This window comes from Balearica regulorum, chromosome 5, assembly GCF_011004875.1.
Source record: "Balearica regulorum gibbericeps isolate bBalReg1 chromosome 5, bBalReg1.pri, whole genome shotgun sequence".
NCBI lineage: Eukaryota > Metazoa > Chordata > Aves > Gruiformes > Gruidae > Balearica > Balearica regulorum.
This window is the reverse complement of record NC_046188.1, coordinates 38,853,276-38,995,889: the sequence shown is the minus strand read 5'-3', so window position 1 is coordinate 38,995,889 and position 142,614 is coordinate 38,853,276. Positions and strand designations below refer to the sequence as shown.

General features: G+C 44.0%; 4 protein-coding genes and 1 long non-coding RNA gene across 6 annotated transcripts in view; 4 read left to right on the top strand and 1 right to left on the bottom strand.

Annotated features, from left to right (window-relative positions):
• Nucleotides 1–13,676, bottom strand: part of LOC142601917 (uncharacterized) — a 16,580-nt gene extending 2,904 nt beyond the window's left edge. Inside the window, exons 1-2 of one of the 2 annotated variants that reach the window (XR_012835491.1) lie at nt 13,599–13,676; nt 1,041–1,275 (exon numbers count right to left, since the gene is read on the bottom strand). This is a non-coding gene — a long non-coding RNA (uncharacterized LOC142601917). Of the gene's footprint in view, nt 1–1,040; nt 1,276–9,106; nt 9,305–13,598 lie in introns of those variants that run through there. The other variant, XR_012835490.1, reaches the window with a different exon arrangement.
• Nucleotides 13,677–13,744: 68 nt separating this feature from the next.
• MED6 (mediator complex subunit 6) lies at nt 13,745–25,046 on the top strand. The gene is made up of 8 exons (XM_075754250.1): nt 13,745–13,881; nt 17,435–17,594; nt 18,622–18,713; nt 21,273–21,355; nt 22,057–22,165; nt 22,632–22,747; nt 23,522–23,549; nt 24,134–25,046. The coding sequence occupies exons 1-8, from the start codon at nt 13,860–13,862 to the stop codon at nt 24,262–24,264; spliced, it is 741 nt and encodes a 246-aa protein (XP_075610365.1). The 5' UTR covers nt 13,745–13,859; the 3' UTR covers nt 24,265–25,046.
• A 6,131-nt stretch (nt 25,047–31,177) lies between these two features.
• LOC104641798 (disintegrin and metalloproteinase domain-containing protein 20-like) lies at nt 31,178–37,383 on the top strand. Its single transcript, XM_010310553.2, has one exon. It carries the CDS (start codon nt 33,132–33,134, stop codon nt 35,295–35,297), a length of 2,166 nt encoding a protein of 721 aa, XP_010308855.2. The 5' UTR covers nt 31,178–33,131; the 3' UTR covers nt 35,298–37,383.
• A 2,437-nt stretch (nt 37,384–39,820) lies between these two features.
• Nucleotides 39,821–47,535, top strand: SYNJ2BP (synaptojanin 2 binding protein). Its single transcript, XM_075754272.1, has 4 exons — nt 39,821–40,135; nt 44,180–44,316; nt 45,827–45,922; nt 46,935–47,535. The coding sequence occupies exons 1-4, from the start codon at nt 40,069–40,071 to the stop codon at nt 47,073–47,075; spliced, it is 441 nt and encodes a 146-aa protein (XP_075610387.1). The 5' UTR covers nt 39,821–40,068; the 3' UTR covers nt 47,076–47,535.
• Nucleotides 47,536–77,878: 30,343 nt separating this feature from the next.
• LOC104634484 (deubiquitinase DESI2) lies at nt 77,879–139,217 on the top strand. The gene is made up of 5 exons (XM_075754271.1): nt 77,879–79,262; nt 115,993–116,065; nt 117,421–117,514; nt 118,567–118,708; nt 135,991–139,217. Exons 1-5 carry the CDS (start codon nt 79,224–79,226, stop codon nt 136,231–136,233), a joined length of 591 nt encoding a protein of 196 aa, XP_075610386.1. The 5' UTR covers nt 77,879–79,223; the 3' UTR covers nt 136,234–139,217.
• The last annotated feature ends 3,397 nt before the right edge of the window (nt 139,218–142,614 follow it).

The following is a 142,614-nucleotide window of genomic DNA, read 5'->3' as shown; positions in this document are numbered from 1 at the left end:
AGCAGACCTGCTAGAGAAGCGGCTGCCTTTTTAATATCTGTCCCAGTGACGTGCAAAGGAGTTAAGATCTCACAACAAGCAGTGATGTCTGGAAAGTTCCAAGTTTGTCTATGTCTTTGAAAACCAGGGCTTACGTGAATTGCCTCACACGTGGCATCCATTTTTATTGTCTTATGTCACGGGGCAATCTTCGCTGAGTTGAAGATTCAATGCCTACCAACTTTGTCGTGCCTGATGGGTAGCAAAACCCTGGCCGCTGGGAAGGCTCTTGCTGGGCTAGATATACCTGACTGAGGGAACGCGTCTACCGTTTTCCTGCCTGGTCTCAAAAGTCCCTGCAGGTTGTAGATGGTGATCAGATGAGTGGCCTCCAAGGAGAAGCAGGCTATTTCAGGAAGTGTGGCTGATGATGCAGTAAATGGTACTCCCCCCTAAGAGAGTACTTAGCCACTCTGTTGGCAGACTGGGAGGCCCTGCAGCTCAGTTAGCTTTGCTGTCTTTGGAAGAGAGGTGAGATGAAGGTGTTTTATGCTCCTGACCTTTAATACACTTGTGCTGTTATTGAGTTTGAAGTGTAAGCTGCAAGGCCTGGGTCAAATTTCAGTGTAAATGCGTTCACACTTGCTTTTCCAGTTGGATATCATTATTCTGCTTGCTTTTCTCTCTATCCTAACATGCTGAGGGTGCTGCAGTGCACAGCTAAGCAGATGGCTCACTTCATCCTGGAGACGGATCCATTTCTGAGCATGGGGGTTCTTGCATCTGAAGAAGTGCTTGAGTGAAACCACTTGAGTGAAAGCTGCAGTGGAAACTGGAGGTCTTTAAGGTCATTTACCACGTGTATGAGGGAGATCTGCTTACAAGGAAGCAGAAAAAGGGAGAAAAGCTCTGCCAGAGGAACGCTTCTTGCTGCATCCCCAACATTCATCACCCTGCAGCATGTGGGGGTTTCCTGAGGACATGCAATCCCAGATATGCTAGAAACAAATTTGTGAAGTCTGGTGAGCGCAAAGCCCCAGACAGCATGGTCACAGGCTTACCATCTGTGCGTGATCCCAGTAGGATCAGGCCTCCAGTTCACATGTGAAGTTCTCAGCTTTCTTCTTTTGTTGCTAAAATGGTTCTGCTCCCCATCCAGGCAGCTTTCCAGGCCAGCCCTCATCTCCCAGGACACTGCAGTGATGGAAGGTGGCCAGTATAGAGTGGTATCAGTATAACTCTCTGTGTACCGGGAGCTTAAGCGAACCTTAAGTGAGGAAACATCATTGCTTCATCCTGCAAAGAGGAGATAAATTCTAATGGACCTTGATCTTTGAAAGCCTTTCAAACTCATTTAGAGGGGCCACGTGATTTTGAGAATGTACGGTCCCAAGTGGACGTGTAGAGAGTACCACTATCATTATTTAATTAAAGCTCACCGAGGGTTTCACTGCAGAAAATTAGTATTTATTTAGTGTTTCCTGCAACACAGCATTGCTGCATTGTTATACTCTTTGAAAAGGTATTTCTCTCACCTTAAGCTGTTGGGCACAGCTTGTATTAGCAGGATCGCCCTGAGGAGAGTCCGAAGAGCAGCCTTTGTGGCCCTACTTGTCTGCACACAGCTGTCACGATAATTTCTTAGCCCTGAGCAGGGGTGTCCTGGCAGCTCAGGAAAGGAAGGCTTCCTGGCATTGAGGAGATTTTGGCTGCTGTCTTGGCATTTGAGTTTTCTGTAGTGTTTTTAGGGTTTTTTTTCCATGTTGCTGCCTGCCTTGGCCCTTTTTCTGTGCCTTTTTTATGATTTCCTAATTCACTTCTGCATTTTGTGTGACAATGAAATGATCCTTGGCCTGTGGCAAGGATCATATTGACGGGAAATAACGTCAAGACTTCTGATGAAACGTCCTTGGTGAATGCAAAAATACAAGTGCTGCATAGGTATATGTGTACTTACACACGCAGGAATTGGAGTCCTTAGCTAAATCAGCAGCAATGGGAATACAATCCAAAGACTTTGGTTCTTAAAATAAACGGTTGCTATTATAAAGTATCATTTTCAGCATTACTCTCATGCAGCTCTATTTGGGCTATTTGTAAATTAGGCCATCTAAAATGTGGGCAAGCTGTAACACGGGTCAGTTTTGCTGCGGAGAAAGCGTCTTGTACAAGTTAAGTGACACAAAGTTTGAAATACTTTGTTTGTGACTGTTAGGGCAATATAAAATACTTTTTATTAGAATACACCAGGTAGTTTCACTGCAGTGATTCCAAATTTCTCAAAAAAAAGAGCCATCGTAAGCTATATTCATGATCCTCTTTCCCTACCCTGCACTTGCATTAGAGGATCGGAATATGAAAATCATTAAAAATATAGCACATGCTGTCAGAGAACTATGGAAAATTGCTGTTTTGAGCATCTAAAGCTGGAAATTCCTTTGTCTTGGACTGCAGCTATGAGCTTCCTGTCTTGATACATCATTAATGTGTTTCCTCTTTCATAATATCTTTTTTAAAAACATTAGTATATACAATATATAGTATTTACTACAAGCAGAGATATTGTCCTAATATATATTGGATGTGGAGGTTGGAAGTAATTTTTTATTCCAATCCAATGTTTCTTTAAAATACTGTGTGGTTTCAAGCAGATAGCAGTTAAATTCTAGCTAGGAAAAGGAGAAAATATATTTCTGGCAGGGATTTGAAAAAAGGAGAATCAGTGGTCTAGAGACCATCGGCTGGACGCTCCAGAGAAGGAGGAGAACAGGAGCTTTGAAATCAGTAGTGAAAATATGAAAGAACAAAGACAGAGCGGAAAGAGGGAAAGAGGAACTAAAAGGATGTTATGGATGAGGAAGAAAAGGGGAAATGCTACAATAAAACCGGTGCCTTTGCACTTCAGTGGGGAAGTAATGGATGTCTGAAGATGGAACTGGTGACTGGAACACCTGTACGGATCAGGATTTCTAGAGCAGGGACAAAGAGAGGCCACAGCAGCACAGGAGTGAGGAAGCAAAGCTAAATGTCAGTGGCAGTGAAAAATCCATTTTGAGGCATAAACAGGAAAAACGAGCAAAACCCTTTTATCTGTTATTACCCTACAGGTAGCATTTGCTATCCAGATGACTGTTCTCTGGAGAAGGCAATTTAATCCTAAGTTAATTAAAAAAATGGCCAGCCTTTTTTTAGTACTCCCTGTGACAGGAATAGTAAGCAGAATTTGTCTGAGCCTCGACTCACCCTGTTTTCTTCAGGCAAATCTGTGAAAATAGACGCATTGATTGTTTTCCAGATTGTACCAGAGGTGGATTTAGTCAAGACTCCAAAGGCGTGGATCTCTACAAATAGAAAAAGTAGGTACTATTCCCAAATGAGTAACCAAACTTACCAAGATGGGCACAGTGGAGAAAAGTGGTGAAGGAGAAAACTCATTTTCTGAACAGGGATGAAAAGTTGTAGGGGCTTGATCTGGTCCAGCTAAAGTCAGTAAGGCACCTCTTCTACAAAAGACGAACTTGCAAAATCCTTGTTGCATAAATTCAGAGGTTTGTGCACATACCAGTGAAGTACGTGGGCATATGGGACAGACTTTCTGAGAGTCGGTCTGCAAACCTGCCGAATCTACGGTAGATAACAGACTTCGCAGCTCTCTAGGATTTTCTCATGCTGAGGGCAGGTGCAGTATATGAGGAACTAATCTGAAACCAGGCTTTTCTTGCCCTTGTTATTCTCATAATTTGTGTCAACCAAATCTACACTGACTGAACAGAAAGAAAATGGAGACTTTTCCTCTAAAATGAAAATATGTGTATTAATATAGATTTGTGAAATTACTCATTGGCCATGCCTCTGTTTCCTTCTCTGACTGCATCTCCTGTCAGCTGCCCACTGACTTCAGTATCCAGATTTCATTTAATTTTTAGTCCATTGGTTTTCAGTTAAGGAGTTTCCTCATGAGGATCAGCCTAGAAAAATCTCTCACTGGGCTGTTGCCTTCCTTTACGGAGTTGCACAATTATTTGTGTGTTCTCATCATGGTGCTAGGCTTAGAAATACCAGTACCAAAAAATGCAGAGCAGTTGGAAGAATAAGCTATGCTTGAGCAAGATCGCTCATTCTGTACTGGGAGGCTTTGGGGATGGTGGGAATTGGGCCAGTCTGCTGGGAGTAATAGGGTATGTCTCAATTGTCCTCTTGTTGACTTGTTAATCCATTTAGTATTTGGTTTAGTTTATTGATTATTCTTTTTTCTTTATGTTTTAGGGTTCTTCCTACAGTAACTCATATATACATATATATATAAAAAAATCTTATGTTACTAAATGGGAAGGGCTCCACGTAAGCTAAACAGTTTACTCAAATTAGTCTTAGGTGTTGCCCTCTGTAGACAGGTACCCATGCGAACAGGAGACCCTGCCACAGACCCATCAGCTGATAACGCAGAAGGGGTGAACACGCTCACGAGCAGCACAGAGCTCTCGAAGCTGCTGATTTCAGCGACTGACCCCTGCGGCGTGGCAGGGCATTAACCTTTGGGAGTGTGATCCGGGACAGGTGACGGGGGCCCGAGGTTAAAGTCCAACCTCTTAGCAACACCTTTGTGTGCCTCAGCCGAATTCCCTTCCCACCTCTCTCCCACTTCTCCCAGTGACCCAGCCCCTCTGACCCGTCCCGCAGCACTACCTGATGGGATGAGGCTTCTCAGCTGCATTTCTTACAGGGGGTTGGGGGTTAGGGCCAATATTAGCGTACATGTGAAGCCACCTTATCAAGGTATGAAGAGTTTTTAGCATTTTACTAGTGAGTGAGGGAATGAAGAGATGACAGGCGTGGACAAAGTATTTAGAAATTTGCTTCTAAATATTTACCATATGCATTAAGAGTGCTTTAAAATTAGGACAGATGCTGAAATGAGATATTTGAGCTGCATTAAGGGTATAGGAGTAGATACAATCACTTAGTCTCATGCTTACATTACAAATCAGATCATCGTATAACACACAGTCTTCTATAGATTGAAAGCAAGTAGGTCACTTTTATATCACAGCAAATATTTTATGAAAAGGTTGATTTGTGTAGACAGACTGGATAAGCAGCAACATCTTTGTAGCTTCACAGATGATTTTTGTCTTCTGTTTGAGAGGTGATATTCTGTCATACCCTTGCACTCATAAATCCAGTGTTTATCTGCTAAACCGACTGAGGTCTCAGGGTTACAGAAATGAGAAACACAGCTCCTAAAAAGAACTAGATTCTGGATGTCATTGAGACAAGCTGTTGCATTGAAAAATGGTATGTGATATGATTCCGTTAGTATCTGGAAAACAAATGCCATATATAGTTGCTTCCACTCCATCAGCAGGGAAAGGTATCAGGCTTCAGAAACAGTTTTCACAAATGGGAAAGTCAATGTCTCCTGACGTGAAGTGCTTGAGATCTTTGGGGTGACAATCAAGAATTTACAACATTTAATATATTCTGTATTTTTCCTGTAGAAAGACTGAGAAAGATTTTAAAATATACTGATAAATCTGATAATTAATGACTATAAAACATAGGTAGACATGCGAATTTCAACAAATGAGACTTAGAGAGAGAAAGAAATGTGTGATGAATATGGCTTTCTGTGTCCACTATTGTAAATGTTCAAAGACAGATCTGCCATAAAACCCACTGTGGATGACAAAGTAGAAAACTCATGAGCAATACAAAAAATTCAGGCTACGGTTTCTGTACCCTTGATGCTCACCTGAGATACAGTTTGAAATGGCCGGTTATTCTGCCCAGAATGGAATAGAAGGTTTCATCTCAAAGGCTAGTAAGTCAGAAGCCATAAAATGTTCCTCTCTGCTCACCTTTCCCTTTCAGGAAGGAACAACTACAGTGAGCTGCATAGGTGGATAATACGGATAGAAAAGATACTGCAGTCAACCTGGAGCTTATGTCTGAAGGATATTGCTTTTGCCACAACTCTGATGATAGTGGATTTACAAAGGCAAGGAAACTCATTTAGCTCAACCTTCCTTAAATCCAAATCTTGTAACTTGGAATAATAAAAAAAAATTAACATGATTGAGAGATTTGGTAAAACAGCAGAGACTAAACAAGGGTTAATCATATATTTTGGGGCTGGCTGAACAAGACCGTATAGCTTGGTAAGGCTCACGACGTCCTTTGTCAGTACGGAGCCCAGGCTGATTATGTAAGGGCATTTTTGCTGGGCAGAAATGCAATTTCTTACAGATGCAATTTTTTACAGATGCAGCGCTCAATATGTGAATGAAACAGTTTTCTGCTGATTTGTCCCACACTGGGGAAACCTGTCCTGGAGAAACAGCCCTATTGATGGAGGGTGTTCATTGCCCTGCCTTATTTTCTGTTCCCTCAGACAACAGTCTACACTTCATGGCACTGAATCAAGCTATGAAGGTCAGTCATGTGGTGTATTACTGATGGTAAATGTTAATTTTTGACAGATTTAGGACATACAGCTTGTCTGTATTCATCTCCTGATGTTCCTGTTATCATTATTTATCACTGGATCATGATAGCTTCTGAGTCCCAGTGGAGCCCCACTGTGCTAAGTACTACAGAAGCACATGCCTGGCTTTGCTGGTTTGGCTTCTCTCCAGTATATTCGTGTATCCCCTGCCTTGCTATCCTGTTTTTCTCCTGTTCAACAAAGGGGCTATTTAAAACACTGGGGAGAGAGGAGTGGGGGGAATGATCTTTTGCTTTTTAATCTCTAAGTGTCCTTGCTCCGCCCTCCATTGCAGAAAAACATGAGTAGTTCTTCGTTGGATGTGCAACTAACCCAGCATATTCTGTTAGCTGCCACATACCTACTGACTTCAGTGAGATCTGCAAAGCAGAGAGGTGCTGTGGCGCTTTTCCATCATACAGGTGAAGCTCTGGTATCAGTGCAGGTTTGTCACTTGTTTGAAGCTCATGCTGAATCTCTGTGATGTGAGCTTAATTAATTTAACCTACTCTTTCCTATCAAAGTCTGATGTAAAATACTCACAGCTGGCCCGTTCTTGGCTGATGTGGTTGAGAGAATATCCCCAGATGGAGGTTTCTCTCATGTGCAAGATGTACTGGAATCTGTCCTCTTGCCAAGCGAGATCGTTTCCAGCTTTGTACATTGTGGGGGCAGGGTCACAAGTACAGCCTCTTTAAGTGTCTGTGAAGTGGCAAAGCAAGACTAATCTCAGTCTCTGATGATGGAAAGTGCAGCACCAGCATGATGGGCTGATATTTTTCTGATACCCAAGAGATCATCCTTGCTTCTTTGGGACCATACTGAAGCCAAAGATGAGATAATCTGTATTTGGGGAGGAAACCCCACAATTTTTTAATGCAGCCTGTGATAGGAATTTTGCTGTTCCTGCAGGAGAACGGATGGATGCTCCTGAGAATGGGATTCCACTGCAAATTGCAGTCCAGAACTGTTTGAGCAGACTCACACACCTGTATTAGTTCCCAGAGCCCATGCTGAGCACTGATTCACTGGGAGTTTCCTACAACGTAAAGGACCTTATAACTTAGAGGCTATAGGGCAACAAGGTGAAGCCTATAGTGATGCTCTCCGCAGCAGCTTCTGAACGGAAAGGAAGAGGAACCCATACCTTTTCAGCCACACTTGCAGTGACTGAGTAAACCTCCTCTCTGAAAACACCTTGTGCAGACTCAGCAGGCAAAAGCCCCGTGTAGCTGTTCAGCTGAAAGGCCCTCATGAATTCATGCCACCTGTACCAAATTGGAAATTTCCTCTGCCCAAAACAGTGTTCGATTACCTCGCAAATAACCTTCGATAATGCAGTATTACCAGGCAGAGAAGGAACACTTTGCTATAGCTCATTTTTCACACACCCAGCAAATGCACCAAGTTCCCCACCTTAGGTTGGCTCAGTCGTTAGCGTTAATTCTCTCTCTCTCTCTGGGCCCGGGGACGAGCAGCCCTGGCTACGTGGAGATAGCTAGCCTGGGGTCAATGCTTTGGTGACTTGTCTGCCCTCACCATTGCGGAGTGTGGAGGCACAGATGAAGAAGGGACATAGCGGTCAGGATGGAAATAATGGGGGTTTTTTTTCTCACTACCTGTTGTGGGGGAACATGTAAAATCCCTGGGAAGGAAGCAGAGGTGATGGGGTTACCAGGCAACCACCAGTAGGAAAAAAATAACGTGAAAGGAGAGCGGGGAAGGAGGGATCCAATCAAGGACCTGACTGGCCAATTACATGCCGGAGACAGTGATGGAGTGAGAACATTAAGATTTCATAGTAGGTGAGGAAATCTGTTTTAGGTAGACAGAAGATGCAGAAAGAAAAAAGGTAAGTGACTAAATGGACAGAGCAGAGATGAAAATTCTTCACTGAAATGAAATATACCCTGTTATTTTAAGCATTATAAGGCCTGGGGTTGTTCATGCAGAGAGATTTGTAGAGGTTTCGTTTATGTTCTGCCACTAATGCTGCTTGTTGGATTTTGCAGCTCTCTCCAATCTTGAAGAAATGAAATTAAGCATTTCTTTTTCATTTCCTGATCTGGTCAGCCTGTCCACATTTTGCATCCTCCCACTGGGTAGCACAGGGCTTGTTGCCAAATTAAAGCCCTGTTTTTTAACAGAAAATACAGTAAACCAAGAAAGCAAATCCTGATTTCATTCATCAGACTAGAGAGATGAATCTTATTTTATTCAAACCTTCTTTGAGATCAGCCAAGTGCCTGACTAAGGGGCACAAAAATCAAGAACCGTGCAATTTGGCCATATCAGGCTTTCTACCGCACAGTCAAATGATGGCATTCAAAGCTTATTGAGAGGTATTCTACAAATGTTACGTCTGTGGTGCAGTCCAGAGAGTGGGATTATTAGATTTTCAGGCATGTGCAATAGACAGAATGCATGGAGAGGCGATTGCTTTGCTTTTCTTCCCTTCCCTCTCCTGGGCAAGCCTTGGTCACTGCCTGTTCGTTGGCAGCGAGCGGAGCCAGGGCTCTGCTCCAGGGCCGTGATCAGCCCTTTGGAAACTGGGTGGAAATAAAACATCACTTGACTCCCAATCTGGCAAGCAAATGCAGATGAGTAGAACCGTGCGGGACAGAGACCGTGCTCCGGGGTTACCTGACAGCTTGATCTGCCTCTTCCTGGACATCGGTCTGCGTCTGACCTGTGCAGCTCTCAGGACATGGAGCAGTTTTTCCCACCAGTCCCCTCTGGGTGATCCAACACTCTCAGATTGGACTCGTTGCATCCTTCTCTGTCGTGAGCTTTTGCGTTGATAATGCCACCAACGCAGCAGCAGAGATGCTAAGATCAGAGATGTCTGCAGAAACACAACAGCCAGCATCAGGAGCTGCAGTCTGGTTTTAGTATGTGATCATGCACGAGATGACAAGAAGCTGGTGCTGCTTTGCTTGGGAGCTCATTTCCCCTCCTGCCTGCAGTTATTAGCGGCCATGTGGCATCCTGACATTTCATCTTTATTAACTTCTTGACAGATACCCTTTCGGGGTTTATTGGGAGATTAATTGTTTTCAGGAAGCTTTCAGACTGTTAGCAAGGTTTTGTCTTTCCCCCCCCCCCCCATCCCTTCAAACAGGTGACTCTAATAAAGCACTATGAGATGTATTAAAATGCTCTGAGGATGCCAGGAGCATCAGTCTTCTCACTGTACCCCAACTTCTCTGCTCTTTGCAGCCCAGAGCTGAGAGCAACGAGGGGGGACCCAGTTTTGAAAAGGGCCCCAGCTGCAGCCATCATTGCAGCCACTTTAGTTAGATCTTCGTGGCATTTTTCCAGCAGAAAAAAAGAGCACACGAGCCTGACTATTTTTTTCTATAGTCAATGCATGTGATTAGTGGTATTTATAAAAACTGTGCAGAAAACAGCATCTCAGGAAAAGGAAAAGTACAGGCAGATGCACTGAACGAAAGGAGAAATTAACAGACTTTGAAGTCAGCAAAAGTGCCTGATTAAGGATTTAAAAACCAGAATTTTGCAATTTGGCTGTGCTATGGGTTTCTAAAGCACAATTCAACGACGGCTTTTGAGGCCTACTGAAAGCTATTCTGTAAATGACTGCATGTGGAGTGCCATCTGAAGATACTGGTAACGTTGTCATTGTTTTCAGGGTGGAAAGAAGGAAACTTCACCAGCAAAAATGTTAAAACAAAATAAGGGGGGGTGAACTCATAGTCTCCCACTCAAACCTTCCCTTTCCCTCCTTTAAAATTTTGTGATTTCAGCATTTTCTTTGCATTGCCCATAATTTTCTGTCACTGGTTTGTTGATTTTTTGATGTCTTTCCCCCAAACCAGAAGATAAGCATTTAAAAGAACATTTTCCCATTCCTATTTACTATAAAACCAGTAGCAAATCACTCATTTCATAAGTAATTAAAGCCCAGCAATTTTGCATTAGCATAGGAATTTAAATCTCCCTTGTGCTTCGCTGCAGAACTAGATTTGCCCAGGACACGGGATGGGACTTGGAGCTTTTTACTATTAATCTGCGAGTTCAAACGCAGGTTGGCAAAATCCAAAGCGCTGTGATGATCTCCTTGTTCAGCAGCCTCTAATATGTTTTGGAAACTGCCCAGAGTATAATGATAAGGATACATAGACAACACTTTTCACCTGATGACGTATAGCTAGTTTATTTGTTCCGTCTCCGTGGACTGCTAGACATGTGCACAGAGACAGTTTGCCCTCCATTTATAGATGTAGTCCTCTCAATTTAACTGTGTTTATCTGAGACTATAAAGGGCGTCCTTGGTAGTGTCCCCACTGTACCTCCCACATGTGATTGGAGGGCTCAGCGCCACCAGTCCTGCATCCACTGGAGATAACGAACAATGTAAATTAGGGGCAGTCTCTTTTGGTATATGTATGTGTAGTGCCTAGCAGAGGGGGGCATAGTAGGATGGGATTCCTCATTAGGTCTGATCAGAGAAGTACATAAAAATAATTTCACTGAGGGAGGGTGATACTAAATGACATCCAAACGCCAGGGCATGAAAAGGTGCCAGTTTTCATCCAAGTATTTTATGCATTTTTAAAACACACAAATGGAATCAATATGTCTAAGTAGTCATTGCTTAAGGTGCCTTTCTTTGACATTAAAAGCAGTGTGCATAAATTCCTCATTTTACCTGATAGCTTTCATTAGCTCTCCAGCTGTAATCCACACCTCCTGCTAACAAGGACAGAACCGCAATACTCATTAGGATTCTCCCTTTAGAGGAAGCCAAGTGAAAAAGCCCTAGACTTTTATGCTGTGGTAGAAGGTGAAAATGTCACCAGATGAACAATTCCTTCCAGTGGTGCTTCAGCTAGTCTCACCATGCAATTGAAGATTTATTGTAAGCCATCAGACCCCATTATTTCCCATCCAGGAGTCTTTGCTTTTCAGCCCCTCACTCATCCAAAGACATACTTGCTGAGGAGAGGTGCAGAGTCAGCAGGGAAGATGGACCACATGAATAATTAAAATGGAGGTTGAGTTCCCATTTGCTACTGAAGAGAAATGGTTTGCACAAAAATAGAATGAGACAGGGCATCAGAGATGCTCCAGAAGGGTGGCTGTTATGTCTGTTGGCATTTCTGCTCTCTGGGAGGATTGTTCATGACAGGGACATTTAAATATTTGGTTTAGAAAGGCAACTTATCGTAATATTATTTGGAAATGCTCTGCTGTGGATAAGGCTAGAGAGATGTGTTTGGCAAAGGTAGAAACTGCTAACAAGTAGCAGTTAGCTAGTGAACGGGGATCCGCAGTGTGCGCACATGTGAATTACCTGGTGGAAAAGTATATTACACAGAATATTATCTCAGTAACAAAGACAAGCACTCAGAAATAAGAAAACTGAAAAATTAAGGTTAGCTTTGATTTTTAATGTAGTTGTGCCATTAAAGACTACCAAGTGCCATGTTTTCATAGCTTCCTTCTGTATTCAGTGGTAAGGATGGACAGTGCTCATCTGTTCAGTATGTTGTTTTCTTCCACTGTTCAATCGCATCATTATATTTTTGCAGACATTATTAAATTTATTTTCATAAACACTCAGAGCTAAGGGACCTGTTATCACACACACACCCCCTTTAGAGATGCAGCCTTGAGGTACAGAGATTACAAAAATCTTATTTTGGGTGCTTGAACTAAGGGAGATTTCAGAGAACTTGACTTCTCAGGGTGCAGAGAATTGTAAAACACACAAAGCGTGACTACTATAACTTTATTTGCAGCGAGGGCTCAGCACATCTGTAAATCGGACCCCTGGTGTTGGTCTCCAATAAATGAGGAACTGAAATTACTGGACAACTGTGAAATGTTAGGTTGACAAAAACCTTTATTAATATAATGTATGACTATATCACTGGGAAGAATAGAGTCCAGTTCTCCAAAGCAGCATTCTTCTGCCTTAACTATTTCGTCTTGTCACTTTCTGTAACCTTCCCTCGGTACCTTGACATCTTGCAATGACTGAAACACATAAAGCAAGTGTTCTGCAGGCAGCTCTCCTTCACAGAAAACAAACCCAGTGTATCTGCAAGGCATACAGTGACTCTAACGTATTGAACAAGACAGGAATCCTGGGGAAAAAAAACCCAGAAGAGTGTGTGGTTATGCAATTAAAGTCCATCTCCTAATGCATCGGTACAAGAGGACTGAATAAAGAGCAAATAAGCAGCATCAGCTTTGGTTTGTCCTTACTTTTTGATTGCTCTTGTACAACAATAATATCCCTTTCCTGTACTTTATACACACTCTACGCATCTCTAACAGAAGGGGAAGAAATTCCATCGCCAGCTACCACCCCGACGTGCCATCGGCGAGGTGATAACCCCCAGGCTGACTTCACGGACCCAGCGAGGGAACGGCTGACCTTGGCAGCCCTCCGCAACGGCTCGGGCAACACGGGCACGCGGAGCCCCGCTAGCGGGACGCGGGGGTACCAGGCACACCGTACCGTAGATTGGTAGATTGTGGTTATCGGTCTAGATAAAAAGCTTCTTAACCTGCAGCATATGTATATTCTTCCACCCACTGAATGTTGTTTTTCACCCTGTAAATGGCTGGTGGTGTCACTTAGGAGTCAAAATGCCAAGGACCACACCGTGCGGCCTTCCCAGACATCCCGCATCACCACACACTCTTCTGGGTTTTTGGTTTTTTCCCCCAGGATTCCTGTCTCGTTCAATACGTTAGAGTCACTGTATGCCTTGCAGACACGCTGGGTTTGTTTCCTGTGAAGGAGAGCTGCCTGCGGAACACTTGCGTCCTGACGCGCGTCAGACATTGCAAGATGTCAAGGTACCGAGGGAAGGTTACAGAAAGTGACAAGACGAAATAGTTAAGGCAGAAGAATGCTGCTTTGGAGAACTGGACTCCATTCTTCCCAGTGATGGATGCGATGCCCACACCTCTCTCACTCTTGCACTTTGCCTGGCATTTACCAGAGGGCCAAGATGAGGTGAAAATGATTGTAAAATGCTTGCATCTCTGGGTTTTTTAAAAACAAACAGCTCAGAATTAGCATTAAAAATGCATTTAGCTTTCCTCACTGATGCTGCTGTCCTGGTTACGCACCACTCACGGGTGAAAAGCAGCTCACCTCGCACTTGCGCTGGGAGGACGGGGCAGCACAACCCTTCCTTTCACACTTGTGTTTCCCCGGGCCGGGACTGCGTGCTGGGAAGGGGGGACCTGCCCCCGCCCCGTCCCGTCCCAGTCCCAGTCCCAGTCCCAGTCCCGTCCCGCCTCCGGGCACGGAGCCGCTCTCGGCGCTCGTCTCTGTTGCCGGCGCCGCTCTACCCCGCTTCCTGTGCTCGCCTCCTCCCCGTCAGGGCGCCGGGCGGAAGTGAGCTGCGCGGCCATGGCGGCTGTGGACATCCGAGGTAGGACCGGGGCTGTGCGGGCACTCGGGGCTCCCCGCTAGCGGGCCCGGGCCGGTGGGGTGCTCTTCCCGCAGCTCCGCGTCGAGCTGTGGGCCTTGTCCGTCGCCCTGGGCTGAGCTCCGCCGGTGGGAGCGTCTGGGCGCCGCGGGGAGCGCGAAGGGGTGAGCTCGGTCCGTGGGGCAGAGCGCGGCGGGCCTGGCTGCCCCGGGGCAGCAGCGGCTGAGGGAGGAGGTTGGTGTAATGCCGCCGTCCTGGAGGTTGCTGTGCTAATAGTACTCGCTCCGAGGAGCGTCCAAGTGACTGGTGTTGCCAAAGGTGCGAGGGTAATCGAGCTGCTTCCCTTTAGTGCTCTGTAGGGGCAGCGGAGCTGCTGAGTTTGTTTGTATGTCTTTAAAACTCCGCGCAAGAGAGATTAGTGGCGTTGCTGATCCATCAATGTCATGAGAAGGAACTGGGAGGAAAAACTGTTCAAAAAGCGATTTTCTTGGACAGAGTGTGTTCAGGGCTGCCTGGGAAAGACAAGCCTCCCATCTGGTACGCTTCTGTCTTTTCAGGGGGAATTAGGGGGTTCTGGGGTGAGATAGTAACATAAGGAAACAGCTAAAAAATAGAGTTTTAGCCCTGAAGTGTGTGGAAGAGTGGGAAACGCTGGCAGGTGTGGGACTCCCACAAGACCAAAGCGGTGAGTTAGGCTGGTAATCTTAACAGCGATTCAGGTGGATGTGATGGGACACGCCAGGTGTTGGAAAAAACAGAGAGAAAGCTGAAGTAACTGAGAATGAGAAAGGTTGGGTTGAGAATTCAAGGGATATGAATAGAAGGAGAGAATGTTTTGAAGAAGGAGGAGTGATATTTGAATGAAGCACTAAAAAAGGTTTACGTTGTAAACAAAATACAGGTTAAATTGCTGTGAAGAGTTTGAACTTTGAGGAGGAAGAGGGGATTGAAAGTACCTGAGAAAGGAAATTGTTTTCCTCCATAAGGGTATCTGAATGGAATCACACTAAAAGCTTGTGTGATGGAGTCTTGGAGAATGATGAAGAGCAGATATTTAGGAAAAGCTTGTGAGGGGTTAATTTTGATAATGCCACAGAAGTTTTCTCCTTTTTTCTTAAAATTCTTACTTAATGATGTCTGCAGTCCTCTTTTCTGACTGCCTTGTTTCAGATTGCAGCAAGGAGCTATGTGGACAATTAATGGAGGAGTGCTGTATTAAGTTATTAGCAAGTGTGAGAACCTGCTGTCTTAATCCAGATCGTTTAAGCTCCCTCAAAGGCTTTTATCTAATATGATTTAATATATTAAGTAGATTATGAGGCATACTTCTACTTTTAAGCTATCACACTATTTTACTGTTCCTCTCAGTTTGTCAAAGCCTAGTGTTGGGCTATCTAGCTGGCAAGGCCAGGTACAGCACATTGTGTGAACTGCTCTCCTCTTATTTTTTGCCATGGTTTGCTGTCTTGTCTCCCAAATTGTCTTGACATTCATGGCAGATTGGCATGACTGTGACAAGCAGTTTATTTTTGCATTTGTGATGCAAATTCCACAAAAAATGCTTTGACCAAGATGTCCTGTTTTTGAAAGGAGCAGGGAAGCAGAACAACCATCCCTTTTTTCCCTCATACCCAAAATAAACAGAAGTACTCCCTTCTTAGTGGGAATAACAGGCATATCAGGTTCATGACTGGTTTTGTTCTTCCTCCCCTTTTTTCCAAGAATAGTTCAAGAGAACAACCTTGCTAGTTATAAAGGCAATTATAAATACTGGCACTAATCAGCTATGGGTAATTGAGCCTTAAAGCATAACTTTATATTTCAGTTTATGATACATTTATCAATTTATATGCAGCTTTATAACTCTATATATAGTTATGAAGCTTGTCTGACATTCCTCTTGAGAAATGTAGTTATTGTTAATCATACAAGCAAGAAAAGTTTATATTTGAAATGTAATATGAGAATTTATTATAGCAAAAATGCAAGCACTTAAGATTTTGGGTTTGTTGGGAAGGAAGGCTTGTTTTTTTGTTTTGAAAGGCATTTAGCATAATCAGCATTACCACAACTTGGGTGCTTAATGATGGATCTTAGTGCTGTATTTCTGAGATTTGCTTTTTTATAGTGAGGCGAGAGAATATTGTATGTGAAATAACATGAATGCCTCGACTTCTCCCCGCTCGCCGTTCTATGAAAGAGTTAGACTGGCAATTCTGAGATTAATGAGGCAAAATGGTTTACACATGACTATTTCTGCTGCATTTTTCCTGGTTTGCTGGGCAGCTAGGGTTACTTTATTAACTGTTCCTCAGAGAAGCTGCTAATAGTATATGAGCTGACATTTTTGGAACTGATCCAGTCATCCTCGAGCATGCAGAGTTGTTGCAGAAGTAAAATATTCACAGTGGCATGATGAGTAGGAGTTCTGGGTATGTATATAATGCGCGAACGTAAGGGAATGGTTCCTGTGAGAAGAGAATTTCAGTTCTTCATTCAGTCTTCAATGACTTCCCATCACTTATGTTTTTGAGTTCTAAACAATGCGTGCCTTTTTTTCCTGCTTTCTTGTGTCTTGGAAATTCCACTTGCTGCTGTGATTTGAAATAGATTAATTTCAGGGTGCTTTTCAAGGTGCCTCATGGATTTGTTGACTGTGGAACCAATTGTTGACACTGGTTTCTTTGGTCTGCTTGAGGAACATCTTTTTGCTGCAGTGTGATAATAAAATCTACAGATTTTAAGTCAAATGTCCCAAAATCTGTAGGACCTTGACTGACATACAGCGATTTGCAGGTTATAGAGTATGTTTCATTTTAAAAGCTTGGTTTTATATATAATTGTAGTTGGATTTCTGTGATATCCACTGAGTTATGGAATAAGTAATTTGCTGCAGGCAGTTTGGCAGATTAATTTTAGAGTCAGGAATAGAATCTCTTGTTCAAGACCACTAGGAAACATCTGCCCAAAGACAGCATTTTTGTAAGAAATAAACTGTTTTAAACATGACCAGGCTCAGATTTAGTGTGGGGTGTATCACCCCCCTGCCCCCCGTAAATGATTCTAACCTAGTTTAGTAAATTCAACTTACCAGAGACCTAGCTTTTGAAAGGAACCATGCTCTGAATTGTCTTTCTACTCAGCTCATGCTGTGGTTCATAAAATAAACTGTATATAACACTACTGAGTAGATGTAGTATGATAATAATAAACAGAATCAGAGCAAATTAACTCCCACTAACACAGTGCACACAGACACTGCTCATGTTCTTGAGACATAAAGGTATACCAGCAGCTAATGGTCAGGGAAAGAAAAGAGCAATAATAAAAACCCCCTATATTTCTGTTGTGTACCTACAACAGAACTGCAGAAGGTTGAAGGGTATCAATTATTATTTGAAGTCTATGAAACACGTTTTTAATTAGAACTGGTTTGTGTGAGGCTGTGTTCTACCTCCTTCTCCTGCTAGAATCATTAACTGGTGGCAATTTACTCTTGGAGGTATTTGTAGTGTTTCTGTCTGCTTTGGTACTCAATGTAGATTTCTCTTCCCAGATAATCTCTTGGGAATTTCCTGGGTTGACAGTTCCTGGATTCCGATATTAAACAATGGGAGTGTGTTGGACTATTTCTCAGAGCGAAGTAACCCATTCTATGACCGAACGTGTAACAATGAAGTTGTCAAAATGCAGCGGATGACCTTGGATCATTTGAAGTAAGTTGTAATTTGGAACTGCTTCCTGTGCAGTGTCCTTTGTCCTTCCATCGAGAGGCTTTGATGGTTGAATGGAAGCATGCTGGAAACCTCCTGTTCTGTAGTTTTTAGTCCCACGACTTGCCAGGGAGCCCAGCTTTTTTTGTATTTGGATGTCTTGTACTTCCTCTTATGCCATTTCAAGGAGGTGTTAAACATGAAGGATTCTCTGTATGTTCTGAGATTCCAGTAAATCACCTTTTAGATATTTCTCTGATTTAGAAAAGCTGCCTTCTCTCATCCTCCCAGCTCAACAGAACCCAACAGTGGTAATGTAGTTAAATGTTTTTCTATGGTGAATAGTGTTTATGTTAGGGGATACTTTTGAGTTCATAAATAGTTTGTGTTTCCATATCCCACTGGCTCTGTGCCATAATTAGTGCATAATTCCTCCAAAGAGATGGCTTTTTAGTATGGATAATAAAAGTAGTGAGTGTTGTAAATAAACTGATCACAGATGGTTGTGTAATGAGATTGCAGCATGCACAAGTTAACTTTCTTTGCAGTTCCCCATCTGCTACACTGAGCACAAGTGAGATGTTTGAGAACTATTTAAAGACTCCACGATATGATTGGGAGTGTGCAAGCTGAGCTAAAAGTTCATTGGTAAAGTCACTTGTGCTCAGATGTGGTTGCAGAGCGGCTTTCACATCAGACACACAGATGGTCACATCATATGCTGATCCTTTGTTTCTGTGTTTAAATGATATCTCTATGATGATAGATTGTTACCTTTTTTGCTATGTGTTTGTTTGCTAATGTGTTCTGCTTAGATATTGTGTCAGGTTGTTGTAACTCCCTTGGTATATGCAACTAGGTTTTGATAGCTAGCTCGGGAAATCCTATGCCCACCTTTACTGCACAATACATCTAAGAGCTTCCAAAGCATCAGAACTTCATCCCTTTGCTGCCAGACCCTTTGGTAGCTCTTCACATCCTACAGATTTTACTTTGAGGAAGATACTTACTCTGGTTGCTTGTTTTTCAGCCAGATGGTTGGAGTGGAGTACATACTTCTTCATGCTCAAGAGCCCATTCTCTTCATTATCCGAAAGCAGCAAAGGCAATCTCCAACACAAGGTAAGGTCACTCAGTTCTTGTCACTGTTGAGAAGGTCGATAAGTTAGTCGCTTTTATCTGTTCCTAATTTGTGTTTAAGCACTTCTGGTTTCTTTTCGTGTCTTTATCTTAAATCTAAATAAAAGGGTGTAAGGCTTTGTGGTGGGGTCTAGCAGAGTGACCTCTAGTGTGCTAATAGCAGGGATTGCCATCTTGTGGTGGAATGTGAAGAGTGCAATGAGAAAGTGCTGCCCTGTGGTATATTTTGCCATGGGGAATTGATAATAGCATTCATGCCATGTCATATTTATCTGTTAGGCTATGCAAGAGTTTTCATATTAATTATTTGAATATAAGGCTAATGGTATCCTTGCTTGGGGCTGATGAGCTTAGTTTAATTTGAGCTAATAATCTGAAGTGGCTAGTATATGATTCATGTATTTTTGGAGAACTGTGATTTCCATTAGTTAGGGAAAGGGATCATTCATGCTTCTGTTTGTGTCATGTCACTCTTATTCTGCACTATTTTCACCTTCAACTGTGGATTGGTTATACTGCTGAGTAGGATCTTGTCAGTAGAAGACAACGACCCATGTGAAAAATGACCGTGAGATACCGCAAATGCTTGTTTTGGTTATTCCTCTGAGAACTGAGTATTCTGGAATTGTGAGGGGAATCTTGTGACAACAGCATCGCTCCTTCTTACAGTGTCACTGATGACCTTTCCAAGTTTTAAATGAAATACCTTAGCTTTTTTTTTTTCATTTGCATGTCGCTGGCATTCAGATTTGTTTGTGTGTGATTAATTAAAAGCCACATTTCAGTAGTTATTGAACTGCTTTCTGTGTTTACTGCATGTATATGTAAAATAATCTAGGTTATTTAAGAGTCAGCTTTATAGAAAAGAAAGGCAGGGTTAATGCTAGTTACTTAACTTTTTTTTTTTAGTGACTTAGGCTCTGCATGTGCATTTTGGTCTTGTACAGGACTTTGCCTTGTCTAGCAATGCTTCTTATTTGCTTATATCAGGTGATGGCCTCTTTACATTGCAGTTCCATACTGAAAAAAACCATACATGATTCCTTCTTTAATAGATTTTTTTAATTGTTTCTTTATTAAAGGTTTTGAATCTAGCTTTCAAAAGGTGTGTATGGAAATATGCAGCCCTTAATTTCCTGTTTTGACACTTTTTAGATAAGAGGAGTGTTGGGGTTTCCATATGTGTGTTCAGACTTTTATTGTAATGCAAATGTATGTTTGGTGGAACTTAACTGGGACTTGTTTGGTAACATTTTTCCCCAATGTGACTGTACGGTTTATGCTAGGTACCTTGATTGAATCGCATAGTTCCCTAGCTAAAGTGTTACCCATGTGTTTCATTTTATCATGGTACAAATATTAGTCTATTTGAGACGCAAGAATGGGGGTGGAAAACGAAGATTTTATGAGTTCACAGCTAGTGTTGAGTGCTGAGAACTGGTGCAGGGCTGTCTTAGGACTTCTGCGTGGTTTTCAAAAAAAGTATATTTATATTTTAAATTCTTTAAGCCAAATTTTTGCCTGTTTGAAGTGATCTTGGAAAAATCTTTAGATCCAATGATTAGGGAGAGTTACGTGTCTCGGAAAGTAGGCTGCTCTGGTAGAGAGCTGTGAGATAGTAAAGCTGCTGTTCTGTGTCTTGCTCTGCTTCTAAGGAAATGCTGAGAACCCTCTTTATTTTTTTCTTTTTTTGAGAAGTGAGTACTGTGCACCCAGCGGTCTTGGTCTGTTAATTTAGGCAGGTGTCCAAGCTTCATAAAATGCAAGTACTGGATGAATTGGGTCTTGTCAGTAAAAAGGTTGAGGCAGAATGTGTTAATACAGATGGAGGAACAGGAACAAATGTGTGTGCAGGTAAGATCCTTAGGAATGTGAAGCTGATGGTATTGCTACAGTTTCTCAATTGAAGAATGCTTGGCAGGGTATTATGGAGGCAATTGTGATGTTCCTTTGCACTGCAGCTCTAATGAACAAGAATTTTTGATTGGTCAGTTAGAGGTTTCAGATCTGATTTAGCAAATGTTTTTGGAAAGTAGTCTTTTTTTTTTTGTCAGAATGTTATTAATTTAGAAAGGCATGCTCTGTGTGTGCTTAGCTGCCATTGGGTCTAGGAAATCTAGCTAAGAGGACTGTACAAGTTGGAGAAAGCTGATGCTGGAAGAATGAGATCTTATGTGGTTGTGGGTTTCTACCGGTAGCAAAGGCAAGTGGAACTACTTCCCGTGCAATTCATTTGACTCCTCTTGTAGCTCTGAAAACCCCAACTCTTGCAAGGTCAGTTATTTGTTTGCAGTAGGACAGGACTTAAAGCTGATGCTTTTCTATCTGTAAAAGAGACCTTGAGTTTCCCCCCCGCCCCCCATCAGTCTGTGGCTAAGGTGCAAATAAAGCACTATGAAGGAAAAGGTTAAAAAGAGAAAATTTGGTGATAAGATTAATATTGCAATTCCTGCTGTTACTACTGAAATTCAGCAACAAATATGCAGTCTTCAGCCCAAGCTTTAAATTGATCCTGCCTTTTTTATTTTTTTTTCCCCACAGCTATTCCATTGGCCGACTACTATATTATTGCTGGAGTGATTTATCAGGCACCTGACTTAGGGTCTGTCATTAACTCCAGAGTTGTAAGTGTTCTGTGTGTTTCATGTATACCAGTTTGTATCTGCTTTTACTTCTGGTTGTTCCCCAGATTGTTTAAATCCCTTTCCTTTTGAGGAAAGATCTTGTGTATTATACAGTAACTTAAACTAAACCCCACTGGTTAATATGGTGTGCATCCCACATGGAAATGAAAGATCCTGGGAGAATGCAGTATGGTTCAAAAAGTAGGACACATTGTTTAAGGATGAAAGATCAAAAAAACTGAAGCTACACAATTGGCAGAACAGCATGAGGTTTGAACAATCAAAAGAAAAAAATTGCATGACGAATACATAGGAAATACTAATTAAATACATATCCAGTGAAACTTGCTTTGGAATGTTAATCTTAAGGTAAGGTAATATTTCTCTTTAAATGAGGCTTATGTTTTTAAGTTAATGTGGTATTTATTTTTAAATTGGATATTCGGGTTTGTTTTGATTTCTTCTGTTCTAGTAAACTACTACTTTTGCAAGTTTTTCTCTGTCAGTTTAGAAAAGCACTTCAGAAAAGGTCTTGTAAGAACCTGTTGAAGAGATTACATTCTTGATCCAAAACTAGATGTCCCAAGTTCCCTTCCCAGAACAAGAATTATAGAATACTAATTCTAAAATCCCTGCTTTCAAGAAATTATTGTATTTTGTCCTTAAATTCTGAACACTGCCTTATGTTCTTGTTCTGAAAGCTCACTGCAGTGCATGGAATTCAGTCTGCTTTTGAAGAAGCTATGTCCTACTGTCGCTATCACCCGTCCAAGGGCTACTGGTGGCATTTCAAAGACCAAGAAGAACGAGGTATGATTCCTAGTTGCTCCTGTGTACTTTTGGAGAGGGGAAGGTAATGTAGGGAAAAGCTTGAGGCAATGCACAGTGATGGTCTAGAGATCAGGTTAAGTGTCTGTCTGAAGGGTAAGTTAGTGTTCCCTGTCAGGTGGAAGGAATCTTGTTCTTCTGTGCTGGTGGGGATGAACATTGAGGCATAGGTGGGAGATGAAAATGGTGAGCCATGTGTCAACAAAGTAGGCAATTCTTCAACCCACTGAAGACCAAAGTACATTTTCAGAACCCAAACCAGTTTGTCAGGAGGTAAGAATTGTCCTTAATCTGTCTTCCACAAAAAGAAAAAACCCAACCTGATGTCAAAGGGAAAACGTAGGTGAAGTTTAGAGGAGAGATAAATACCAACTTGTCATACAACAACAAGCTGCTAAGAGAACAGACCTCTTAATACAGCTTTCTCTTACATTTCTGTGACTTGCAGAGAAAACTAAACCGAAAGCCAAGAAGAAAGAAGAACCAAGTTCTATTTTCCAAAGACAACGGGTAGATGCATTGCTTTTAGACCTAAGACAAAAGTTTCCACCCAGATTTGTTCAGGTATGACACTTAGAAGCCATAGTATTACTGTGACTTACTTAAAACTTGAGGCAGTCATAAGTACTTGAACAGCTGAAACTGAATGGGAATTTTGTGTGCTTTCTGCAATGGTAACATGGATTAGATAATAAATTTGAAATGGAGGGCTCTGATTGGCGTGTAGGATTCCCCTTTGTAATTGCAGGAGTCATTAAGACATTGGCAAAACCATGAGGTCAAATTTATTACACAAATTCCTTATCTAATCACAGAGGGTCTGTTCTTGTCAGTTGTCAGATCTTGCTTTTGCTTCCAGTTTCCTGCTTTGTGAGCTCAATCAAGCCACCACAGTTACTTGGTTTTATTTACTCCATTGTTCTGGAGGCTCACTAATTAGCATGGAAATTCTTGACATTCTATGAAGTTGTTTTGATTACCTCTGATAGTGTCTAGTAGCTATTTGTTCCACCAGGTTTTCTGCTGGGAACAAAGGAAATTATGTTTACAGCATCTCACAGAACTGTTTACTCCTCAGATGTGGGAAAAACTGGCTAACTGTGTATTTTATTTCTTGCTTTAGTGCTTTTCAGTTGTCAGAGGAAAAAATGGATGTTATATTAATTGGATTTTGTTTAAAGTGTATTTAGTGATCCCTTTTACCCTCAACTGTTATGTATAAGAGCACATTGCTTGGTTTATATTCCTATATGAATAGTGGGAAGGGTTAAGTTATGACTTTGGTTCCACTGATGTGTTGCCTTTTTTTTTTTTTTTTTTTTCTTCTCCCCCCCACAGCAAAAGCCTGGAGAAAAGCCTATCCCAGGTAAAACTCTAATATTCTCACAAGACTTAAAAAATAGGCTGTATATAGCAGTGTCTTCCAGTTGCCATGTAAGCTCCTTGCTGCTGCTACTGAGGTGGTTAGGAATTCTGGCATTGCCTAATTGTGCAAAGTGCTAGGTAAGAATTCTCTGTGACAGCCTGAGTGAGACTGAAACAAAATGTGCATTCTACTCCTGCCCTTTCTGTCTGTAAAACTGTATTGCCTGAAAGTCCAAATGCAAGAAACGGCCTTTGAAGTAGGAGGAGGGTGAAAGGGTGAATGAGGTAACAGTTTAGTCAGTCCAGCATCTTAGTCACTTTTCATAGTGCTACAAGCTCAAGAAAGCATGTGAAGCCTTTGAGTTGATTGTGAGCAACCTCAGAACAGGAAAGGCATGAACTGTATCTCTTAATCTATTCCGCTTTTACTCATATAGGTAAGGTATGAATTTTGTGCTTGGTTATTCTTATACCTTTCAAATTAATTTTGCCCCTTTGATATCAACAATATTTTCTAAGTATTCTGAACGGTATTTTAGGAATAAAAATTGGAGGTTTAACTTTCTTTTGCTGTTACTTCTTAAGTGGATCAAATCAAGAAGGAACCAGAACCAGCCCCTGAAGCTGTCAAGCCAGAGGAAAAAGAGACTGTAAAGAATGCTCAGCAGAGTGCTGGCACTAAAGGACCACCTGAAAAACGGATGAGACTCCAGTGAAGGGAGAAGTTTTTACACATCTGGATTAGTCGGTACCTGGAAAACAGGAGATTCTTTCTCCCCTTTCTTTATATTTAAGCTCTTCCACCAAGACTGACAGTGTGGGGACTGAAGTCCCTGTAACAGCTTTTTCTGTAGAAACTGGTCATACAAATGTTAATGTTGGGATATGAGGTGCCTCAAAGGTGGTGTTTATTTTGAATGTTGGCTTCCAAGAATGGTTTTTACATGGGCATATTTTGCAGCCTCCTGAAATCTTTACAAACTTGCATCCATTGTGTGTTGGTTTCCTATGTAAAAAGGAAAAAACTTTTATATAAAAAGAATAATCTGAATTCTTGGCAAATAAAACTCCTGGCTGCTGGAATGCCTTTCTTAAATGCTTACTTTGTTAGTAGCAAATATGCCATATGTGCTGACTGCATTTTTTTTCTTGGATATTGGAATATATTGTGTGCTATTTTGAGGAAGAAAAGTTCAACTTAAAGATTTAGGCTGCCTCCTATAAATTGCTATGCCTTTAGTATGCTTGGGATACAGATAAAAGATTTGATAAATCCGTGTAATTAGATGTCAGATTGCTCACAGTCTCTAAATGTTCTTGGGCACTCATTTTGCTTAATGGCTAAGCTGGTCTTTTATAATAAAAAAGCTAGTGTTCTGTGAGAGAGATGGATGATGACATAAAACAGGCTAAAATGTCTTGCTGTTGCACACTCAGTGAAGATGTTTATATTTCTCCTTTTTTTCACTGTAACTCAAATATATCAATTACATCTCCTCTTCTGTGCTTCTAGCACTTTCTTGCTGCATCTGATCACCTTGATTAGTCATCTGCCTTTTAGACCTGTGGAGGTAGGGCAGTGGAAGAGAAACATCACTGATAGCTACAAACTTCGCTACTTAAGCATGTTGCTTACACAAACCATTTTTGGGTTTGGTTTTCCCACCCCCCCACCCCCCCCAGAAAAATTCAAAGTCATCTATTGCAAAGAAATTACTGTTGGTTTGGTTTTTGTTTTTTCATTGAAGTAATGGAGCAATCCTTGAAATAGCTTGCTTTCTCTTCACCACTGTTTCCTGCTTTCTTTTAGTAAACTGTAGCAAGCAAGAAAAAAGTCTGTACATAGCAAACAAAATGTAGATAGTAGGAAGACTAAGGTATGCTTGGATAGCTGTGTCAAATTTATTTTAAGGTTATAAGAGACTCTCTTCCTGTTTTAGTAATTAATAAACAGCTCTGACTGGGTAGCTACTGAATGATGGAAGGACCCATGTAACTTTTGTCCTGTAATCCAAAGCTGTAACGTTAAAGATGTAGATAAGCCAATAACTGCTTGCTGTTGATGCAGAAACAGACCTAAAATTCATGTGTTGGTATACTTAAGTGTGTATTAGCTTTATTTCATACCATGTCGGTTAAGTTTGAACAGCTATTTCTGGAAATGGTGGTAGAAATAGATAATAAGCTAGTGTAAACTCTTAAATCAAGTGAAGATATAGAAAGCAGTTATTCTGGGATGCTCAAAACAAGACAGAGCTAATTATTCGGCACTGAATAATTACAAGGTAGCATGAATACACTTAGAAAAGGGTGTTGATTCTTTATTGTATTAAAGAAATTCCTCTGAAAGTAAGGAGCTCAAGAAGCACCAAAGCCATCATCTCATCCACCCCCATGATGGAAAGAGGGATCTCCAGAAATGAGGTATGAGTGGTGAGGAACCTCAAGAGTCCTTGCTGGATTTATGATGTTCAGAATAAAGTCCTTGGAAAATGGCCATTAAAGGAGCTGAATTTCTCTGTAGATATTCGTATTACTAAGAACCTGTATGTTATTTGGAAAAACTTAAGCAAGAAGGATAACTAGACTGTACAGTAATGAAGATCTAGGGTGGGTTTTTATGGGGTTTTTTGTTTGTTTGTTTTTTTGAGGGAGAAAAATTAACTACTCATACACCAAGGAAAGATTTAACATTACTAACAGAAGAGAGAGATCTTGCTTATTGCTGAAGGCACATACAGCTGTGGTCAAAAATGGATGCTAGAACACATAGTATGAGAAAAGTATTTTATCAGTCACTGGACTTCACCTGAAATAGTGTGTTCTACAGCTCTATGTCTGAAAGAGAATTCTAAAGTAGAGCAGTTTGAACAAGGTCAATAAAACGAGGAGGAGAAGGTTTCTCCTATGAAGCCTTTGGGAGGACCAAGACTTTAGTTCCTTAGGAAAGAAAAGACAAATATTGAGTTTTTATAAAACTGAGTACTGCGAAGCAAGTACGAAAGTAGAAGACTCGTTCTGTCCTGTAGTACAAGAATAGAGGGACAAGTTAATGAAGCTGAATTGGAGTTACATTTAGACTGAATCGTTATATTCCATGCTCATAATTTGAGCCGATTCAGAAGTGAGAGTGGAACTTGAAGGGGCAGAATGTCCTCATGTCTGCATCTCTTAACAGCCTTTTGTTTTCTGCAGAAATGTCTGATATGGCTGGTGTCAGAGGGCATTAAAAAGGATGGATTTCTGGTCTGATACCACCTGAGGTAAAGTGCCAGCATCTAAGCTATTGAGAGGATAGAAAATGGCTTCCATGCAGGAAACAATGCATTTGAAATGTGATAAGCCTTTTCCAGGGGAATGATCTTTTCCTGAATTGTATTATAAAGCAGTAAGGGATGTTACCAATGAGTGTGTTGATTTGTTAGGAGCTGTCCTTCAGTGCTGAAAGTTTGCCACATGAGGGACTGAAACAACTTCTGATCCTGTTACTTGCTGACAAGATATTCTAAAATAATGTCATTAGTTAAGTAAGCTTTGATATTGACTTAAGTGATGTTATGCCAGATAGTACTGTTAAATTCCATGTAATTTACTGTCAAGAAGCTGTTAAGCAGCTATCTTCTAGTCAGTAATGTTTTTCAGCGTATGAGAATCTAAGCTTTTTCTCTCTGGTATTTATACACTGTCGCTTGGTTTGGAGCCTGAGTGCTTGTGTTGGTTTTGCGTGGCAAGGTTTTGGTAGTGGGGGGGCTACAGGGGTGGCTTCTGTGAGAAGCTGCTAGAAGCTTCCCCTGTGTCTGATAGAGCCAATGCCAGCCGGCTCCAAGACGGACCCGCCGCTGGCCAAGGCCAAGCCAATCAGCGCCTCTGTGATAACATATTTAAGAAAGAGAAAAACAGTTAGAGAGGGCTTTTTGCAGCCAGAGAGAGGAGTGAGAAGATGTAAGAACATCTGCAGACACCCAGGTCAGTGAAGAAGGAGGGGGAGGAGGTGCTCCAGGCGCCGGAGCAAGATTCCCCTGCAGCCTGTGGAGAAGACCATGGTGAGGCAGGCTGTCCCCCTGCAGCCCATGGAGGAAGGATGAGGGGGTGTAGAGATTCCACCTGCAGCCCGTGGAGGACCCCATGCTGGAGCAGGTGGAGACACCTGAAGGAGGCTGTGACCCCGTGGGAAGCCCATGCGGGAGCAAGCTCCTGGCAGGACCTGTGGATCCATGGAGAGAGGAGCCCACGCCAGAGCAGGTTTGCTGGCAGGACTTGTGACCCCGTGGGGGACCCACGCTGGAGCAGTTTGCTCCTGAAGGTCTGCACCCCATGGAGGAGACTCACGTTGGAGAAGGCCGTGAAGGACTGTCTCCCGTGAGAGGGACCCCACGCTGGAGCGGGGGAACGATGAGAGGAGTCCTTCCCCTGAGGATGAAGAAGTGGCAGAAACACCGCGTGATGAACTGACCGTAACCCCCATTTCCTGTCCCCCTGTGCCGCTGAGGGGGGGCGGAGGTTGAAGCTGGGAGTGAAGTTGAGGCCGGGAAGATGGGAGGGGTGGGGGGGAGGTGTTTTTAAGATTTGGTTTTATTTCTCATTCCTCTACTCTGTTTTGCTTAGTAATAAATAAGATGAATTCCCTCTCTAAGTTCAGTCTGTTTTGCTCGTGATGATAATTAGAGAATGATCTCTCCCTGTCCTTATCTCGACCCGTAAGTTTTCTTTCATTGTACTTTTTCTCCCCTGTCTAGAGAAGGAGGGGAGTGATAGAGCGGCTCTGGTGGGCACCTGGCCCTCAGCCAGGGTCAACCCACCACAGTGCTGAAGTCCAAAGTCCTTCAAAAGACCTTCAGTATTTGTAAAGCTTATAGACAAAAGGGAAATAAGCAAGCAGTTCTGAAATTTGCCCTGTGCGTCGCTTTCTTTTGCATAAAGGAGAGATCTGGTTGTACAGGAGAGCTGTCTCTAGTTTTGCTCTTAGATAATAACCATTCAGACTTCAAAAGGGCTTTTGGCCTAAATCACAGGGTAGCAGGAGCTAAAAATGACCTAGAACTCTAATAGAAACGTTCTTCTGAGAGCCTGAAAGTACATATAAATGTGTGTATGCACATGAACAGATATGCATATGTGTATATACATGTGCGTATATGCACACATACATGCAAAAATCCAGCCAGGCTGCAGGAAGAGGGGCAGTCTTGCTACATCAGTTCACTGTGCAAAGCTAATGGTGTCTCAGATGTAGCAGAGATATTGTGTTTTTCAACTTTTCCCTAAGTAAGGTCTGACCAGACTGTGTTATTCTTGTCCATTCCTCTTTGCTACTCCACCCCTATACTTTGTATTTTGGTAACTTTTCCCTAGCAAAGAAAGTTAGATGCCGTTTGGACAGTCAATACGTGTTGTTTGGCAGAGCGAGCTGTACTTAGAGCAAGGTTAGAAGGGTATAGGCAATAGGAGGGATAAGGCAAAGGGGAGATCCTAGCTTTATTTTGCAACATGGCTGCTACCTGTGAGAAAAGTAGTGAAGATGTGTTGTGCAAATAGATTGTGGCTTCATTGAACCAACAGATGGCTTCTGAACAAAAGCTGATGTGATACACTCTGATTTTTTTTTTTATGTTTTCAATGGCAAAGCAAATTATGATAACTAAGCATTCAAGGTTTTTCTTTTTTCTTGGAGAGGAAGGTGAATCTTTGATAAAGTGTTGCTTTGGTCCTGTAATCCTGCACAGAACAAACAAATGGTCGCTTATGTGTCCTTTTGTAGCCTAAGGTGGATCACAGATTATGGGTGTGTCCTAGTTTCAGCTGGGATAGAGTTACATTTTCTTCCTAGCAGCTGCTTAGTGCTGTGGTTTGGATTTAGGATGAGAATAACGTTGACAACACAGTGATGTTTTAGTTGTTGCCAAGCAGTCAAGGACTTTTCAGCTTCTCATACTGCCCTGCCAAGGAGAAGCGCGGGGTGCCCAAGAAGCTGAGAGGGGACACAGCCAGAACAGCTGACCCAAACTCGACCAAGGGATATTTTATACTGTGTGACATCATGCTCAGTATATAACTGGGGGAGTTGGCCAGGAGGTGCACAGCTCAGGAACTAGCTCAGCGTTGGTTCTGAGTGGTGAGCAATTGTGCTGTGCATCACTTGTTTTGTATAGTCTTTTATAATTATTAATACTATAATTATTTCTTTTTTTTCCCCTTTCACTTCTGTCCTATTAAACTGTCTTTATCTCAACCCACAAGTTTTACCTTTTTCTTTCCGATTCTCTCCCCCATCCCCCTGGGAAGGGGGGAGTGAGCGAACAGCTATGTGGTTGATACAGCTGCCGGCCAGGTTAAACCACAACAGGGTGGTGGGGAAAAATTTTCGTAGTGGGATGAGTTATGATGTATTATTGATCTCCCAACAATCAGAAGGCTTCACTTCTTTCTGCCAGGACAGTGGATTTCAACCTGTGGTCCACAAGACTGCTGGGGTTTTGTGACTTGTTTCTAAACAGGCCAGCAGGTCGAGGGAGGTTATCCTCCTCCTCTACTCTGCCCTGGTGAGGCCACATCTGGAGTTCTGTGTCCAGGTCTGGGCTCCCCAGTTCAAGAAAGACAGGGAACTAGTGGAGAGAGTCCAGTGGAGGGCTATGAGGATGATGAGGGGACTGGAACTTCTCTCGTATGAGGAAGGGCTGAGAGCTGGGTCTGTTTAGCCTGGAGAAGAGAAGACTGGGAGGGGATCTTATCAATGCTATAAGTATCTGAAGGGTGGATGTCAAGAGGATGGGGCTGGACTCTTCTCAGTGGTGCCCAGTGACAGGACAAGGGGCAACAGGCACAAACTGGAACACAGGAAGTTCTACCTGAATATGAGGAAAAAATCTTCACTCTGAGGGTGACCGAGCAGTGGAACAGGCTGCCCTGTTGTGGAGGTTGTGGAGTCTCCTCCTCTGGATATATTCAAAACCCACCTGGACACAATCCTGTGCAACCTGCTTTAGGTGATCCTGCTTTAGCAGGGAGGTTGGACTAGATGATCTCTAGAGGTCCCTTCTAACCCCTACCATTCTGTCATTCTGTGATACCATTCTGTAAAGACTCAACAGAAGGTGAGAAAAGTAAACCTTTTGCTGGTAGGATTCAATTCCATAGGACCTTGCACCGTCACTGGAAATTTTAGAGGGCTACAAGATTGAGAAAAAATTTGAAACCCACTGATGAATCATAAGAAAGCCTGTTACACCTGCCAAACAAATGTTTCTGCAGTCGAAGTACCTACAGATTACTTTGATGCTTTTTTTCCTGCTCTACTGTAAGGTCAGTCATTTTTTCTTCCAACCTGTTCATTGTCATATAATAAGAATCTTTCCCTCCCTCCCCTTTGATCTTTACCTGATCAGAGTGTGGAGGTGCAAGGCTCTGGTAACCTGGCCACAGCAGTATCATCCATTTTTATGTAACCTCGATGCTGAACAGCTTGCTTAGGTGTTTCACAGTGTCGCAAACTTACGTTGACACTTCCCCCCAAGGATAACCTGCCATAAATTCAGTGATGGCACCAGTGTAATTTCTAGTCCTAATTATATATTTATGTTTATATTGAAAGTAGTAGGGGGGTGGGTGGGTAAGATGTCTCTAGCAAGTTGGCTGAGTGATTTAGTAGGGCCTTTTCTGTAACTTTGATCACCTAACACGAGTATGCTTTTTAAAATAGTGCTACATACACTACACACAAAGATTATGTAACAATTTTTCTATTGTAGTTACTGTGGTCTGAGTTATATTTATTTCAAAAGACATAATCTAATGTAGTTCACAGCCCTGAATGCAAAACTGATACTTAAAAAATAGTGGACAATTATTCAACAACTAACTGTACATAAAAGACTTCACAGAAAATAGATTCTATGATTTTAAAATTAATAAGAAAATCAATCTAAGGCTAACACAGATCACGGGTGTGTTCACTTTTACATAAAGCAGTAATACATTTCAAACAATATACAATTATGGATGTCTAGAAGGATCCTTCTAGATGTCTGTCTAGAAGGATCCTAACAGAAGCAGGCACCCTCCTCTTGATTCCTTTAATCTGAGGTACTGTATTACAAGCTGTACGCTACTAATGCTGGCCACACTTGCAATGAATGAGCAAGGTGCAAATTCACAGAATCTGAAGCCCTTTTGGACAACTGTTGGTAAACTCCACAGCTGTTGGTTAGGTCTGCCGTGTGCCCAGCTCAGGGTACCAGCCCACTCAGGACCTTGGGGCATGAGGCACTCTGAGCACTCTGCCGGCTTCTCCCCTCAGCCTCCTGAGGGGCAGTGCCTGTCTGGGGCAGTTTGAAATGTTAAGTGTCGCTGCCTGTGCCAGGCAGAGGGTCGGCACCCAGAAGTTGGTGGCAGGATCCCCAAGATGGAGATGGGGTGGTGGGAGGGTGTACCTCCTGCAGCTGAGAAAGACAAGGGCTGTAGCAGATTGGACTTCATCCCAGACATGCTTTCAGTGCTGAAAAGAAAGATGTGAAGAGTTCCCAAAAGATAACAGCTGTGGCTATGTCGAATCCCAGCACTATGTGCCAAAAAACCAGTGTGCATAGCTGTGCTGCACAGGACATCCTGTCTTACCACAGTCCACATCATGGTGTTATAGCTGTGTTTTGATGGAGCTGTTCCCTAAAACAGGGATGGCAGCCAAGTGGTAGATGTACCTGTAAGCTCTCTCTTCCCGGTGCTCTGCAAGCACAAAGCTTTAGAAGGGCTGTGACATCTGTAACTAAGGTGCGTTGCTGCAGGAATGTAGCAGCTGTGGTGTAGACAGGCTTTGTGGTTTTATACTTGGTGCTATTAGTTTGCCTCTGTATTATTGAATGTAGTGGAAGTTAATTCCTCCCTGGTTCTAACTTTTTTCTTGGGGTGGTGTGTGTGTGTATAGCTGTAATAGCTATAGTAAGGCAGATGTTAAGAAGGGGCACCAAGGAGTGCTATGTCCTAGTAACCAGCTAGGAGACTAGTATGTCTGTACTTTTTCATTTTCCAAATACTTTTTTGAGCTGAAATAGTCTGTTCCTGATCTCCACTGCCAAATTGTCCGTTAATAAAAAAAGTGAACGAAGTAAAAGCCACCCTCTGAGCAATTAAAACAGATTTTCACCCCTGTGGTCTAACCAAATGATCCCTTTGCTCAACACAAACATCCGTGACAAGGAGTGTGAAGCTGAGCTGAGGCCCCTCCTCACTGTCTGCTCAGAAGGAGAAACACCCATTAATTTGAAAATGGAGACTATAAAAAGCTGGGAATGTGCTTGTGGTAGTCTGATTTATTTGTTCCTCCCCACAAGAGCCTCCGTACATGCTCAAAGAGCAGGGGATGGATGTCTCGAGGTGCCTTCGCAGCCCTCTGAGATGTACCCACAGGCAGCAGGACGCCGTTTCCACAGGGGGAGGGCGGAGGCAGCCGCAATGCTGCTGCTCGTCCCCAGCTGCGGCCCTTCCCGCCGAGGGGCAGTTGGAGGCCTGAGGGCAGTTATCCCTGGGGCAGGGCCCTCACAGGCTCCATCCCCTCCCAAAGCGGGGTGTGGGGCGGCACCGGCCAGCGGCGATGGGGGCACTGCTGGGGCTGCTGGCGCTGCTGGGCCTGGCGGGGTGCTCTGCTGTCCCGGAGGACCTGTCCGGGGAGCTGCATGTCTCCGCCATGTGGGTGACAGTGCCACGGCAGTTGAGCCCCCGGGCTGACACCAACCCCCTGGTTGTCTTTTACTGGTTGGAGGTGGAGGGGCGGCCGTGGGTGCTGCGCCTGTGGCCCCGGCGGGGCCTGGTCTCCCACCCCTTCACCTTGGTCACCTACGGCAAGGACGGGGCCCGCTGGGAGGAGCACCCCTTTGTGCAGGACAACTGCTTCTACCAAGGTGAGGTGCAGGGGAGCCCCAGCTCCCTGGTGGCCCTCGGCACCTGTGGCAGGGGCCTCCATGGCGTGCTCTGGGTGGAGGATGGCACCTATGAGATCGAGCCCATCCCCAATGATCCAGCCTTCCGGCACATCCTCTACCGCATGGAGGAGGCCAACAGCCCCATGGGCCCCACCTGCGGGCTCACCCCGGAGCAGCTGCAGCACCAAAAGGCTTTCCTGCCCTGGTTCAAGGCCTCCTGGATGACGGAGGAGGAGGAGATGCTGAAGGACTGGTGGACACATGTCAGGTACATGAAGATAGTAGTGGTCGTGGACAACGTGCGGTTTGTGAAGTCGGGCAGGAACGAATCTGAAGTCTTGAGGCAAGTTGTAGAAATCATCAACATTGGGGACGCTCTGTACGAACAGCTTTCTGTTCGGCTGTTTCTTGTGGGATTGGAGATCTGGACCAAAAGTAACCTTATAAACATTACTAACTCTGTCACCAAGGCACTCGATGACTTTAACAAATGGCGAAAGTCAGACCTGTCTCCACGGATGCGCCATGATACTGCTCACTTATTTGCATTTCAGAGTTTTGGAAAGAGCCTGGGATTGGCATTTCTAGGGTCTGTGTGTGATAACCAGTGGTCATCAGCAGTTGCTTCCTTCACTGATAGGAAGTTGTCCTCATTTATTACCACGTTTGTCCATGAGCTGGGCCATACTCTTGGGATGAGCCATGATAAACAGGGCTGTAAATGCAGACGGAAGAAATGTATTATGTACGAAAGCGATGCTGACACTGATGCTTTCAGTGACTGCAGTTACAAAGATTACTTTAACCTGCTTGGGCGTGGTGCCAGCTGCCTTCGTCAACCACCAGCACCTGGCACTTTCTACACCTTGAAGCATGAATACTGTGGGAATAAGATAGTAGAAAGCAGGGAGCAATGTGACTGTGGTTCAGAATCAAACTGCAGAAAGGATCCTTGTTGTCACCCAAACTGTACATTTACTGCAGGTTCAGTCTGTGCTTCGGGAAAATGCTGCAAGAGCTGTCGGGTCCTTCCAGCAGGAACGCTCTGCAGATCAAGTACTGGCAACTGTGACCTCCCAGAGTATTGCAATGGCACTTCCCCTCAGTGCCCGCCGGATGCGTACGTACAAGATGGAACCCCTTGCAAAGGTGGTGCTTATTGCTATCGAGGAAAATGTTCTTCTCACAGAAAACAGTGCCAGCACCTCTTTGGCAAACGAGCCAGGGCTGCTCCTTTAGATTGCTTCAAAGCAGTGAATACTCGAGGTGACCGGTTTGGGAATTGTGGTATTCGTAACAATATCCATTTTATAAAATGCAGTATCGAGAATATCTTATGTGGTAGGATCCAGTGTGAAAACATAGACAAATTGCCTTTCTTGCAGAACCACGTAACACTAGTTCAAACCCCTGTTGGAGATAAAAAGTGTTGGGGTCTCGACTATCACGTAGGGATGCCAATAATTGATGTGGGAGCTGTGGAAGATGGCACACCATGTGGTAATGATATGCTTTGTATCAACAGGACATGTACCAGCATATCACTGCTGAACTACGATTGTAACAAGTCAAAGTGTCATGACAAAGGAGTGTGTAACAATCATAAGAACTGTCACTGCAGGTATGGTTGGGCTCCTCCGTATTGTGAACGGGAAGGATTTGGAGGTAGCGTTGACAGTGGACCCCCTCCATCCATTCAGGGAGCAAAAATTCAGGGAGTAACATTATTTAGTCTTCTTTTTCTCTGCATCCTTGGAGTAACCCTTACCATGTGTTATAAACGGAAAATAGTGGGGTGGCTTAGGAGGAAAAAGGCCCAGTTCCACAGAAGAAGATAGAAGTTGTTTCAAATACTGGAAACACCAGCAGTTCGTAAAGGAGAACACCTGCTGGTGAGTCAAAATCCACCACAAAGCACCTGCCGAAAAACAACAAGCAGTAGCGTTGGATGCTCCTGGGGAAATCTCTCTTGAGCAGAGGCTCATCAAGATAATTCAACATGTTCTGAATAGTTCTAATCTCATGTGATATCATTAAATGCAAAGTGTTATCTTTGTTTAGTTTAAGTTAATAAATGCAGGCAGTAAGACCTGCTGTTCTTTGCATCTTGAGCTCTTAAACTGAAGTAGTTAGGTAAACTGTAGGTATAGCTTTTATGCTTCATATCAAGTTTACAAATTTAAACTTCTTAAAACAGATGTAAATAAATTACTTGCTCCAATTTACCCCTCCATCTAATGTTTTCTCCAATTAACGGGGAGAGATGTTTGTGAACTTCTTGCTTCTGTCGTTCATTAATAACCAAAGAGAAAAAATTGCTTTTGCAGTCTCCATTTAATTCACATCTGTGACACGCAAGCAGGCAAGAAACAGGTATTGCAGTGAGATGCAGGTGTCTGTGGCATAAGCCCTTCCGACTGTTTCCAGGAAGGTACCCCTTTAGGAGGGAGGTAGATCGTGGGGAACAGGGTCTTCACTTTGTGAGACAGTAGCGAAGTATCCAGATCAGGCCAGTAAGCGTTACATTTCTGAACTATCAGATGTACGTCAAGAGTGTAGTGACACCAAACCTGACATTTCACAAGAACAAATTGTCTTTCTTTTCTGGAAACGTTCCAATGTCTTGACTGCTGGATTCTTCTCAGAAGTGCTACGTTTTTTATTGTCGCCAAGAGGAGCTGTCTGTGAGGCTGCACAAGTTAACTGGATTTCTAAAATACTTTGAACTACTCTGCAAGTCTCCTCCAACCAGAACTCCTGCAATATTTGATAGATGTTCTATCTAACTATCTCGGGAGGAGGTTTCCTCTTGGTTTACTATGTGATTGTTTCGTAAGCTATGACTGAATGTGTCCTTGCAGCTTTATGGAATGCCATACAGAAGCGTTGTATTTTTCATTTTTTAACAGGAGATAAAATGTGTCTAACTTATCGGTAAAGCATGAGGGATGTGGAAATACCATTCAATACATTTTACTTTTATTATTTATATTATAGCAGTGACTAGATCAGCATAAAGAGGAGTCCATTGTCCAGATTTACAGTGAAAATGTTATTTTAATGGAGTAGTGTTTCTGGATTAAGGGCTATAATGCACTTGTCTGCTACCAAAAGAATTATTTGGAAAGCAAAAACCACATTTTTAGCAAACATTCTATAAAGGCAGGATAAGTACCCCATCATTTGCAACATTTGGGAAGAAAAATGTTTGTGGCTGCAAACGATGATGATAAACTCTTGCTGCCTCCCAAGTATGACATTTCTGTTTTTACAATACACATTTTCCTGTACATTTTTTTCTTAAAATGATTGTGTTCTGCATCCAAAAAGAGCAGGTTACATTATGATTGGATGTGAAATACAAAGGATGTGATTCACAGTTCATTGTGGCTTTTTGTCTAAAGCAAATGAGTCCTCAAATTGTTACCTGTATTTGTCTGGGGAAATGAGGTAACATGTTATTTGTTCAGCGGTCTGTGCTTGTTATCTGGATACAACATGGATGGTTTTGATTAGATGAAGGAAATTTAATCCTGTGTTTATGTCAAAAGACACGATAACACCCCAAATTTATTCTTTATAACCAGAGACTTTGGGGGGGGGGGGGGCCGGGAAGAGAGGAGGTTTTTTCCTCTGAGAAATAACAATCTTAATTTAGGTGTGAGAAGCAAGGGATATGTGACAAACAAGGGGGATGTGGATTAGGTGAAAGATGGAGATAAGTAACATGAGCACTACACCCAGCACCTTCCAACTAGCTATGCACAACTTGTACTGGCAGACTTTTTTCTTTTGCTTTTTAAATACATAAACATGAGTGGCAGAAGTCTCAGGGTGCCACCTTGATGGCCTGCTGTTGTTGATTGATAGTATACCATAAACTGCCGAGTCTAGATCTGTGCTGAGACCAGAGAAACACTTAGAGTCATAGCATTCTTATTTACAGACATGCATACTGAAGAGACAGAGATGTAAATGAAAGCGCAATTTACGCTACAAAGCTTACTTGCAAACACAGTTTTGAAAGAGACAAAGCAAAAAAATGCTGTAGTTTCCATTTTTCTCTGTGCTTAAAGATTGATCTTAGAAAACACGACTTAATTGGGAGGAGGCTTTCAGCAAGCTTTGGACAGGAATATTTCTGTATGCTTTTCTTCTATTTCTGCTTAGGCTGTATGAGCAAGACAAACATGCATCTCAACAAACCTTGTCTGCGTTTTATAAAACATGTGAGCTCCCTTGCTAAGGTTTTCTCCTTGAAAATACTGTTATTTCTGATTTCACCATAGCAACGAATAACTTGATATTTCCAGTGATCTGTTAGAAATGTCCCATTACTCTGTTGCGATATGAAGGCACAGTAAGTTCAGTCCTAATCTTTCTGGTTCTTCCTCCCCTTTTTTTTCCTCCTAGTTTTAATTGCCTTTTTAAATGTTTTAAAGGGATGTGATAACTTGGCTAACATACAAGTCGCCTGAACATGGAAGAGGCAGCCTGCAAATGCTGCTGTACCATCTCCCAAGAGATGTTGGTCAGTCTAGTATGTGAAACGGTGCTGGAAGGAAGCATCTGACTGTGAAGACCCACGAAATGGTTTGTGCCAGAGCAGCAAGGTATTAAGTCTTAGGTAGCTGTTAACATGTGCTGGGTCAGCAGTGGTGGGTGAAGCCTAGAGCTGCCAAGGAGTAAGTAAAAATGATTTACCCATGTTTCTTGTTTGAAATCTCTTCCTGGCTAAACAAGACTTTTAAAATTATCTCAGATCAAGATAGAATTGTTTTTGTTCTAAGCCAAGGCTGTCATCTCTAAAATACATTAAAACTGCTTCTAAGGAACAGTATGTATCTTCAAGGAGTGTGCCAAGGATGGTATTAGTAGAACCTGAGTTTGGAGAAAAAATAGTTGATGGCCATTGCACAAGTTTGCTTTTCAGTGTTCTTAACTGGCAAAATATAAGTATAGATATCCAGGACAACATAACTGGAAACTGGACTGAAACAGGTGTGAAACTGCACGCTGGCCTTAATGGTTTAGGAAGCCCTCCTGTGATAGACAAGCCACGGTTTTGCTCATCATTGCAGGTATAATGGGGGCTTGAGTACCCATCTCCCACCTCTGAGGCAGGTGTTCTAACACTCAGTTGAGTGCTAAGCATTAATGTTGTAGTGTTAAGGCATGTGGCATGCTTGTACTCTAACCCAGAGATCCAGCACCCAGGCTGGCTCTCCCTATTAAATTCAAGAATCCAGAAGTGTAGATAATCTTGGAACTAATACAGTCAAAAATATTTGTCATCCATACTGCGATACAGAACAAACAAATCAGTAGTGTAACATTGAAGACCAGAGCGCCTGGTCCTTGTTTTCTTCAGAAAAGTTCCTGCAGTGTGTAGACATGGGCATCCCACTAGTGCCAAGCAGTTAGGTGATTAAATTGCACTGTGCCCTGTTCATTGTTTCCTGTTGGCATTATCTGTATTGCCACACTTGTAGCATGTGCTGAAACAGATAAGGATAAAGTTTCATAAGGAAATAAATAGGGATAAGTTTTGCCTTGCTATCTTTTTCCCAATAATCTATTGGTTCGAGAACTCCCTGAGGTACAGGAGTCCCAAGTTCAAGTGGCTCCTATGTTAGACAGAAAGTTGGACTACCTTGCCTTTTATTGCTAGGTAATCATCTGTTCTGTGGTGTTGAGGAAATCGAACACCCTCGGCAGGACAGAGTTAAGTATTTGTTGTTCCCAGCAGCAGTGGTCAGCACAGCGGTTCCATGTGCTATCTGTGGTTCAGAATTAAGCAGCAATAGTGTTATTACACACCAATGCTACCTCTATTGCATCGCAGGATGACTAGGACTTGGCATGGATGCTCTCTGTGCTACCTAGCTGCAGTGGGCCTTGGCTTCTGCCCATCACTGATCAGTTTGTCAGTTTGTTGTGTGGCCCATCGGCTCCCATTAAAAGGGCTGGGCGCAGGTCACACATCTCTCCATTTACATGCTATCCCTGCCCTAGCAAAACATCACTCTCTCCTTAACCTTAACCAGAAACCTACCTCCACTGCGGGGAGCAAAGTGGAACTAGCCAACAAAGCTGTGTAGGGACAGGGGAAAGCAGTGGCAGGCAAGAGGAGGCTGTGCTGTGGTGCGGACATGGAGGGTTCCCTAGTCCTCTTCTACCTCTGCGGTGTGAGCCCATCACAGGGGGCATTAGGAGACAGGAGGGAGAAGCCCCGTTCTGCAGGTCGCTGCACCTCCCGGTCCCGCAGCCCGAAGGCTGTACCACTCTGCGGGCACGTACTAGCACCGCTTCTGATGGCGCGGCCGCTGTGGCCCCCCGGCCGGCTGTGAGGGCCGGGTCCCGCGGGCATAGGCCGCTGCTGGGCTCCAGCGCTCTTTCCCGGGCGCGGCCTCTCCCGCCGCCCCCAGGCCCGGGTGCCCGCGGCGAGCCGGGGCCGCTGGCTGGCAGCGGGGCCCCGTCCCCGGGCGGCGCGGCGCGGCCGGGCGCGAACTACAACTCCCAGCGCTCCGCGGCGCGGCCCTCCGGCGGCGGCGGCCGAGGAAACGACAGCGGCTGCTCCGGGAGCCGACTTCACCTTCAGGCCGCAGCATGAACGGCAGCGTGGCGGGCGGTGGCTTTTCCGAGGAGGTCATCAGGCTCACCCGCAAACCCTCAGGTAAGGCGGGAGCGGCCGCCCCTCGCCGGGCCCTCAGCGCCTCCCCGGGCCGGGGCAGCCGCGCCGAGGCCTGCACAGCCCCCGGCGGGACGGGGAGGCCGGAGTAGGAGCGAGGGGTGGTGGCGGAGGGGGTCTCGGCGGCGGCGCGGCCGGTGCCCGCTCCCGGGCACTGGTGTGGCAGCCCTTATGTTCCCGGCCCCGACGACCTCTCCTGCCACGGCGTGCCCGTGGCGGACACACTGCTGCGGGAAAGGACCGTGACCTGCGTGAGGGAGAGCTAGCTGGGTCAGGCTTTGTCTTCTGTGAGAGCGGCGGCCAGGAGCACCCGCTGTGGCTGGTGTCTCGGGTGAAACAGCCCAAATCTGGTTTTCCCAGGAGCTGCCGTCTCCGGTGCAGCTCCTGTTGCTTTCAAGTGAGGTGGCAGGTGCTGAGCACTCAGCCGTGTTGGATACTCAAAATCAGGGGGCGTTTTGAAAAGCCTTAGTGAAAGTGACGGTCCCTACGCTGTCAGCTTCGTGTTAGTTGTTCGGGGTAGCTTTAGGGAGGGCTTCGGGGTGGCGAGTAAGAGGAGCACTGGCTGGAGCGGAGAGGGAACATGGCAGCGTGTGGGGCATTGTTTTGGCTTTGCTTTTCTTGTCACAGCAGTGAGTGCTCTCATGGAAACCTGCAGACACCTGTCCACCCTCGTTTTTTTACAGGATTTATGATGCCATTCAAATCGCACTTTCAGAAGCGTGGCAAGTTAGCACCAAACGTACGCCTCTGGAGCAAAATCCTGGCTCCAAAGAAGTGCAAGCTCCAGGGAGGTTTTGGAGCTAGAGCTGTATTTTGGTGCGCGAGGCCTTCTCTATAATTAAAACGAGCATGAAAGAAACCATGGCAGCCCTTCTGTCCACACAACTGCTGGGTGCGGCAGCTGACTGGCCTTGGCTCCACGGGCCCCCCACGGACCCGCAGCACCCTCGTCGTTGGCGTGCATGCCATGTTCCTTTCTCTGGGGTGAAGGTAGTTCCCATGCAGGGCTGGGGTCGGTCCTGGCCCCCGTGTCAGAGATCGCAACCCAAAGGGTGAGCCCAGTGGGCAGCCCTCTGCCTACCCTGCTCACCGGAGCGGCCACTGCTCTGAAAGCTACGTAGCCCTGCCTGCACAACCACGAGCCCAAGCTAATGAAGCCGTGCTTGTCAGTGAAAATTATTTGCTAAATGAAGCTGGTTCTGATGGAAAAGCTGTTTCCATACATTTGGGAACCTAAAATTTTGAGGGAGGTGGAAAGGGATGCTGAAGGGAAGAAGTGAGAGGTCTTCAACATGGCCACGGCAATTTAAATCTGATTACTACGAGCAGCATTTGTCCCGTCATTAAGATGGGCTGTGTACTTTTAGAGTTAGATTTCTAATTATGCCACTTGATTTGAAGGTCCTACAGCCCCTTATGGCCTTGATGCATTTACCATGTGAATTATTATTCATTTCTGTGGAAGGAACAAAATGCTGTTATCTGTAAAGCACAGTGTAATCCCGTAATCTCTCTAATCAGAGTTTTGACTGCAACTTTTTAAAATAGGTCTGATGCTAAACATCTCTGGCAAAAGTTTGCTGAAGAGGTGAACATATTTACAGTGGCAAAATAGTGTGTATGTCTCTTTTTCAAATTTCCTTCTGAAGTACTATGCTGAAATTAGACAGAAAAATCTGGTTTTACGGAAGACTAAATAACTTCATCAGTTCAATTTGCAATATTATTCAATCTCTCTTTTCCTAATCCTGCCAACCATGATTTTTTAAAATGTCTTTTTGAGGGACTTTTTAAGTTTCAGGGCGGTAAATGAGGCATAGGGAGGTCTGCAGCCTCTGAGACGTTCAGAAGTTGAGCCCAGAGCCTGCTTTTAAGGCTCTGCCATTCCACTTCTGGTCCCTTGTAGACAAGGGATTTAGTACCATGTGCTCTCTTCTTCCCCTTGCTCCTTTTCTCTTGGTTGTGCTGTGTCTCTTTCTAAGGCTGCATGAACTGGAAGGGAGAGAATAGCAGAGAGCTCAAGGAATGTCAGGGAAGATATTTTTAGCCAGAGTGGAAGTTTAAGTGCTGGAAAGGAAAGACACAGTGAAAAAGCCCTGTGAGTACTCGGTCTAGCGTGAGCTGCTGCCTCTTTTTTGTCACGAAGATCTGCTGCCTCTTTTTGTCACGAAGATCTGCTCCTATCTTATATTGCCTCTGCTAATGAAAGCTGTGATTTTGATTATTTTTCCAATTGTGGATGAAAACTTGCAAAATATATACTCTTTCATATATATATATATATTTGAATATGGTTTATATATGTGAGAGAGAATCACTGTATTCTGAAACTGATTCTTTCTTTCTGGCTTTTTCATAAATCTTGATTAAACCTTATACTTTCTGTAGTATTGATTCCCTCTGTTCACAGATTATTGGCTTCGTGGCAAATAATTTTGTGGATTTTCTTTCCTTTTTTTTTTTCTTTTTTTTGTTTAAATTCCCATTGAAGGGTGTGTTACAGTGCACAACTGTTCCATTCTGGGATAGATATTAGTCTAGCTGATGTCTATTTCCCATTTTTGTGAAATGTGAGTGTTTCTTCAATGTGCTGCTGCTTCCATTTTCTTGCTCATTTGTCTGAAGCTGCCAGGAAGAGCAGGGGAAAAAAAAAAGGTGTGGCAATATTGCTGTTAATATTTCTTTACTTCCCAGCTGTAGATGTACACTTAAAATAGCATGACTCATCTTGTACATCCTTTGATCTCCTATGACTGATTTAAAATGCTGCTTCCCAGCAGGCACAAGGTGGTTTTACTTTCATTTGCAGATCTCCTTCTCAAAGGTTCTAGTCCCAGCTTTGAGAGAAAGTAAGAAAGTAAGAGAAAATAAATAAATTGGCCTTGCTGAACGCGGGGAGAATTTGCCTCCAGGTGTTCTTGACAATAGGTTTTGGATTATTTTTCCTCCATTACTTTGATTGTATATTTGCTTCTCTTTTTTTGTTGTTCCTTTTCCTTGACCTTTCTTTTTTCACTGCAAGCCTCTTCTTAGGGAATCTTTCCCATCCCTCGTCACATAATATTATTTACAGAGAAACCTATCTGCATGTGCAGTGGGGAAGGTACTCTCATAACCTGTGATTTTCCAGTTTTTGAATTAAATTTGTTCTTCTGGATTTTGATGAAACAAGAAGTCTTAATCTTTAACTGCACTTTAATCCAGCAGCTGGTTCCAGCTCGAGATCTGTCATCGAGGCTTACTTTAAAGAACAATACAAAACATAACAAAAATGTGAAATAGACATCAGTTCTGTTTAATGTATGTGTATTCTTTTTCATTTTGCCTTAAATCCCAGAACTTTGTCTTTATTTTCTGTCATGTTTTGAATTCCTGAAGCAGAACAAAGTGATTACATACAATTCGAATTCTAAGGTAATCTTATTCTTGGAGGTGAAAGATGCCAGTTCCAGCTCCTGAGATGTGGAAAGGGAGCCTTCTGAGCTCCAGGTGCCCTCGAGCTGGTAGCACAGTTCTGCTTGCCTGTTTCTCATCTGTAGACAAGGTCTAATGCTCCTTGCTTTTCCTAACTCTTGTTTCCCAGCTCATGAAATGCTTGTCAGGCATGATTTCTTGTTGCTCAAAGGTAATGATTTACTATAGCCTGCTGTGAAATGCAGAATGCTTTCCTTTCCTTTCATCCTGTGCTGAAGAGGTGTATTCCTGCTGAGGGCTGAGTCAGCATCTCAGAAACAATGGCATTTCCCTCGGTATTCCCCAACGCCCACCTCAAAATGGCTCATGGATGCTTTATGGAATGAAGCATCTGGGCCTTCAGGCCCAGGTCTCTCCTCTGTTTTCAAGACCAGTTTCATGAGAATAACCTTTCTAGACAGTGATGGTTGGAAAGGATCATGAAGATTGGTGTACTGTGAGTTTTAGTATGGTGGAGAAAACAGGGCAATATGGGAGGGTACAGTCCCCAACAACAGCAAGAATGTCTGAAGCTTTGAGCTTTCTCTCATCAGCTTTCTCTTTGGCTTACCTTAGGGCTGGGCTTCAACATTGTTGGTGGGACAGATCAGCAGTACATTTCCAATGACAACAGCATCTATGTCAGCCGGATCAAAAAGGATGGGGCAGCTTACCTTGATGGCCGATTACAAGAAGGAGATAAAATCTTATCGGTAAGCCCTTTCTTCTATCGCCCCGTGTATTCTTGAAATGCTGTGGTCAGTGATGTGATGTGAGATGCAGGTTTACCACCGCAGTGCACAGAGATCGAAGGAGGTGATGAATGCAATTAGATGATGCTGAGCAAACTCCATGGAGGAGCTATCTTGGGGATCTGGGGAGAGCTTTGAGCACTAGGGAGATGAGTGCCTCTACACATGGGCCCATCTCTTCTGCCTTCTTGATTTATCTCAGAAACGCTCCTTGGTGCTGCATTTGTATTTCCTCTGTGACTTGCCTCCCTAAGTACCTTCAGACCTTCTCTTGCTCACAATGGATCATCATTTACACGTGTGTAAATAAAGGTCTTCCACCTCTAAGTTTCCATTTTTTGACTGGTAGTCCGTGATTACTGATCCTTTTGCTCAGGGGAATTTTTAGGCTATAAAACTTCTAGGCCATAAACCTCTTAATTTCAGCTCATCAGGAATAATACAGGCTGCTTCTCTTTGGAGAAAAATATTTTAAAGTACTGAGGTTCAGTTCCACTGCTTCTTCAGACAGTTGGCAATCGTACAAGACAATATGCTTTACAAAGTGATGAGTGAAGAAGTAGCCTCTCCTACTGTGATACATGATCTTTTAATACTCCTTAATTTTATTTTATAATTGCTTATTGTGTTCCACATGTAATCTTTTTAACCTCTACAGAGTGCCTTGCACTAGTTGGAGCCTGTTATTGATCCAGAAAATAATATTAACTTGATCGGAGAATATTATCCTGTCTTTTCTTGACAGTTTAATATTTACATACTTGCATTTCGGGAGTCTAAATACCAAGAGAAAGGAGGCACTGGATGTGATCTCAGGGGATACAATTAGGAGTAATGGGGATGAAAAAGAAAAAATTAGGATGAATATCATCAGTTATTGAATGAAATCAAGTAGGTTATAAAACCTTCTGCCATGAGATATTATTTTAAATTAAGAAAAATCATAACACTTTCAAGTGGATGTGAGTCTTTTTTTGTTTTGTTTTGTTGCATCAATGTGCTTTTAGATTTATGTTTACAACACTCTTTCAAACAGCAAGTTTGCAAAGGTAGACCAGTAGAGGGAACAATGTGGGAAAGGGACTCATAATAATAATAATTCTTCTGTAGCTGCTCTTTTATTTTCATTAACTGTCAGAATTACACCTTTGATTTGTTTCCAGTAAAGCAACAGCATAAGAAGTTGCTATTGACACAACTGTCTTCTCATATTCTGATTTTGCTTCTAGGTAGTTCTTTCAGTACGTCTGTGTTTTGGCTTGGAGTTTCTCATGTTCTATCTCAACATATAAAAATGCATCTATAATATGAATGGATGAATATGGATCTTGCTGATTATAGTATCATGCCCCAAATGCAGACTTTGGTGAAAGAGGAAGATTTTTATCTCCTATCCTTCCTATGTTAGCCTGCATCATTAAAAATTTGCTTTTTGCCCTTCAGCAACCGGTCTCCTTTTCCTTTTTTCTAGGTCAATGGCAAAGACCTGAAGGATTTGCGGCACAAGGATGCTGTGGAACTATTCAGGAACGCAGGCTATGATGTGTCTCTGAAAATTCAGCGCAGGGTATGTTTTACCTGTTTCTTAGGGTTATTTCTGGCTCAGTTTAGATTGGTTTCTATGATTGATAGCTCTCTTCTTTCAGAAAAATACCATGTCCAGGTGCTCAGTGTGAATTATGCATATAAAGGTTTTGTTTGAACTACGGCCTTCTCTAGTTGACCAGGCTGTAATCATCCATGCATTACTTGTTTGTAACAGTATCAGTGAAGCGGTGAGTTCAGAGAAGTCCCCAGGTCTTTGTTTTGCTGGAGTATGGTGTGTTTTCTCACAGATCTCCTTTCTCAGGGGCAAAAGTTTGTCTGTGAAGGCAGAATCTCAAGTTCTCCAGTTTTGTTTCAGAGGCCAAAATCACACTGGAGGCAAAACTTCCCTGTTGTTTCAGAGGTCATCACTCATGTTAATATTGAGATGTGTGTGCAGCCCACCACAAAGGAGCAAATGTGGGCTGCTATAGTTTAAATATACTGGCACCATTTTGGATATAGAAGGAGAGGAATCCCTAATCCACTGTTGTAATTTGAACATCCCTGGCTAGCATTGCAAGTTGACAAAGGAAATATTGATCAGCCCGAAGCATGCTGGTGGGGAGAGGTGGTTTGAGGCCCCTTTTCTACTTCCCTTAGTAAAGGAGTAAGTCTTCTGGACCAGCATACAGGGCAGGTAAGAAGAACAGAGAGAATTATTGATGCCCTTTTCCTGGTAAAGACACCAGGAAATGGTGTGGTGGGAAGTGCATCAAGGGGTGACTGTGTATGTGTGTGTCGTCGCTGCTGCTGTATGAGATGTACCCTGCTCCAGCTGTTACATGTGGCAGAGAAGCAAGAGGGTGCCTGGTAGTGATACCCTGTGGTAACGCTCAGTCCATCCAAAGCCGTTCTAACCCTCCCATGTGTGGAGTGTGTAGGTACCTGGGGAAACCATCTTGCACATCCTTACAGAACCACCTGGTCCTGACACAGAACTGGGGGCTCTCCTGTGATGGGCTCTGACACAAATACTCTTTTTTTCCTTGTAGCTGCAGCCACAAAATGGCCCTGTGGGTCATCGAGGCGATGGAGAATCAGGTGGGCTTCCTCTAGCAGCCATTCTTGTGCCAGGCCTAGCGCTTGCTGCGGCAGCGGTCTGGATCTTGCTGAGGTATCGACAGCGGATGTGAAGAGTTCACGTTTTGGATATCACTGCGTATTTTACACAGCTATGATGTAATTTAAAGATGAGAATCAACGCTCTTATCACAGACTGACGTCAAAAAGGATCATTGCCTATCATAAGCTGCTGCTGATGTTCTTTATATATTGATTTTGTTGCAGGGTGAACGGAAGCAGAGAGGAAAAGGGGAAGGGAGATGACTGTGTTCATGTATAGAGTGGGATAGCTGGTTTTTTTTACTACTCTGAGGAGGTTTTGCCATCCCTCTCTATTTTGCACCATGAACTTTCAAACACCCTCATCTATTCCATGTTTTAAGATGTGACTTTTGGTTAAAGGGAGTGGTGGTTGGAGTGGGTTTAAATCAAAAACATTCACCAGAGGCTTTGCCTTGTTTCCACTGAATTTTTCTTGAAACTAATGATCCCTGTCTGAACCATGAATAAAGAGAAGCAATGCGGAGGGTATATTATTTTTTCCATTGAATTTTTGTTGGTTGTTGCTAAATAAATGCCTTAAGAAAAATGTTTAAAATCTAATCTGTGGTTTCACAGGTAAAATCATCAGTGTGGCTGCTGATTTAACAGTCATATGCTGTATTGGTGAGATATTCTACCAGTTCTGGAAAGATAGCCTGCTGCTAGAAAAAGACTTTGATTGTCAGAATGACTGCTCATTCTTGGGTCGGAGGTGTAAGAGAAAGCTTTCCACAAAATGCTAGTGTACTGGAGAGAGACAGGCAGGCAACTGAATCACAAGGTAAGCAGTGGCAAGAGATTTGGACATGCTGAAGCTGCAGAAGAGTCTTTAAAGTAGTAATGAAGCAATAGTCCCTCTACCTGTCAAGTGGGTTGAAGACTGCATCTCTCAGGTTAAAAGTCTGGTTTGAGGGTTATTTTTTTTGAGGGGAATACTTTAGATAAAGTTTTCTGTAGAAGCTAACTTGCTCTCTGCAGTCAGAAAATCTTATGATGATTGAAAGGGAGAAGCCGAGAGGAGGCTGGGGTCACCCTGGCTATTGCTTGTTTGTGAGGACTGATGTGGCGTTCAGGAGATAGACTGGCAGGTGTAAGCAAGGGTAAGGCTCAGCGAGTAAACCAAAGGGAAAGACCCTTGCTCTGGAAAGCGTGTTGCTGAATTTACTTGGAGGATCTCATCTCCTCACTGTGATTTGAATGGTCTTAAATGCCCCAGTTGACATGAGCTCTGTGGGGTAAGATATGTTTCTCTTGTCTCCAAGAAATCAATGTGTTTTCTTGTTTTTGTAAAAGAAAAGCAAAATGCGTGGTCTGATCTGTATAGTGCCAAAAAAAAAAAATCCAATATGCAATATATGTATTCAAACAAAGAAAAACTGGTGCCTCAGTGCTTTACTTATCTCTATTCTTTATTATTCTAGCAGGGCATTGCTGATCTATTTGAAATTGTGTGTTTGCTCAGGGCTGTATTTCTGCTGTCTGCTGGAGATAGAAATGGTATGCCATTATACATGACATTGCTAAATCACCACGGAGTTTCAGAGCACTTAGACCACATGAAATCTTGCTTTGGCCTATAAACTGCTCTAGTGTAAGGGGAGGAGGAAACAGGAGGAATTTTGCTCAATGTTCTTAGGGGACTTTGGGAACAAACTTGAGGTTTGGTGAACGTGTGTTGGTGTTGGATGGCCTGGGCCGATACATGCAGTGACTTGCCTGCAAACCAGTTATGCATGATAGCAGAAGGGCTGCTGTTCGACAGATCTTTGCAGGTGCAAATGAAGAGCTCGCTTGTCTGTGACCTGCTCTGAATATTTGGCTGTGGTGTCCACATAGAGCACGTGCGTGGATTAAGACTGATGTTTAGAAGTTGATGCCGTTGTATCACAGCCATCAGAATAAAGATGCAAACAGTAAGAAAAAGGTCTGTCTGGGACAAACCTCTTGTTAGTTCTTGCCTGAGTCGAGTTTCTGTGAGAAAGAGTATGTGGAACAGGCCAGGAGGATGAGGGCTTGCAGAAGGGAGTGGTTAGTTTTACTCATTTCCCGTTGAAGTAAGCAGAGATAGCAAAGCCTTTGGGTTTTTGTGTTTTTGTGGGTTTTTTACCTTTCAGCTTTGGGATGTTGATACTGTTCAGAGATGATTGCCATCTGTGTTGCAGGCAGTTTGTTATGGGGGGAGGGTTATACCTAATGCCCAGATAATTGATGCGGCTTGCCGAGCAAGAAAAGGCCCTTCCGGTGCATAGTGTTCCTTTGGATTTCTTTTCACAGTTACTGAATAATTTTAGTACCACAGCATTAACTCAGTGGCTTTTCCAGAAATCTGAATAGTAGTTTTTACTCGGAATTTAAACCATGCAGTCTAACCCTCAGGAACACCTTTCTGTGTCTGCCGCCTTCAAACCTGTGCCTGAGGAGTGTCAAACAATCCCTTTTCCAATCCCCAGCCACCTCTTGTCCCATTTATTGACAAAATCCTTGTGGAAAATACACTTCAACCCCAAACTCTCCTGTGAGCTGTGGCTCATATTACTTTCAGCAGCTAGACTGTCTCACCTAATGCTTTGTGTGTTTTCCAAAGTCTTTTCCACTGTGTGGTTTCTGTAGCCTTGAGTTTCATCTTTACACTGAATACTGTATACACATTTTCTATCACTGCAGAATAAGGAAATTTTAAAAAAAACATCTAATGAGGACAGCTTGTAAATACTTGTAAATAGCTTTTGTTACAACTTAAATGTCTGGGTTTTGAAAAAAAGATAAGTTGAAATCTTGAAGACAAACATAAAAAGCATCCTAACTGTAATTTAGAAGTTTGGGTTTTTTAAGCACTCATTTGCCGTTAATCCTGAGGGCAGCTGAAACTTGTCTCCATGTTTCTCTCTCATACTCATCTGTTCCTTCAACCTTATTGTGAACTTACTGACCTGCTGAAGCCTGGATTTTCATATCCATAGTTTAAAGATGAATCCATGTGGTTTGAATTCCTGTATATTCTAGGCATTTGTGTCTCTCAGAGTCTCCTGAATTGTATGTGCTAATAATACATATTTGACTTAGGCATAACAGTGAGAAAGAGCAGCCAGACTTGATCTGAAGATAGGAGGATGCACTACTTCTGGCACTTTTTAATTAAAACAAACTAGAGAGGAGTGTGTGGGAGGGAAAGGTGCCTTGCTTTCAGTTTGCCTTTAGGTTCCAACAACTGGTTTGTTAGGTTGTTCTGTGCTAGATTAAAGAGGCCTCTAATAATTGATAGTCCCTCCCTGTGAGGGGATTTATGTGTTGTAATTGCTTTACCTCTGACATTCTTTTTAAGAAATGAAGCCAACTGAGCCCTGTAAGATTCTCAGTGTAAGATATTTTCTCTCTTGGAGTAGTTTCTGTGGCTTTCTGCACCCTTTCTGGTGTTTCTGCTTCGCTTTGTAAAATCCAGACACCCCAACCACGTGCAGAGTCTCACTATTGAGCATGCCAATACCATATACTAGAAGTTTTCCATATAATTTTTATCTGCAAACCCTTAATTTTTTTTTTTTTTTGTGAAGGTGCAGACACATGCAAAGCAAATTTAAGCCAACTCCTAAGAGCTGGCTTTTCTTAAATAACTTTTACAAATCTCTTGGAAGTGGTATACAGCTTTCCCCTTCTTCATTTGCTCTCTCAAGTGCCCTAAGGAATCTGTAAACCGCAGAATAAACACCATTGCCACACGAGAGGTAAATTCTCTTAATTCCAGTTTGTACATCAAAAGAGCAATCCCTTTTGGCCACAGTGAATGAACTAGACATGAATGTTAAGTGCCTGTATGTCCTGACTTCTAAATTCTCATCCATACCCAGATGTGACCTGCATGGTATGGGTGAAGGTGACTTCATTTTGTTGAATGACTGCGTCTCCTATTTGTATTGGCTGTGTGCCCTGACAGGCCCAGATTACTCTCTGTCTGCTGTGTCTGCTGTATTATTTACCAGTCCACTATCTTTAGCAGGACTGGTTTTCTCTTCTACGAGATCATTGGTGGAAATACTGAATGGGGTTTGGTACAGAGGCAACTTCCCCTCATGATTATGATATTTCAGTAACTGTTGGTATCTCCTGATTATTGGATTCTTTATCTGTTTAACATATGCATTTTGATAGTGTGTAGCATTGATTTTATTTTTTTTAAATACATGTTATCAGCATGTTGCGTAGTACTGAGTAGATTCTATCTGAATGGTCAGTAAACTTCATCTGTTCTCTTGCTGGCAGAAGCTGATACAAGCGTAATAATCGGGTCAGGTGAGCTTTATGAGCCAGTCTCCCCTCCTCCTTCCTAGTTTATTGGTGTGGGTTTTACCTCTGGAAGTCATCTTTCTCTACTCAGGTTGAAAGAAAGAGCAGGTAATTTGCTAATGGGACAGTGTTCCACAGGCTGGGGCCTCAAGGGAAGGGTTACGTGGAGAAGTCTGAAGGAGGGCCTTAACTATACCTTTGTCCTGAGGGTTTTCCTCATGACTAGCTTTAGGCAGACTCATGCTGCATCCGTGCTGCTGTGCTTGGTACGTGTCCTCTCTGGAGCTCTGCTCTGTCTCTCCCCATGTGCAGCTGAAGGGGACTCTAGGCTTTTCAAAGCTTCCTTGAAGAAGGATCCATGTACATTGAGAAGGTACACTGGTTTAGATGAAGAGCAATGTTGTGCAGACTCAAAATGACTTTCCTTGTCAAATTTGAAAGCTTTTGTCCTTGCTGCTGCCGCTGTAACTGATTGCAGGCAAACTTCACTATAAAGCAAGCTGTATACCTCTTACCTGGCTGCCAAAAGCAATTTTCCTAGGCTGGCACTCTTAGTAAAGAGCAACTCTGCTAAGCAGGCAGGGTACTTAGACAAAGTGGCATGTGAATGATTGCCAGTCATTCACCAAGCTTTCATACTTGTGTTTGTGTCCAAGTCTTCCAGCCATGTTTCCCTTTGGTAAAGTTTTCTTCCCTCTCATCCCTCATCACCACCTCTCAGCAGCCTAGCATTTGTACCTGGCTTGCATTTTTTGCCGTGACACAAAAGCAATTGTCATAGAAAAAATGCTGCTTTTGCTCTGTGTCAGCAGATACTGATATTTATTAATTCAGCTGTGTCCCCTCAGTTGCTCTGAACTAGCTGTCGGACTTGGTGTTTTTCTTTTCTCTTCCCTTTGGAAATGAATGTTGGCACTTAGTTCTCCGACTGCCCTTGTTCTGGCTGGGTTGTCAGGTGTTGCAGGACAGACCACCAGAACACCAAGCACGAGCGTGTTCTCCTCTGAGGTGATGGAGGCTGTACAGTTAGAGCAGTGAGAGGCTCTGATCAGCTCTGAACTGAGCCCAGAGAAGCCCTAAGAGCTTCACTCTGTGATTATATGGACACTAGAAGCTCTTGCTGAGTATTAGTATTTTAAGTAGGATGGTCTAATCTCTACAGCAATAAGAGCTGGAGTCCAGTTTTGGGAATGCCTCTGGAGACCTGTGTTGATGTCATGCCAACAGCCAGCTCCAGGCCTGCCCTTTTTTGTCTTTACAATGTGTTTATCTCAACTTTTCAAGTTCCTGATGGTGGTGGTGCTGGGAGAAAAGATGTTTCCAGTTGTTAGAGTGTGGCAGTTCACATTAGACCTGTATCCCATCTCCTGCTGTGGGTTGGATGGGCAGGATAGGCAGATCTTAGGGCTCACCAGCCAGATGACTATGTGTACACTACTTGGGAAAGTGCAGCAGAAGTTAATGCTAAGCATGTCATTCTTCTGCTGGGACAGAGTATTTCCAGAGAAAGAGAGAAAGGGAGAAGGTTTAACAAAGGCAAGCAGAGTTTTGGAAAGACAGCTATACTTGTGCGTGAGAGCAGGGTTGTCTATATATCCGTGGCTAACAACATCTGTGGGGAAAAGTTTTTGGAAGATATTTACAGTGAATGAGAAAAGAAGGGCTGAAGAAAACCTGTTGCTTCTTATTCATAGTGAATGTGTGAGGGCAGCGTTCTCCTAAAGAAAAGGTAATGAAATTTAAAGGAAATGATGGCTGAACCTGGTTCAGTAGAACTGCTTGGTTTGGGGAGGAGGGGGAAGTCGGGGAACACAGCTGGGGCTGGCTGATTTAAACACAGCATTTTCTGGGAATGGAGAAGCAGCAGGGTAAGGTATAAGTCCTGCTGTTTTTTCATCTTTAACACAGCCACCTACTTCAGCTACTTTAGTCTAACTAGTAATAAGCACTTGATGAACCATTAGAACTACTCTGGATGTTAATAACATTCATGCAAATAGACTAGAAGCTCTGTTTCCCTGAGTCACTTAAAATTTAGAGTTCGTAGATAGTTTTCAAGGTAGATTGCTGTTATTAATTTAAGGACATCAAGCTGTTAAATGGGAAATAGTCTAAGTTAGATGGTTCTGTGGTTATTTCACATTCATTAGTGCAGGAAAATGCTTGAGTTCTTAAAGGTGCTTTTTTAAAACTAGAATGATTGAGATACTAGCAATCTGCTGTTAAAAATTGTTAGCAAGGGGATTCCTAGGTGGAACTGGAGACTGTATGAAAGAAATTACTTGGTTAACTGGTGAAATATTTGCTGTCTCAAGTACATAGGCTGTATAAGAGTCCAAATGCAGCACATGAAATAGTGGGTTCACAGTTACCCCAAATGGTCTTTTGCATTCATTAATCCTCAGCATGTTTTAGTAAACTTCTAAATCACTGAAACAATAAAACACGGAAGGAAAGAGGATTTGTAATATTTAAGGCTTCTTTCACTTCCTTCTTTCTAAATATAGCAAATATAGTACAAAGTTTGGGACTATAGTTTGGAAATTTAATTTCAAAAAGTGGGTAATAATCCATGATTATGTGGATTTTTTCTTCTTTCATGGTGTATATACTCTTCAGAAGGGTTTCTAGTAAATTTAGAAAAGACTTTATGCAGATCTGCTTATGCTCCTCCACAGAGTGTTGTCAGCTGATGCACAAAAAGGCATGCTGGTCACGCGCTTGAATGGCAAAGATAGCACTTCTGGCTGCAAAGTGCTCTTATGCAAGGGAAGTATTCATGGATTCTTGGCTTTGCCTTGTTGGGGTCCCATGGGAAGGTAGCAGAAATCAGGTAGAAAGTAAAGCCAGAAAAGGCACAGAGGTCTTGCAGAAGCAGGGTGGGTATCAGTGGGACACATGGAGAGATGTGGTCTGTCAGGCATAGCAGCCTTCCTCTATGCTGGGAGCTTCCCTGCAGAAGCCAAACCACTTGGCCTCTTCATCCAAGTCCCTGCAGCAGTGTGGGGCTTTTGAGTCCCAGCTGAGCTGTCACATGCCATGTGGCTGAGTTGCAGCAAGACTACCGCAAAAGGCCAGTTTGTCTACCAGCCCTGCACTTGGATATACCAGTTCTGCAAAGAAATTTCAGTCTTGAGTCCTTTTTCTTATATTGCTTGAATTTTTTCCCTAGCAGTGTTACCAGCTTTGCCAGATAACTACAAACCACCAAGGAAGTGTTGCATAGGCATTGTCAAGGAATCTGATCAAACTGTTAACTTTCTTCTAATGTCAATTAAAAGGGAGTGTTTGAATCTGTACTAGAATTATACAACACAGTGGTTTATGGGCTCCACTGCATTTTACTCAGAGATTGAAACAGGACTTCAGGTGCTCTTGTATGAACATTTAGGCACACTGGGATGAGGAGGAGCCTTCTCATTCCATATTCAAGTTCTCCCTGCTTGACAAGCTTTAATTAACGTCTCCTTGAACTGCTGGTGTGTCCCATTTTGGCTACTGAATTTGTTTGTAGTGTATAAATACTCACAAAAATCCTGAATAGAGTATGTAAGAACAATGATCAGCTGAATGAGAACACATGGTTCTGAAGCTGTGATATGAAGCTGGAAAATAAAACTGAAGACAATCAGTGCATGGACTTCTGTAGCTGTGGTTAAAAAAAAAAAGCGTAGTCAAAATGCTGCTTCAGGGAAACCACTGTACGCTGCTATTGCCGTCTCTAAGTGCTGTTTTAAACGCTGGCATCAGAATTTGATTGGTAGTGTTCAAGGTGAACATCGCAGTATGGAGATGTGGGCTGGATGTGAAAGGCACTGATTATAAAAGATTGGCTAGAGGGGGAGAAAGGTTTGAGTAACCTCAAGGACTCAACCGTTGTTGCTAAAGGAGGAGGTTTGGGCCACCTTGTGGCACTGTTTGCGCGTGCCTCGGTCAATGTCTTGTGCGTATCTGTGCTGATTCTTTGAGAAGCAGGCCTTGCTTTCCCAAAATGCAAGCTTATTTTTTGCATAAAGTCAACATGCCCTTGATTTTAAAGTGGTTAAAGGGATTTGCTCTCAACAGCTTCAACTGACTGAAATAGGTTCTGACAGTCATGATATTTAACATTTTTAGAGGTGAGACTATAGGCTGCTGTTCAATAGGGGCAACCATTTCTGATTCGGAACTTAACAACAGAGGGTGAACATCTTGCGTCGAGAAAAGAAAAACGATGTTTAGCTGGTGTTCCTGCCATGCTTCTCCTGGCAGTGGGGCCAGGTGAGAGGAGAAGGAAGATGGCAGAGCTGTCTCTCTTGCTTGTCAAATGCTGATCTATTTTAAGAGCACCAAACTGGAAACTGTTTTCTAAAACTTCTCTTTCTATGGCCTTCTAGTGATTTTTTCAATGCCTGAAATATATTGCTTTTTTGCTGGGCCTTCAGCAAAACATATGTGACCTTTCCCCACCTAATTCTGAAAGTTTTCTGCCTGTCACCAGCTCCTCCATGCACTGGAGGGACACAAGAACTTTCTCAAGCCTGAATTGGAAACCACAAACTTGAGGCTAAATACAGGTGGATGCATTTTCTCTGAATTTAACTTTATTATGTTAATCAGACAACTTGAGAGCAAAAAGTGTTTTCTCCATGTGGAGAAGACATTTCTATTTGCCCTTACTGAAAGGCAGAGAGGTAATTATGGGACAGGGATGGGTTAGCAGGAGGGAAATCCTAGTGTGCCCCAAAGCTGTCCTCTTGAGATTCTGATTCAGAGATGAATTCAAATTGCTTGACTTGCCTTTTAAAGGTATTCTGTACATCTCCTGTATGGATTAAATCTAAGGTGTTGAAACTAGGATGCTTGTTTTACGAAACCACCAGTAATGGCGTATTTCTGTCATTTAACAGTTGTCCTGGTAAATTCTTTCTGATGGATAGTATTTGTGTGGTTTAGCCTTCCATACTTTTCATGAGGGCACCTGATAGACTTTCTCTGTCTGAACATATTTTTAAGTGTGTAGTAGAGTAGGGATGAAAAAAATGAAGTAATACTGTGTACACACAGAAATGACCCATCTATACAATCACTGCCTGTTGAAGATACACTCACTGAGCATTCGTGATTCATTAGCCATTCTCAATTCATTGATTCCCAAGATGGCAATATCAAATCAGTGCAGTGTTCTTGGTTACGATCATCCAAATACACATGTTGATGGTTGTTTTATGGGGAAGGGTCAGACAAATGTTCCTGCAAGTTGGGAAGCGTGAATGCTGAGAAGAATGTGGAGCAAGGAAAATGAAGGATTAATGCAAATGACATGTTGTTGCAGATGGTGAAAGAGATGAGTCAGACTCGGATGTGCTAATAGCTGTTATTGATGAAGGAACTCTTTCTCAAACAGTTGTTAGTATGGTTTAAGCTTATCATTTGGGGGCCTGTGTGTTTATCCTCAGCCTTTAACAACGCAGACTGTTCAAGAGCTGACGCTCATAGCCACTTGCTCCCAGCTGCTTGCACACATGGCTGCATTGAGAGGGTCTCCAGCAAGTTGATCTGTGCCAGAATCAGTGACTGGCTGTATTGTTTTCCTTTTGCTAAGAGGATACGTGTCAATTATTGAAATAACCTTAAAAGAGCAGGAAGAGGGCAGAAGAATGGAGAGCTTTAATATTTTGCTCAGCACATCTTCAGCTTTGCCAATGAGAATAAGTGGCAAATTAGAAGTGTCTGGTTATACACACCAGGAGGAAAATCTGCCCGTCAGTGGAGTTATCTGTGTCAAAGAGATGGGGTGTTCTTCTTGCCTTTCGCTTCTTTCACTGTCTAAACTGCAGTTCCCCCCTTTTAGAAGAGGCTGCATTGATTGTGCTTCTTTCAGGATGATAATAATGAACTTTTCTGTAGGAGGGACAACTCCAAACTAGGGAACTGGGTCCAAATGTCATACAAATTCAAATAGACATAGCTGGACCAAGTGTTTGTTCAGAGTGGAGACTTTGAAAAGCTTATCTAAGTGGACAGTGCCACAGCTCTCTAAGCAATAGTTCAAAGACACCGACTATATTCTAGGACTCTGGTCTTTATCCAAATCCCTGCTGTTTTTTTGATTTGTAGAGCTTCCGTTGAAGTCCTGCCCTGTCTCTGAATGGAAGGGACCTTTGCACAGATAACTTTGCCTCTAGTTAGCGGTTGCTAAAGGTGCCTCAGATGCTTATAGGAGTGTATTGGGTCTGGCTGAGATGGAGTTACTTTTCCCCCACAGCAGCCCCCATAGTGCTGTGCTGTGCAGTGGTAGCCAGCAAGGTGTTGGTAACACACCAGTGTTTTGGCTGTTACTGAGCAGAGCTGGCACAGCATCCAGGCTGGCTCTCCAACATTTCCCCCCCCACACCAGTAGGCTGGGTGTGGGCAAGATCTTGGGTGGGGACCTAGCCAGGACAGCTGACCCAAACTGACCAACAGGATAGTCCATACCACATGACATCTGCTTCTGCAATAAAAGCTAAGAAAAAGGAGGAGGAAGAGGGAGTGGGGCATTTGTTATTTACAACATTTGTCTTCTGGAGCAAGCACTATTCCTACTGAAGCCCTGCTTCCTGGGAAGTGGCCAGACATCATCTGCTGATGGGAAGTAGAGAATATTTTGTTTTCCTTTGCTTCCACATGCAGCCTTAGCTTTTGCTTTATTAAACTTCCTTTGTCTTGACAATTTTTTCCATCTTATTTTGCTCCCCTCCCTGTCCTGCTGAGCAGGGGAGTGACAGAGCGGCTTGGTGGGCACCTGGTGTCCAGCCAAGGTCAAGCCACCACAAGTTGCTCAGGGAAAGGCACAACTGCCCTGCAGCAATGAAGATCTGCTCTCAAATGCAAAGAGGTTTGGCTACAGATAGCATATGTGTCTGGCCACAAATCCTGCTACAATAGTACCCCTAGAATACTGAATTCATGGAAGAGTCATCAATATGAAATATATTTAGGTGCTCTTTTGCCCATTAGTAGCACAAGCTATAAAAACACACCATGAAGATCTAGAGCTTTTGATGTCTTCTGAACCCAAATTCTTGCCTAGAAGACAAGACAAACTCTTAGTACCCCTTTCATGAAACTGCTTTTCTGGCCTTAGAGGAGTACATTTTTGTCTGGAATGGAAACAAAACTTGGTTACTAGCTTTCCTTCCAGGGAAATGCTGCATGAAGCAGTATACCTGTCTTCCTCAATGAGTCTTGGTTACAACCCTTGCTATCAAGAACACAAAGCTACTTTGTGCTTTCTGGAAGTTAATGAGAAAGCTTGATCAAATGTCTTGAATATTTGAACAACAATTTTTCAACAGGGAGAGCTAGTGGTTGAACTAGCTAAGTGATACTTTCTACTAGACTAGAGGCTTAGCAGAAGGGAAAACAAAGCCATTAAGTAGAAACCCTGGTAAGTGATTGTTGTGTTTTAAGCTTGTATTTGGTATGAGCTGAGTATATTTTAAGTCCTGATTATCACTTCTTGCCATGCTTTTATCTGTGCTGAATTTAAAGTTAACTGGTTGCTTAATAGTAAATGAACTGAATTTCTGAGCTGTGGGAATTCATCTTGCAGGTGAGGTATGTCAGCACATAATGTGTTTTTCTACTAAGGGGTGGATGGCTGTTTTGAACCCTGAGTACTACTTCTGGCAAAAGAAATGTAGAAGTGGAGGCACGTGGGTAAAATAGTCTTTTTATAAGGTGCTATTAAACAAGCCTATGTTAGAAGAAGAGTCAGTGATGAAGGTAATAGGGATAGAAGCACCGCTGCTCCAGAACAGTTCAGAGATCCTTCCAGTTTGGGCCTGATTCTACTTCTAGTCTGTCTGGGACCAGTGTTGGCTGTTTCAGATGAAGATGCGGTGGACCCCACAGGAGGCGTTGAGGAGATGGTCTTTTTTATAAACCTCTGTAATTAGGTCATTACCTTATGTTTTGTAGCATCAAACTCCCTCTGAAATCCTTCTCCTAAATACTATTGCTGGTAGTACCGTTATAAACATCTTTAACTACAGATACAAGTATGTCAAGTTTCATGGGGAGATGTTATTATCCTTTTATTTGATCAGCTAATAGAATTGAAAACAGGCAGGCCGGAGGAGAGTTAGCATGCCTACATGCTGGCTGTTTTCTACCATTAGTCAAATGTACCAGCTGTATCCATTAGTCAAATAAAAGGTATCACCTCCCTGTATAAAATTTGCTTTTCTATGTAATGGTAATACCTGAAATATGGTTATTGTATTGCTTGTCTTCTCTTCCAATTCACTAGCATGTATTTTAGACAAAATACATCCACGTATTGAAAGCTGATGGATCCTGCTGTTGACCTTCTGTCATTGAGGAAAATTGTTGGTTTATTCCCATTTTTCTGCCCTCAGTCATGGATCAGAGTGGTCAAATTGTACTTCTTGCAGCTCAAACAATAATTATTCATTACTGCACCATAAGGAGCTTTGCTAGATGCCTTCCAAAATTAGAAGTTGGTCACTAGTCTTCTCCTGCTAACTGTTTTATTGATACAATCAAAGAATTACGATAGAGGGTGCTTTTTCTTTGCACTGTAATCCTGTAGAGGTGTCTTTAGGAGTATGTTTTCTAGGAGCTATTCAGCTGATTTATTAAGAAGGTGAGCAAGGTCTAACTTGCCCAGATTACTATCTGAGTCTTTTAAAATTAGGTAAAACAAACTCATTTTCCAGTTCTGTGGAAGAGATGCTGGTCTCAGTAAGGCTGCATGTTTTTACTGTGTGTCCTTTGCTGCTCACAGTCAAAGTCCCTTTGGGTTGTTTATATTAAAGAAATTGATGGTAGAATTACGAATCTTTAATGACATCTTCCAATTCACAAAACTATTCAAGGTCCTTTTCTCATCTACTACAGCAGATAGTGTCTGTGCTCTCACCTTGTCTTCTTCAAGGAGATACCCAGATCTCAGCCCAAAACTCCCTTGCTGAATTGTTCTGAGCCATGTTCTGCTTGTTCTGAGGCTTTTTTTGCTTTCTTCTACTCTGTGCTGGTGTTTCTCCTGACTCCTCTTTAATTCTCCTGCGACTGTGTATGTGCAGCCCTCTACCAAAAGCAATGTACACCTTAGCCCCTTTTCTAGAGTCCCTGGGCAGCCCCAGAAATGCCTTTGTTTTGGGCAGTGACGTATGCTCGTGTTTGGAGTGAATTCAGATAGCATCTTAAATAATAAGCCCTAGTTTTTCTACTAGTTTCAGTACATATTATGTGGATTATGATCAATTCTTATCTTTATTATCAAGCTTCAACAAATCAGCTAAACTTCCACGCATGGAGATATGTTTCAGGGTGCTGGTGTGGCTGGCAATGTGCCATTGAATGCAAAGGTTGTTCCAAAGAGAGAGCTCTGGTCCCTCCTCCTGCAGGTCTGGCTAGAAACTCTTAGTTTCTTCACTCCTCCATGAACTTCAGTTTTTCCTCTTCTCTCACCACTCAAATTTACCAGGAGGAAAAGTAAGACTCTTTCTGCTGACAGTTCTCCAGATTCCTCCCTGTGCCTTTTTGGAACATCATACAGTGTTTTCTACGCTCCTGTCCTCCAGAACAGAAGCTGGTCTTGAGACTATGATTTTTGGTTGAGATGCCAAAGAAAAGCTGCACTAACTCTAGTGGTTTTGCTGAAGTTTTGCAAGTCAGAAGCGCGCCAACCCAAAAGACCCCCTTGGGAAGGCACTGTGTTTCTTTTTAAGGGACTCTTCTGTGCAGCTGTCAGTGCTCAGCTCATTGAAAAGTCACTGACTGGGTTTTTTTGTCTCCCACAAGCTCTGAAATTGTACAGCAGTCAAAGCCAACCCTTTACAGATGGAAGCACCCAGAAAGATTCAGGAAGAAGTGATCTAATAATATTGCAGTGAAGCAAGTAGAAGAGCTCCCAACAGGTAGTGCTTTGTCTTCTGGGACAGTTTAATAAAGCTATAGCGACCTTGTAGCATTAATAATACATGCATCCCTTAGAGGTAGTTATCTTATTTCTGTAGAGAATCAAGTAATTAGTGGTGTTCTAACAGCTCCTTTCCATTTCCAGGTTGTTCCACTCTTGTGTCTTGTTCAGAATTTGAGATCACTTAAGAACATTGGCAGATGAGGTTCTTTTATCCACAAAATGCCCTCTGCTTTCCTTGTCTTTATCTTTCCCTCTTTCAAACATCAACAGTTATGGCAACAGGAAGGTTGGAGGCAAATAAGCAGCTGGCAGTCTTCCTAATGGGCGGAAACACAGGCTGGAGTCTCTCCTGAATTCAGCAGCACAGTGGTAAAATCGCAGTAGCATCGCTAACAGTGGCACGGAGTGCATTTTGAGCTCGCAGGGTAGCTGGATTTAATGAGGTGAGATATTGCTTGTGCTAAACCTTCTACTGGAGCTGAACAACGTGATGCATACAAATGCAGAAAACGTGGTCTAAGGTTTTAAAATGGCTTTCCTTATTTATTTATTTATTTATTTACTAGCACAAAATGGTAAAAGATGGTCTGGGTTGCAAAACTAGGACTAAAAGAGCTGCTTAGTTGTTGATTCTGGATTATTTCAAGAAGAAAAAAAAAGAGGGACATAGTGGTTGCCTCTCTTATCTGACTTTAATGCAATGCCCTTCTTCTAGCCTTTCTAGTTTTCCACAAATGAGACAGGGCCAGGACTGGGGGGGGAAGTAGGTTTGACAACTATGGAGTTAGATACTAGTGTTCCAGGGTTTGATTTGCAATATATTTGTATCTAATCCCTCCTGCTGTTGGTGTCTTTTGTTGGACCCTCAGTCTGAAGACTGTTTTTCTGACATACCTATATTATGCTTCAGTCCATTCTTTTTTTGTCTGCTGAGAGTTTCCTTAGCTCAGACTGTTCCCAGTTATGGGTTAAAAAAGCATATTTTACAATCCATATGCCAATAAGGTGAAAATGTTTGGTAGCTGTTACCTTTATTTCGCCCCAGATTTAAATTGTGCAGATTTACCAGATCTGTCCCCCCCAATGGGGACAGATTCATTCTTGATGTGATTGAAAGGCATTGGAAAACTGAGTAAGTCCTTAGTTATCTGTGAATGCAGGTGAATACTCCAAATTTCAGATCTTAGTCCTACTCTCCTGAACTTTAAAGAAGTTCTGATTGGAGTTTCAATCCAAACACCGTTTCTTGGCTTTATCTGCCTACTGGTTTGAAATGAATCCAGAGTTGAAACACCCTCCATGCTTCAGAGAAGTTGAAATTTGAATTTCAAGGATGGGGAGGATCAGGAGACAAGCCAGTGGGGTTCCCTAATTACTAGTAATGTTTTAATTAAGTGGAGTAGAGCTACATGAGTTTGATAATCTGAGTTCCTCTTTAGAATATTACTGTCTATTAGGAGATAACCCACACTGGAAATGGTTCCTTCTCATAGCACCACAGTTGTGTGAGAGCCATTTTATCCTGTCATTTTTAATGAAAGTTAAACCAAGGGTGATAGTATTTGAAGGCTGTCACTTCTGGCTGACAACTACTTCATCTCCATTTTCATGCACTCAGCTTTATGTTTATAAGCATCCTCTGCAAAGGTACACTTTAAATATATGGACTTCTGCATGCCTGTGCTATATATGGACTACTGACAAGATCCATTTGTCTGAGAACTATCAAAAGTCAATGTTTAGATGTGCAAGGTATGAAAGTGTGTGTCCGTGTCTGCATTTGGTGACAGACTTTGGATTTAATCTTAAAATAACCTCCCAGGCTGGAGCTGTAAACATGACTGTCATAAGCAATAGTGGCTAAGGCCAGCTCAGCATGTGTCAGGTTATATGGTGGCATGTGTCAACAGAACAGCTCTTCTACAGTCACAACTATTTTTAGTGCTGGGGCATCCCAGAATACTGCAGCTGCTGCTGCCTGCACTGGGATGCTAAGGGCTTTACTTTGGCCCCTGTTAGCTTCTGCTCCTGGGATCTCCTATTCCTCCCCTGGGATGGGGTGGTGGCTGTGTAATGCCAATCCTGCGGATGACACCTGGTGCCCCTGGGTTTTGGTACCCAGCCATCTAGAAGCAAAGCAGAAGGAATCAGAGCCTTTACAGCACGCTGGGGCTGGAAGGGCAGAGGAAGCAGAGACTGGGGCTGTCCAGACTCATGTGGCAGCGAAGTTTATCCCGAATGGACTTTCTGCAGTGCTCAGACCAAGCTGTCGCTGTGCTCCAGGTTTTCAGGACATGAAAAGGAATTACAGGAGCTCATCTAAAAAGTGTAGTAGTGCTGCTCGCTTACAGCCCGTGAGTCAAAGCCTCCCGGGAAGCCTGTTTGTAGTTTGGGGATCAGCTGAGGCACGGACAGGGATGGCCTCTATGCAGCAGCGTGTGCACGGTGATGCAGTCTGTGTTGCACGACAGAGGGGCTCAGAGGGGCTGCTGCCCACGGCCTGTTCTATCCTACCCGCAGAATCACGGCCACATCCAGCCTTTGCTACTGTCTATAAACAGCATGGTCAGTTCAGCTAGGCTAAGTGGGCATCAGTCAGTGGACACCTGCTGAAAACTGCAAGAAAGCCCAGCAGCAGGGAGAATAGGGGCATTCTTTCTTCTTTTCTTGGGGGAAATCATTTGCAATTCCTTTGTAAGAGAATTAAATTACAGGGGCATTTAGGCTTCAGTGACCAGAGACTTGTTCTCATCGCTGTTAGAGAGGCCCTCAGCACCTTGCAGAATTGGACTGCATCTCATCACCCCCATTAGACTGACACATGGGCTCTTGCTTCTTTCCCTGCACCTTGCGTTGCTCTCCAAGCGTGGTGGGACACTTCCTCTTTCCCCCATGCCATGATTCCCAAACCTGTGAAATTGCTGTTGTATCTTAGCACTAAAACCTGTTCTGTTCCCTGTGTCTTTTGGGTCTGCTTTTGCTTTTGAGTTCAGTGAGGCTTCTGTCCATAGTTTCAATATATTAGGAGAGGGACATTGTTTTTATAAAGCAAAGCAAACAACATGAATTCTGGGCAGGAAAGCACTTTTAAGGTGTAATTCAGTTTATGGCAAAGTGCTTTCGAGCTGTATATAAAATAAACAAAAATCCTAAAAAAATCCTTCAACTATGCAAAGCAAACCAAACTTGGCACATTAAATAACGTGTTAATAAGCATCTATAAAATAGGCGATGGTTTCAATCATCTGATTTATTTTTCAGTCCTGTGGAGACAGTGATGAATCATACATGGTTATGGCACTTGTGAATTGTAAGTCTCCTCACGACTGAAGGCAAATGTCAAAGACACCATGTGTTAGAACAAGATATTTTGCTTGGCAGGTATGGCTTATTCAGGAAATAGGCTTTTGTTTTATACATACACACTCTACATTGCTCAACTGAGTGTGCCGGTTCCTTGAGCACCCATCCTGTAGCTGTCTTGTGTGGTTGAATGCCTCCTCCTCATTTAGGTAAATAGCATTTTCTTTGGTAGGGGAGAAGGCAGAGCATATGATCAGTGAATCTTTTCTCTTTGGCGCTCTTCTAGTAAGCAATAAGCAGAACACATCTGTCACCTGTGCGGTTTGGAGGCACAGCGTGAGCTGGATTAGAACTGAGTTGCCAGAAGGCAAAATGTTTGTGGCCATGTCCTCTGCTTTTGCTGACTTTGACTTCCTACCTGAGTGGGAGTGAGTTTCTCCTCTCAGTGCTCAGAGCTCTGGCCTGGCTTTTTTCCAGCAAACAGAAGAGGCTTCAGACGCTCAGGCTGAGCAAAGGACATCTGATGTAAAGCTTTTATCTCCTGACCTTCCAGGGCTTCGCTGAGAGAGGTGAAAGCTTTCCTAGAGGACCTGGCTCTGAAATGGTTTCCTGGAGAGTTTTCACATGTCCTGATTTAGCTTCTCACTGGTATCAACACAGAGCTTATTCCAGGGATAAATCCAACAGCCCTGGTGCGGACTTTTGAGAGAGGAGCAGAGAGAAGTGGCCCCAACCTCCTTTTAGGCAGCAACGGCTGCAATCTGAAAACTTGCTCAAAAGTGAGCGCTGTTCTTGTCGGGCAGTGTCAGTGTGAATGCAAGCCAGTCAAAGGGGAAATGGGAATGTGATGGAAAATGGCATCATGCTTTCAGCACTGCTAGTGGAGCACCCTCCAGAGAATATGCTGTATCTGCTGCATGCTGTAGAATATGCATTTTCTTCTCTTCATCTGAGAAACTAATGTAACTAAATGAGATTGGGAGACTCTGCGTACATGGACCATCATAACTCTAAGACCTGCGTATTGCTGGTGTTTTACTGAAAGAACAAAGTATGCTTTGGGCCAGTCGCTATGGAAGGATGGGATTGGTATTAATGACAGTGAAGGTATTGGTTTCCTTATAGCATGGCCTCAGCAAGTCAGACACTGGATAGGATATGACCCTTGTTCAATACAACCAAAGATGAAATTACCAAAGTATTTTGACTCTGTAACTGTTCCAGTAGAACACACATCAATGAAAAGTGGAGCTTCAAGATGTGGCAAGCATCTGTACAAAGATGTGTCCCTAGTGGGCCTAAATGGATGGAGGTGCCATTGTGCACACGTGAAACATGCCTCTGATGGCTGCACCTTGATTCCTGCAGCTCCATATTCTGTCTCTTTCTCCTAGATCCTCGCCTCTTGCCTGTCTGCTCTGCTTGCAGGCATTGATTGCCATTGCTCTGCTGCTGTGTGCCACAAAGAAGTTGTGGTCCTGAGTCGATCTCTGTAACCTTGGGCACTCTGCTGGATGGTGGTTTTGAACTATCCTACTTTGTTCTTTCTGAATGCCGCCTCCCTCACAGATTCCTACAGCTCTGGTTAGGCAACACAGGGCAGTTCATAGGGAACTCTTCAGATTGTTTTCTGTTGTGGATTATTTAGTTCCTATAGAAATGATGGATCCCTTCTTCCATTGTAGTCCTAGGGGAAGTAAGTTCATCTTTGGCCCGTGATGAGTAGTGGAGTGGGTACAAGGGGGATAGGGATGTAGCCCTGATGAAAACCTTGTTGGAATGGAAGGTAGGGTTATTCCTGTGCTGTTACACACCCTACTCATATCTAAAAAGTCTCCTTACTGCTAGCAGTGAGTTTCATAGATGGAAAATTCAGGTTTTCTGAGTTGTTACAGGTGTATCTTGGCAGAAACATAGCTAAACTGGTGCAAAGGATATTGCTGACTGTCCCTCAGCTGCTGGGGTCAGGATACATTTCTGGGTTGGATGAGTTTAGCTGAGTTGCAGGGACAGGTGATGCCACTAAGCAGATTTTAAGAAATTTCCTTGAAACCAGCATCTTTTGGAATCTAGTATCTGAATCTCTCTTCTCATACCATGTACAAGAAATGTGATTCATAGAGAGATCTCAAAAGCAATGCAGTTCAATATAATGGAAAACACCTGACCTGTATCTGATTCCATTTGGGATCTCAGTAGCAGCTGCAAATGAGGCCAAGCTGAATTCCATCAGCATAGTGAGATTTCAAGAGCTCCTTTGGAGTATGCCCAGAATACAAAATACAGCTAAGTCCCTTGCATTTGTTAGCGTGACAGCTCCCTGAGTGAGAGAGAGGATACATATGCGTGTGACTGGGTGGCTGAAGGTGGAATTGTGCTTCTTAAATTTCTAAGGATGAATTTGTTGAGGGCTTGATGCTTGATGAGGCTGGGATGCTTTTAAGTTGGGGAAGGAGAAATGTTGAGCACCTGCTGGGATTCCATTTTGCAAGTGGTTCCTTTCTTTATAATGACGAGTTGTTCTGCTGCAGTGTGTTTTTAGTAAAAGCTGACTTTTTCATCCAGAAGGCTAGGTTGGTTTTTTTCAGGAAACATTTATTTCCCACTCAGTCTCAGTGGGATCTACCAAAAGAAGCAAATTCCCTTCTCTGTTGTCCATGGAAAGACTCTGGGGAGTGCGTAGAGGGACTTTAGCAAAGTGAGAAGAATAATACACAGAACTCTTGTCAAAAGTTGAGGTTTTATATGTATGTGAACCCCTGTGTACATATGAATATACACCCACATGCATATATATTTAATGAAACCCTGAACACCTTTGTGGAAAAATGTCCATGCCAATATTTTCAGTTTCATCAGACTTTCCTTTTCAGTTCTAATCATCCAGGTTCCTTTGGGGATGGTCAAAATCAGCACCTATGACTTTACCCTTCAGTTGGCTTCAGTGTCTATGTTGGATCAAACCCGTTCATTTCTAGCCCCCCACTCCCTCCTCCTCTGATGATGTGTTGGGCCTACAGCCTCTGCATCCTTGTGTGCTAAAATTGATATGGTCTCCGGCATCCCAGAGGGGCCTCCAGAACATTATAGATGGTCATTCTGGGGCAGGATGGGGAGACCTGATGAATTTAAATCACGTGCTCCTTCGTTACCCTCCACCCACCCAGTTCAACACAGCAGATCTTCCCATTGTATCTTTTTAATTATTTCTCTTTTATTTTCTTTTTTTTTCCCCTGCCTATTTAGGCTGTATCCTTGGCTTAGTTGCTCCATAGTGCTTTCAATGTCAGGAGCATGCCCTTACGTTACAGCAGAGCCTTGCATGGCTTAGCTCTGCTGGTTTGGCGCTGGGAGAACTGTCTCTGCTTTCTCACCCAGTTAGCAACATTTCTGCTTGGTATAAATACATTCATTGCAGTCCTTGTTGTTTCCCACGTACAGAGGTGCGTCCCAGGCACTAGCAGGCTGGTGTGTCTGCGAGCCAGGGCACTCTGCCGGTAGTGCTAAGGCGCCATAGTTCTCATCTGCTACTTTGGCACATCCTAGCCAGCAAAGAGTTTGTGCTGGTCTGTTACTGGCTGCTAGTCATTTTCATATGTCTCACTTAGTGGTGAGCAGGAAATTGTATAGGACACAGCATTTGGGTCTATGTATCCCATAAGGCTTTGTTTTCATGAAGAATACAGGTGGTGCTGCAGTGCTATAACTGAGCTTTTTAGCTGTTGAGTACCAGAAGCAGTTGCCCTTTCCATGGCTACTTTGACATGTTTTGGTTTCTAGATCAGCAAGGGCTGCCCATTCAACTCAATTGATTTGCAACCCGATTGATTTATTTTTCCACCATATTATTTATCACATCTAAAAATAAAAATAATTTCTGCCAACAGCCAGATCAGTTCCCTGCCCTTCAACAAATAATAGATAACAAGAACTACCCTGGATTTCTTACTGGAAATCAAGAGAGAGGTTGGGAACAGACCAGAAGCTAAGCCCGGTGTCTCCTCGCCTCTGAAAATCTGAGACACAAGTGTGCTGAGACTGAGAGGATAGGTTCAAAAAGGGTCAGTTTTCAGCTGGTGCCTCCCCCTTTTTCCCTCCCTTTCCTCTTTTCCCAGCAGTTTCTTTGTAAATCATCTCCCTCTTCTGGCTGTTCCAGGATTACAGAAGCACAGGGGCTGCTCCTCTGTCCTTGCAGAGGAGCAGTTGAGATCTGTCCCATGTCAGCGTGAGCTCCCTGGCCAGGGTTTCCGCTTGGGCTCAAAGACAATTTCTATGTCAAGAGGAACCTGGGAGACAAATGGGTAAGACTAGAAAACAGAAGAGCTGAAGAATATTGTCTTGTCCTGTTGGTGAGAAAGGACAGTGGTGCTGGTTTGGGGATGATATGTAGAGGCTATTTATTCCTGCACATTTCTTACCAGAACTCTTACAGACCATGTGGGAGACAAATCAGCTTGCCTCCTTCTCAGCAAATTCTGCCCAGGAAGAGGGTTTTGCTCACATCCTTTTCTCCTGCCACAGCACTGTCACTTTTTTTCTGCCATTCGCCACATCTGGTGGGTAAGATGAGTTAGAAAGGAAGAGGTGCTGGTCTGGGAATTCACAGCCCCCTGGTAGGAAAAAAGGAGAGGGCTGAGGGGAGGTTAAGACCCTTCTGCTCCAGTAAATCCATACCCATCTGAAGTACACGAGTGCAGTCTGGGTGTAGCTGGTATCTTTGGAGCCTTAGCGTAAAGATGACTGTTTTGTCTCTTAAGTGCAGTGATACTAAGGTGTTGCTATATATTCTGGAGTACTGGTGTCACTGCAGCATAAGTGCATGTGAAATCAAGGTAGCAGGTGTGACATGCTTTAAGGATCACAGGGTTATGCTACTGGAGCAGATGAAAGAGCAGATGGCATCATTTAAGTCCCCAGGTTCTTTAGACAGGGTCTATTGCAGACTGAAAGATACAATCCTCATATCATTGTAAGGTATGTCATAATCTTAGATTTACCACATGACAATCAAAATGTAAGTCATAAAGCATGGAAGAAAAATTGCACTATATGAGTGTCAGATTTGAGAAGCTGAAAGATTTTGCTATCGCAATCTATTGTTGTCCTCCCAAATGCTGTGTCTTGTACTTACCTTGCCTCCGTTGGAATGCTGCTAAGGGTGTATTCTGCTTTTCAGTAAGGAGTCATTTTCTAAGTAATAATCATGCAGGAGCTTTTATTCTAGAAATGCCTGTCCTTTGAAGTAACATCTTCACCCTAATTCAGAGCTAGAGATCCTTCCTTGCAGTTATTTTATACATGAGAATTATTGTTGTTATAGAAGGTGACTGTGATGACTGCTGTGCAAAGATGCAAGTAAGGGCAAGGCAGGCACTGTATATTCTTTCAAGATATGCAGAAAGATAAATGAAATCTCTTTGTGGCATAAAGTAATCCCAGGCAGTGGGAGCAATCAATAGGTAGTAGACTCTAAGATGGGGCCTGAACAAGGCTAAAGCCTGTGGTCTGGGAGAGTTTGAAAATGCAGAGAACCAAAGATGCACCCATACCTGGGGGGGTGGGGTGGGCGGGGTGGGTATGAGACCGAGAGAGGTGTCAGGAATGACGCTGACGGAGCAAGGCATGGAGTTCACTGGGAGAAGCAAGCCTGCTATGGGATTTTGCTTTGCTGGTGGAAATAAGACCTTGTGTATATTTTTGTGAGTCAGCAGAACTGTCCCTGCATGACACCTTTACTGATACCATCACTTCTAGGAACATAGATCGTTTTTAGGAACATAGCTAGGCCTGTGATAATAACAAATGGCTTAGGCAGAGTAGGCAACACAGGAAGAAGAAAGATGTTGTTCTATTTTATTATTTTATTATTTTATTATTTTATTTCAGGGCTTTAACCGGAAAGCAGGTATCACTGTCTCTGTTCACCTAGGTTATAGCTGTCGGTGGGAATGTGTGTGCTTTAGTGTTCATGACACCTGTAGTGAGGAACTGGCAGAACAGGCAAACTCTGATATACGTCTGAAGCAATATTGACAATTTTATATACTTACTCCATTACTTCAAGCAAAGTTCTGAGGATGAGCAGTACTTCAGGAAAAGTGGGCTCCTATTGGCTATTCATTCCAGGACTGACCTTGCAAAATCATATACTTGGGCCTGTTGCCTTCAATTTTTCAGTGACTGAGGGATGAAGAAATCTATATTAGTCATGGAGCTTGTTGAGAAGATCATCAAATTCACTTAATTAATTCCTCTAATAATAAGCTAGTCCATTAGCCCACAGTGCCACCTAGCCTTCTCATCCTTTGGAGAGCAGGAAGTATGGCATGAATATTTAGAAGGATAAAAACAACTTGGAAAGCATTCATGTAATAATCTTTTTTCCCCTTTGCTTAAAGATATAATAATTCAATCTCACCAGCAGATTTTCATCAGCATTCTGGAAGTTGTTGCCCTGGTATTAGCCAGCGGGGGAAAAAGCAGGGGAGAAACAGGGATGATTTTCTTCAAAATGTTAGTTCCTTGCTCAATGCAAGTATTACTCATCATTTGTGAGGTCTGAGCTTGGTAAGGAAGGAGCCAAGCTGTTGCATGACTATTAAATATTTTAACAGTCTGATTCATCTCAAAGTGATTCAGAGTCTATTGATAGTCAGGAGTTGCCATCTCGGTGGTGAAGTTGGAGTGGTTAGTGACACACCAGTAGTGCTTTGTGGCATTTCATAGCATTCATGAGTTAAGTGTATGCGGGGAAATGAAGGCAGCAAAAATGGAGTTCTGCTGGGACGCTGTTACTGGCATCTCTGCTACCTGAAGAAGTCATGCAGAATTGGCTTCCGTCCACGAGCAGGTCCCAGGGTAGACTGCTGAGGGGAAAAATGGCCCTGGGAAAGGGGAACCAAGGCTCTGCTGCCTACCCTGCCCATGCGTGCTGTGGGGAGCCGGGTCTGCTGCTGTCCCGTTCCTTCTTCTTCCCTATTTCTTCACTGGGTGGGAGGAAGTCGGTGTACTTGGGAGTATCCACTGCAGGACAGCCATCTGGCTGTGTTTCATGGGGACCCATGCTCCTGGAACTGGAGGAAGAGATTAAGACATTAGCAAGGATGCAGGGCGGGAACAGCATCCCAAAATCAGGTTGGATGCAGGTTAGTGAAGGGTAAAAACCATGTCCTTACATCCATGAATTCCACCAACTTTGCAAGAGGCCTCTGTGCCTCTCCCAGCCTCTCTGCCCTACCTGTCAGCTGAACCTTCATCACACTTGCAAGACAGAATTGTTTTTTTCTTCACCCTTTGGGTAGCTAGGTTCACATTTTTTGCTTGCCGATCTGACCTCTGACATCTGTGTTACAGGATTGTTAACAAGTGATGGGGAAAATAAATTCAAATAATCCATTTCTGACCAGTACACTTCCAAGACATCTGTGATAGCTTCTGCCTTCCTAAATAACAAAATGTATTTGATCTGAAGCTTTGGTTTTCAGTAGCTCTGTAGAAACAAACACACAGCTTTTTGTTTTGGCACCATTAACCAGTATCTCTCTGCATTTAGACTTGAAAGAGTTTAGCTTGAAGGTCCTTTGCGAAAGACTGCAAATTGTGACTAAACTTGGGGCCGCTCTCACGGTGTGAACAAAAATAGGTAGAAAATGGAAAATGTGCGCTGCTGCAGGCTGCCTTGTGCAGTGGGCTCTTTCAATTAGTTTGACATTGCCAAGTAAGACCTCAAACTAAGCTCAACGAATATAGGTGGGATGGGACACCATTACTGGTTTTGTTTGATATGGATTTCAGCTTACATTATAGCATTATTCAAAATGTTTGGTAGCCAAATTGTGTTATGTGTACCACAGCAGGCTTATGCAAATTTGACGGTGATAGGAGTGAGAGGTAAAAAAATATCTATTGAGTTCCATCTCCAAATACTGCTAGATTTTTCCTTTTTATCAACAGACATTCCTTCACTGTTTGATGATCTTTTTATATATGAACAATTTTGTTTGAGAAGATACTGCAGTGGGTTTTGGCTTGACTAAATAAGGAATCGGCTGAGTAGCGTACACATCTCTAATGGTTAGCCACAGCCAGTTTGCTCATACAGATTACATGCAAGGGCCTGTTAGAGCCCCTGGGTATGTCTTACAGAATACATTGGATTAAACAAAACCCATCACTAAGCCTTGTAAAGCTGTAAAATGCTATTCCACATTCAGAGATCCAATGAATTGACTTAAGGGTCTAACACTGAAGCCATACCCTCCCCTTGTTCTGAAGGAATGAGCTGCCCACTCTCTGTATCTGAGCAAACAAGGGACAAGGTATTCCAGGGGGATTAGAGAACTACCATCTTTGCTTAGACACAGATTGATATCTCGCTCTTTAAAATTAGCAGAAGTTTTTGAGCAGCACGGGTTAAAACTAGTCAAAAAACAAACCAACTAAAGCTGGCATGGAGGTACCTATAGGTGGTGCTGGTCAGCAGAGCATAGTAGTTGTGAACCTATCAGAAGGCACTTGTGGATGCACCTGCCATCAGATGTGGGTTTTGGTGTGTTATTCTAGAAGCCAAAAGTTTCCTTGTGTTGTTTGGATGCTATAATAGCCCCTGGGAATCGCAGCATGCTGTTGTATCAGCTGGCTAATCATCTAACATGAGGCTACAACAAGTATAGTAAGAAAAGGGAATTAAGTTTTTGTATTCTGAAGAAACACCCAAACAACCAACCACAGTGATTTGTAAAGAAATTAATACAATCAGTAAAGACAGTGGAGCACTTGTAGTTACTAACCACTGTTACCAAGCTGTAAGACTGGCTTGCAAGTTGCATTTTACCATACTTTGCACATACAATAAAAAACCTCAATGGAAAAGTTAAAAATTAGGACTAGTTTCAAGACACCTTTCAGTATTTTTGTGATTTCTTCATTTCCTTTATGTTCAGGTTCTATGAAAGGACTGCACAGAGAAGTTTAGATATGGATTAAGGAATACCTAATTTCTGTGAATAGCTTATGATGCTTATATAGAATGAGTGGACTGCAGCTATGATGCAGAATATGATAGCCTGACTGAAAAAAAGACATAATACCTGGGCATCTAATGCCTGGACACTAATCAATAGGCAGCTTGAGGGTGCTGGAACAGTGTAACTTTGTAGCTAGGGAACATGTCTAGGAGCAAGTGCCAGAGCTCCCATCTCCTTTTCTGTGGGTTGTCTTCACCCAATGTTAAATGCATAAATTGCTTTGGGAATGGAGCCCAGGGCTCTCGCGTGTGTTGCTGTGTGGTGAGCAAGAAGGATGCAAGGTGCCTACACCAGCTCTCTAATCTGAAGGTTTGGTGCTCTCCTTGACGGGGTGAGCTTTAAATCTGCAGGACTAAGACAGCCAGTTTCCAGTTCCCTGTAATCTAACTAATAGGTGATTATACAAAGCAGGCAGTGGCCCCAGCGGGGTGTTTCTAAAGGATCTTGGCCTTTTCTTCTGGATTCTGTGTTCAGCTGCCAACATGTGGTAGGAGGGATCAGAGCACATCAGGCAGACCAAGTTATCTGGGGGTATTATGTGCCACCATGCTGATTTTCTGGGTCTCTGTCAGACTGCAACAGGAGTGAAGAACCATAGTGCCGTGGTCAGGGTAGTTTTGTGCATGCTTGCAGGGGGATAAAGATTGTCCCAGTCCAAGAGGGAGGCAGTTTATACACAATAAGGGTTAAGCAGTACCTGGCTTTTTGGATCACAGCTTATGATGTGATCTATCACAGTTCCTATCTCCTTCTTTCTTACATTCTTGAATACCCTCCACCATTCTCAGGGACCTGAAAAAATCGTGTCTCTAGTTTTTAAAAGGCCATTTTATACTTCCTTTAAAAAGGATAGTCTTGGCTAATGTACTCAGAATGGGATAATAATGACAACTTGACATAGGTAAAAGCACTATATACAATCCAAAATGACAAGTTGTCGAAAAGTATAATAGACAGCCAGGGGTGGTGTACCTAATATGGAGACAAGACCATTACAGGTCTTGAAGTTTAAACTGGGCAGCCCTGCTGTGAAACACGCTTGAAAGCCCCATTGTCTACTGGGTTGCTAAGGAGCCTTTGAAAGTGCATGAGGGTAAATTAAGGAAAGGTGTTAATTTAAACTAGAATTCCTGAATAGCAACCCAAGTAGACAGACCCTCAGATAAAACCATTATCTCTAATACATCCATTAGTTCTCTCTTGCCTTGCTGTTTTTTTGTTCTTGTTCCCAGTGGAATGTCACAGCACTGTTTACAGTGCCCAGCGCTGCCACTTTTGTGACTGGGACCTGGAGAAGATGGCTGAAATTCTCAGCTACTGCCTTGGTTAGTGTACCAGGTAATTTCTGAAGGTTGCACCTGATTCTTGGTTTTCTAATCCATGTTGGATGGTGACATTGTTCTCCTTTTAACCCTTTCACTTCACCTCTTTCTTAATCTAAAAACATGTGTAAGACCACATTGTCTGCTTTAGACAGTGATCCTTGAAGATGCACACTTATTTCTGTCATGAATAGTAAGTGTGTGTGCTGATTTTGGCTGGGATAGAGTTAATTTTCTTCATAGGAGCTGGTATGGGGCTGTTTTGGATTTGTGCTGAAAACAGTGCTGATAACACAGGGATGTTTTCATTACTGCTGAGCAGCGCTTACACAGAGTCAAGGGCTTTTCTGCTCCTCACACCACCCCACCAGTGACTAGGCTGGGGGTGCACAAGAAGTTGTGAGGGGACGCAGCTGGGACAGCTGATCCCAACTGACCAAAGGGATTATCCCATACCATATGACATCATGCTCAGTATATAAAGCTGGGGAAGAAGAAGGAAGGGAGGGACATTTGGAGCAATGGTGTTTGTCTTCCCAAGTCACCGTTACCGGTGACGGAGCCCTGCTTTCCTGGGGATGGCTGAACACCTGCCTGCCCATGGGAAGTGGGGAATGAATTCCTCGTTTTGCTTTGCTTGTGTGGACAGCTTTTGCTTTACCTGTTAAACTGTCTTTATCTCAACCCATGAGTTTTCTCACTTTTACCCTTCTGAGTCTCTCCCCCATCTCATGGGGGAGGAAGTGAGTGAGCAGCTGTGTGATGCTTAGTAGCTGGCTGAGGCTAAGCCATGACAGTGTGGATGACCGCAGTTAAACTCAAATACATGAATCTCTTTGAAGGGAGTGACGTGGATGTGAAGAATCTCAGAAAATCTGGCCTTGCAACAGGCTGTTTAAATGTGAATGAAGGTCTAGCTTTAAGCAAATGTATAGGTAAAATGTGTGTTTGTGCTATGTCCTAAAATTAGCATAAATGGTTAAAAGAAGAATTCAAAACAGATCCCAAAGCTCTAGTTCCAGCTGCTCTAATCAGTAGTAAGAAGAATCTCCCTTTCCCTCTGTATTTGCAATTCATTTAAATTTTAATGCTTTTACAGGGCAAGACTCAGACTATGGTGTCTGTTGGCAGCACGGCTATCTGCAGGATTGTACTTACACACCTGGAATAGAATAGTTCAGTTTCTTGACTGGTATCAGCCTGAGCTGTTGCTGAAACACTTCAACACAGCCCAAAGCAAACCAAGCCTTGTAAAGAGTTTATGTGGCTGTTACAACAGCTTATATCAATGTTAGGACATTTGTAGTCAGAGTGATCCCTTCTATCTGAAGTTACAGTAAGTCTCCTAGAATAGAATGGAGTAGCAAAATGAACTTTCAAAGGATCACTGAAACACTGATAAGGCTAAGTCACCATGTGGAACAGCTTCTTTCTATGAACATACAGGGAGCCTAGAGCAACAACATGTGTAATGTAGCTCTCGGAGTTATGTTTCAAGTTAGGGAGAGTGAATCCAGGTCTTAATGTGCAGGTCTTAATATCTCTAAAATTTAGAAGTGGAATTCTCAATTTATAGGGTTGGGGGGTTTTTTTCCCCCTAGGTGATTATTTTAGAAATGTTCGTAGGACAAAACATCTAAGCTTGTGACTGCCTGTCATATTTCCCAGTCCTAAGTATTTATAGATGTTTGTCCCTGGAATGTGGATCTGGTTTAAGTCTCTTAATTTATTATAGTGAACTCTGGGCACAGCAGACATTGGAGTTAATTTAGCAAGTAAGCATGTGGACAAGTGTGGGAAGAGCTTGTGTGCTGCTTTTCTTTTCCAATTACATCAGTCTGTCTAATATCAGCTATTCCCTCTCCTTTCAAGTCTCCTTAAAACATCACCAGAGCAGGGCACATACATACCCAAAAGTGATAATCTCAGGAGCCCTGTTAAACCCAAGTTAGGGCATGAAAGATGGTGCTTAGCCCCTTACAGAGGGAGCTTTTCAATATTTCACAGTCTTTAAGATGATGACAAAGCCTCAGTCTGTCCTCTGAGCAGTATCTGGACTCTGAGATCATAGCGTGGTGGAGGAGGAATCTTTTCGCACCTGCACAAATTGCTCCTGAAGGCCGAGGGTGCTGAGCCAGATGGTTAATGGCACCGAACAGGGAAGTTGGAGTTGGTGGGCCAGGGCTTGTTTGAGATGCTGGCCCAGCCCCTGTACCATGTGTGTGGAATTGCCTAGCCCGCTCATGGAATTACGAGCCCAGATGAAATTACTGTGCTGGAGTCCCTGCCATGCTGCATGCCCAGGCCCAAGCTGTGGCTTTGCCCTTTCAAAATGAAAGTGCATGCCATTAGGGCAAAGCTGTTCTGGGTCTCCTTTGGCACTGGCTGGAGTAAAAGTTTTATGCTGACTCTGTCAGGCTGACACTTAGCTATGCACAACGTGAACTCACTTTCCTTTTGCACTGCCTGCCTCCACCATAAATACTCCTGCATGCTGTGTAACAAGTCATTTACAAGGCTGCAGCTTTATGGTCTTGTCCTTCCGCTCCTGACAAAGAGAGGTGAGCCCTTCTCCCAGACGGGATGGTTCCCATGCAGCTAAAGACAGCATCGGGAGGGGCTGGGGCATGCTGGGCTTTGCTGATGTAACGGGCTCCCTGCAATTTTCATTCAGATCTGGTTGGCTGTGAGCTGGCAGAGAGCCTCAGATACGCCTCCAACTCAGATGAGGTCATCCCTGCTTCTTTTTTCTTTTTCTTTTTTTTTCTCCCCTTCTTCTCCTTTTGGGCTGCTTCAGAAAGAGTCTGTGGTGTCTGAACATTTAAGGTCAGCATGCTAATTCCCACGCTACCACAAATCTAATCTCTGGGTGCAGCCCCCCCCCCCCCCCCCCGGCTGCACCCTTTCCCTTTTAAGAGAGAGGAGGAGCAAAAGGAAGATGAATTTACCGCAGTGGATTTTATAATTGACTCTCGCATCCAGGTCAGAGGGGGAGTATTTGCTGGCAAGACATTTCAGAGCTGCCCGGGCCTAACACGAGTGCAAAGTAGCTCCAGGATGGAAGAAACTCCAGACCCTGCCGCTGCCAGAAGTGAAACTACTCGCCCTGCCCAGTCGCTCCTTCCCTTCCCCGCCCTCCCACCGTGTGCCATGCAAAGATGCATCCAGCCAGTAGAGGACGGGGTAGGTCTCCCCGGCTGTCAGTCAGTAGGGGCTGCCCGGCTCAGGACTATCTGATCCCGAAATAAGGACTGACCCTGGCGAAGAGCAGAGCACGCATAGCTGGGGGTGTACAGCCCCGGCCCCGCACCGTTCCTGGAAGCTTCGCCTGCTCGGCATCTTCCTCCCTTCAGCCCCGCCGCCGGATAATCCCGCGCTATCTCCAGCGGAGAACTGCCGGCTAACTTGGGCGCCGACGCCAGGTCTGCCTGCACGGCTGTGGGCAGGATGGGGGTTGCAGCATCCCCGCTCTGCCCCGGGGGCAGCCAGCCCCTTCCTCTTCCTCCTCCCACCGCCGAACCCCGCGCTGGACCCCCTTTGGCACAGCCTCTTCGCGATGTCCTGCCAGGGGCGGAGAGCCCTCCCCGCCGCGCCTGAGCGCGGCCCGAGCCCCAGCACCGCGGACAGCTCCCGGCCGGCCGCCGGCCGAGCCCCAGCACCGCGGACAGCTCCCGGCCGGCCGCCGGCCGAGCCCCAGCACCGCGGACAGCTCCCGGCGGGCCAGGGCCCGGGCGCGGGGGGCTGCCGGGCTCTGCCCGCGAAGGGACATCGGTGCCCGGCGCCGGAGCTGCTCCGTGCCTAGGTGTCCCGGTTTATTGCGTATTGCTGGCAGCCCTCTGCTGTGGAAGCACGCCGCTCTGCCGAGAAAGACGCCGAGAGATCCACAAGCGCACACTACCACCCGCCTCTCTCACGGTGCCAGAGGAGAGCTCATCTTTGCGCTCGGAGTCTGTCTTCTGTGGATCGGGATTTACAAGCTTGGACGGTGCCGGGTTACAGTGCTGTATGAGTCTACGGACCCCGAAGTGCGCTACAGAGTTAGAAAGAAACCTTGGATCTCTCACGCTGTGGAGGGGTAAAATAAACCCTATACAACCAGCAAACCCAGCCTAAGCCTTCCTGCCTCCCCGCAACCAACTTTACCCCCGCACACCCCCCCCTCCAAACGCGAGAATTCCCTCCTTTCCTCCTCCCTCCACGCTCCTTCCTTCAGAGACTATAGGATGAGGCATTTCCTTCTATTTGGCTCAGGGTAAAAGCACACCCTGGGGGCAGCGACACGCATCTGGCAGGGACTGAAAGGTTTTAATCCAGCCTCTACTGCAATCAACAATGGCAAATGAACCAGTGATTCTGAATGTTTATGACATGGTGAGTATGAAACAGTACTGATTGGGAGAGGGGGGGTGGGCAGTGGGGCCGTGTGGGAGTTTGTGCTTGGAGACAGGCATTGTATGAAGAGGAGCCAAGTGCAGATCCCCAGAGAGGCTGATCCTCCATCCCCACTCCCCCCGCCCCCAAACTCCTCATCCAAGCATGTCATGTTCTGGCCGTCAGAGATGATGCTGACCCTGGCTTTTTTCTTTTACATGTTTAGCATATTGGGCCAGATTACAAGTAAAACTGTGCCTGATTTTCTGCAGGATCTTTCAGGAGCAGGACTGGGTGAGGGGAGGACTTCTTAATTTCCAGTGCCCCAGTTATGGAAGGAGATGTGATCACCTCTCTCTTTGTTGGAGCTAATTGTCCTTTAATTTTGAGTGAGCAAGCACTGCCAGGCTGTGGGGAAGAGGTCAGGATTTCATCCAGGGAGGAGAAACAACTGTAGAACTGCAGTAAGGACATAGTTTCTAGGCTAAAAATCTGGATCAGTCCCTCATATGCATAAGATTGTAGTTAATAATTTTCTCTGAAGGTTAATTGCAACCACAGGAGTAAGAAGTGGTCTGAACTGGTGAAGTTTCAGCACAGGGAGGAGCACAGGGACATACTGTTCAGCAATGTTTCCTGAAAGTTCACAGTGTAGCAAGTGGCTTTCCTTGTCTTCTTCTTGCAAGGGGGAACGTGAGTGGGAATTTTCTGTGCTAACAAATCAGAATATCCAAATCCTAGCCTTGGCAGAAGCCCCCAGAGAGAAGAAGGCTTGGCACAACCTGTTTGCTTTCTAGTCCTTGGTCACAAGCTTAGGAGAGGCATCTTCAGATGAGGAACATTTTCACGACGATGTACTTCCCCTCTGTTTTTTGTTTACGAACTAATGATTAAAAAAAAAAGGGGGGGGGGAAAAGTAGTTTTCAGATCTTCCAAAAATTTAGTGAAATTTGCTGGAGAAAACAGAACCTTAGGAGGCCCTGGTGCTGACTGAGGTCTAAATATCTAGTTCCAGACCTTGAAGATTATGGCATACATTTGCTTTTTGTCATCAGGCAGTGACAACTTTCAACAGAAATCCCACAGAATAGTGTGGGTTTCCCTGTTGGAGGGAACCCAGAGAATAGACACCAAAGAGATTAGGAGCGGGTTGGTGTAAATGTCGAACCTTTTCTTATTACAAAGATGAGGCGATCTTTTGTTGAACAGAAAAGCTGGGCTGTTTTCTGAGGGAAGAGGGAGTGGTAAGGGCTATTTAGGTAGGACTGCGTCTATATTGAAGGACAGTCTGAAAAGCACAACTACAGTGGCTTGAAGCTGCCTCTTCCAGAGCTATTATTGGTAAAATTGAGCAAGGTGTTGTATAGTCCTTCCCTGGACTTTGGTCTTGAGTGTTTAATGGTCAGCTGCTTGGCAGCCTGAACTGTGAACTCCCCCAAGCTGTTCTTCAACCAACAGGTCTGGTAACCCAAGCAGGTGGTAGCTAGTACTTGGTAACAAGGGACTGACATTGCAAATGCATTCACAAGAGTTTCTCATTAATACTTTGAAGGTAAAGGGGTTGTGTTGCCCTTTTATTATATCCGCTGTCTTCCTTGCAATTTTCTTACCTTGTTCTGCAGCAGGCTGTGGTCTGAACTTCCCTCTCTCAGCCAGTGTTGAGCTGTCCCAAATCAGTGAATAATTTGCTACTGAGCTGAAGAGATCCAAATACTGGATGGACATGGTCTTTGCCTTTTTTTGTGTGATTGACACCAAAGATTTAATCCAAAGGAATTATGGGAGAAGGCACCTTCTGTTCATGGTCACTGTGTTCTGAGATGGACATCCTGACACAGTGAACTGAATTGAGATTATCAGTTTAATTCAGACTGAGTAATTTTTGCTGCTTAGCAAGCCATGAAAACCTTCCTGTGTGAGTACTAACTCCATGGGTTAACCACAATTTAATGCTCTGTACATAGAAACCATTCTATTTTCATAGAGCATGTTTGCCTACCACTGAGTCACCTCTAGTTCAAGTCCTACATTATGATTATTGAGGCTACATGCTTTTTCATTGCTGCTATGATTTTAACACCACAGAGTTTGGAATGTAGCCATGCAAAATCTGCACTTTGTTACACTGTGGTGGGGAATTGCGGGGGAACTGGGAAATGAGCACATTTGCTTGAATGACTGTTGGAAAACTAGTCTCAATGAAAAAAGGACAGACAGCTGGGGATAACAATTCACTGGATGTAAAACTCTGCTTTCCTGACAAGGAACATGACCCCTGTATGGCATCTGGAAGCACTTACACTGCAGGAAAGCTTACCCCTAGGGCAGAAGTTAAATTATGGGCTTTGTGCAGCTATGAAATACCCTCTCTGTGTAGTCTTGTGTATTCAAAGATTTATCCTTTTACCCATTGGATATGTACCAGGCTTGTTTAGGAAAAAAGTGCTTCTATTTAATGAGGCATTTTGCACAAATAGCTGAAGCAGGTAGATCTATTTGTAGACTTATTTTCTTCAGCATAAAAGAATTGAGCAAAAATCACTGGGTATTCCAAGTGTTCAGAATATTGTCATCAAAAGCAACTTCCCTCACCCTCTGCAGGCAGGGTGATTCTGTCCTGTTTTATCTGTTGCTAAAAAGCTTGCACACACCTGTACACTTGCAAAACAGACAGGGCAGGAGAACCGTGCCGCTCAACCAGGACATTTTAAAGAGTGAATATGCAGGGTACTGAACTCTGATTTAAGGTGTAAGTGCGAACACAGGATAATGACATGGATCAGGGTTTGATCATGGATGAATCTCTTTCCCAATCTGAATCCAGCTCTCGCATGGACTTACTCTAAGCCCACAGCGGTTCAGAGACCTGCGTGAAGTAAGTGGGTCTATAAAATCTATGGCAGAGTTTGCTCTGATCAGTCAGTTAGCACTTTGCCTTCAAGAGGGATAAATCAAATTCCCCTTCATAACTTGCAGCTCTCTTCCCTCCACTCTGCCTTAATAAGCTGTTTATCGTGGATCAGATCTTACTTAGATCACAGGGCTGACTTTCTTCAGCTGGGATATCATCCTGTTTCCTCATTGCTTTAAATCTTTCTGGCTTACTTTGGAGTAGTTGACTTAATCACTGTACATTAATAAATGTTGCCTACTTAAATAAGACAGAAGAGTAACTGCAATTATTGCCTAGGTTTAAATCTTTAACAAGCAAGCTAAATACATTCCACTAAATATAGTTTCCTTGGCAGAGATTCAAGTTGGGGACTCTTACAATATTTTCAGCTTATTGCATAGCACATTCATGCTATCAAATTAAAAGGAAAGATATTCATATCACTGCTGTCCCTCTTTTATTACAGATATGGTTGTCCTGAATTTCCACTGTCTTTGCAGCTGATAACATACAAAACTGTCATTTTGATCTACTGGTATTTTTGCTTACTCTTTATGCTGGGGAAAACGAGCCCCTGAGATGCGCTGCAGAGGAGAATGAGAGCCCTGGTTAGTAGGGAGACAGGGATCAATGATGTAGGGCCTCTTTGGATGAGAGGGATGAGTTTCCTTCTCAGCCTTGTCCCACATTGATCCCACTGACATTACTTGTCATCCTCTCCAGAGTCAATGAGAGGGAAATAAGATTCAGGTCACTGTAGATGCACTAGCTCTGAGATTTTTCCCCTGTGACTTCCAACTTAAGAGAGGTAGCCAAAATGTAATTATTTATAATGGTCCTCCCATATTCTTTCCATTCTTTATATAATTTATATCATTTGCCAGCTAAATGGCTGAAGGCCAATGACTGATGGCAAAGGGTGGCCCTGCAGGTGACTGACTGGGGTCTCTCTTGCTTCACTAAGCAGTGGGTGATGGTGTCATTGATTTGATTTCTCCATCACACCATTGAGGGGATCATCCAAGTGGCCCTGACAGAAAAACAAACACAATAGCATTCTTTGCTCCATGGCAGTGATAAAGGCCCCTGTTTTGTGTTTGTGGTATTACAGCAAGCAGCCTGTGTTGAAGTAGGGGTGGCATTTTGGGCCAAGGATGTAAAAGCTTATAGTCATGCAGGTAGTTTCTAAGAGTTCAGGAACATGAATTTCACTCCTGATTTTTTACTGGTGCAGTGGAACAGGGCATCCTGGGAGGCTGCACCTGCACACAGGGCAGCAGTTCTGGGGAGGGAGAGAAGGAGGAAGGTAGTGTTACAAGACATAAGAGTTTTTAATGAGTTTATCTTCCTCCATGAGAGAGAAGTAGTAGTTTCAGTTGTACCAGCAAGAATCATTGACCATGCTTGTGGTGTCCCAACAGAGGCTGATCAGAAGATGCATGACATGTCAGTGGCTTAGATGGGAAGAAGAGCTCTGATGAGGTTGTTTCCATCTGGCTCTACAAATGTCTGTCATCTCTCAGTTGCTTCTACATAGAGCTGGGCTCAGGGACTGAGTGCTGGCAGGAGAGTGCTGGGTCAAGAAGGAGAAGTTGCAAGAAGCAGTCTGGCTTTTCTGTCAGTCCCAGGAGGGAGATAGATAGGTAGGATTTTTGGACAAGCAGTTGTGGTGTGGGAACCTGTATGTGGGACTCTGCAGCAGACCCTGGGACAGGGTGGAAGTTGGATTTTGTTTATTGTATGTGCTCTGAGAAAAGGACTGTGAGAGAGTCCCTGTGTAAAGAGGACATACCACCTATCTGTGAGGAAAGACATGAAGCTAGAGGGTCTGTATGGCCACAGGATAAATGCATAAAACTTTAGTGCTTTAAGCCAACTTCTCTCTTTAAGCCAACAAAATACTATTATGGAGGTGGGAGTTAGTTACTTTTCCTTTTGCTCTTTTCAGCTCTTTCCTTTTCAGCATTTTGCTTTAACATCCATTGCTTGCACGTGACTTTTGGAGGTGATGACCTGTGTGTACCGTTGAAAACCAGCACAGGCTTACCATCCCTTTTTGGCTTCCTATGCAAGTGGAAAAGAGAGAGTGAGATTCTTGGCCACTATAATTAAATGCTTTGGGACTGAAGGAACAGAGGTCCTTTGTACCTCTAGCTTCAGTACATAAGGAGTCTTTGAGTCTATTTTAGAAGCAGCAACAGGATTGGAAGCAGAGCACTTCATTCTGTGAAGTGATTGTTTTAAGCACTGACTAGATCATGGAACATTTTATTATCTCTCTGGAGGAAAGAATAAGTCTAGTTACTCAGAAAAATGTCAACATGTTTGTGATTACTGTTAGTAGAAGTCTCAGATGATCTCAGCTCACTTAGTCAGAAGAGTGAGAAATCCTATTGCAGGTGGTGGTCCCATCTCTGCACTACTTGTTAGTTGTTTGTGAGCTGCTGTGTGTGGAGAAGTGCAACATCATCTGACTCTTTTTGGTATTCCAAGAAGCCACTTGGAAAGCAAGGGGACTTTTTCGTCAAGCAAGTTGATAGCTGTGGAGTTTCTTGCTGCGATGGTCTAAAGAGATGTTCTAAGTCATTAGAGGAACTTGTGGTCCTGAAAGGTTAAGTGATGATAGAGAGTCAGTGGGGTCTCCTCTTTCTTTTTCCTCCTTCATATGTTGGCCAAACTGAATCTATTTAACATTTTGTATTTAACAAATGGAGAGCCAAATTTGAAATCTTGCCTTTGGGAGATTTTAATTAAATTCTGGCAACTCCTAATATATACATATATATAAAGTTGTTCTGAAACAAAATCACCACTTTTTAAAACACATTAAATGAAATGTTTTGACTCTTCCTTAAAATATTTGCCAATCATCTCTGGCCAAAACTATTTGCCAAATCTGAATCATTTCAGTTCTCTAAAACACACTGTTCACTCAAAAGTTTACCATGTTCTTGGAAGGACTTGGTAGGTGTATCATATTCTTATTTATTCTGCAGACACTCTCAAAGCTCATAAGAATTCCCTCTTCTGTGAAAAAGCCCTAGCTAAGGAAGATCTGGGGTCTCTTATCTTCTTCACAGGCTTGTTGTGGGGGTGAGGTCAAAAGTAAATCCTTAAATTGCTGAAGGAAAAGGGAAAGATTTTGGTCTTGGGATTTTACTTTGTCACTGACTCTTCATTAATCCAGAACCTTGTTCTGCTGTCTTCAAACCATATGAAGTATAGCCAAATGGGTAACAAAACAGAACGGTGAGGTAGCAGGTGCCTGGTGTCTAGTAGTGGGTTTCCCCACAGTGCTGTAACATGTCCTATGTAAGTGCTAAACTGTCTTTGTTTCTAAGAGTGGTTGAGCATAGTGCTAGTCACAGGCGGTACTGTGAGGGATCAGGTGGATCTCAGATGCTTGTTCTCAGTGCCTTCCTGGAGCTTTTAACCAGCCTTGTGTCTTGGTTTCTTTGTAGGACTGAGTTTTGACTGCTAAACTGTACTTATGCTGCATAATAGGTCTGGGGTTTACGACCAGTCAGGTATAATAATGGTCCCATTGCAAAATATGTTACAGTAATGTCATACTATGATATTTGTTATTATACTAATATCATACCACGATATTTGTTATTATTGGCCCAGAAATTCTTTGGGAAGACCCTTGGTTAGAGGCTAGAGAGACCAGATGAACCACTGCTGTGAATGAGAGAGGAGGCAGAGAAAGCTGCTCTCACTGGATGTCAGCAGAGTCCTGAGCCCAAGATATGAGAGGGCCGTTCCAGACTGCTTCGCTTTTCTTGGATGCAACATTTCCTAAGGGCAAATGCTCTTGATTAAAAAAATAAATAAATAATTAAAATAAAAGTTATTAGGGCAAATATGATGGCGGGATGTTAGAGTTGTTCAAATAAATCAGGCTGGGCAGTCTGGCAGTGTGTGCAGGTAAGGAAGACTAGGCTTTGCTTCTGCTTCTCTTTTCCTCCTAGACTGCATCAATTTAATTTGAGTCACAACGGGCTGACCTCAGGCAGGCCAGTCACAGAACGGGATTGCTCCCTTGCCCTGCTTGAACTCGGGAGCAGAGGGAAAAGGAAAACAGTTTGGTGATGCAGAGCACTGTGTTGTAGTCAGCGCCTGGTTCAAGCTTGTGAGAAAATGATGAAATGCAACTAGACATCCCTTCTTTCTTGTATCTTTGGAGAGAGGAAATCAATTGGAGGAAGAAAAGGTAAAAAACCTAATACACTGAGCTGCAGCTGAGTCCATTCCTTCAAGAAGAAGGAATGCAAACATGGCATCTGATCTAAACCAATTAAGAAGCTAAAGAGTAAGTGGCATGGTCTGGGTTAATAAGTCCAGTGATGAAGTGTGCCCATTTATGCATACTAAATGGATCTTTGTTGTCTTAGCAACAGCTTGGAGATGTGTTATCCATCAGGGGAACAGTCTGTTTTGATGTTGTCAGGGTGACAAGCTGGCTACCTGTCCATGTTACTGCTGATCTCCAGTGCTGCAGTTCTTTAGCTGACTACTCTATGCTTATGCATCAGATGTTTTAAGAGCTGTCTCTTGGTGGTACACAGAGCATTGCCATCTCTAGCTACAACATTCATCCCATCAGCAAGCTCATTGAACCAGTGCTCTGTTGCCCAGGGGGCTGACTTGACTCATCCAGGGCAATGTGGGAGTTCTCACTTCTGCTAGTCCTGCATGCACTAGGAAAACTGCTCCACAACGTGCTCTCTTTTTCATAGGCAAATATAAGAAACCCTTATGAGTGAGAAGAACCTAGGAAAGTTAACATAGCGTAAAAAATGTGTCAGCTCTGCTTCTGGAGCAAAGCTTCACAGGTCATTAGCCTAGTTCCCACATCGGTGCTCGTGAGTCGGTTCCTGCAGATGACAATCTGACTTGGTGTCTCTAAAGTACTCCTTTCAAGGCAGCCTGAACTCTTGTGGAGTCAGGAGTCTTATGGGCAGGATTTCAGGTGTAAGCCCAGGGGCTCAAGGTAAGGTCAGCTCTAACCTAGAGATACAGAAAACTTTTGCTGCTGCTGGAAATTGTCCTTTAACCCCATTTACAGGCAAAGTCACAATCCCCTGGCCTGTCTCTGAGCAACTCTGAAAGAAATGATTGTTTTCTCTTGAAACCATATGGAAGCTGGTTGTCACTGAATTTTCTCTGGTGCTTTTTGGGGTTTCCCCAAACAGCAAAGCAGACTCCTTTTAGAACATGACACTTCTGTCAGCAAGATTTAGCTTCTGGCTCACTAGGCTGTCAAGGTTCCTGATGTCACTTGGCTATTTTTTAAAACAAACGATCAAACCCCAGAACCAAACAAAACCCTGTTAGTATTGATGAAAGCTGATGTTTTGACAGTACTGGAGACTGTCACTCTCCTACCAAATAAATTTACGCTGGTGGTAGCAAAGCAGACCCTTCTGCCTTTTCTACCTCATCCCTGTTTTATAGGTTGAGCTGCTCTGGTGTCATGGCTCAGCTGGTCATCCAGCTTCCTGCTCAGGCAGCCCACAGGGACCAGTTATGCATGCGGTGGGAGCTTCTGCCATGGAGAGCTGAGCGCTAGTGATGGAAACAGAGCTACTAAGTTGGAACAGCTGTCAGATCCATTTCTAAGTGCGGTGATGGGCAGGTATATAGTTGTGCATTAGTGCAATGGACTGAATTTAAATGGGTGTCCTAGGGCTGAAAGCTATGTTAGTGACCTGGGTTGCCCTTATTCTAATTCTCCGTTTGTTTCAGTCTCTCTTGTTCCTGTCATTATGCCAAGATGACGTAGCTGAAGCTGGGGAGGGAGGCAGAGATCAATCAATGCATAAAATCTATATTTCTGCTGGGGAAGAAAAGAAGCAAAATTCACAAGTCTGACGACTCTTTCTCTAGCAAATGGACTCAAACTGTTAGGAAAGAAAAAAATGTTCGATATTGTTCTAGGTAAACACTGGATGTTCTTGAGTATGAAAGATCTAGAGGAGTGAAAGTAGATATCTCCTTACTTCAGAGCTTTATCTAATCAGCACATGAATCTGTGAGACTTCTCATCTGAGAGCAAAATATGAGGCTATGTCCTAAGAATGAAAAATTGTTTTATTTGGTAACTTAGTTTTTCAGCAATGAATCTTAAGGTGTCTGGAAAAGCAATGATAAGGGAAGAAGAAATGCTGTGGGTTACAAATGATCTCTGATAGGTAGGAATGCTTATCTACAGAAGCAAGTGTCAGATGCTAGAAATGCTGAAAGCATTTCAGTCTGTTTAATGAGTGCTTTCATCATGTCGGTCAACACATGGGTCAAATGCCATGTGACTACTGATAGATCCGCAACTCTGGGAGATGGAGGATGTGGCACAGTGTAAGCTCTGTTGATAAGATGGTTTGCTGAACCTTCAACCATGGATCTGTTCCTGTGCTTTCCATGCAGTCTTAAACCCACAGGGAAATATCAACCCCTTTGCTCTTCTCTTTAGTATCTTCTGCTGGTGATTGATTTATACTGAATACTGATGCAAGAAAAAAGACTTCCTAGATGCTGATTGCTGCCTCAGGGTTTAGAGTGCATGAGGAGCCCAACGTTGCCTGCTAGAGTGATTTATAGGCTTTGCCATAGGTTAGCTTTCTCTAGGTACATGGTGTTTTTCTAGACATCTGTTCTTGGCTCCTCTGTGTGTCTTGCTCTGTTTGGGACTACTTGGAGCGGGTGATTTTATAATTGCCCTGTATTTGTCATTTCCCCCAGCTCTAGATTAGCCTGTTGAATGTGAGAAGTGATAGAAAGAGAGGACCAAGGGGTTAAGCATGGGACTAATCTGAGAAGTCATTACCTCTGTCATTAACCTGCATGCTTGGGCGGTACTTGGAGCAAGAGCCTCAGCAGGCTTCTTCTAGTTGCATAAGAAGAGGCCTAGGTTGTAGGTATTTCCAGGCAGGGCTGAGGTGCTTCCTCAGCAAATCACTTATGTAGGAAATGAAATGCTCCGTTCAGCTGCCTAAGCACAGACATCAAGGGCCATTTTAGGATATCCATCTGACCTCAGGCTTCCTCTCAGGAAAGGTCCGGGTCTCTTCCCTCATGGATCCTGTTTCATAGCTATCAACTTTGTAGAGATGTCTTGAATATTTTAGGGCATTTGAGATGGCATGACATGCCCAGAGGTTCAGACATGAGTGCTACTTATGTGCTGGGAGAGGATCAGTAGTAGTTCTGCATTTCATTTCTACCAATCTAGTGTGCTGATGCATCTGGAGTGACAGAGACCTGGTTAAAATCCCTAAGGGACTTGAAGACAACTGCCCCTTCATGCAGGTCTGCCACAGAAGCAGACAGGAGGAAACTCTGAATTTGGTTGTTCTGGGTCTCTTGTGTCAAAACATTTAGTTTGTGTTTGAAATATTCACTCAGCAGAAGAGTGGATGTTTCCAGTGGATCCTAGCTGTTCCAGGAGAGTGTCCAGGCTGGAGCCAGGCTATAGTGTTACTCACACTTGTTCTCTGGCCCACTGAATATGTATTTTATATGATAGGAATCTTTTCTTTATATGAAAAAAAACTGCTTGTGGTGGCTTGACCCTGGCTGGGGGCCAGGTGCCCACCAGAACCACTCTATCACTCCCCTCCTTCACTAGACAGGGGAGAAAAGGTGTAACGAAAAGCTTGTGGGTTGAGATAAGCACAGGGAGAGATCACTCACTAATTATCGTCATGAGCAAAACAGACTGAACTTAGAGAGGGAATTCATCTAATTTATTACCAAGCAAAACAGAGTAGAGGAATGAGAAATAAAACCAAATCTTAAAACACCTCCCCCCACCCCTCCCATCTTCCCAGGCTCAACTTCACTCCTGAATTCTCTCCCTCCTCCCCCTCGGTGGCACAGGGGGGACAGGAAATAGGGGTTGTGGTCAGTTCATCACATGTTGTCTCTGCTCCTCCTTCATCCTCAGGGGGAGGACTCCTCTCATCATTCCCCTGCTCCAGCATGGAGTCCCTCTCACGGGAGACAGTCCTTCACAAACTTCTCCAATGTGAGTCCTTCCCACAGGCTACAGTTCTTCACGAACTGCTCCAGCATGGTCTCTCCCATGGGGTGCAGACCTTCAGGAGCAAACTGCTCCAGCATGGGGTCCCCCACGGGGTCACAAGTCCTGCCAGCAAACCTGCTCTGGCATGGGCTCCTCTGTACATGGGGCCACAGGTCCTGCCAGGAGCTTGCTCCCTCACGGGCTTCCCACGGGGTCACAGCCTCCTTCAGGTGTCTCCACCTGCTCCAGCGTGGGGTCCTCCACGGGCTGCAGGTGGAATCTCTACACCCCCTCATCCTCCCTCCATGGCCTGCAGGGGGACAGCCTGCCTCACCATGGTCTTCACCACAGGCTGCAGGGGAATCTTGCTCCGGTGCCTGGAGCACCTCCTGCCCCTCCTTCTGCACTGACCTGGGTGTCTGCAGAGTTTCTTACATCTTCTCACTCCTCTCTCCAGCTGCAGAAGCTTTCTCTAACTGGGTTTTTTCCCCTTCTTAAATATGTTATCACAGAGGCGCTGATTGGCTTGGCCTTGGCCAGCGGTGGGTCTGTCTTGGAGCCAGCTGGCATTGGCTCTATCAGACACAGGCGAGGCTTCTAGCAGCTTCTCACAGAAGCCACCCCTGTAGCCCCCCCCCCGCCCCTCTGCTACCAAAACCTTGCCATACAAACCCAACACACTGCTTCACCACAAAGGACTGAGAAGGTCTGACTCCAGATACACTATGAGAGGGTGACCAGGCTGCTTCCCTCAGAGGCAGATGGAGAACTGAATCCCCTCTGGCAGGCTGAGGTGGTTGGAAAATTGGTCTGTACCCTCCTGTACAAGTGTCTGGACTCCTGGTTATCAGGTACAACCAGAAAGCATTTGCTCCTCATGGTAAGTAGAGGTCAACCTTGCTCTTCCCTCCTCCTATTGCTTTGTTTCCATTCAGGGCATTTTTAGACAGACGTCAAGCTTTGTTGCCCCGAGAGGATTTCTTCTGCCTTTTCCTCCTTAACGGCTACCTAAACTGGAGTGTTGATTACTTGTGCAGCCTTCTTTCTGAGTCTGTCCCAGCACTAAGAATACACAGGCTAGTGCATCTTTAGAGTAGCCCTGTGATGGAGGCATTGTGGAAAGGTGGGAAGGCAGTGCTGGAGGTTTCCAAATCTGTGGAGGCCAGAACTAAAAATGCATGTCCTGAGCTGAAATCCACCCACCATCTGTCTCCAGTTCTAACATTCATTGTTCTTGATTGCAGTGCCATTTGCTGTGCCCTTGTTCACTGTAATTTTTATGGCTGCTTGTTATCCAAGGCAGCTGGCTATCTTCTCTTTGGCAGTTCTTTGGGATGTGGAATAGACCTCTTCTATTTTCTGCTGCTGGAGCACTGTGCCTCTTGTGCTTGCTACTGTGAGAATATTGGGGGCCGATGCATTGAGGAATGGGTTGTACTGAACTGAAACAGAACAGATTAATTCCAGTGTAAGCCACGAAAAAACGGATTAGAGAGAGAGGGGCAAACTGAATGGGTCCATTTCAAGCTCAGGTGTTCTTGGGGCCAGAAGAAAAGAAGTACTACAAATCCTTTTTTCCCCTATGGATCTCATAATACAAGCAAGCGAGCTGTGACTTCTGCTGAGCAAAAGCCTCTGGAAGGACACGCAAGTGCAAACCCCATGGATGCATGCAAATTTCACTTGGTATTATTATCCGGGCCAAATTCTGTCGTGTCCCTTGGGCAGAGCGCTGCTGGCAGGAGACGCTCTGCATCACGGTAGCCAGAGGCCTTAGCAAAGCCAGGCAAGCAGGCAGGACACCCCTTGAGGGGCAAGGGAGGACAGAAAGGTGGTTGTCCCAGCACCTTGTTAATTGGATTGGTCACGCGTCCCCCTGACTGCTGCGTGTACTCTTCTGTCCTTTGTATTCAGGCAGAACTAATGGGAGGGAACACTTCATCTGAGAGCTGCATCGGGAGGCAAGAGAAAAAGGGGATGGGGAAGGTGAGACTCCTTATACTTCTCCCTTTCACAGTCTTCAACCCCACAGGACCAACCAGAACCTGAACTTTTTCAACACTCTTTAAAATACCCTCTATTGAGAGAAAGGCAAGGAAGCAGGAAACAAGCAGGAGTAAAAGTGACATCCTATCTTCCAGCTCCATCCCTGCAGTAAAGTTATGCGAGGAGGCTCACGCGTCCATCTGTGGCTTTTTAAGTGCTGTTTGTAATACAGCATGTTATTGAAATGCTTCAAGGATTCTCTTTGTAATGTGTAATTACTTTGACATGTGCAGTTCAGCGCCTATTGCAGCTGCTGTTTTGGATAATCTTGATACAGTTAATGCTGTTGCTGGATCAAAATGAAATTATGCAGATAGAGATTTTAAAGTTAGTGTAAAGAACAATTTTATAGTCTCTAACACATCAGGTGCTTAAGAATCCTGTACTTGGTACCTCTGAACTTGAATTCTACTTCTCATACCCACAGGACTTTGAAGCATGTTTCCAGCTGCCTGTTACCTCTCTTGAGGTCTCAGAGGTGTCTCATTAAAGCTGATGTTAAAGCCTACTAAATACATGAATGTAGCTTCTAATGATGCATCTCATTTAGGTGAGTTGTCACCAGGAATTGGCAGGGATCATTGCTGCTCTGGTCCCCCAGTGACTAGGGTATGAAAGCCACCTGGAGAAATGCAGAATAGTACAACCTGCTGTGTGGGGAGACAAAAGGCAAAGTGTCGTGAAAGGGCTGTTGGTTTCCAGGGGCACACCAACCTTGTCACCTTCTCGCCCTACCACCTCCCCTCCCTCCCTCCTGCAAAGTGCAGCCTCAGCTCCCAGAGCTTGCAGATGGGAGGCATCTGTCCTTGGGCTCTCAGTGTCTCCAGCCAATTAATTATTAATCATCACAATATCCCTTATGTCAAGCATCTGAACTGCCCATGAAGCATGGAGAACTGTTTTATCGCTCGAGTCATAAGGGTTTTAGTGCCTTGCCACTCATTATTTGTAAAGTTGTTGTTCTGTCAAAGCACCCAGAAGTGATAGTTATCTGAGCCCCACACCAGATGCCCTGGTGCTGGCAGGGGCAATGAATGTCTGAACTGGGAAACCAGAAGAGAAAGTTAAACTTGTATCATGGATCCCACAACAGTACTGGTGCTGCACTATTGCGTATGTTTAGAACTGTAATGCTACTGCAGTATAGGTATGTTGCCCATTACGAGCACCTCCTGGGATAAACACCTCGGTATTTACCTCCCTTGAAAGATACCTGGGGGGCTCTTCAATCCTGGGGGGCACAACTCATTTCCTGTGACTGTTGGCTGTTGTGCCTCTCTTTGGGACGCTGCTGCTTACCATTGCTCTAGAAACAGAGAGACACATGAGCTTGTGTGCGGCTGTAGGGCTTGTATGCAGGTGGTAGGCTAGTCTAAAAGAGAGAGATTGAACGGAGACAAACCAGAGAGTAGACATGAAAGAAAAAGAAAATCACTCAGCTTGTATCAAGGCACTTATTACTGTTGGGAGTGTTCAGACATGAGAACCTGTCCCCCAGCTCCTTCTAGCTGGGACTGTTCTAGTGGCGATGGAATGGTACCGGCACTTTATTTCTGCTTTAGTTGTGATATCGTACATGGAAGCAGATCTGAAAACAAGCTAAAATCCTGGCTACTTTCCACTCATCTGTAGGGCAGTTTTTACAAGGAATGAATTTTTTTCCTTCTGCCTGTCTGCAGAAGAAGCATTTTAAATAAGGTCTCACTCTCAGGGTCACCCAAATAACAAGAAAGGTCCTGAAGTCTCTCCTAGCGATGTGGCACAAGATACCTTTACTGAACTATCTCGCGAAGCCTGCAGCTGGCACTTGTCGCAGTGGTAACGCTCACTAAACACTGCCAGCCTCCGTGCCCTTTGCAGAAGGTTTCTGGAGTACTCCAAAGGCTCACTCCAGTAAAAGCATGTTTCTAATAAGTTGCTGAAGCTGACAACTGGAGGCCATATGACACTTTCCTGCCACTATTTAAAATCCTACTGTGGGAAGTCTTGAGTGATGTCGGTAAGTGAACCCATTAAAACAGGATCATACACATGACTTAAACTGTGCTCTTTAGTGTCCCCACGACATGATTAGGTCCTCAGGTACTTCTGTGTTCTCCTCCACCCTTCCTTCTATCCCAGGATGCCTTCATGCAGAGTGAAAGAAATGATGGTGGATCTGACAGGATGCTTTTTTGTCTCAGTAAGTTGTTGATAGATCATCACTAATTAGCACAGCTAAGGTCAAGCTCACTCTCACTTCATTCTCTGTTAAGATAGCATGATTGTAGGAGACCAACTCTTATTTACGTGTAATAATAGATGGAGAGGTTTTTTTCCTCCTTTCAGTTCAAACATAACATCGTGTTCAATCACACCACAATGTTTTGTGAAAAGTACAAGTGCTTTGAACATGTGGGAATCAAAAAGCTCTAAATAGATTGTGTAACGCTGCCAACAAAGCATGTCCTTGGACCCTAGCCGAGAACAACCAAACTTTCATTTTGAGTAAGCACTGGATGTTGAGAAAGAGAAATACCAGAGCTTCATCCTAGTTGCCACCTCAATCACACTTCTAGCAAGTCAGTTCAATCTCTTTGCCTTGGGTTGTCTCACCTGTAAGAAGGGAAAGAGTGCTCTTGTTGGGGTGGGAGGAGATGCTTGTGGGATGCTTGGGAGGTTACAACCTTAACCACTTTTTGGTATCTGAGATGTAACTGCCTGGGTTGATGTGATTCCCACAGGAATGGGAAGCAGCAGTGGGGTTTCTGGGTGGTGGGCTGAGGGCAGCAGCCCTGCATCCTGCTGGCAAGACGTGCCTGACCTGTGCCCAGGTAAGCACGTGCCTTGGTCCAGCCTCACTCCTGCTGCCTCGGCAGCTGTCCCTGGCCTTCCTGTCAATCAGGCGGTGGTGGTCCCCCTCCCTTCCCCACCAGGGCCTCCTGGGGAGGGTGGGAAGGTTCTGCAATCAGTCAGCCCCCACACCTGCTCCTGGCCTTGGCTTTTACTGCCCTTTGACCGCATACAGCAGATGAAGTATTTAGAGGCAGCTGCCATCTCTGTCATTAGCACCCAGACTTCCTAGGAGAAAACTGCTGGCTTTGTGACAGCTGAAATCTGATTCAGAGGAAGCTTTTCACTTCAGTGTGTACAAAAGCAAGGGGAGAATGAAGTGAGGGGGGAGGAAAGACAGCACTCAATTTGCTGTTCATTTATTTCTGTCAGGAAAGCCCAAGCAACTTGAGATGATGGCGCGCAGATTGTAGAAATGCATATTGCAGTGTGGTGGCTATTGTTCAAGGGATTGAGGGTGCAGAAACAGCGGAAAGAAAACAAGGGAGCACAAGGGGGCCGAGGGCCGTGCTTCTTGCCACGATACATTAGCTGCCCCTGAGCAGTTCTGGGCTCTGGAGCCTGCTGATGGCACTTGCCAGTTTAAAGCAAGTATGAGTATGTCCATGTTGTGTTGCCGTTGTAGGTGCTGTAACAGGAGGGTACCCAAGCGATCTCCTTAGCCTTCTTCACCTCAGCACGTGATCCTTTCTCAGTCTTCTCTAGTGTACTTCCCAGTATTTTTCTGGAGAAGGAAAAGGCGGTTATTCCCACTCTGCAGCCAAAGTGCTGGCATGCAGAGAGGCTGACTCGTCTGATTGTAGGACACGAGGGAATGGGATGGAGCTGCGTCAGGGGAAGTTCAGACTGGACATTAAGAAAAGGCTCTTCACTGAGAGGGTGGTCGGTCACTGGAACAGGCTCCCCAGGGAAGCGGTCATGGCACCAGGCCTGTCAGACTTCAAGGAGCATCTCAATGATGCTCTTAGTCATATAGTTTAGTTTTAGGTACACCTGTGAGGAGTAAGGATTTGGACTCAATGATCCTTATGGGCCCCTTCCAGCTTGAGATATTTTATGATTAGGTACCTTGTTGCTGTGCTGTCTCTTGGGTTTTGATGTGGAGTTATGTTTGAGACTGTTCTTCTTCTTCTCCAGCTGTGGCTGCTGAAAATGCTCTGATTTCTTTTTAAGGAGTGTGATAGATGTTTCAAAGCAAAGCATTTTATTGAGGCTTCCCAGTTTACCTGTGCTCCCCTTTGATGGAGTTCAGATAGCTTCCAGCACTGGAGGGAACTGTGGGTCAGACATACTCTTCCAGCACTCAATCTTTTTAAAATGAAAGTGCAGGCTTTCTGTTGCTATCATGATTTCCAATTTGAAAGAAAACTACTAGGATTTCATGTACTGTGATGCCAACAAGATCAGAGACTGTTCTTCCCAAACAAATTAATTTACAGAGCAGCTCTGGCAATATAATTCAAGAGGCATTCTGAGAAGATGTCACTTAGTAAACAGGGGTAGATGAGCCAGAGCATGAAAGATTAATGCTCCCCTTGTTTCCCATGACTCTACACAAGCCTTGGACTGAGATAGGCAGAGGTAAGGAGAAACAGTCAGTCCTAGGTCTGCCCAATGACTCCACAACAGGCTTGCATGCATGTTAATCTACCAAAATTCATCCTCTGATTTAGAAATAAAAATGACTGCTGTGGGCCAGCCTGCAGTCTTTATGCTGGCCAGTTTACATAGGCTATCATTTAATTTGATGGCCAATAGATTTGAAAATCTTCTTGTGATTTACTTAGGACTTGTCAAAATAAAATGCTACCTAGGATTTTGGGGGGCTAGGAACACGATTCCATTACATGCTAGGGTTACAGGAGGTGATGTGGGTAAACACTGCATGCACATATGTGCTCTGGGGACAGCTTGACAGACTGCAGGCTTTTGGGAAGGACTTGTCTAGCAAAGGGGAGGGGGAAGCATCTGTCAGTAAATAGACGTATAAAGATGCTCTGCGCTGCTTTTAAGAAGCACCAATCATCTTTATAACTTTGACAGGTGGCAATGGGGCAGGGAGGGGAGGAAGAGATTCAGAGAATTGTGTGGGTGGTGAAGAAATTAATCCTAATGAATTGGAAGAGTAAATCCACAGCAGGCAAAAAGCTTTGGATTTCTGCCCTGCTGGATATGGGTAAATGCAAGAGAATCCCTTCTGCAACAAGAGCTAATTGGTCAATTACAATGTAATCTCAAAACCTTTGCTTAAACTGTATCTTGACTATCAAAGCGTGAGGCAGATTCTCTTCCAGTGGTTCATAAGGCTTGCCCAGAGTCTTTCAGATGGGTGTTTTAAATAGGTCCTCACTTTATCTTTCCCTCTCTTCTGGGACCTCTGTTACTTTTTTTTTTTTTTTTTGAATCACTGTGTTATGACGGAAGAACTAATTTCCAAGGCTTTCTTTCAACATTTTCATTCTTCTTCACACAGAAGAGCACAAGAACATAAGAATGGCCAAACTGGCTCAGACAAAGGGTCCATCTATTCCAATATTATTATTCTTCCCTCAGTGCCTGCTTGTGGCCACTGTTGGAGACATCAGCACGAGCATATATGACATTTCCTTCTAATACTTTCACAGCTTCCAAACATTTTCAGCTCTGGGGCTTCTCTGAGCTTGATCTCTGTCTGTTTACTAATCCTTGATGGCTCTTTCTTCCATTCAGTTCTTTTATATCAACACCCCTTGCCAGGGAGTTTGCAGGTTTAGTACCTAATGGTGAAAAGCCAAGTCTGTCTTTTTGTTGTTGTTGTTTTTGTTTTGTTTTTTTTAAAAAAAAGGCTTCCTTTTGATAGGTTTTATATCTGACAGAATAGTCAATTCCTATCTAGTTTTTACATGCCACCTGCAGAACCCCACCATATCTCTCTGTCTCATGGCTAGTTACATCCTTAAAGACAGTTTCTGAAGAATGTAATCAAAAACATTTTTGAAAGAACTTATTTATGTCAATGAGATCACCGACTTCTCCAAAGAATACCAAGAGGTGGGTGTCACAGGACCTCCCTTCACAGAAGTCATGTTGACCCTTACCCAAAGACTTATTTGTCTGTTAGTGCAATCTTTTGTTATCGCTTCTACTAACAGTCTAGATGCCAGGCTTGCAGACTTGTAATTCCTGGCTTTCACGTAGACCTCTGTTTGAAGATTAGCATTACAGTTGTTACCTTCTGGTGCTCAGGTCCCAGAGACATTTTACATGAGAGGCTGCCCATGATCATGAGTAATTCAGCTATTCTGTCCCTGCGGTTCCTCTGTTACTCTTGGGTAAGTAAGTGTTCTGCCCCTGGGATCCTCCAGGGCCAAGTCTGTCTGTATCATACACTTATCCCTGTCAACTTTAAACAGAGCCTCTTCTGATTTCCTCACTCTTCCTACTCCTTCTACAAAAATAAAAGCGGGAGGTTCAGGCATGGGAATCTCACCCGTTTTCTTTTGGTGGAAACAAGAAAGCTCTGAAGCAAAAATTTAATTTATTTTTCTCTGCAACAGCCATGTCAGGTCTGAGTTCTCCTTCTACAGCTTTACTATCACTTGGCCCTACAGACTTTTCTGACATGTTTGAGGAATGATTGAAGAAATAGCTTCAAATAACCAAAAAAGGTTACTGGAGAGGCTATCCTTATCTTTTTTAGGTCCATCTAGAAGCTAAAAGTGACAATGTTTTAATCTACTTTTGAAAGCACAGAGTCCTGTGCAGTGCTCTCTGCTGGATACCTTGGGGTTTTCCCACCCCTAATTTCTGGGTTCTTGTTGTCTAAATCTTTTATGTGAATGCACTTGAACTAAGCTTTGAGTACTACAATGCCAAGCAGTTCCACACTCCAAAGAAAAGGAGCAGCTGGGTGCTTCCAAAAGCTTGAGTGCATTTAAGGCTTTAAAACTCAATACTGATTCCTGTTTACTTCAACCATCTTCCAAAGGCTGACTTGTGATGTGAAGCCTGTTATTCTCTGTCCTATCTCTCTGCTGAACCTAGTTGGTATTCTTTCATTCAGAGTGAGTGTTTTTCTTTAGAACTGGCACCAGCACAGCGATTCGGCATCAGACTGGTGTTGCTCACATCCGTTGTGTAGTGCCATTTGATCACACAGATGAAAAAGAGCCTGTGCCTTGCTAAGACAGAGATGGAAGGGAAAGCAAAGACAGTATTTGCAAGCACAGGTGCCCAAACCCCAATGGTATTAGCGTTCAAGTGAGGTAGCAACCATAGCTACAAGATTACACAAAATAGAAATGAAGCTCATGTCACAGTGTGCAGTTTTGTTTTTTGTTTTTTTACAAAGAGAGAGGAAAAAGATGTATTGGGGGCTAGTATTTATATATCCAGCACTGGTTTCATGCTTGGTTACCTGGAAGTTGCTGCTGCTGAAGGGTAGCAAGCCAAGCTGTGTGTTGTGGTTTAACCCAGTTGGCACCTGTAACAACCACACAGCCATTCACTCACTCCCCCCCTGCCCCCATAGTGGGATGGGGAACAGAATTGAAAAGAAAAAGGTAAAACTTGTGGGTTGGGATAGTTTAATAGGACAGAAAAGGAAGATGATAATAATGATAAAAGAATATACAAGACAAGTGACGGACAGCACAATTGTTCACCACCTGGAACTGATGCTCAGCTAGTTCCTGAGCCGTGTGCCTTCCAGCCAACTCCCCCAGTTATGTACGGAGCATGACATCATATGGTATGGAATATCCCTTTGGCCAGTTTGGGTCAGCTGTCCTGGCCATGTCCCCTCCCAACTTCTTGGGCACCCCTGCCTTCTAGTTGGCAGGCAGTATGAGAAGCTGAAAAGTCCTTGACTGCTTGGCAACAACTAAACCATCAGCGTGTTATCATCACAATACAATATCTCATCCCAAATCCAAAGCACAGCACCATACCAGCTGCTAGCAAGAAAATTTAACTGTATCCCAGCAAAATATACAGGACACTCTGTATTTCTTCTCATAGTTTACCATGTACAAATACACCTTGGATGATAAAGCAAGATGGGAAAGAGTTAAGAAATTTACCTCTTTTTGTAATTTACTTGCTGAAAGAGGCTGTCCTCTGAGCAGACTAACTATTGCCACAAAAAGCATCAGTATTTCTAAGGATTCAACAGCACTTCTGTGCAAGTGACCATGCTCTGGAGGAGGATGGTTGGGAGAATATGGTTCCCATAAGGAGACTTGCCAGGGACAAATCTATAGCGCTGCACCTTTGTTGCAATACCAGGCCTGTTTCTAGGCTTGATTACTAAAATAGCGTATGTGAAAGGAGGCTGATTGTCAGTCTGTCCATGGTTGGCTTTGTACATGCTCTTGGGCATGTTTTCTTACCACTAGCAGGACACCTCATGTAAACCAGAGGGTTAAACTACTGCTGTTCTCTGAGACTTCATTGTATACATACAGACTGTATTTACGCTTGTACCTGTGATGCATGAGCAAATATATCCTCTTGGCTTGTGCAAGTTTTATCTGTGTTCTCCTGTGGAATAAGGTCTCCTGCTTACAGCATGCTGGTGTTTGCCTTGTCTTGCTGTTAATGAATTGTTTGTGATACCAACCCTGAGCCCCAGCCATGAACTGGGATTCCACCATATTTCATGAAGACACTGTATAAATGGGAACAAGAGAGAGAGTTCTGGCTCCAAAGAGATTACAAGCTTCTATTCATCTAGATCTGATAGGATGCATGCAAACAGTGGCTGTTTTTTTAACTCCATCTGGTGACCCTCACCCCTTCCAAGATGAGATCTCCCACGAATGCAAACATTCCTTTGGTCATATACAACTCGGTCAAATATTACTTTTTTTTCCTTTGTGAAATTTTATACTGACTAATTTTTTTTTATCTCTTTTTGGTCTCTTTCAGTAGGAGAGGCTGAGCAAGGTTTTTGAGGTGTTAAAGGGAAGCACAGTAAAATGAATTATATAAATGCTACTGAACTCTTACTTCATAGAGCAAACAAAAGTTTCACATAAGATGAAATATATCTCAGGCTGGGATACCGATCTTATTTGTTTGATGAATCTGTTTACCTCTTGCATGCATCCATCTAACTTGGGAGAACGGAGATATATGGAGTGGGAACTGAATGGTCTCAGACCTATCCATTCATCACTTGCATCATGCATCACTGACATGACTTTCATTGCTGGAGTATCCAGATACTTCCCTGTTTTATAGGAATAGAAATCTTTCTTTTCTCTTGGTCTGCAGGATAATTAGCTTAATTTATAGGTTTATGACCATTTGTATTCCCTAGCTTTCATGAGTGAACTTAAAGAAAAGCAACTCAGGAAACTGAGATCCACATCTGTTGTACAATACCTTTCATTGCTTGTGGGAGTCATGTCAATATCTAAGCTGGGCTCGACTGTATGGAGTTCCACTCTTGTTCTCCTGCCCTGTGGGTCACTTTGGAAAGAGTGTGATTTTTTTTCTTTTTAGGTCTCTGATTCTCTGGGAAGCATTTTTGGGAGAGTATGGAATATGACTTAGGCATGCATTGTCCTATTATTAAGAGCATGGGCTCTTATTTTTGGTACTAATCAAAATGGGGGTGTAATTGGAGTGTCCTTCTTCACTCCAATGAGTTACAATCTGACAACTGAGTCATTGTCAGCTAGGGCTGAATAAGGCCTTGTTTCACCACAACAGGTATCTGGGCATCTAGAAGGTCCTTAACAGGGCCAAACCAGGGGGATAGTTTAACCTGAGAGCAGATGTCTTTGACATTAGAGGATGTTGTGAGCTCGATGAGGCATTTACAGTGCTTACCTGTTTCTCTTACATTAGCCTGGCCACAGTTCAGATTAGATGTCTACTCTGCATGCAGGAGAATTTTTTGGCAGGTCTCTGAGGGATCTGGCAGACAATACCATTTGCATGCTGTGGTACAAATATACAACTGTTTCTCTTGTCACTAAAAGAAACAGGAGCCAAGATGCAGTTGCAGTATCTAATGGATTTTTATAGAAATAAATACAAATGGGGCGGGAGGAGAACTGGGAAGGAATATTCCCAGTGAAACCTGCTACATAAGGCAAATTCTCCTCCTTGATCTTACTGGAGTATTTCCTTATCTTCCCCCTTCCCCTTCAATCCCTGATCTCACTGGATACATTTCAGATGTAGAGATACAGTAAGGTGCATGTCTGTGAAGAAACCAGTTGGCTGCATCATTTCGAATCTGTTTCTAGATGTACACAGCACACAGTGGACTAGCACCAAGGTTTTGCTTTAGCACAACTGTAAAGTTATTACTGTGCCCAGCAGAAGGGAAATATTTAGGGCAGCCCAAATGCTAGTCCAACACTGGTCTCATACATGCTATGCTTTTTGGAGGGTGAGGGGAAGAAGAAGAAAGAAAGGCTAACCTAGTGTTTTCCAAAGAAGCTGCACCGGAATGTTTGTGCCCCTCTTTATGCAAGGGGCTGTGTGACTCTTGGGAGAAGCAAGCACAGAAGCTGTCCCTTTGAACGGACAAACACCCACATTTTAATCAGAAATAGTTTTCACCCAAACCAGGATATTCGTAGTACTAAATGCTGATGATTCGTTGCCAGGCACTGCTGCTAACTGTCATCTCCGTCTTTCAATGAGGAATGGCTATTAAATGGTATTTCAGAGCTGCATGTCCAATGCTGCTCATTAAATAAAGACAGTGGGAATCTTTGGGGGAAAAAAAAAAAGAAAAAAAAATCCTCCGTAGCCCCAGACAAACCAGAAGAGAGCACATTACATCAGAGTTGTTAAGATACTCCCACAGCTGTTTAATTTTTTCCCAGCCATTATGGCATGCTGCACATATTAATCATTCTGTTGCACCTTCATATGAGGGGGCAAAAGTATCCTTAAAGCAGTTTGTCGGCATCCAATAGCTAAATGCCAACAACCAGCTATGATTACTCATTTCCAAAACTATTAGTGCTTAGTATCTTTGGTCATTATAAACAGTGCTAAAGTCACTCAGCATAGAAGCCCTTGGGCCATGGGTTATAAACAAGTTTCTATCTGAACTTTCCCGATCACTGTTTTTACATCAATTTTGTGCTTTGTAGAAGATAATTATTCCAACAACCCAATTTGGCATTGGGCTAGGTTATACAGGTACCCCCTCTTGAGAGCATTATCCTCTCAAGGAAATGTTCCTTGCTCTTTTTGCTCATCTTCAGACCAGCAGAAAGTGGGGTTTTGGGAGAAGGTGTGTTTGAATCTCCATGGCACAACAGCATTTTATCATTGCTATATTCGGGTTCCTTACTTTCTGTTTTATCTCTTATACGCCAATCTGGAGACATCACTGCAATGCGATTCTTCGGTAATTGTGCTGGAACAGCAGAGACACACTGTATAATTATGGCAAAAATGCAGCCATATCCTTTTTCTTGTAGGAAAAGATAATGCAGAGAGATGAGACACCGTACGAAATTGGCACTGTATTTGAAGAGTTTTATTCAAGACAGGACAAAGCACTGTAGGAAAAAAGGACTGGTCACTAGCTGCAGGAATCTGTATTTCCCAGTATTTTTCTAAGCTAAGCTGGGTTAGGCGCACTGCCAGCCAGGCATGGCCCCTGGAACCTCTCCAGGAAAAAGATCTCAGCTCACATTGTGAAAGGATTTCCCCCATCCATGCTGGAGAAGAGATTCCCTTCTCAGAAGCTTAGAGATAAATATTGATTTTTATTTTTTTTTCCCAATAGCGAGCAAATGTTAATAGCACACAGCCAATTTCTGTCATGTGCACCAAGAGGTATTTATTTTGAACGTGTGCCACCAAAGCCAGCATGGAGTATAGATTCCTTAGGTGCAAACAGCCCCCACGCTGCTCTTTTCTGACGCTGCTGCTGTTGGCTCATGGGACAGGCACAACTGGTTTTGGCAAGCAAGTGAGAATAAGACAGGGAGTGAGAATTTACATCCCTATATGCCATGCAAGCGCTGGACTGTACTTTGACCTTACTTGCATGGCGAGGAGATCTGGGGACTGTTACTTTCATTTTATTTTCTGTAGGGATCCAGATTTGCTTGTGGGTAGGTTAAACTCCTGGCTCTGAGGTTCTATTGCTGCCGTTAGGAACCCCATGGTGAGGCCTATGTCCGTGGTCTTCCAGCAGCAGATGATCAGTGTGGGAAAGAAGAGCTAGGATCCCCATCTCTACTGGGGATTCTCATTGACCAAGCATGGAGCCCACCCGTTTTAGCTGGAGTGGGAAGGTCTTCCCTTCAGAGGAATCAGCTGATACTGATGGTGTTAAACACTTCAGGGTAAATGGGAATTTGACGAAGAATTTGGAGGATCATAGTTTTGAATTTGAATGTAGTATCATGCTGATGAAATTTTAGTTTTGACCTGGTCCAAAAGTAAATCTGTAGTATGTCCACAGCAGAGCAGGGAATATGAACCTCTCAAGTCCTTGTTTCACTTTAATGTTTGTGTGCCTCTCATTTTTTTAGTTGTGGTTTGGGTTTTGTTTTTTTTTTTTTTTCCTACTGAAGATGTCAGCTTTTGTCTAACAAATGTAAGCCTGCCAGCCTGCAGATTCCTTTGAAGTAGTCTGCTGTCTCTCTTGGGTCTCTGCACAACAGGTTGAAAACAATATGTTATTGTGCTCTGCATTAATGGGATGGAATAAAAGGAACTATTTATTCCATTGCCTGTGGTGTTCTTGGTCCTTCTATGACATCATAAAGGGACTTCTTATCCCTTTGTGACAGCTGTAGTTATAATGACTTCATTGTTACCTCAGTCTTCTCCAAGTAGTTATCCATGTAGGAACTTGGCAGAAGTCAGAATTGTTTTAACTAGTTTCTTATACTTTCTTGGTATAAAGAGAGAAGATGTCCCTGCCTTGTGTATCTAGGAGGCTGTTGTCCTTGGTGAAAGCATTAATGAATTGGGTTGCAATGCAAATATGGGTACAGTCTTGTCAATAAAAGGTTTGACTTTTAAGTCTAGAACTCCTCAGGAGACAGTTCAAGTTGAAGAATCACAGCTGAAACTTTAAAAAAGCTTCCTCCATATTATTCTTCTGTAATTCTGTTTGTCAAATAGGATGCTGTATTTTCAGTACATTATAGTGTCTTTGGCAAAGGAAACCACTGTCACATCCCCTTTCGGAAGAGGGGCTGTGGTGGATCAACCTCACTCCTTTCCACTTCAACAAACCTTGTGGCAGTCCTGCAAATCACTTCTTTTTGGTGGGCAAAATGGAAGTGTTATTGGGTTGTAACCTTTGAATCAGGATGTTGAGCTCATCTCTGCTACCGATTTGCTGTGTCCTCATAGTCATAGTACAAATTATACGTTGGTACTTTCTTCCCCTACCTCTAAATTGAAAAATGTTTTCCCACTTCACACAAATGCTGTGAGGTTTAACAATTTAATGCTTGTAAACTATTTTGAAATCCTAGGAAGAATTGCAAAGTAGAGGAGCAGAGTACTGTTGAATCACCTGACCTGAGACCATTAAAAGATGCCAAAAAAGTTTGAGTATATCTTTAAATTTATAGAAAGTGTATACCTCAATAGTTGCCTTCTCTGCCATACATGGGAACAATCTGCAGCCTCATGGTTTCCAGAGTAGCAATTCCTGAGAGACTTTCCCCTCCAGTATTACATCAGAGAGGTTTACTCCTCCAGGGACAGGCACAGAGCCAGATAATTATAATGAACCTTCTTCTTCTCTTTCCCCTTACTTTGTTTCTTTTTGGTTTTTAATCCTTTCGTCTCTACAGAACTTTCTAGCTCTGAGTCAAGCTTGATTCCTAATTCCTTCCACTTGGTAGTCATCTCTGAGAGGTTTTTCTTCCCACTCCTGTTCTACCTCGGCACAGCATGCCTTCAGGTGGCAGCACTTAAGGGAATGATCCTGCCAAAATAAAGTTGAAAGTGACCTGCATGCAGCTGATCAAAATTTTCAAGGTCATATCTCTGATAATAGGGGCTTTAGTATTAGTCTGTTGCTCCCATCCCTTCAGGATGGTCACAGTCTGGTACTTTGGAGATTATTTTCCCTTTCCCTACCACTGACTAGGTATGGTTTGGAGAAACCTCAAACTCTGATGGTTGTACCTATGAACTGGATCCTGCTGAGCAATACTTTGTTCCTGAATTACTTATGAATGGAGATGGCATAGTGGAGGGTGTTTCAAACTTCTGTATTTCAAACTATGCTGTAGCTTGAAAGATGTTAATGTTTTGAATGTTCTCATTAGAAACCTGAGAAGAGGTCCCAAGGAATCTGCTTTTGGTGGTCAGGCATGGACTGTTGGTGTGTCTGAGCTAGCCAAAAAGTAGGTATTCGTGCTTGGCCAGGCAAGGAACACTCCAAGAGAGAGCAAGCCACCGAGGAAGAATCAGTATTATATTAGCATTTTGCTGCTATGGGAGAGAAATTCAGGAACCTGAGCAGGAATCTAGATGAGCCTTTGGTAGAAAAGTCTTAACTGCCAGCTTATTTGGTGGCATGGATCTCTCAATCTCTTCTGCTGGAGCTGTTTACATGTGCACGCATCATGTTGATGGAGAAGCTATAGTTGGTGATTAGGGTATTCATCTTGGATGTGAAAGGCTGAAGTTCAAATCTCTGCTACCAATCTGCCAAAACAGAGAGATGAACAGTGCTTTTTGGCATTTCAGGGATATGCTACAGCTGTTAGGTGATCAGCTGTTCTGTGGAGGGCTTGGGGTGCGTGTTAGCTGCAGACCAATTCTCTGAAACAAAGGCAGACGCTTTGGCCTAGGCAAGATGGATACGTAGACTGGAGTGCATTTTCAAACACACACTAAATGTCTGTTTTCCCTCCGTAACGCTGGACATCGGGACAGGGCTAGTCTCTTCTTTGGAGATAAAGATTGGTAGAGGTCCACAGAAGACAGCAAAGATCCTTACCAACAAGGAGAAGGAGGTGTTAATGTTTCTTGGTCAGAGCAAGGCCTAGCCACAGCATTACTCCACATGTGAGAAATCATTTAACAGCCTTATTTATTATTGCAGTTCTAAGTTACATCTTTCCTGCAAGATGAAGGTCAGAGCCCTGACGCTGCATTGCTAACCCTACCAGGCATGTCAGGGCCCAGCTAGTTCCAGAGTCAAAGCATCTGCACTGTGCTTCAGATATCTCCTGGTGAACCACAGTGTAGGGTATTTATCTCTCTGTTTGGTTTTTGGTTTTTTGGTTTTTTTTCCAAGTCACCTGCATCCTCTTTGACAGGAAGCCTACTTCCTGACACGCTCTGAAGACCGGGCTGAGGGCTTGCAATGCAGGTAGGTGTGCAGGGTCTGATATATGCTCAGCTGAGGATGTTAACAGCCTCCTAGACATCAGCAGAGGAAAATACTTCAGACCATTCAATACTCTCTCCTGCACAGGCACAATAAGGCTTTCTGGATATCTGGCTTTCAGTCGTGCAAATGTTTTCTTGTGCTTTCTTACTGCCAGGAAACTTCTAAACACTTAGCCAAAGTCTCTCTTCTTTTAAGCTGAGTATGCTACTCCTACTTGAATCCTTTCATATTGTTCTTAAGAAGTCTTCTCCCATAATTCATGTCAGCCCTTCAAATGTTTGCACATTTGTCATCTGTAGTCATTGCTTTGCCAAGCTATTAACTCTTCTGAATTAATTCTCTTATAAGTCAGTCTAGCCATTTCCCTGATCATTTTGCCGCTGTTCTTTTTGAATATCTCTCAATTTGTCATTGTGAATGCATCTAAGGCAAAGGCTAAGTTTACAACATAACCAAGTTTCTCAGGCATGTTCCCTGAGTAAATACACTTCAGCGTAACCCTGCAAATGGACGCTTTTTTTCCTGGCTTCATATACTTGAGATTAAGATTGTACGTGAAAGTTGTCAAAGCTAAGGAGATACAGCATGTGAAGTGGTGTGCAATAGCATGGATAGTCCTTCGGCAAGGCTACTTATGAGACCACTGTCTGGGACAGGCTCTTGGCACTGGCATGTGCTGCACCTGTCTCCAGCAACTCCCCCTCAGTGATTTCTGTTTGATGTCCCCAGTCCCACCCCGGCCCCTTCAACTGACTCCTTCAGGCACCACCAGGACTGAGGTTAAGGGAAGCAGGTGGAGGTTGGGCAAATGACATATTGCTTCTCATATGGCGCAAACAATCTACTACAAATACCATGTTGTGTACACAGACACCCGAGATGGGCCATTAGCGTCATGACTGGTGTGACAAACGCTCGGGCTGGTGGATTAACTTCTCCTGGCCTCTGTGTGAACTTGCAAACAGAAGAGACAGGGATGTTCATTCTTCAGGGACAGAAAATAGCTGCTTAATTTGGCCAGGTGGTTGCCCTACCTCTCCATTGGTAAGGCTGGTTCCCACTCAAGCTCTGAAACATAAGTTGGGTGAATGGTCACTGTCCCCAGTAAGACTCCACTGTATTTAATGCAGAGCATGCTGGATCAGCTACCTTCTGAACAGCAGGCTACAAATGTGTATGGCTTGAGGCAAAAGATACACAGTGATAAACTCACTCCCGGATGTGGCTGCAGGAAGGAAGCTCTGCTCAGGACAATGCCTGCTGTCAGTGCAACAGGGTAGAAAGTGGAACAATAATGGAGAAAGCAGAAAATTATAGGAGACTTGAAGTAATACCAGTATATTGAGCTAGGACTTTGCCTACCCTTTTGTAGGATGAGACCCTAAGTGGAAACACTGATGGTATCCCATTCTTGCAGCTAAATCTTGTCTATCATTTTTAATTAAAAATATTGTGAATACACCCAAAAGTTAACTGCTGAAATGCATACTGTTTCCATTCTGCAGAATAATATTTTCTTCTGTCCTGCTGTTCTTCCAGTAAAATTGCATTGCGTCACAACATTGAAGCATAAGCAGATTTCCAACTCTCTCTCAGCAGCATCATCAGGTTTTTTTAATCCTCATACGGCGTTTTAGAAGCTGCTGAAATAAGCTCTTTATGCTTCACGATTGCAAAGATTTTAGTGTTGGCTCATGCATCAGGCAATTCAGAAGCATATTATAATGTCTGAAAAGCCACAGCAACCTCCAAAGAAATTCCTCCTGAAGAGACAGCTGAGGAATGTGTTCAGTCCAACCTGAGAGGAAAAGATCCTTTGCAGAGCAGAACCTGGCTGAAATAGAAGAGCTGCTGAGACTGAGTTGCCTGTCACAGTCCTACAGAGGCTTGGCCTGTCATTCCTCTCAGGGGTGCAGCTGAGCATCTCGCCTTGCGTCTCTTCTCTTAGCATCTGTGGGTTTCCATGAGGGAATATGTTTAGCAGTAGAAGTCGTAAATTTCAGGCTGTCATTTCCCAGGAAATTCCCAGTCTATTAGTGTGTATTAACCTGAAGGGTGGAGAACCATCCTCGATAGAAGCTCCTTTCATTCAAAATGCGACAGTTAGTTGCATGCCAAGAGATGCCTTGTCTTTTTCTTCTTTCTGTAATGTGACTGTGCTCCTCAGATGTCTATTCTCCAGCCAGTTGTCCTGTCCTGATCCAAGTCTGAAGTGGCGTCCTTGTGTGGGGTCCTTGTATAACCCTGTATCCTTGCTTCATCAGAGCTACATCAAACTCTGGCAGCACTGAAGCTGCAGATTTCTCAGTACTTGGATGCTCTCCTGGAAGAAACCCTGTAGTTCCTCAAGCTTTGATCAGTTCTGCTAGGTGGGTTGTCTGCAAATATGCCAATGACCACACTCTGAGAACTGTTTTTCTTCAGACTTGCAAGCTATTGCCTATTGCAACTTGAGGCTGAGCCTGTTTATAAACAGAGACCTGCTTACTGCAGTGTTTTGTTTCTTTAACTCTATCTGGAATTTAAGTGAAAGTTAGCATACCTGACTAAAGCAGATGCTTTTGGCTAATTGGACTTGGAGTGACTCAGTGGGCTGTCACACCCTGGCCCATGACTTGCAGATTGATAGCTTTTGCCAGCTGCAAAGAGGACCTGGTATGGGAGGTGATCTGGGAAGAGTAGTGTTCTGCCTGTGTTGGGGTGAGGACTCACCCAGATAGCTTTTCACAGGTACGAAGGACCAGAGACAGATCTGTGTCATGACTCCTCTTCTCAATATCCCGTTAAGCTTCTTTTTTAGCTGCTGTTCTGCCCACATGCATTTAAATCCTTTCCTGCTTAATCTGTATTCACAGTATATTAGGAAAATAGCATTTTAGGCTTGGTTAATATACAAGCCTTGGACCTCTGGAGAACTGAGTGTGAGAGAGAGACAGGTCATACTAAATGAGCTTGGGTCTCATCCAACAGCTAAAGAAAACTTACTCATAGCAGCCATGCTGTATAATTTGATGTCATTCCACATGATAGTCAGTTTTTATTCTAGAGCTGCAGGCCAGAATGGGTAAACAGCAGAAGGACCGAGCCATACTGGCAGAACCGTGTGCGTGCCTAGGGCTGTGGGACATAAGCGAGCACTACTGCAATATGACTGAAGCGCCTTGGCAAAGATCTGCAGGAAGCCCCCTGACCTGCATGTCTGTAGTTGAGGTAATGCTCCCTTCACCGCTGCAAGCATTATCCAGGGAATATAGCCTGTGATCTGGTTTGGGCTCTTTCCTTCCACCTCTGTGGGCCCAAGATTCTGGATCCTGGTTTAGAAAAATGTACTCGGGGAAACTGAATCTCTTCTGAAGTTGCTGAGTGTTTTGCACTTGACTATGTAGGGCTGGAATTTCACTCACTGGTTTCCTGAAGTGATGTTCTCTAGCTTCGTCTTTTGTGCTCTCATATTTCACATCTGGATCAACACAACTCAGAAAATAATGCTGAGACATTATTTTGATGCTCCCTGGCTGGTCTCCTGCATCAACACGATATTGCCTTTTGTGGTGGGTTGACCCAGGCTGGAGGCCAGGTGCCCACAAGAGCTGCTCTATCACTCTTCTCCTCAGCTGGACAGGGGAGAGAAAATGTAATGAAAGGCTCCTGGGTCGAGATAAGGGCAGGGAGAGATCACTCACCAATTACTGTCATGCACAAAACAGACTAGACTTAGAAAAATTAATCTAATTTATTACCAAACAAAACAGAATAATGAGAAATAAAACCAAATCTTAAAACACCTCCCCCCACCCCTCCCACCTTCCTGGGCTCAACTTCACTCCTGAATTCTCTCCCTCCTCCCCCTCGGTGGCACAGGGGGACAGGAAATAGGGGTTGTGGTCAGTTCATCACATGTTGTCTCTGCTCCTCCTTCATCTTCAGGGGGAGGACTCCTCACACTCTTCCCCAGCGTGGGGTCCCTCTCATGGGAGACAGTCCTTCATGAACTTCTCCAACATGAGTCCTTCCCACAGGCTGCAGTTCTTCACGAACTGCTCCAGCGTGGTCTCTCCCACGGGGTGCAGACCTTCAGGAGCAAACTGCTCCAGCGTGGGTCCCCCACGGGGTCACAAGTCCTGCCAGCAAACCTGCTCTGGCATGGGCTCCTCTGTGCATGGGGCCACAGGTCCTGCCAGGAGCTTGCTCCCGCATGGGCTTCCCACGGGGTCACAGACTCCTTCAGGTGTCTCCACCTGCTCCAGTGTGGGGTCCTCCACGGGCTGCAGGTGGAATCTCTACCCCCCCTCATCCTTCCTCCATGGGCTGCAGGGGGACAGCCTGCCTCACCATGGTCTTCTCCACAGGCTACAGGGGAATCTCTGCTCTGGCGTCTGGAGCACCTCCTGCCCCTCCTTCTGCACTGACCTTGGTGTCTGCGGAGTTGTTCCTCTCACATTTTCTCACACCTGTCTCTGACTGCAAAAACTGCTTCTAGTTTTGTTTTGGGTTTTGTTTTTTTTTTTTTTCCAGTGGGTGGTTTGTTGTTGTTGGTTTGGTTTTGGGGTATTTTTTTTTCTTCCTTCTTAACTCTGTTATCTCAGAGGCACTACCACCGTTGCTGATTGGCTTGGCCTTGGCCAGCAGTGGGTCTATCTTGGAGCCGGCTGGCATTGGCTCTATCAGACACAGGGAAGTTTCTAGCACCTTCTTGCAGAAGCCGCCCCTGTAGCTCCCCTGCCCCCACTACCAAAACCTTGCCACACAAACCCAATACACCTTTAATACTGGCTTTCGTGTTAAGCTTTAACATAGCAGGGGATTTTCCTGGTGTTTGAGATATGACAGATCAGTGCACTTATTAGTACACACACTCCTCTGCATGTTTTCATGAGGCTGCCTGGGCAAGTTGACCACAAGGGCCAAGCACGGCCAAGCCCAGGACTAAGCCTCCAGCTTAAAAGCTCTTAACTGATATACTACAAACTGTAAATGCAAAGAGGTTCCTCTCCAGGTTTAAATTTTGAGTCCTGGGCTATCTGCTGCTTTTGTGAAGCAGTTGCAGTCTGGTTAGCTTTCCTCCCTGCCTCTCTTTACTTCTGAGCTGTTCTCTGTCTCTGTTGAAGATGGAAATGAGACAGAATGCTCCAAGTCCCTTTGTGTAGGGTTTATGGCACGATTTTGCAGGCGGTATGTGATGCAGGCATGAATCACGGCTCCCTTCAAGGTACCGCTGTATTCGATTCCCTGGCTCTTCCATCTGACTCAGAACAGGCTGTGGATTTTTGTTTTTAATCTAAGCAATAGCCAGTTTCTCCAGAGATGAGTATTTACTGACTGCTGCTGCTGTTCTTATGCTCAGAATTGCAAACCCCTTGGAAATCGAGGCCAGCTTGTGCATGTGTGTACAAACCTGGTTTCAAATCTGGCTTGGATTCTCTCTTCCAGCTCAGCAAGTGACTGACATGTTCATTTTAGCATAGCTTCCTCCCGAGACAAGCTGTGGGCTGTGCCAAAGTGCTGTGAGGCGTTCGCTGCCTGTTCGGTCGCACACCGGAGGCAGATTTTGCAGCACCCTGGAGACAGGGGTGAGATGAGGACAGTAGCGGCCATGATTCAGAGCTGCTTTGCATTTTGGTCTTGCTAATAGATAATACTGAAAAATTTTATTTGCAGTGAACTGAGATGCAAATCAGATCCACTTCAATAATGCCCTTGTGTTATTGAAGTTATTTGAAAGAAATCACTAAACCAGTACAGCTTCAGTTCAGATTCAGGTGTGGCTGAGGTTGTTGCAGTTCAATCCCTAATCATCCATTAAGGGGACTCATAGTGAAAAATACACCATTTAAATACAGAGATGTCTATGTGATGGTCGCAACAGCTAGTACCAGCCACAGAAATGCTTCTGCTCGTCTCTCCTTTATCTCTGGTGGGGCCTCCTCATCGCTTGTGTTTCCAGGGCTGTCCTGCAGCCTGGCTCTTGGCTCCTTCGGTTGGGCAGACTGGGTTTTGGGGGCTGTGGCTCTGTGCTGGGAACAAGAACGGTGAAGGCAGAGGGGGGGACAGGGGGAACTTGTGTTCTGTCATGCTGTGGACATACGAGGTGAACAGGTCTCCGTGCATTATTCTACCATGGTAATCAAGGAGAGGTTTGGTTTTCCCTGCTTGTTTGCTTATTTACTGTTGGGATCCAACATAAACTTTAACATGGAGGAAGAAAAAGCTATGGGTGAAAGTGGCTTTCAGTTTAACTTTCTTGTTTGAAATACAAAGCCTGATGCAGACCAGCCTCTGCAGATAGCCCTGGCTTTGATAACTGGCAAGAGCATTTCTAATTTAAAAAGTCTCCTTTCTCTTCCTATTAGTTACTCCTCTAAGCAAAGCAGCTGGCGTGACCTGGGCATGTTGTACTTTTATTGTTGCTGTGAGACAATAGCTCAGCCTGAGGGAAGAAGACAACCTACTTTCCATATCCTCTGGGAGTTGTTGCAGTGGGACTCTGTAGAAAGCAGTGTTTCTCTGAAGCTTACTGAGACTATCTGAGAGTCTGAGGAGTTAACCCATGAGATGTGGGAGATCAAAGAGCTGAACTGAGGGCTATGTGTCCATGGGAGACAGGGTTTGGTCTCCTCAGCAGAAGTGGCTGGTGTCATATGGGTTCCTGTATGCAGCCTCCACCTCTGTATCTTCCCCAGACAGAGCAGGGATATTCCTGCTGCAGAGGACAGGGCAACAGAGATCTGTGGAGAAGGGCAGCAGGAAGCAAGGGCACATCATGTCCCTAAATACCAGGCATAGTGCTCAACAGAGGGTTCACTGCTAATGTGCTGGCAGAGGTTGAGACCTACCTGACCTAGCTTCAGTCCAATGCTCTGATGTATCCTAAAAACAAGAGTTTGCATAATTCAAGTGAAGAGGTAAGTGGAGGTTATACAAGGTCTGAAGAGAGCAGTGGGCAGGGGTCCAGCTAGGGTCAGGTGGTTTGCTGCCTTCCTGCAGTAATACATCATTTGTGATACCAAAACTCACAAAGAACAAGAAGCATTACAGCATTTTCTGGAGGGAAAGGGAACTGCTGTACTCTCAGAGGCAAGCATTTTGGGGGACATGGTTTAAGGTATCAAGACTGGCTATATATTACGTCAGGCTTGGGACTGCACTTTTCATATCAAAGCTACTGTGTTTTTCCACAGTAGCAGTGGTCTCGCAGAAACCATTTCTAGGTGATTTACAGAGCTACTGCAGTCATCAAAAATACATGAGCAAGCAGTGTGAGGAAAGTAGATGGAGTATGCCAGACCTCTGGTTACCTGACGACAGAGGGGTTCTTGCTCATGGCACTCAGTGACACCAGACACCAGGGAAGGTGCAGCTTATCCTGGCTCCACCAGAAGCAGCTACCAGACGCAAAAGAGAATTTTAGCTCAATGAACCTGTCATATCATTGTACGAGGACAAGTGAACAACACTCACTTTTCTTGCAGTGCAAGATTACAATAAGAATTCAGTTGCTCTGAGTTACTAGAGATGCATCTTCACTGCCCAGTAGCCGTAAGTGAACTGTAAATATACCAGGCACGGGCAGTTTCCACTCATTGCCTGAAAACATCATTTCTGTAGCAGCACAGCTCTGCAGCTAAACTAATAAATACTGGTGCTGAGCAGGGCTAATTATCTCCAATGCAGCACTGCCCTGGCGTGGCTGTGTGGCTTCCCACTCCAGAATTAGCTTAGCTGGGACTTGTTTGGGTGTCTGCATTGTCCTTCATGGTATGGTGGAAACAGCGAGCAGTGTTTGGTGGAGGAGTGTCACTTGCACGCACCGGACTGCAGTATTCCTCTGCTCTAAATGTACTGGCGAAGTGCTGGACTCCAGAGCAATGAAGTCACTTAACAGCTCCTCTTGAAAATTTGTCTTGGACTTGGCTGAAGTTGTGGTCACCTTGGACCTAATTTTGAGGCAGCAAGCTCTTGTCCCTTCTGGAAATGATGTTTGATAGTATATGGTGCATCTAAGCAAAATGACGACTAGTAAGCTCGGAGCTTCTTTTTTCCTATAAAGCAGTTACCAGTGTCATATAGATAACTACTAAATAGTGCTCCTCTGACCTACGGGAGGAATGGCTCTCTGTCTCCAAGATCTCATTGCCTAAAACCAACTTAATAAAAAGTAGATGTTGGGAGTTGATGTAAAATGGTGTGCAGAAAATATTTGGGGATTCTTTAACTCAAGATTTTGAAGATCAGGTAAGACACATGAATTGGCAAAACTGTCTCGGTGTCAGCTATTTAAGGGAGAAGATAGATAGTCACACATCCTGTAGCAGCTGGACTGATGCAGGTTCAGGTCCAGTTATATCAGGGAATACAGGGAAATGCCTTGCATTGAAAGGGCTAGATGAGCGTTTTTTGGAGACCTAATCCTAGTCAGCTGTATAAACACAGTGCCTGTTGGTGTGTAAGGAATCTCAATATGTTTGTCTCAAGATAATTTCAAAATCAGTCTTGTTCTTAAGAGAAGTTGCCCTGAGGATAGGAGATGGGGGATATGTCCTAGACCAAGACAGTGTGTTTCTTTCCACTAATGCGTCCAAATGTGGCTTTTCTTTTACTGTAGTACTGGATAAATGAATACACCTCCACCTTGGGGATTGGTGTCTTCCACTCTGGCATCGAGATCTACGGCAGAGGTATGAAATATTTTCTTTTCACTACCTGCAGAACATGGGGACAACTGTATGGCTAGTCTGAGACAGAAAAGCACCCCAAACTTATAGCTTTTGGCAAGGAATGTTTTGAGGAGTGAAAAACTCAGCCAGTTCTCTTTTTAGAGTCCATTGTGGAGTCCAGCAGGAACTTGTGCAGTTCTGTCATGAACCATGTAGCTCTTCTTACTTTCAGCATGTAACTGCAGCCTCTATAGCTTCTGCAGGTACGTAGCAGGATGGCAGACAGGAGGGAACGAGTAATGCTGAAAAGCTGTTCTGCAGTGAAGGAGGGGGAGAGAGAAGGGGAGAAATAGGGGAGGGGGAAGAGAAAGACGGATCAGTAGCTGTCATGAGACTTGCCTATAAATGTTTGTGCTAATTCCACCTCAGGATAAATCAGTTTTGTAGTAATTCTTTACAAATGTCTATGGTCTAGAAATAATGGTATCTGGATTTCCAGATCTTGGAAACCGTTCTTTTGAAACAGCAGAGTTACAAGGAAAAGAAAATGTCTTGTAAAACTTTTGAAATGGTCTGGATGGGATTGAAGCTGATTAGCGCACCCATTGCAAAAGGAGCAGCCAAGGGATGTGGGAAAGCAGCTGTAGTGCTGTGAAGGACAGACTAGCATCACAGACTTTCCATTTCCTTCTTCAGCATTAAATGAGAATGACTTGGGCTATCTCACTCACGGTATTTTTAGCCAGTGCCATGCAGTAAATAACCCCGCTGGGGTGCCATGTTCCATCTCGAGCACAGAAGGTTTCACAGGCCGTGTGAGATGCCGTGCGTGACACCGTGAGGTCCGCAGGTTGTGTTTCCCAGGCCATGCAACGTGGCCTATATAGCATGGAGGGACCTCCTGACTCAACCCACATGCTGAGGCAGCAGAGCACAATCAGCTTGGCTTTCTACAAAGAATTCCTGGTTTCTGCCTGTAAAACCCTCCAGAAGAGGAGTGATTTCTTCCTACTCCAGAAAAGACTTCTTCCAGCTCGGTACCACCACCACCAGCTTCTCGTAGTGTTTCTAGATGCCTCCACCACAGAACTTTCCAGTGAGAGGAAGGCATCTGGGCAGGCACAGAGGCAGACTCAGGGAGTTTGCCTGGCGCTGTGGGAAAGCAGTAGTGTTAGCATGGAGGGAGGCTGTGAGGGTATCCTCAGGCTGACAGGTAACCGGACAGAGGAAAAAAAGCTTTCAGAGTCTGGCTGAAACCGATGTTGGCAATAGCCCAGCCCCTGGTGCTGATGCTGAGCCATGCAGACAGCTGCCATAGACTTTTTCGTGACATTGTGTTCATTCGATTACTCACAGTCTGTTTCTTTCCTTGTCAGAGTTTGCCTATGGAGGGCATCCCTACCCTTTCAGTGGGATTTTCGAGATCACACCTGGCAGTGCGGTAGAACTTGGCGAGACCTTTAAATTCAAGTAAGGGCCCTTTTCTACCTCTTCCCCTCTCCCTCCTGATAGCCATGGGTATAGGGACAGCAGGGAAGTCCTCTCCTCTGGGTCCTCCTTCCCCTCTCCTCATAAATGCTCTCCCTGCATCCTTTGCATGCAGTAAACCATCCTTTACATGGCTCAAAGGCAGCCCTGCAGGGATTTTGGAGGTGGATAAAAGAGTGCGTACACCAAACAGGGAAGTGCTGAACTGCGTTTGACAGGGTTTAAAAGCATACTTACAAATGAATGCAGTTCTCTTTTCCCATTTCCTTTGTTTTCTGTGCTCCCGGTTTCACCTGCCAGCAAGAACAGGAGTAACTGTGTGTTACACTGAGCCAGTGCACAGAGGAAAAAACCAAAACCTCATCTTTTTATGAGTATCACCTATTTATGGGTACTGCCCAGAGTACCAGAAGTCATCTCCTGTGTTTATTGCTACTCTGTCACAAGGGACAGGCCAGCTGCTAGAGGAGTCTGAGAGGATGCTGCATTAACATGTTCAAGGCACTCAGACTGTGGGGCTGCAGGTCAAGGGACTGCCCATGGCAAGTGGGGCTTGGCCTTCCCAGACTGCCAGTTTATGTAGAGGGATGTTGGAGACTTTTAGAAGCATGAGCAGTATTGAGTGAGTATTGGGAGAAGCAATACGTTTCTGCATAAGGTTCTCGGTCTGCTCCCGCCTGGTCCACCCCACGGAAACCCTCTCCATCATGAGAAAATCATCTCCTTTGTCCTACTGGAAGTTTCTTCTGAGGGCTGATGGTCAGAGTGGGAGCAGACCCCCAGAGCTGAGACTTCACTGGTGGTGAGCAGGAAGCTCTCAGAGCTGTTGCCTGTGCTGTAACCTGCTTTGGGGATAAGCTGGGGATATTACTGTGCCATTTTGTTTGTGGGTGTCTCTGATAGCCCCAGACATGCATGTCCATGTTTTAAGTCTGTCCTTGCCAATGTCTGATCATTTTCCTTTCCCTGGGTATGTATCACTGTCTTCACTGTATCTTTCCATGTTTCCTGTTGTGTGTTTTGTTTTTAACTAGAGAATCCATTGCCTTGGGCACTACAGACTTCACAGAAGAAGATGTGGATAAGATTATGGAAGAGCTGGGCAAGGAGTACAAAGGCAATGCGTACCACCTGATGCACAAGAACTGTAATCACTTCTCTGCTGCTCTGGCTGAGGTGGGCACAGCAATTTTTATTACTATTATTATTATTATTATTATTACTACTTTTTTGCTCCTTCAGATCTGTGGTAGTGCTTACAGAAAGAGAACTGGGGTGAGCACAGCCTGCCAGGCCAAAGCCCATAGCCAAATCTCCTGTCTCTGCCCTTAATATTTTTGGAAGCCATTTGCTGTTGAAAGGGATGGGATCAGGAGGTGGAGATGCAGCAGGTTTATCACACATTTGGTCTAAACTGTGTGGGGAAATTAGGAGTGCCTGCATTTTGGTTCACTGAATAGGCACTGAGCAGGAATTGGAAGGACAGACCTGGCTAGCATGCAAATGTGCATCATGTTAATAACAAGCACAAATAACCCTACATGATCTGCAAAGGAATAAAAATGGCTTCTCAGTGTTCTGCAAACAAAAATTTGCAGTATTCAGGAAGTGGGTGGCCCTTTTCCTGATTTAATGTGCACTATCCAAAATCTATTAAAAAAAAGTATTGATTTTCTCATACACATTTTTCTTTGCTTACTCATTTTCATGTTCACAAAAACACTGTGAATTAAAGCAGAGTTGTTATTTCTCTTCAGAGAGAATTGAAGCACAAATTTATCTTGAGTATCTGCTAATTTGGGATATTTGATTTTCAATTCCCAAAGATTTGAATATTTTGGGTGGGAAGCTGCCTTCCCCCTCACCCCCTAGATGAGATGTTTAAAGTATGTTTCAATTAAGGTGTAAGTATTCTGCACTTGTGTAAATCTGAATTCAGGACCTTGACTCAGTGCCAGTAAAAAACATGAAAAGCACAAAATGGAAGTGACCTTCCATAAAGACTCTGTTTTTCATAGGTGTTTTATGGCAAATGTGAGGAGAGAATCTCATTCTTCACAATAGAGTTCAACTGCTTTAACAGTGAAACTTTCATTTCTCTTTCTGGAATCCCCATCCTCATTCGTTACACATCTCTCAGCTTTCTTCATCATATGAGACAAGAGTCATAGAATCACAGAATGGTTTGGGTTGGAAGGGACCTCAAAGACCATCTAGTTCCACTCCCCCCCTGCCATGGGCAGGGACACCCTCCACTAGACCAGGCTGCCCAAAGCCCCATCCAACCTGGCCGAGTCCTGTACCAGTAACCTCTTTTGCCACAAGTGTCCATTCATTCCCCAAACAGACCTATCAGGGATCTTGAGTTGAGGTGAGATTCTGTAGAAAAAATACTGTATCATTTTGAAAGAAAATCTCTAGTGAATCTGTGAACCAGCAATTAATTTACGAGAGACCTGCTTAGGCTCTTAGGATAACCAATTCTCTATTGGTTTCATCCTTGCTAATTATAGAAAGAGAAAATGACTGAGTCCTTTCTGTAAATGTTATCAAATAAAAATAAACAGGAAGGAATTGTATTGGTACAGAGAATGAAGTTTCGAGCAGTACAGTGATCAAATCAATGTTAGCCACACTACTGTTTTGGAGTCAAATAATCAAATTACTACAGCAGAAAATGGGAACTTTAAAAATTAGGAAGGAAACCCCGGAGAAAGCTGTGTGATCATTAGCAAAAACGAAAAAAAAAAACCATCCCAATTTTTACCTGCAGCAGTGCAATAAGGTCATTGCTTATTACATACTTTGATATGTAAAATTTCTGTCTCATGTCCAAGCCATAAGCTCAAAGCCATTCTTCCTTGATTCTGCTGCTACATATCCCTGAACCCCTCACTGCTCCTTCCTTGTCCAACCTTCCAAACACAAGTCAAATAAGATAGATCTCAATAAAAACCTATTAGCGTGTTTTAAATTTTGCTTTCAATATACCTTCAGTGAACATCTTTACAGGAGTGGAATTTAGGGTTAAGTTTTCCTGCAAGAGCTTTCTTGGTGGATTCTGTGTGCTCATTCACTGCCCTATAACCTGTCCAGATAATAAAACAATAGCCTAAACGGCTAGTTTTGACACTTCTGCTCCCAGGAGCAGAATTTACTCAGGATTTACGTCAGTTTATTTAAACCTTTCATAGGCAAGCAGGATTTCTTGTTGCTGTTGCTCTTCACATATGCCTGTGCTCATAGTCCCTCTCTAAAATATTACAAATGCAAAACCAGCGGAGGTGCACTTCAGGCCCAGGAGCAGAAGGCCCTGGGTGGTCTCTAGCATTAAGAAAATGGGAGTGGAAATTCTTAAAGAAATAGCTGGTATTAAGACACTAAGCAAAAGTCCTGACCATTCAACATGCCTCAGTCAGCAACATGAGAAATACACGTGGCCGCCTTATGACAGATATCGCCATCCTTGCTGGCAAACACACTAAGTTGCCAATTACTGTGTTTTGGAGCTGGGTGAGAAGTAGCATAGCTCATCTTGGGATACTTCTGACCTCTTGGAGGAAAGACTGCTTGAAATCTGTTGAGACAGAACCTGCTTCAACTGAAAGCAACAAAAGTTTCTATTCTCATTTCCCAACATCTGAGTGCTTGCTTAACTTTACAGCCTTAGTGCTTTGCTTTTTTTTTCCCCTTGCTCTAGTTCCCATTAAAACTAAACAAAACAAACCCACCACATTAGGAAGCTCTAGGCCTTACCATGTAGAGCTATAAGGTGCAGCCTTACAGTGCACAGAACGTGCTGACTACCTGATGAGTGGCTCTCAAGACTGTGAGGATATCTGTTGCCACAGAGGGCAGAAAACAGAACCTAAACCCAGTTCTGAGACAAGTCTGTTTAGTGTTGGTATTGCCCTTTCTTCAGACTCTTCTTCTGTGAGGCAGCAATAATAATAATTAGTATCTAGTTATGCATAGCCGTGTTATGTGGCAGTTAAAGACAGGAAACTGGAAAAAGTATTCAAAGAATTAAAAGAAGTAGAAATTTTGTTCGACAGAAGAAAATTGCTCGCTGAAGCTGGGATTTAGCTCCAGCCACATAAAAAGCAGCCAAGGGCTTTAAGTGAGTATAAATTCTCAGTCTCTCTGTTGCTGTAACCCAGCAGAAAGGTGATGCTATCAGTACCGCAATGCCCTTTCACCACAGAGAGGGGTTGGGGTGGACACTAATTTTTAGCACAAAAGAGGGAACGACCAGCTCTGCTCCCTACAGCCCTTTAGGCCTTTCTGCTCATGGGCAGAAGCAGTTGTGGTGAGTTCAGGAGATGGTTGTTCTCAGCCTCCTGGGGTAATACCAGGCAAGTCACATCCCTGCTCTGTGCATGAGTATCTCCCCTTGTGTGCTGGGTTATTTCCTTCCTTTGAAAAGAGCTCTGAGATCTTTTGGTGACAGCTCTCTTATCTGCCAAGGTTAATTAGCTGGTTTCTGGCTTGTATTGTTCTGTATCAGCACGTGAAAGCAAGAGCTAGAGCTCTATAGCTGTGTGGCGATGTATGAGTTAATGTGTGTTTACACCAACCTGTCTGGCAGGCCTCGAGACCTGGCTGTACGGCCATGTGCTAGGGAGCTGTGTTTGGCTGCCTTCGTTTCCTCATCTGGCTGTGGGCTTGCTAATTAGTATCCATACAGATGTTGCCCCGGTGGCTGGGCCATGGGTTGGGAGAATACCATCTGTTCACACGGACTGAGGGCAGATGCAGCCACGTGTCCCGCTGGCTGAGGTCGTGATTCTGCAGAGGGAATGGGAAGGGAGGTATAAGGCTGGCTCTCCTTCCCAGATCAACTGTCTCAGGATCACACCGTGAGACAACATCTGCCTGTGTGTGCAATTGCCAGGACCTGTAAGCCAGGTTACCCGTCCTCAGAAGGACTGCTGAAGCCACAGGAGTCTGACTTTACTTTCAAAGTTTTTGTTTTATTGTCCTTTACCAGTGTTTTCTCAGCAAATAGAACATCCATCCGGAAATATTCCATCTATATCTGTTTATGGATTATTTTTCGACCAAATTAATGTTTAATACAATGATGCCTCAGGTCCCACCGTGATAACTGCCAACTGTTATCTTTAACATTTCTAAAATTTGTGGTCTAAGTAGGTGATGCAGACTGACTGCTAATGGTTAGGGGCACATCCAGACCTATGTTCATGACTGTGCCATTTGGCCATACATCTTGAAAAATCCCTGGACTGCAGCAAGTCCAGCACAGGCAGATAAGCTCTATTCAACCACTGGGCATGCCTTTGATCTGCTATCTACCTCTGAAAAAACTCACTTTGCAGTGCCGTTGCAGCCTAATTGCATGCTGCTGTGACATTGAGCCTCTCCCCACAATGCCATGCGTCTCTTGAGTTTTCTGATCTTCCTGCCCACACTCACTTGTAAGCTGCAAGGGGCTTTGTTACTCTCTCACTGGCACTTAGCTCTGAATTTTCCTTACTCCCTGCTGCAGACTGCCAAGCATATTCATACTTGCTCAAGACTTAGATCTCTCCCCGCTTTGCCAGTTCCCTATGGACTTCTAACGAGCAGCTACTGGATCAAAGAGGCATGGCTGGGTCTACTCACAAATCAGCTCCTGTGGAAAATAAAACAGAGAATGCCCCGGTTTCAGCAGCAGCTCAGACTTCATCTTCTCCACTGCCATTTCATGGCAGCTTTCTCAGTAAGCAATTCAGTGAACGTGCTGCATGATCCGGAGTCTCTTCCTGTGGATTTCCTGAGAAATTCTTCTTCACTGGGGAACTTTGGGTTACTTAAGAAGTGAAGAACTACCAGAGAGCATAAGTCTCTGCCTACTAAGTGCCACATACCATCTTCATTACAATTTTGAAGGAAGTTCTGATGTAAAGCAGGGCAGAATTTCCTAGTGGATAGTCACGAGAGAGAAATCAGATGCACACTCTTTGTATATGCCCAGCTTCGATTTAAGGTAGCTGGTACATGCATCCCTTAATACCTCTTTGCGGTCTCCCTTCACCCTCACATCTGTGTCAGTGTGGGAAGGCGAAGGGAGCGTGATCTAAGCAGTGAAAATCTACTTAGGGTTGCCTCAGCCACTCTGACTACTGCAACATGGTCCCATGGTACCTATATTTATAAACCACTTAAGCAAATTGTTTGTGGGTTAAAATGAAGAGCTTCATCAAACTGGAATTAGTAACTTGCCTACAAGAAGCTTATTCCTTTCATGTTGCTTATGTTGACTGTCCCTAAAATCAAGTAGGGTCAGTACCATGCTCTCTGAAGAAACTGTCCAGGAGGATGGGCAATCCTTTCAGGAGACTTACGCCTGCAATTTCTGCAAAGGAAAATCAGTCAAGCCGTCAGCAGCACAGCCCAAACTTGATGCCCATCCTGTTCTGAGCTTCTGTGCCTTTCTGCATGTCGGTACTCCCCGCTGGTAATGCTGCTGGCACACAGCAGGGATTTTGGCATTCTGATAAGGTTATGCATGGGTGGGGAGTTCAGTTAGGACCACATCAATATTGGGTGAAGTCCTTCTGTTTGATTATCTGTTGTTAAGTCACTATGCTCCTAACAATCCCCTGTGTACACTTACAGCAATATGCTCAAATGGCCCTTCAAGGAATTGCAAAATATTTATGTTCTTTATGAGTTGTCCTTGCTGATGAAAGAGGCTATTTAAACTCTGCCAGATGGAAAAAATATTGGCTTTTGAACATTAGAAAAACCATTGAAAACAAAAAGAAAGACTAAAATAATTGGTTCTTTCCCTAATGTGATTTGTTGAATTTCCTGATTTTTCAGAACAAGGAGATGTGAGATAGCAAAAGGACAGAAGTTACAAATTGCTGTAAAGCAGACATGAAGGAAGAGGATTACGTTTGTGCTTTCAGGGAAAAGCCAAACTCAAAGTAATTCCTGGGCTATCAGCCCCCTGCAAGGACCCTCAGGTTTGAGATGCCGTCCATGCCACTGCTTTGCAGGAGCACTTGTCACTGCAGCAGTGGGCTACAAGGAAGTATGCCATGGGGTGCCCAGACAGACGTGTAACTATGTGCTTTGTCACCAAGACTGCTCCTTGGGCGTAGATAAGGGTAGGTGAACACAGATAGAGGGTGAAATTGCTGTCAGAGGTCTCTTCTCAATGCAAAAGCACGGCTCATGATTGTCCTGCAAGTCTACAATACAATTTGGACTTGTGGAAGGCAGACACTAGGCAAGGCAAAAGCATACCTGGCACAGCTTGTATCCCCAAACATGTGTAAAGCTGAAAGGTTGACTCCCAGGAGTTCAAATACAGGCATATAAGAATACAAGCCTTGCTGATGTGTAGGCGCATGGTGAGCGTACAGCGCCTGAGGACAGCTTTTTTAGAGAAGGTAGCAGTGGCTAGAGGGTTAGAGGGAGGATGAAGGTTTTCTGCTTCCAGATTCTTCTTCAGTCTGGCGATATTCCTCAGTATTGAATGTAAGAATTACACTATGTCACTACAGCTTAAAGACTCTGAAAAAGCTTTTGCTGTTTAGCCCATTCACAAACAGAAGATGACTCATTTGACTTCCCACCAGAAATTTTCCATGCTTCTGAAGTTTCCCGTCTGAGATAAGCTATAGAGCTGTGCGCTTACCAGAGTGATGACAGTTGCTACGGCATGTCTCAGAAAAGGGCAAACCACCACAGGAAGGGAGAAAAACACCTTTGAATCAGCCCCAGAACTGGAAGGTAAGTGGAACTGACTCAAGGAAAACCATCCTTGTCCCTTCATCAATGCGATTACTGCCAAGCAACTGGAATGATCCCTATTTAAGGAAAATCTTCAGCACCTTGCTATAGGACACGACACACAATTATCAAAGATTTATGCCTTCTCAGTGCCAGGGAAGATAGCCCCTTTTATTCCCTAAATACCCTTGCCAGTGGTGGAATAGCAATGAAGTCAGTGGGTATCATGGGCCCCTTTGATAAGATATGAAGTTGATGCTCATCATAATTAGGAAATGATTTGAGAGGCAGTGATTTAATTCACCTTAAAAATTGTTGATCTTGGAACTTTACCATAGGACAGCAGTGACAGAAGGTTTTATTCTTTTATCACGTCTTCATTCCCTCTTTCTGAAAGGGGAATTATTTCTTTCTGATTTGTAGCTGTAATTTATCTTAAGTATGAGAAAAGGTCAAAAGCCTTTGTATTTTGCCTGGAGTTATTTAACTGTCTTGCAGCTGCTCTAAAACTACCCTACTTTTGGGGGGTTTTTGTTTTTTGGGGTTTTTTTTAGGAAAAGACAGGCAGGAGAAGGCTGAGTCTCTGTTAGTAGGACCCATTTGTGTAAGACCCCCTGGACAAACCTGGCTCAGAAACACCTGAGTGATCTGGTATGAATTCCCCTAGAGTCACTGAAAGCGGAATTTGGCTGCATGACTGAGGGATGGTGAAGCACAGTTTAACATCCCTATTTGCTTCCTGAATTACCATGACTTTCTCGTATACCCAGAGAAAGCTATTAAAAAAGACTAGAACCAACTCTGAAGTTAGTGCGCATGGTTCACATCCATGTGAACATGTGATCGTTCTTCAGAAGGCTCTTTAAGGTCATTTGGATTTGAGGGATTAAAAACCCTTGAGGAAAACAGATTGGTATCTCATTATCCAGCTTCCTCTTGTACCCACTGATCCTTTTCACCCCTTTATTCCTTTAAATATTAAAGGATCTATTTCCTTATTGCTCAGCATTTCTTGATCCAAAGGATTGGATCCAGGGGACAGTGCTCAGAGATGCCATCTGGGTAAATGGCTAAAATTCAAACTAATTATTAGAGCTGAATTAGGACTTTCAGAGTAAACCAAATCATCAAAAGCAAAGCCTTTTAGAGGGATCTGACAATTTTACTAAAAATTTTGCTAGGACATTTTATGGTTCAAACAGAACTTTTAGCTGGTGAGACATACTCATCTGCAAGTAACTGAGAGCTCCTGGATAGGAAGAAGCTTGCTGAGGTGTGGGAGAGCAAGCTGGACTACAGATTTATTTGCCTTTTGTCCTATATTTCAGTAAAAATCCTCCTCAATATCAGCCACAACATGTTCTGGAGCAGGGAGTCCCTCAGCCTCTCCTGTGGGAACTGTCCTACTTCAATGATTTATGTAAACAGGGAGATAACACATTTCAGTGGGAGAATTTGTGTGCTTGTGGTTTTAGAAGCTAATTTTGAAGTTGTAGAATTTGCAGAAGTTTCCAGAGAGAGAAAAATATTTTGGGGAACTGGGGTTCTTGTTCTTGGGCTGAAGGGGCCTTGGAAAATAGTCCTGGAGGTTAATGAAGTGAGCTTGGCCTGTTCTTTGTTGACACAGGAGGGGAAGAGAGTATCCTAAGCATCTGAGGTCAGCCTTGAAAAATTCTTTAGCATCCTAGATGAGGCTGGCTCCTACAGGCAGGGATTATGTCACAATCAAATGCTTTTCAGCCAGAGTCGTAGAGCTGCAGCACTGCAGTGCTCAACATGGGAGGTAAATAGCTCCCAGTCTCCCAAAGTCAGTAGGACTATCTCAAATCAGCCTAAAAGGATGGTCTCCAATGGAAACACCTTGAAGATTAACAGATGGAGTCTGCGCAGTGGCTCCTGCAACCTGATGGTTACAGAGGACTGAAATAGGCATCTGGCATACCTGCTATTGATGCTGACACCGCAGTGATATTATTAAACCTGCATGCCAGATTGAATGGAAATGCTTGGTGAAGCCATGCAATCCGTATCTCCTTGGGAGGCAAGGGATGTTCTCAGTGCAATCAGGCTTGCTTGCATGTGGGTCACATCTATGTTGGATTCCAGGGCTTCTTTCCCCTTTTCTTTGTACTATTGGTAAAGATCTGTCCTATTGATAGTGGCAGAGAGAGGCTTTGTCATTATGTATCAGCATGATAGTAGGAAATATGCATCTCTCATAACTGAAGCACAGCGTACGATGTCTCTGTGATTGGCTTTAGAGCTATGTCTGATGTATACTTCCCTGATAGTGTGGCTGTCTTGGCTGTCCTTTGTCAATGTGGTTGGAGCTTTGGTAGAACAGGGGGATCTTACTTTACTGGTAGAGGGTGTGGAGCTGTGCCGAAGTGACAGGAGATGGTAGCCAGTGCATATTCTTTTCTTTCTGGCTATTCACTTGTCCTTTTTCAGCCAAGGCAAAGCTGGCATCATATAACAAACTTACATCAGAATCCTGCTTTCCTTATAGGAGCTTGACTTTCAGTAAATCCTCTGAAAAAGGCAGGTTTGCTGAATCAAGGACTAAATGAAGCCAGCTTTTTAATCATCAGTGAATAATTCAAGCTTAAAGCTTTTCAGGTCCATCCCCAGGCACACGTGAGTTCTCATCATAATGTTACTAAAAACTAGGAAGCTCTCCTTAGCCTGAAAGCTATCGGAGAGAAAGGATTAAACACCAGAGAAGGAGCTTCAGGTGGCATTTGAGTCACAGTCAAAAGCAGCAGCAGCTTTTATAAACCAGTCTTCAGCAGATGCTAAGTAGACAAATAATACCCGTGTTTTCCTTAGTCAACAACTGCTTTTCAGTTGCCTGCGTTGTAGAGGAGGAGATAGGTGTTTTGTTGCGTAAAAGCCTGTGTGCGATTCTGTTAATGGCAGGGGACACAATGCTCCCAAAGGACAGAAAGAAGAGAAGGAAATGAACAAACAAACAAGCAAGCAACCACAAGGCATGAAAGAACATTAGGAAAGCTTTATTTTCTGGCGCCTGAACCAGTCCTCACTGAGGCTGATAGAAAGACTTGCTTCACTGCAGCAGCCTTTGAATGTTGTTAGCTCTATGGGGAACAGGCTGTGTTTGTTTTCTGGTTTTTAACTGCCACATACGTTTAGAAGCAGCTTATTAATAAAGACATCCTGCACCCATAAATTATCCTCATGGTTTCAGACGGATGTCTCTTGTTTCTGCCTGTAAGTATGCATAATTTTGATTGCATGCGGTTAATAAACTGCTGTATTGCATTCCAGATGTGGCTTCTCTGCAGTGGTAAAATAAGATTTCTAGGTGTGGTTTGGGTATTAGTTGAACTTTACATAGTCTTTGGGAAGTCCTTAGAATTAAGGCTGCTATAAAAGTATAAAGTTCTTTTTCCATCATTAACCTTTCCTGCCTTGCTATCCTGAATGAGTTCTCTAGCCCAACAAAAATGATTAGTGGGATAACTCTTATTCACCTTTCAGCTCTCAGTCCATCCTCTTTCCCCTGTCTGTCTACTTGTACAGGGGAATAGTATGAGGTGGCAAGTAATTTGAAACAGAAATCAATCCTCCCTAAGTGGCAAGTTTTTTGCACATCATTTCAAATTTTTGAAAAAGGGCTGATTTTGCCACATGTGCCTCTGCAGTTATATCAGGTTTTCCCTTTAATGTGATGTATCTAGCCAAAAAGATTAAATGTGAAGATATTTTAAGAGTAAATTTGGAAAAAAAAAATTAAGCTCTCTGAGACTAGTGTAAATGTGGGTGTTTTGTACCATCTATTTTATTTTATCTGCTTTTTGCATCTGTCTTACCAAACAAAAACCCTGTATCTTTCTCTGTTATAAATAAGCATAATACCTTGGAGCTAAGTTAGTTCACACTGTCTGGGGAATTCATCTCTAGTCACGCCACCATGAAGTCTTTGAGTCTTTATGTGTGCAAACGCCTGAGAACAGATGCCTCTTTTTTCCACAAACGAAGATGGTGAGGAAAATCCCTGTCCTTTTCACCACTGCCTATTGATAAATGAAAAGTGTCAGGAGTGTAAATGAACTGTCTAAGTGTGTTGGTAGGTTTTTGAGACTGGAACCTTTTGCTTAGGAGTCCTGCCAACACTGCCAGGCAGAAGGTCTTTCCCTGTTCCTATGTGTTCCTGTATTCTCTCTTCTCATTGTATCTCCATCTGCAGAAACCTGCTGCTCACTAATGTTAGAAAACAAGGCTTGACACCGAAACACAGGATTTTCTTGGTTAGGTCTTTAGGAAAAAAATAAAAAAAGATGCTTTTGATGTCCCTCTATGCGTGTGGGCTGGCTTGGTCATATTCAGCATGTCCATAACACTTGAGCGGATGACCCTATTAGGCAACAGCTGTTCTCAGCCCCTGGTCTCAAAACAGCACCTGCTAGGAGAACGCAGCTCCTCTTCATGCCATCATGATAATATGAATGAATTGCAGTTGTTCGTTCATTTCGTGGGAGATTCATTATTTTAAATGCCACTAACGAGGCCAGACTTAATTATACTCAGCATTCCCAAAATGGTCATCTGTTACGATGCCACTTGCTGCCTACCTTGTGATCCTGCAGCTGCTGGCTGTACTTACAAGTGCTGGTTACAAGGAACTTCGTGCCCAAAGAGGGCATTGCTGTGCTCCAGTGTTGGTACGTAACTAATCAATGATACCACTCATAATTCAGCTCTGAACGTGGTTCATCAAGACGTCACATTTGCAGCCACCATGCCTCACCACTGGTGGCCTGGCCAGTGAAGCTGGAACAGTGTTGTGAGTGCTGAGGTGCTATAAGGCAGCTGTCTCGTTTGACCCAGAGCTATCTACTCCTTCATCTCTGTTCTTGGCATCTCTCTGCATGCAGACTCCTGCATAGAGGCTGCTCTGTCCTTCCACCACAGGACCACAGAGGTGACTGACACATTCCCACTAAGATCACAAGGGGAGCAAGACTGTGGGTATTAGTCCCTCCTTTCAATGCTTTCCTTTCTCCTCACTTGTGGCAGGTCTCAGGGAGATGGTGCAGATGCTTCTTCTGCTTTACATGGGAGAAACACCTGCAGTCCTGGGGAGGGCCCATAGGAGTGGCAGTGCCCTGCCTGCTGTGGAACAAAAAGGGATTGCGTAGGAGAATGGGGGCATTTTAGACAGTTGCTTAAATTAATTTAAAAGGTTTTTCCCTTCCTCCTTTGACTCGGGACGCGACCTCCCAGAACGCAGCCTCATTACTGAGCTCAATCAGCCTCATCTACCGTTTCTCAGCTATTCCCTTTCCTCTGCAAGACGCAGGCCATTCCTGGCTCTGCTGAATGTGTGCTGCATGCAGCTTCACAGCCCAGTGCCAACTCATCTATTGTGTTGATCCCCATAGGCTAGCTATGTTCCCTAGAGTAGACATTGTCATTTTTACAGAGTGACTATACAACAAATCTGTTTCAAGCAATTGATCCTAGCATGCCAAGGTGAGACTGCACTTTCAGGTGTGTTGCGAAGGCTGCATGTCAGTTCTCTTTCAGGAATGTTATTTTCAGCATATACACCACATGCATCGGCCGATCAGGAGTGCAGAGCTAGAGGTATGTTCCTTGCTGACGCACTCAGACTCCCTTATCTCTGCCAGCACTGGGCAGTTATACTACCAGGTCAGTTTTTGCAAGGTGGTAAAAAAGATGTTCTTATGCATTGGGTTAATGGTTGATTCCAGATGTGTCCAAGTACTAATTTCACCACGTTGCCATGCCTCTCTTGCTATATATGTTTTTTGGCTGCCCTAGCAGATTCTGCAAGCTTCGCCTGGGCAGATGTGCTGGTTTGTATCTAATGGCCTTATTCTGAAATTCTGATAAGCATCATCTATGCTATATTGTCTAGGCCTCATAGGAGTCAACTCATGCAAACACTGGAAAGATTCCCCTTGGGCTCTACAGGCTTTGCTCTTAAAGTGCTATGGGGTGTGTGTTAGGCTGCTCAGGCACCAATAAAAGCTGTTTGCATGCTTGAAGACACACCAAGGGGAATACTGTACAGTAGCTCAAATGGCTCCATGCCCCATGTGGATGCCACCTCATTTTTAGCAAGGCTGCTAAGTGGAAGTGGCAGTGGGTGGTTCAGCAGATGTTCAGTGCTGAACTCTCCAAGCCTCAGTCTGAAGACAAGAATTGAAGTAATTAGCATGTATTGTTTGAGGAATGTAATGTTGCCTCTGCTCATCTTGATTTTCATGGATTGGAGCACTAAATGGTGCCTTTGGGAAGGCTCACTTAAAAAAAAAAAAATTCCTAAGTGCCTTGAGTTATAGTTCTGTGCATGGCCTGAATTGCCCCAATTGCGTCATCCAGCACAGCGCTGTACCTATTGCATTCAAGAGCTTTCTCTTAGGATCCACAATGAATCAGCCCTTCACTTTACTTTGAAAAGGGCTCAGCCTGTTAGACTACCATCTCAGACAATGTCCAGCATATGCCCATAGACCCAAAGCCCTCACAAAACGCAGCACATCGATAGCATTGTCCTCTAGAAGGCAGGAGACTCAGCTTCTTCCATTGCTGGATGGCATTTAAACCCATGTTTCCCAGCTGCGAGGCTGTTCCCCTGCCCACAGCAAAACTTTACAGGGAAGTGTGAAGGCCTTGCTGAGCAGCGATGCCTGGTTCTTAGGGCACTTAGGGGGGAGGGAAGAGTGATGGGGTGCAGTCCTTACTCCCAGGGCAGTTTGCACATTTTAACCAGTGACTGTTTAGTGCAAAATGACACAGCTTAAGATGCTCAGAGGATCTTTTTGTATCCCAAATTAGTTGTTTCTCGATGAGTTGAAATCCTGGTGTGGATTTGACAGCTGCCTAGAAATAGCACCCAAACTGTCAGGTCCCATTTCTCCCACACGTTTTGCTTCAGCCACGGATGTCTGAACTGCTGTTTCCACTTGACTCTGCAGATGCCAGCTGGGTCATTTGCAGTTTTTACACCGAGTCCCCAGAAGAAGCTGCAGCTATGGGAGTCTTGGCTCTCTATCGTGAGGTGCCACTCAGTGGAAGCTGCAAGTACATGCAGCCTTCGGCGAAGTTTCTGCCTGAAAGAGGGACTGGTCTCTAGCTGGGCAATCAGAAGCTGCGCTCGCTATCCCAAATGCTGGATTTCAGTCTGTGGCAGGGACTGGCTGCCTCCGTGCGTTGAGAATAACTCACACCTTTGGGGACGTGGCAGTGAGAAAAAGATGAGGAAGTGCTATGCTTGGCAATCATAGCTGGGCACTGCTCACAGGAGGTTTGCAAAGCTTAGGGCAGCCCTACGTGGGCTGAGGTGTTCCAGGCATTGCTGCCTGTAGTACGGCCTCTCGTACTTTGCAGGGTTTCCCATCCCAAACACTCTTCTGCCTCAGATTAGCTAGAACTAGCCCCTGAGCTTATATCTCAGACTTGCATCTCACACAGGCTTAGCCCTTCTGTGACTGTTTGTTTCCTTAAAGTTCCTTCTCCAGTCAGCTACGCATCAAAAGGCTCAGCTACTTTCGTGTCCGATGTCAGGCTCAGGCTCAACTACAGGTATGTTAAGTTTCCTGAAGGGATGGTCAGGACAGCAATTTCCAACCCATAACAGTTTATTATTTGTTTACTAACTCTGACAGGACAAGTACGTGACCCATCACAGAGAAGTTTACCCCCTTCAAAAGAGAAAAGCCCACTTGACTGGCAAGGAAGAAAAAACCCCATAAAATCCTAAACTCTAATAACATCTGGAAAAGAGTTCTGCTGGCGGAAACAATGGGTGGTAACAGGGTTCTGTAAGTTTGTCGTTCCAGTGTGTGGTTTTCAGTTGAGAATTGCCCTGAAGAGCTGCACTAGGTAGATATTTCTGTGGCTTTATAAGCAATTGGAAAACAGTCACTTCATCTTGCTTGTGTTGTTTTATTTAAACTCAGCTGGCTTAATCCCATTGCAATCAGGTTTATTTGATGTTTCTCCATAAGCTAAGTACTGCTGGATGCTCCAGCACAATATGCTTTATGGCAAGGAGTGAAAAACACATGAGCAGGCTGTAGTGTTAGCAGCATTCCCTGCCATTGCCCTTTGGCTCCTGTGAGCATTGTGTTTTGCTGTGGAATAGTAAGGAGGCTTCGCTGACAAGAGGTGGGGATGAGCATGACTGAGGAAAGGGAAACCACTTTGACTTCATCATTATACTTAAGCTCCACAAACTGCCCTTTGCTGATTGATGGCCTGATGCCCACACATCTCCGTTCTTTTTCTGGCTCTTTCTTGCCTCACTGATTCATTCTGGGTGAAGAAGCTCCCATAAACAAAAGGCAATCATTTCAGCATTGCTTCCACATTGGGAAGTGCTATTTCAGTTGCTAGGGGATCTGCTTAGAAAAAAAAGCCAACTCTTAAAAACAGTATTTCCATTTCAGGCAGTCTTACCTTGTGCTGTTTTGTTGTTTCAGCTAATTTTGCAAAGATTCAGATCCTGCTTTTGTTTTCCTATTAATATCTGGGAGGAGGGAGGGGGAAGTCTTTATTGACTTATGGCTGCTTGAGAACTGAACTTGCATGCATGTGTACATCACAAGGAACCTAAACTGAGTCCCTTTCTATTGCTGCCAGAGGGCAATATGTCACCTAAGTTCCTGGAGAGGAAGAAAGAGAAATGGTACAAAATCTAGAGGCAATTGTGCTGATTTTTTTGGCTTTGGCTCAGGTTCAATGTTCGAGTAGAACATATTGAATACAATTTTTAAAATTCAGCAGTATTCTTGTGAAAATGATCAGATATGTCTGGTGGGAAAAGCAAATGGCTCAGAAAATTTTCTATGAACGAGTCTTAAACACAGGTGGAGAGGTCATCTGCTTATAGGCTCAGGCAACAGTACTAGCAATGGAAACCTGGGATCTCGATGGAGATAAAGAATTGCTAATAAAGTAATTGTCCCCAGATTAAAAATTTTAAAAATACAGATTCATACAGTTGTATCTGAGGTTAAGTAGAATGCAGCACTGGTAACCACTGCAATAAAAGTCCTTGGGGCGTTTTAGGTAAAGAACAGTCTATGCTTGCAAGTAATTTTAGCAGCTAAATGACTCTGCTCATTCTCTGATACGTAATGATAATGTCTTCAATTTCACACGTTGATTTTTAAACAACGCATGTCAAAATAAAGTGAGTTCCATAGTCAAATTAGCACAGTCATAGGTTTGCCGCCTTCTCCGCACCTCATTGGAAACTCCACGTGTTGGAGCAAGCTAAATCTCTTCTCCTCAAGGAGACTATTGGAGTGGGGCTTAGGTTGTTCTGCCCAGGCAATACACATGAAGGACCAGCTGGTCATCAACCGTAACAAGTGTAATGCGGCACAGCACATACTCCAGCAAATGCTCCAGTTGTGCTCCCTTAAAATCTCTTGAAACCTCTAAGCACTACATTTCCATTGTCACTAACAGACATCTCGCCAAATAATCTCCTTAGTGGACTACAGATAAACGCCCTCCTAGTTTTTGCAGTAAACAGTATTAAATTCAGCGTAGTTTTAGACGGGAAGAGGGTGGGAGGAAGAGCAAAGGAATTTAGTATTGGCAGAAGGTGCAGTATGGACAACCCTGGAATCACTAATCCATGGAAATTGTGGGACAAGGTCTGCGGGGTGGAGCTTCCTCCCTGCCTGTGTTGCTCCATGGGAGACAGCACTGGGAGGGAAGGAGAATTTGGGTACTATGACTGCTGTGCCTGCCACAGACGTCAGGCTCTAGTATACTGGTGTAGGGCCACACAGGCAGTATAGTTACTAAAACAGGCTCTTGAGATACCCTGGCTGATCAGCTCCACATGCCTCTTCTGTGTCTGGTAAGGGAAATGGTACAATGTAAAGGGAAACTTTCCATATGTGGCCTATGCCAGATACACCTGTATGTACGTGTGGTCAAATGCTACAGAAGATAGGAGCTGCCGTGTGCAGCAAGTTGTTTCATGGTGCTGAGTGAGAGATGAGCTTGGAAAACAGTATCTGTGCCAGCAGAGTGTAACCCACATCAGTGCCAGGAGCATCTATGATGAAACACAGGCCTAGTGAGCAGCTAGTATTTTTCTGCTTGTTATCTTTCCCACATTTAGGAAGCAACATATGAGGAGAAATTAAAGGGTGATGTGCTAGGATAGGAAGAAGATCCCCAGATGCTGTAACTTCACTGACCCAGTGTGTCAGCCCAAGGAAGAAAAGTGAGCAGCAAGAACAGCTTCTCAGGCATCTCCATTTAGTCAGGCTCAGCTTCTGGGCTCTTCAGGTCTGGCCAGCAACAGCCTAAATATTTTTCCAAAATTTCTGAGTTACTTGGAAAATTAATGTCATTGTCTTGGTTGAGAAGCACCAGCAGAACTGTCCTTTTACCCATGGACTGCCTGGAGAACAGAGTGGCCAAAGCCAGTGAGGGCCATGAACTGGTTTCCCTGGTCTCTGCTGTGATGCTGACAAGGGCTATGGCTGGCAGAGCTCTCTGTGCATGCAATCGTGTAGTCATTTGCATTTATAGCAGTTTCTGACTGCAGAAGATGCTCCTTACATTTCAAACAGCTCTCTTCTGAGCAACAGGGAATTCACTCTGCTGAGGTGGTGGCGCGGATGGGGATGACATTGCCACCATGCACGTGTTTTGGTACTATTAACCATGCTCCTTTTCGGTTTGCTCCACAGATACTTTGTGGGAAAGAGATCCCTCGCTGGGTGAACCGCCTGGCCTACTTCAGCTCGTGCATCCCCTTCCTCCAGAGCTGCCTCCCCAAGGAGTGGCTGACCCCAGCAGCCCTGCAGAGCCACATCAGCCTTGGCCTCCACAAGGAGGAGCAGGGGGACACAACGGATGAGGAGTCCCCCTCCACCTCCGCATCCCCCTCAGCCTCAGGCACATCGCGAACCTGTAGACATACCCGGGTCTAAACTGTGCCCAGTATGCCCTCAAATAACATCCCCCTCTCTTGTACTATTTCTTTCTCACACCCTTTCACACACCTTGGTTTCTCTCTTCTCTTCGACGGACAACACAGGGGAGGGAAGACCCTTTCTACTAAGGAGGTGAAACTTCAGTCCCTTTTCCAAGGGCTGCCACTACAGTTGCTCAGCAAAATGACTGTGAGCCCCAACGCTAAAATGAAGGATTGTGGTGACTAAGCTGGATTCTCCTCCCAGGGCCGCTGTGCTCCTCGATCCACGAACTGCTGGCTCTCTCAGGCATGAGAGCATGCGTATGGGCAGGGGGGCACCATACTGTGATGTTCCTTCTCTGGAACTGTTTTATCTTTTTATCTCTTCCCCCACCCCTGTGAGCCCAGCAGCCTCCTCTCTATTTTGGCTGGGTTTGCCATTCCCCTATGACAAATATGCCCATACCCAGTGAAGGAAGCAGAGCCAGAACTCAACCTTCTCATCTCTTAGACCAGCAACAAGCTCCACTCAGCTCCATCCCTTTTGTAATTATCAGGTTTATAACTCATGTGAAGGACAAATGAAAGGTGCTGCTGTTCTACAACCACCAGTTTTCAGTACTCAAATTTAAGAGCTCAAATGACTGTCCTGCTCTTGAAAATCATAACAAAGAACCTAGAAAATGAATGTGTTACCACAGCTTTTCTTTGGGGTCAAAAAGAGGATGGGGCTAGTGCTTAGAGGCAGCTACTAAGTAGGTGCAGAGATGACTGTCGACCATTTTGGTGCTTTTTGGCACAGATCCCTCTCAGTTCCCCTAATTCTGGGCAGTGTTCCTGGTCTTTTTTTTCCCCAGACTCCCTGGGGAATTTCTCTCCTAGCTGAGATTTACTGGCTGTCTTTGGGGAAATGGCCCTCCTGAGCACAAGGAAGAGGACAGAGAATCTGTTAGGAAGGTCAGTATTTCCTTCAGCTTCTCCTCCTGCACTCACAGACCTAAAATGTGGCTCCAGAGCCGCCCTTCCCCAGCCTATTTTCAAGCCAGCACAAGAAGGTAAAAAAATAAGTGGTGAACCCAAAGAATGTCAACCTGTTTCCTTCTCCTCCCTTTTTGGAGGTGGAGGGGGAAACTTAGGGCCACATCTGGAAAGCATGGATGACCCTTCCAAAGCATGGGCCACCATGGTGCCTTCCGTTGTGTGCAGTATTTCAGTGGCATGAAAAATGGGCACTGCTGGCTCACTGGCCTCTCCAAGCTGGCTCTTGACAAGAATCTGGTCCTTGGATGTATTTATGGTCATTCTGACAGGTGACAAGAAAGCAGAGGAGGAGGAAAGGACCACCAACTCTTCCACTCAATTACCTCACTAGGAGTTCTAGTCAGAAGATGTCAGAGAGAATCAAAGGGGAAATCCAGGCCCCCTCTCTCTCTTGCAACTCCTCTTGGCTACACAAAAGCGGATGAAAAAGGAACAGGCACGGTGTTGAGAGGGGGGTTGCCATTTTAGAAATGTTGTTCTCAACAGCTACTACCAAGTCAGGACTTCGACTCTTCACCCAGAAAGAAATATAAGCCCTCACGATAGGTGGTTGTTTCCTTTTATTGGTCACAATAGCATGCTAAGTCCAACCAGCTGTTTCTTTAGCTCAGGTATACAGAAATGTGTGTTATCAGGGCTGAAGGTCTTGGCTATGATGTACATCATGTCTGCACAGGCAGTGCTTAATGGTTAGTTACATGTGCATGCTCTTAGTGAAGCAGGAGGCTTTGGAGAGATCTGTTAGATGGAAATATAACTCACAGGATGGCCTCACTCAAACGCCTCCTGAAGTGATGCGTGTTTGGGCAACAAAACCTTTACATCAAACCTCTCATTTTAATCCTCTGAACAACCTGCTGCAAGTTCTATACTGAACTAAAGTCAAGATCCTTATTAACCTTGACTCCTCACAGCCCATACTGCATTGTGAGCAATTCTGCAGCTCCTGGTATTCAGCCCAGCACCAATCTTGATTACGCTGGCTTGTCCAGGGATGTTTAATAAGATTTCCATCCTGTTCTCCATCCCGCTGCCCAGAAAGCACATTACACAATGTACCCTTGCACTCTCTATTCCCCTGCAGTCATGGTCATTGCAGCCTAAACCAGCAGCGCAAGCTTCATTTGTCTGAAGTTCCCAGGGTGCCTGCCAATAGCCAGCAGCACATTATGTGCAGAGAATTTTAAAATATCTTTTTAGGTCCTTCTCTGGAGGAAAGTGAGAAGAGGCTTTCCCAGAGATTTTGTCCAGGCCAGGGAAACTGCAGTCAGGAACACCTAGTTCCTGATGTGACAAAAGCCAGCCAGCCATTGCCCTCAGGTTTCCGCTCTGCACCTGAGCTCCAGATAAAGCACCATGTATACATCTAGGAGAGACGCAGGGCTCCAGGGGCACATTTCACACAGAAAACCTTCTCACAGTATTTCACAAAGTAAAAAATGCTTAACTGGCTGTATGGTAACCCGTACAAGAAAGCTCCATTCAGCCTCCTTGGGGACATGAATATGTGCTTGAAGTATTGGGAACTACACTGGGGTGAGTTGTCAATGTCATAAAAAACAGATGTTTGTTTATCTATTTTTATGTTTGTCCGTCTGTTTATGGCAGTTGGGGTCACATCAAGGAGGCATCAAACCTCTGTTGTAAATCAAAACCAGAATATATTCCAATCTTCAAAAGCGTTTCTCCCCACCCCTCTCTGTTCAAGGTGGCTGACCAACAATGACAAGAACAAAGGGACACTGTGGAAATAAAATATATATTGATGATAGCTTTACCTCTGTAATTTAACAGCATTTTAGATTATTAAACATGAAGACATTTTGAAAGTCTAATTTACTGTTCATCTCTGGCACAGCATGTTTGTTTTAGGCACTTTTCTTATCCCTCCAATTATTACAAAATTATTGTTGTTATTATATAACTCTGTATTTGTATTTAGCCACACATTTGCTTTCTCTTGCTGTTTTAGAGCATAACACCACGGCAATACTTTAGATACCAACAGTTATCAATAAAAACAGAAGAGCAGCTTATGAATCTTAACAAGAGCAACCCATGGCACTGCCACAAACTCTTAAGCTCTTCTTACTGCCAGGACTTTTGGTGCCCTTATAAATGCTGGAATGAGGGGGCACCAACTCCGCACATGGGCATCAGCAGCTGTGGGTTATGTCTCTAGCAGAGAGCTAATAGTACTCAGGTGGGACAGTGAGGGTGAAGGTGAGGTTAGTCTAATGCTGGAATATTAGAGTTACAATACACACTGTTTCTAGGTAAAGTCAGGGTGAGAGGAAAGAGGTAAGTAATAACCTCTCTTCTCAGCACGTCTGTATCTATAACAGCAAGTCTCTTCATTTTAGGAGATTATTCTTACTGATTATTTTTTTTTGTCAGTTGGCTTTCTCTTCCCAAGTTTGTGATTTGAGGCCTATATCTCTCAAACTCTTATGAAGTTTTAAAAGGAACAGTTGTGCTTTCAGAGGCTCTGCGTGAGTTCATCCCCCAGCACTGAACCTGTGCTCTGTGATGAGTTCATGCCAGTCTCAGCACAGTGCAGGGATGAACACAGACCTGTTTGCTTGCTTTTGCCACTCCCAGCCGAGAGTTTGTATTTCTGGAATTCAGACTCATGTTGGCTTTGTGTTATTGGAGGTAGTCAATAAGAAGTCATCTCCTGCTATGTTGGTTTTTTATTCTTTAGTTCTGTTTATTTGTCTCTAGGCTGGAGAGGCTCCCAGAACAGGTTAGTGGCCACTGAATTGCAGTAATGTTAGTTTATCTTGTTATTTATTATATGTGCTTGACTTCTCATTTTAGTTGGTATTGATATGGTGGCTTATTGACATGTTCAGAAAACTTAAGTACCGCCCCCAATTCCTTGATGTGATTAATGGGGAAGACCAAAGCAAGTAATCATCAGTGTTTCATTTTCCAAATGGTTTTAAATTACTCTTTGTGTTGAACCAACAGGTGCCCTGTTCCACTTTATCCCTGCTGTTCTCGCCATCAGGCAATGATTTAGGTTGTGGAAAGGCTGTGTAGTGACTCAGGTAGTATTTAAAAAAGGAGCTTTCATTCTTCTGGCTCCACTCTGCCATTGTCATAGGCTACCAGAACATGGCAGAGCCTTTGGCTACGGTATTATGTGTAAACATCGCAGCCTATGCCTGGAGAATACGTGCTCTTATCTCCAACAGGACAGGGCTCCGCCATTGTGCATGTGGCTGCACCTGAGAAGTGTTTGAGTGGATGGCAGGGCACATTTAATTACTAGCAAGAATGAGTGACTAATGTCACTACATCTCAGAATGAGACTGTCCATTAGCACTGTTGTAGCCAGCTTTCTTTTGAAAAGGCTGTAAAAGTTTCTGGGGGACCAACGTGATTGGGATAAGGGATAACAATGCAGGAAAAAAGACAGTATGATCGTGGCAATCTTCTTCCCTTAGGACACCAGGCTACAGAATGAAAGATATGGCTAGTGGCCAGGCTTTCACAACTGCTTTAATCAATGAGCTTTGATGGAAAGTTCAAAATTACAGAAGAAGGCCCTCTGTAAAGACATGTGTTCACCTACAAAAGCTAGTGGGGACTGCGTGTGCAGCTTAACAGTGTTTAGCTGGCTCGTCTCTTGTTACAAGATTCAGCTGGCTGAGTTGTGGTCATCCACTGGGTGACTAACACAGCCTTCAGCTCTCACTGGAGATGGCAGAGGCTGCACGTTTCTCTCCAGTGGTGCCCTCTGTGATTACTGATCCCGAATTGCCATGTTTCCTGATATTCCAGCCCTGCTCTCCCTCCCACCCTGCCAAGGTATGCCAGCTGTAAGCTGCAGCAGCTCTTAGTCTCTCCATGCGACTTGCTTTCCTGAAATGTCCCTGACTGCAGTTCTGCAGGCTGGCTTTTCTGATGTGTGTGTGGAGGTGAAATCCCTAGCTCTGTTGAGCATCAGTCAACTAGTCAGTCATTTGAACTAGTCATCATTTGATTGTGATTTTGCAGAGTGGCAGATTTTTGTCTTTGATGTCCACTTTACTCAAGCCAAGTCCTTTTACCAAATAACCCACAGAAGCACAAGAGGAGGTTCAGAGCACAGAAAAATGTCAGGAATCTGAGTCAAGTCCTTTCACCTGAAAATCTTTGTAAATGTTCAACACAAAACAGATAGGTATGCTCAGAGGCTAGTAACCTTACATAAGTGAAATAAATCTCTATTGCTGGAAGTTCTTACAAAGTAGCTATATGCAGAGCTAAATCTTCTCTAGGCTCCAGAGTGCAGTACCTAGAGCTCCTCAAGCAAGAAAAGGCAATCCTCACCTCACTGACAGGTGGAAGAGCACTCTCGCTGCTGCTGGGAATGCTGCAGCAGCTATCAACGCTCACATGGATTTTTCTTCATTATGCACAGCATAAGCCTTCATGTCTTCCCAAACAGTTCACTGCAGGCTTTTCCTCTGTCTGCCAACATAGACTTGTCCAGGGAAACAGGTTCCTTCTTTCTTTCACCTTCAAGGTTCTTGAAGGGAACTTCTCCTGAGGGACTTCCTGTAGCAAACCACCCAGCCACATGGTAGCACTGAGCTCCTCGCCAGCCTCAGGCTTATCCTGTGAGTCTTCTCGTCTCTAGTCTTTTATCGTTTACTCATTTCTGTGACTTCAGAGGTGGCCTTACTGAAGGCAAACTCCTCTTCTCCTTCCCTATACACATCCAAAGGGAATTTTATCCTAGTAGGATAATTCAAGGTCAGCCCTGGATTACTGCAGTTTTGTGGATGGCGCTTTTGTCTCACCATGAGGGACTGTGCTGTAGTGACTAACTTCGAATTTTCAGTCCTGGCATACAGACAGACTGAACTGCCACTCATGGATGTAATTACCTTAATATAATAGAGTAGACTCATACAGTGTTTTGTGATATTAATGAACGGGCATTTACAAGTACCAAAAGTAATCAACAGTACAAAGTATCCATTTAGATGGTAGATGGCAGATGAAAAAAAAAAGGGGCAGAAACCTCAGAAGTGCTTCAGGACAGCCCGGGTTTGGCAGCCATGGAGCCAGATCATTTTAAGCCTCGCTTCCCCTCTCACCACACACATGCTGGTACTGGCACCCCTGGGCTTAAATCCTAGCCTCATACTTGTGTGGGTGACAGCATGGCTCCAGCCCCACCCTGCCCTTCCCACAGATGCAGTGGAAGCTGTGTAAGATCTGAGCAACTTAGTGACAGCCGGTGTAGGACACCAGGACGTGCTCCCTGGCAAACATTTCTCCTCAGGAAAGCCAGTGGGGTGGCTTAAACCATTCACAGGCCAGTCTGGTACCAGCATAGCAGTTGTGTATGTTCAACAAA

Coding starts and splice junctions, on each gene's coding strand:
- LOC104641798 (XM_010310553.2), top strand. CDS start 33,132: ATGGGGGCACTGCTGGGGCTGCTGGCGCTGCTGGGCCTGGCGGGGTGC.
- SYNJ2BP (XM_075754272.1), top strand. CDS start 40,069: ATGAACGGCAGCGTGGCGGGCGGTGGCTTTTCCGAGGAGGTCATCAGG. Junction 44,317..45,826: donor AAGGAGATAAAATCTTATCG/GTAAGCCCTTTC, acceptor CCTTTTTTCTAG/GTCAATGGCAAAGACCTGAA. Junction 45,923..46,934: donor CTCTGAAAATTCAGCGCAGG/GTATGTTTTACC, acceptor TTTTCCTTGTAG/CTGCAGCCACAAAATGGCCC.
- MED6 (XM_075754250.1), top strand. CDS start 13,860: ATGGCGGCTGTGGACATCCGAG. Junction 17,595..18,621: donor ATGACCTTGGATCATTTGAA/GTAAGTTGTAAT, acceptor CTTGTTTTTCAG/CCAGATGGTTGGAGTGGAGT. Junction 22,748..23,521: donor TTCCACCCAGATTTGTTCAG/GTATGACACTTA, acceptor TCCCCCCCACAG/CAAAAGCCTGGAGAAAAGCC.
- LOC104634484 (XM_075754271.1), top strand. CDS start 79,224: ATGGCAAATGAACCAGTGATTCTGAATGTTTATGACATG. Junction 79,263..115,992: donor TTCTGAATGTTTATGACATG/GTGAGTATGAAA, acceptor CTTTTACTGTAG/TACTGGATAAATGAATACAC. Junction 117,515..118,566: donor GGCGAGACCTTTAAATTCAA/GTAAGGGCCCTT, acceptor GTTTTTAACTAG/AGAATCCATTGCCTTGGGCA.